Source organism: Schistocerca nitens, chromosome 2 (assembly GCF_023898315.1).
Source record: "Schistocerca nitens isolate TAMUIC-IGC-003100 chromosome 2, iqSchNite1.1, whole genome shotgun sequence".
Classification (NCBI taxonomy): domain Eukaryota; kingdom Metazoa; phylum Arthropoda; class Insecta; order Orthoptera; family Acrididae; genus Schistocerca; species Schistocerca nitens.
In genome coordinates, this window is record NC_064615.1 from 763,684,625 (window position 1) to 763,828,803 (window position 144,179).

A 144,179-nucleotide genomic window follows, 5' to 3' on the forward strand; every position below is an offset into this window, starting at 1 on the left:
TGTTGATAATACCCGATACTCATCTGACCAGAAAACCTTGTCTTCTTTCCACTTCACTTCATTGACCCCTACTATATCTAGATTGAGTCTTTGCATTTCCCTTTTCAGATTTTCTAGTTTCCCTACCACGTTCAAGCTTCTGACATTCCACGCCCCGACTCGTAGAACGTTATCCTTTCGTTGATTATTCAATCTTTTTCTCATGGTAACCTCCCCTTTGGCAGTCCCCTCCCGGAGATCCGAATGGGGGACTATTCCGGAATCTTTTGCGAATGGAGAGATCATCATGACACTTCTTCAATTACAGGCCACATGTCCTGTGGATACACGTTACGTGTCTTTAATGCAGTGGTTTCCATTGCCTTCTGCATCCTCATATCGTTGATCATTGCTGATTCTTCCGCCTTTAGGGGCAATTTCCTACCCCTAGGACAAGAGAGTGCCCTGAACCTCTATTTGCTCCTCCGCCCTCTTTGACAAGGCCGTTGGCAGAATGAGGCTGACTCCTTATGCCGGAAGTCTTCGGCCGCCAATGCTGATTATTTATCAAAATTTTGGCAGTGGCGGGGATGGAACCCGGGACCGAAGACGTTTTTGATTATGAATCAAAGACGCTACCCCTAGACCACGGGTACAGTACTGGGCAGTACTTAGTCAAAACAGTACTCTCAAGCTGTTTATATGTTTCACAATATTATGCTGTTTCGGTTGTCCAAAGCGCGGCCTCGTCCTCTACAACTTCGGCTACTTTTGGCTTAAGACGAGACAGATCCTTAAAATCACAAGAAACTATGCCTACTAATGAACAAGGTTTATGGTTTTATGTATGTTCCTCGACTGCAGAATAAAGAGGACTGTTAAGATACCAGACAATATCGTCAGAGACAGTTGGAAATGAGAAACATTTTTGGGAACTGAACAATTGACTTAGGATGAAGAAAGGAGACGAATTCTTTGGAAACACAGGAGTACAACTTAAAGGTATAAAAATTAAAGAAATATTAGGCAGAGATAAATACAGGTACTGGAAGATAGTGGTAACCAAGACGCCAAAGGATGAGACAAAATGAGTGAATGATCAATGGTAACTGTTGAAAAGAGCAGTGGAAGAATAAGAGGAAAGAGTGTGTAGAAAAATAGGAAATACGAAGACATGGAATGTAACACCTTGATGGAATGCTGATATAGTGGAAGCAGTGGTCAAGAAAAACAAGGCTTTCAGAAAATGGTCCCGAAAAACATCAGAAGCAAGCGAACAATACATGATCCTGAAATAGAATGCAGAAAGGAGGAAAACAATGGAGGTAAGGACGAGAATGATAAAAAATGTTGTGACTGATAAAAGGAAGAGGTGTATAGGATGATAAAAAGAAAGAGGCTGAATCCAACAGAGATTCAAAGTATGATAAATGAAGCAACCATGGAATGGAGAAACTGGGAGTAATAAAATAACTATGATGCAAATATTTCAAGGGAATTGGTGGGACGAAATCTATATGGAACTGAAAAGAAGCTGAAATGTAGGCCTGAAGTGAGCATATATGGAATGAAAGTTGAATAAATGAAAGGCTGGATGGCGACAGGCTAGGATAAAATGAATACTGGGACAGAGAAGAGATTAGGAGAGATAGGAAAGCCATGGATGTACCGAGTGATGAAGACTGTATGGAGGAATAGAAACACACTATAAGTTCTAAAGAGAGGTGATAACATACCTATTTTCAAGGAAGAAAACAGGTTTAGACCGTAAAAATTAGAGGGAAATCACAGTGCTGTTGCCCAGTGATATTCGAGATCTTTAAAAAAAATAATAAAAAGGTGGAGGTAGCCTAGAAAGGGTGCTGCTAGAAGAGCAATACGCCTTCAGAACAGGAAGATGCACAATATTCCTAATTTTTGCCGTATGGCATATCCAAGTATTATATTAAGATACGAAAAAGCTGTGATTATAGCTTTCCTCTATACAGAAAATGCAAGTAATCATAACATATGGAGGCTAAGAGAGATGTACCAGGGACGCCCAAGCTGTGTACAGGTTAGAGAGGAGAGACATGATAGGTGGTACAAAAAACTGGACTAAAGGCGATATTAGTCTACCACTGCATTTAATCACTGTGATGTATCACGTTATGAAAAGAATGGCAGAAGGAACTGAAGAAGGAAATATGATGAAAGCGCTGTTTGTAACTTACTTGATGGTGGGGGGGGGGGGCGAGGGGGTTGGCGGGGCGGGGCGGGAGGAGTGGAGGAAAGTAATGATCAATACGTGCTTGACACTTGGGAGAAACAAGTGAAAGAATATGGAACAGACTTTAGTGCAAAAAATAGTGAAGTATTAGTAATTATTAAAAGGCCAGAAGTGAGGTCAAATGGAATAGTGCCAAGGTGAGAATCATCGAAGATTTTGTTAAGTTTTATACAATAACAGCAGACACAAAATTATTCAACTCCAGGAATCATAAAAAAACCGTGTAACTCCACATAGTCTTGCTATTGGCCTAAATTCAGCGAGGAAAATAGAACACATGTTTCTTCAGCTATAACATTGCGATTGACTGATTATTATTAGGCGCCATAGAGCTACCAAATTTCTAGGATAATTAATTCTACCTTGTACACTCTGTTACAAATAAACTCAGACTATTCCTGGGGATTGGGGGAAGGATGGGGGAGGAGGAGGGAGTCAGTTTTCTGACTACATTGATGCGGCCCAATTCTTGGAAGCACCGGCGAAAAATGTGATTGAAAATAAATTCCTGGCAAGCATCAATGGAGTCACAAGAACAAAAATCATGAGAGTCAGGAAGAAGACTGAAATAGTACAGTCAATAAAAGACAGTAGATGCACAAAAGATATTAAAGGTTTTGCATGAACTAAAAGTAGAAGATAATAACACAAGAGCAGGACCATAGAATAACTGACTGAAGAGAGTACAGTAGGCATTAAGACAGCAAACTGAAGAAATTGGAAAAGTCTTTTGTTCCAAACAGACCCATCTTGGGCTGGAAATTGTGAAACTTATTTGATTTGCAGAAGGCGAGTGACGCTAGGAGCGCCTGTGTGTAGGCAGCCCAAACAGCATCCTGGTAGTGCGGAACAAAGTGCAGGGGCGTCATATTGACGCCGAGACGGACGACTCTACTCTACTGAAATTTTTTCTCTCTCTCTGCAGCTTTATTTCACATGACGCGAATTGATGAGTCGGCTAGATCTTCTAGATAGTCATATCTATGACACATATTTTAATCTGACTCAATAAAAGAAACATTAACTTGGGTGACTGCAGACCCTACGCGTATTTAAATTATGAATGGGTGATATTTCGTGATTGAAGGGTCTCAGTGCTCTGAATGGGAGTATGTAACGTAAGAAGGGTATCAGATAATCCTGGACGACATTAACGTACACTATACTGCTTCCTTAGTTCATGTCTTTAGGTATGCTGCAACAAGTCACCTTATCATATCCACGATCACGAGCAGAATGTTATAAAGACGCTTGTGCCCAATAAATACCTAGAAGCAGCGTGACCCGACATAGGCCCTAGACCCCCACAAATGCTTGTATAAACTGTGACTTAATTATACTTGAGTGTAAGATCATTTTTAGAGTTGAAGTTCTGGCTGAATACAGAGAACACTAGCACAGATGGTAACAGCACTAACCAACAAACAGGATAGAGTAAGAGGCAAAGTTTTGTAGCTGCAGACATTTTACTCGATCTCTCTTTTTATTTACTATCCTATATTACGGACGTAGGTTTTGTCATTTTGTAAATGTAGTGCATATTATGAACCTGTTTCAAGAAAAAATATTTGTCAGGAATCTTTCCTGCATATAACTTTATTTCGGTGTTGCATTAAATTTCTTTTGTCGATGTGGACTTTCTACAAGTGTTTTCTTTACCCGTTCTACGTAGGGTGAAATTTATTCAATATTCTTTTGTTTCCATCGGTCAAGTTCTGAAAACTCTCCTGTGTATCCACGTACCCGTCGTCCTAGAGGCTATTTATTTTCTTTGTCCAATGTACAGCTCTCCGCTAAGCACGGCAGCCCTTTGCAGACAGAAGATTTAGTGAAAGTGTTCATTGATTCGATGTCCTTCAAATGGTTCAAATGGCTCTGAGCACTATGGGACCTGACATCTAGGTCATCAGTCCCCTAGAACTTAGAACTACTTAAACCTAACTAACCTAAGGACATCACACACATCCATGCCCGAGGCAGGATTCGAACCTGCGACCGTAGCGGTCTCGCGGTTCCAGACTGTAGCGCCTAGAACCGCACGGCCACCCCGGCCGGCTTCAATGTCCTACTATATTCAAAGTAAGGCGGCATTTTGTTTCACTTATTTGTTTCACGTGGCAAGATTAGGGCCATCAGGCCGTCTAACCAGGCATTCTACATGTTTTGCGTTACATATATTTCAGTAATCATGTTACACTTCCTTAAAAAATTAAAAAATTATAAGTCACAAGAAAAAAATACAAACGCCCACAATTCATATTAGTGCATAATAAGTACAGAAACACTCAGAAATTACAGTCAGGTAACTTTTTAGTTATGTATGCTCTGAGCAGTAGGCGTAAGACAAGAGTGGTGGAGCAGAGAGTAAGAGAGAACTGTGATAACACACATGAGAAGAATGTCGGGGAAATGAAGATGGCGTGACTCACAGAGAAAGGAAAATAGAAAGAACCATAACTGAGAGAAGATCGGAGCATTGGCATTGCTATTTGACAGAGGGATAGCTGGGCAGATACATTAATTTTTGAGGAAAACGTTATGAGGGCGACATAAAGAGGTGCTTCAGCTTCTCTTTAAAAGGAGCAGGGCGTTGAGTTGTGCATAGAGCGCAGGGCAGCTGGTTCCAGAGGCGGGCAGAAGGGGCGTCGAAGGAGTTTGGGAATGTTTCTTTTTTTATGTATGGCGACTTTTATTTTTACCATGAGTCTTCTGACTAGCTTGACGCGGCCCACCACGAATTCCTCTCCTGCGCTCTGCCTTCATCTCAGAGTAGTAGTAGCACCCACGCCCTCAGTATATGCGAATATATTTCAGTCTCTGTCTTCATCTACAGATTTTACTCTCTAGAGCTCCTTCTGATACTATGGAGCCTTAACAAATCTCAATCCATCCTGTCCTTTCTTCTTGTCAGTGTTTTCTAGCTGTTCCTTCCTTCGGTGATTCAGCAAAGAACCTTCTTATTCCTTATATTATCAGTCCACCTGATTTTCAACATTCTTCTGTAGCATCAGATCTCAAATTCTAGGATTGCCTTCCGTTCGGGTTTCCCCACTGTCCATAATTCGCTACAAAACAATGCTGTGGTCCAAACGTTAAATTTCTTCTTCCAATATTTAATATTAGTAGAATTTGTTGTAGAACCATCACATATTCCACTTTACGATAATAAGTAAAGGTTGACGCTTAGTGTTCTTAACTGTGCTGGAGGGAAATACATTGTTAATGGCTTCTGGTATAAGATTCGTGAATTACCCTTCGCTGAGACAGGCCGGAGAGGTTACAATGACGGATCAAGTTGATCGCAAAGCTATGAATACAGGATGGCTCAAGCTCTCCCCTGCTGAGCTGCTGGTTAGCAGAAATGTTGAGGCTACACGCTGGTCGGTTTCCGTTGTCCATGAGGTTGCGTAGTCTTGGAAGATAATACGATGACAACAGGCCTCCTGAGCATTTATGGTGTGACAAATATGCATTTACTGTCGGCGGTTGCAAATACGCGACACTGACATTGTAACGTGTTCGGTGTGGAAAAAATCCAGACTCTAACTGTCCAAGTGGTGTCAGCCAGTCAGAAGGTCATTGGCGTAGGGTGCTGTAAATATCTGAACCAATGAGTGACGATATAACATATAGCCCACCGACCTCTCCACAAGTAACACACATACTTTAAGCGATAGTGAAGAAATTCTGGCAGGATTCCCTGCATCTCAGCGTGTTGAGAGGAACTCTTCGTCGTCATTGTGGCGAAAGTTGCAATTCCTCCCCTCGAAACTACAGTTTTCTGGGAGCAGAGAGGACCGTTAATCAGTTATGGACTCGGTGTGGTGACATGGCTGAGAGGTCACATCGAGAGAAAGAGGCACCTGGTTGCCGTCTGGCATAGGTTTTGCCGAATCGATAGAGTAAGTGGCGTTTTTCTAGCACTAGTGCTGCTTTCACTTTAAACAGCTCACAATTTCCGAGAGAAATTTTTGCAGAGGCTATTTGAGTATAAAATGAATAATTATTCATAGATTAATACCAAAAAATATCAGTTTTACTTATGAAGCAATTTAGAAAAAAATAAATCGTTTCAGAGAACTGATTTGTTTTCCGTCTTTTCTTTAATTCCACAACAAATTATGTCAGGTGACCCACGAATGTAAATACAACAGATTTCTTCTACTTAACTAAATTTTGCACTCACTTTGGTGGGGTGAAGCAGCTGTCTCTACACAGAATGATATATGACGATCGCTTGATGAGAATTGCTCTCATTTATATTTAACAGTTTCGGAGTCACAGAGCATTTTCAGGTACTCTGATAAGGCAGTATAAGGCTTATATCAGTTTGCATATCATTTGCGTGTCGATCACTTAAGTGTGGGAGACAGACAGAACGGTACAGAGCCGAGCTCTGACACGTCACACTCATAGCAATGATCCTACAAACAGTATATTCTGTTGGCCAGGAATGCCTTTCTTGTATACACTAGTCTGCTTTTTATGTTCTCCTTGCTTCTTCGGACGTGGGTTATTTTGCTTCTCAAGTAGCAGAATTTCTTAACGTCGTCCATTTCACGATGCCGAATTCTGATGTTAAGTTTCTCGTTCTTCTTATTTCTGCTACATCTCTTTACCTTTTGCTTTTCCCGATTTTCTCTCAATCTATATTCTGTAGTCATTACACTGTTAATTCTATCACAACATATCCTGTAATTCATCTTCATTTTCAGGTGAGAATAGCAGTGTCATCGGTGATATTCTTTTACCCCGAACTTTAATCCCAACCTTGAACCTTTCTTTTATTTCTGCCGTTGCTTCTTCGATGTATAAACTGACCAGTAAAAGTAAAAGGCTGCACCCTTATCTTACACCCTCTTTAATCTGAGCACTGTATTCTTGGTCTTCCATTATTATCGTTCCCTCTTGGTTCTTGTACATGTTATATATTTCCCTCTCTTCGCACAGCTAACCCTTATTTTTCTCAGAATTTCGAACATCTTGCAACTTTTCTCAATGTCAAACGCTTTTTCTAGATCGACGTATCCTATCACTGGGTCTTCACATTTCTCCTGTCTTTCTCCCATTGTCAGTCGCAACAACAGAGCTGCCTCTCCGGTGCCATTACTTTTCCTAAAGCCAAACTGATCGTTATCTTACTGTTCTTCAATTTTCTTTTTCATTCTTCTGTATATTATTCTTATCAGTAACTTAGATGTATGAGCCGTTAAGGTGATTGTTCTATAGTTTCCGCACCTATCTGCCTTGATATCTTCAGAACTGTATGGATGATATTTTTCCTGAAGTCTGGTGGCGTGTCGCCAGTCTCACAGTTTCTACACTTCAACTTGAATAGTCGTTTAGTTTCCAATTACCCTAATCATTTTAATAAAATTCAGAAGAAATGTTATCTATCCTTCCTATCTTATTTGGTCTAAAGTGTTGGAAAGCTCTTTTAAATTCAGACTGTAATACTGGATCCCTTATATAATCCTTATCGAATCCTAATTTCTCGCCCTAACACATTATCAACAACCACTCACACAGGCCTCCATTGTACTCTTCCATCTATGTGCTCCCACTTCTGCGTTTAAAAGTGGAATTTCCATTGCACTCTTAATGTTATCGATCTTGCTTTTAATTTCGCCGAAGGTTCTTCTGACTTTTCAAACTGCTGAATCAGTCTTCCCAAATATCATATCTTTTTGATTTATCCACATCCATTTCATCTTGGCTGCCCTGCATTTGCTATTTATTTCATTCCTAAACGATTTACATTGCTGTCTTCCTGTCTTTCCCTGAACATTTTTGCATTTCGTTCTTTCGTCTGTCAGTTGAATCATTTCATCTGTTACCCAACGTCGTTTCGCAGCTGTATTCCTTGCACCTATGCTTGTCCATCCAACATTTATGATTGCCGTTATAACAGTGTCCACTCCTCTTCAACTGAGGTGCCCACTGCTCTGCCCTTACCTCAGTATCCACTTCCTTAGCGAACTTCAAATGCGTCTCGTCCTTCCTCAGCACTTCAGTATCCCACATCGTTCCATACTGATTCTTTCGGACAATTCTCTTACACTTCAGTAACTCTTCATCATTACTAAACAGTAGTCTGGGTCCATACCTGCGCATGGGACGCTTTATAACCTTATATGTCATTTGGGAATCTCTGTCTGACAGTGATGGAATGCAACTGGAATAATCCTGTGTTACCTGGCCTTTACCAAGAATATCTCCTCCTCTTGTGATTCTGGAACAGTGTATTCCATAATATAGTGTGAAATTTCATACAGAACTCAGTTAATCTTTGTCCTTTCTTATTTATACTGCCAAGCTAACATTCTCTTTTAATCCTTTGTACTATTCGTTCCCCCATAACAGCATTCTAATCCCCCATAATTATTAGATTTTAATTTCCCTTTAAATACCGAGTTACTAATTATGTTCATATACTTTCTCCATGTCTTCATCTGATGCTTGCGACGTCGGCATGTGCATGAGAACTATCGTTATCGGAGTTGGTTTGTTATCTAACAGCCCTATCACTGAAATGTTCACAGTACCTCATTCGCTGCCTTTCCTTCCTAATCATAACGAATCCTACACCCGTTACACAATTTTCTGCTGCTGCTGATATTATCCTTTCCGAGGATGCAGAGGCAAGCGGAAGTATTCCGGCACGTTGCGACAGGATTCTCTACGCAGTTGAGAGATTTTCTTCCAACTCTCGCGCCTTCTCCACATGCTCGGACACTGACTTTTTGTAACCAGTCATTTAAAAAAACCTCATGAATTTTGGCTAATCTACTGCCGTTACCGTGACTGATATAGTGACCGCTATCAGATCAAGATTACGTTTATCGTGAATCAACACACTTACCTCGACCTGGTCCATCTCCGCTATACCGCGAATGGAGACCTCATCTTCCGCCACGAAGTTTCTTTTCCTGTTTGCCATGTTTCCAGCGTAGGGTTAGGTGGAGCACAGAAAATGCAAGGGCTGGCCAAAAATTTGGAAATGCTTGAGCATAAATGCAAACGCTAGTCAAACCTGCAAGCTGCCCTGTTGTATTTGGCCACGAATGGCACCTGTGCAACGTTGCAAGCGTCATGCGTGGTCAGAACAGTTTTCTGTAAAGTTGTGAAGGTATTATGTCAGAGTTGAGTGTAGTCGAACGTGGGCAAATTGTTGGAGCTCGAATTGTGCGTGTTTCCGTAGCCAAGGTAGCCGAAGTTTGGTGTTTCAAGAGGCTCCGTATCGAAAATTTATAAAACATACAAGGAAAGCTGTGGAACATCATCCGGTAAGTCACAACACGGACGAAAATGTGTACTGAGTGCTCATGACGGACGATCATTGAAGACGATTGTGACGAAAAATACGTAAGAGGACGACAGTTGCGAAAGTCACTGCACAACTGAATGTCACACTTGAGAAAACAACACAAAATGGAGGTCAATTAAGCAGGAAAGTGCATGGTGAAATGGAATTTGAAAACTACTCATCAATGCCGCAAATGCCCCTAAGGCGAAAACGTGGGGCCTAAGCCATAATACCTGAAGTACGGAGCAATGGAAGAAAGTAATTTGGTCGGATCACGATTGGTTTACTTTATTTCCAAATTATATCCGATTTTAAGTCCCAAGAGTGAAACGCATGGGTTCGGTGGTGATCTGGGCAGCCATATTGTGATATACAATGAGCCGCATAGTTACTCTGCAAGGTCGCATTACTGCGAAAGGTTATGTGACCTGTTTGCCTGATCAGGTCCATTCCAGGGTACGAAAGCAAACTGAAAATTAATGCCTCTTGACATTTTACGTGAAAACTTTTATAGATTTTAAAAGGAATCAGACTTTGTTGACAGTCTACCTCTTTATTCATCATGTCTTCATATTTGTTTGTCAACATACTAGCCCTGTTCACGAACACACTTATCCCAAAGAGTGGCCAACTTGTTGATACCGTCACTGTAGAAAGTTCGACTTTGTTGACGGATCCACCATCTCACCTCTGCTTGCACCGCTTCATCACTATCAAAGTGAACTCCTCGAAGACGTTGTTTAAGTTTTGGAAACAGTTGAAAATCGAATGGGGCCCGATAGGGACGATGTGGAAGATGATCGATGACAGTGAACGCAAGGCATCGGATTGCTGCAGACGTCGCAGCGCTCGTGTGTGGTCTGGGATTGTCATACTGAAGGACAGGTGCTCCAAGTGTGGACGAACTGTTCAAATTCGTGCTTTCAGTTTTCTGAGAGTCTCACAGTACCTTGCAGAGTTTGTGGTGGTGCTTTTAGGCATGAACTGCAAATGCATCACACCTTGAACATCCCAGAGTAATGCGAGCATGACTTTGCCTGATGAAGGCATGGTCTTGAACATTTTTGGCATCGTTGATTCTTTGTGGAGGAACTCTACTGATACCCTTTATTTCTGGTGTCAGAATGGTAAACCCAGCTTTCATCACTTGTCACAGTGTTGTTGAAGAAACCATCATCCTCACGCTGTAAACACAGAGGAAACTGTTGACAGATGTCCAGTCTCCACCGTTTCATGTCAGGAGTGAGCATTCGAGGCACCCACCGAGCACACAATTTTCAGCAACTAATTCTGGAATGATGGCCTGTAGACGTTCTCGTGATATGTCACACTTAGATGTATTTGTGCTATCCGATTATTTTCTCTGATGAGTTCATCAATTCGACCGCCCATTCCGAGCTCTGTCACACACGCTGAGGTCAGCAACACAGTTTCCTTCATTATCAGCAAAAACAACCCAACGTCATTCATTTCTGCTGTCGATACAATATCACCGTACACAGATTTCACAGATTTCTTTTTTCTATGGATTTCAATTGGAGGAACGTCATCTGCGTTTACAAACTGGATTACAGGACGCTGTTCCTCAATGCACCGTCGTTGTTACATTACACACCGCCATGATACACGCTACAAGTTGGAGGCCTCTGGCGGCAGAGGGGTTGCAACTTGTGTCAGCGAAGCGGAATGTCAACCGAATAATATGCGTGACATTTAACATCTCAATTGACATTAAGAACAGAATAAAAATTCAGGGGTATTACTTTTCAGCACGCCCTCGCAAATGTTTGTTATGCAGAGGTGATGCCGCGTTCCAGTGTGGCAGGCCCCCCGTCCACACAGCTCGCATCGTGCAGTACCGGTTTTGCAAGCACGAGGACGAACTGTCGCACCTCAGCTGAACATCTCAGTTACCAGATCTCAATAATACTAAAGCTTTGTTATCTACTTGGAGAGAAGAGTGCGAGATCACTACGCACCTCCATCATCGTTACCTGAGCTTGCCACTGTTTTGCAGGAATAATGGTTCAAGATTCTCTTGGAAACCGTACAGGACATGTATGTATACATTTCAAGACGACTGGAACCTGTTTTACTGCCAACGGTATTGGGCATGATAATCTGTTGTGTTTTTGGTAATTCCATAAATTTGTTCACCCTGCGTACTGTGAAAAAATGGTTCAAATGGCTCTGAGCACTATGGGACTCAACTGCTGAGGTCATTAGTCCCCTAGAACTTAGAACTAGTTAAACCTAACTAACCTAAGGACATCACAAACATCCATGCCCGAGGCAGGATTCGAACCTGCGACCGTAGCGGTCTTGCGGTTCCAGACTGCAGCGCCTTTAACCGCACGGCCACTACGGCCGGCGTACTGTGAAAACACTGCTGCTTACAAAAATCTTCGATTTCCATAAAATTTGTGAACCGAACGTAACGCAACACAGCCGTCATCTTTCCTTATGCCATTTTGTCGTATAACGATCGTTACTGACAATCCAACGTTTCTCACAGTATTCCATAGGCTGTGTAAACATTTATTCATCAGTGGATATATCTTTATCGAATAATATGTCATTCTCTGTCAGTCAATTGCTGTATGCTAGCGCACTATGTGACTTACATTCCCATTATGTTTTATATTGTATGATTTCTAACTGATACCAGCCACTAGTAGAAAATGACTTCTCCTGTAAAAGATTTATAGTTTTAAGAATAATCCTACGTCATTCACTTTTGAGTCTCGTCGGAGGTTATCTTCTGACAGCTTATGCGTACTTCCAACAGATTCTTTTTTATTAATGCTAAATCTATGCTATTTTGTTGCAGTTGATAGTACTTTCAGCATTATGTTACCATAGTTTCTTGAATTTGCGACTAAAGTAATGTCATTACAAAATAATTTCTTTATTCATTTTATTCTCTGTTTGTCTGTTTTTTAAAACCTGAATCACTTCTTCGTTAAATCTGCGTATAAAGTATAGGGAAAGAAGACAACTGTGCCCTGCTTTTTTCTTGATTTTCGCTGTTATTTGTTTACACTGATGTGATTTGTGAGCAACAGCTCTCACATGGGTACCATAGTTAACAGTCTGTTGTCACTCTGCGCACTGAGCAATCGTTCCTAACCGTTCTGAAGTCATTACCCCTAACTGCAAACAAATATTAGCTATTACGCCCCCTCCCTTCCATAAACTGCATTAGAGCCTAACTAAGCTTTAGGATGAAAAACAACATTTTTTGCTAATTTTTAAAACGACAAAAGGTAATTAATATGTAGTTTCCATAAGTGTTTCATTAAACCAAGCACTCATTAGCCAATGAGAAACTCTGCACTTCTTGTTTCTAACAAACTTTTTGTTTTATACGGGGTCTGTCGAAAATTATACTGATGAACTAAAACATTATGAGCACCTGCTTAATAGCTTGTTTGTCCGTCTTTGGAAAGAAATACATAATTGATTATGCGTATCAGGGATACGACAATTTGTTGGTAGGTTTCTGGAGGTATGTGGCATTAGATGTCTACGCACAGGTCATGTAGTTCACGTAAATAATGAGCCGCTGAGTTACGTACACGGTGATGGCGCCCGATAGCGACCCAGATAGGTTCCATGGGATTTACATCAGGCGAATTTGGTCACTGAGACATCAACGTAAGTTTACTACTACGCTCTTCAAACAACTGTAGCATGGTTCTCGCTCCGAGACACGGACAATTACACTGCTGAAAGATGATATCGTTGCGGGGAGGACATGAAGCGTTGTGGCCGAGCGGTTCCAGGAGTTTCAGTCCGGAACAACGCTGCTGCTACGGTCGAAGGTTCGAATCCTGCCTCGAGCATGGATGTGTGTGATGTCCTTAGGTTAGTTAGGTTTAAGTAGTATCTAAATTTACTAGACTGATGACCTCAGATGTTAAGTCCTATAGTGCTTAGAGCCATTTGAACCATTTGACATCAAGCATAAAGGGATGCAGGTGGTTCGCAGCTGTCAGCGGGTGTTCGATTACTACCACAGGTCCCATGTAGGATAGGACAATGTTTCCCATAGCATGACTGCCCCCACCAGCTTGTGTGTGTGACGCTCCGCACGTTTCGAGATGCCGTTCACCTCGATGGCGGCGTTTGTGGAGACGACCATCGAGAGTAGTGTAGCAAAAATGTGATTCAGCAGAAGAGCCGACAAGTTTTTATTGATAGACGGTCGAATCCCGATTGCTGGGGAGCTCCTTGTTTAACTCTGCAGCTGGATATATGCAGCTTGTGCAATCAGATACCAAGTTTGGTTTATTACGCACTATGCTCGAACAGAACAAATAGTCCTGTCACGGAAAAGCCACGTTTAACTCTTCCGTCTGCTATTGCTATACCATAACCTTAAAGTTGGAGGCAGGTCGTGAAATGAAACTAACTTGTTAAAGCAATTATGGTATAAGGCAACAGAGCAGTGTTACCCTCTGAAAGGAAGTTTGTTGTGTTGACCGTGATGTACCTAACGGAGGTGGCTTATCGGAAGCGAAAGTCAGAATTACGTAAATGTTTAAACAGTAACAAACAATAGTTTACCTATCTACATTGTTCAAAGAATAAAGAAAACAGTCGCCAGCCTAATTAGGCGAGAGAATGATTAACATTCTTGTTCAAGAAAATAGGTATGAGTATCTTTAATGGACACACACGCATCATATACTTTATCACACGAGAGTGCAATAAACTCGGTCACTAGCAGATGTTGACGTTAAAGATAGTGCTAACAGTTATAGAACAAGACTATATGAATAAGTACAACAGGTAAATGATATACACTTTTGGCTTCAAGGCTTGGTCAAACTGAATGGTTTCAATAATATTACTATTAATATTCACTGTAGAATCGTAACCCACGAGGTGGCATCCAACGTCGCGTTGAGCAGTGGTCATACTGTTTTGCCTGATAAGTGTACGTTACAAGGCATGGTGGTTGACAGATGGGTTCCATTTGAGCAGATTGTGCTAATAAAGTTATATTCGAAAACGCTTCGTTTCCATGGTAGTGTCTCTGCAGCGTGGAAGAGGGTGTGGACAATTTGGATCACACAAACTAGGCAAGGAGTAAACGAGACTCTGTACATAACTATCAGCAAACACCAGATTAATTCACTTACAGAAGGTGCTCAATAAGACCGCCAGCAACTTCGATGATTTTACGTATTGCCTGATGATGTCTTGCCGAACCAGCCAGCGTATTACAAATCACTTCAGGTCACACTCGTATTCGTGCCACAAGATCATATAATGCCTTCATGGGTACCTCGTACGCCATGGTTTGCATGTATCCCCAGAGACGAAAATCCAGTGGTGTCAGGTCTGGTGAGCGATGGGATCATGGGTCCAGCAAGACAACATCAGCCAATACGCGAAATATACCGAACTTGCTGACGCTTATACTGAGCACCTTCTATAAGTTAATTAAACTGATGTTTACTGTCTGTAATGTACACTGTCTCCATTAGTCCTTGCCTAATATGTGTAGTCCAAACTGCATATTTCCTCCACATTCCAGAGACGCTACCATGCGGTAGAACCGTTTTCGAAGATAAATTTATTACGTAGTAAAATATTGTCACATGGGACCCGTCTACCAACCAACACGCCTTGTAACATACCTTCTGACATTCCATCAAGAACGATGAAGCATCCTCAGTGCATCACAGCTGACAGAAAACAAAGCCTACTAACCATACTTAAGTAGACACCTTTTACATAACATGACTCCTTTGAACGACTTCTCTGCACTTGTTCCATCTGCATCCTACAGTCCTATTGTAAATCAACCACGCTGAAATGTGTGGACTGTACATATTGTCTTCGCATCAGTTGATTGGAAGAGTCACTAATTTTAAATTGACAGAATTTGGAGGACTACTACTGACAGGGACCAATGACCTTGCACTTTGGTCCCTCTCCCCTCCCCTTTTAAATCAACCAACCAGCTAATACTTGCAATATTTTGTGTCTGGCCACTGCGACTGATAACGATAATAATAATAATAATAACACAGTATATACCATACAGCAGTGTAATAGGTATTGTATAATTACTATTGCGTTGTGCTGTCAATTAGTTCGTTTATCTGTTGTGATGTGAATAACGAATTAATTTCTGCGCAATAGCGGGAAGTGCCAACAACTCAGACAAGGCACTTTCTAAGATGTTTAAGTATAAGTGACATGTGCGTCTCAGTTTCTCACTCATAGATGCATCGTTTGACTGGAATACTCTCTTTCAAATTCTAAAGGTGGCAGGGGTAAAATACAGGGATCGAAAGGCTATTTACAATTTGTACAGAAACCAGATGGCAGTTATAAGAGTCGAGGGGCATGAAAGGGAAGCAGTGGTTGGGAAGGGAGTGAGACAGGGTTGTAGCCTCTCCCCTATGTTATTCAATCTGTATATTGAGCAAGCCGTAAAAGAAACAAAAGAGAAATTCGGAGTAGGTATTAAAATCCATGGAGAAGAAATAAAAACTTTGAGGTTCGCCGATGACATTGTAATTCTGTCAGAGACAGTAAAGGACTTCGAAGAGCAGTTGAACGGAATGGACAGTGTCTTGCAAGGAGGATATAAGATGAACATCAACAAAAGCAAAACGAGGATAATGGAATGTAGTCGCATTAAGTCGGGTGATGCTGAGTGAATTAGATTAGGAAATCAGACACTTAAAGTAGTAAAGGAGTTTTGCTATTTGGGGAGCAAAATAACTGATGATGGTCGAAGTAGAGAAGATATAAAATGTAGACTGGCAATGGCAAGGAAAGCGTTTCTGAAGAAGAGAAATTTGTTAACATCGAGTATAGATTTAAGTGTCAGGAAGTCGTTTCTGAAAGTATTTGTATGGAGTGTAGCCATGTATGGAAGTGAAACATGGACAATAAATAGTTTGGACAAGAGGAGAATAGAAGCTTTCGAAATGTGGTGCTACAGAAGAATGCTGAAGATTAGGTGGGTAGATCACATAACTAATGAGGAGGTATTGAATAGAATTGGGGAGAAGAGGAGTTTGTGGCACAACTTGACGAGAAGAAGGGACCGGTTGGTAGGACATGTTCTGAGGCATCCAGGGATCACAAATTTAGCATTGGAGGGGAGCGTGGGGGGTGAAAATCGTAGAGGGAGACCAAGAGATGAATACACTAAGCAGATTCAGAAGGATGTAGGTTGCAGTAGGTACTGGGAGATGAAGAAACTTACACAGGATAGGGTAGCATGGAGAGCTGCATCAAACCAGTCTCAGGACTGAAGACCACAACAACAACAACAGATGCATCGTACAAAGTTCAAACTAAGTGGGTGGATTACGTGAGGAAGATGATGTTCATACATTCGTTTATTAAGCTGTAATGTACATCAAATCGTGATATGTGTCATTGCTAGTATTTGATAACAGTGTAATTATTGGTAACTTGGTAATTACTATTACCGTCTTATGAAAAACGATAGCAGTAAAAACATTCAAAAATTATTTAGTTTTGTTACCGAAACATCAAACACTTTTGCTTCTTGCCCTCAAAAAATTTTATGTTACCGCTCTTGGGGTAATTACCACAGGTTGGGAACCACTGGCATAGAGTGATACTTAGGTTTCTATGTATCTTCTGAAATGAATATTTTTTAAATAAGTAAAAGACAGAAGTATGATTATTAACATGTTCCATTCCACTTATTTCACCAGTATCACTTGCAATGCTTAATTCGCTTTCCTGACTCATCTTAAGTGGTATTTTATACTTCACTGTACTTTTTGTTGTAAGTCACTATTCTATGCTTCATCACATATCCTTTTATTCGTAAAAAAGATTTTCCTCCCTCATAGAAATCTTCTACGGTTTCTCCTTTCCGTTAGCAACCGAAAATTATCAACCTCAAAGAAGTTATAACGTTTCCAACAATATTTTTAAGAATTCTGATTCTGTATAAAATATACATGTTGGTTACATATTCTTTAGACTCTGCAGGGCTTCCTAAAATTCATTCTTGGCAGTAGTAAACCCAACTTTATTATTTTTTGCCTCAGACATTTCCTCATTTGCTTCCCTTCAGTTAATTTTTTCATCACTGTACAGATATTCTACCTTTTCTTTCCGGCATTCAAAGATTTACCACCATTCATTATGTTGCTGCTAATGTGATTTCACTTTGGAGAACACTGCACCAGTCTTCTCGTCTTTCATTTTGCATTTAGTGCCGCAGAAAATTTTGTTTGTTCATTTTTCCTATTTCCTTATTCTAAGCTTGTAAGCTTTCAAGCTAATCTCTTCTCTGCAAGTGTTTTTTGTCTGTTGTGGTATCCGAAGTTTTCTCGACTGCAATTTTGACTCGACTGCGACCTCATCTGCAACGTTTACTCGTATAACCACATCTCGTTTCTTTCTGTTCCAACTTCCTCAAATCAGAATGTGATTTCCATTTCTTTTCCCTTGAAGTTTCCACCTTAGAAGATTCGCTTCCATGTTTCAGACTACACACGTTATTTTCATTTTTCAGTTCTCCGTATCACTTAATTGCACCTGATTCTGCAGTAGCCACAACTAGATTGTGATAGTTATCTACAACAAGATCATGGTAGATATGATTAACTCGATTTGGTAATTATAGCAGGAGTCAATGTGGAATCTTCTGAGATTACCAAGTATTGTTCATGTGTGTTCATTTTGAAACTTACGAGACTGGGTTAATAATTATTATCGTTTCATGATGTTCACCGAATCCATCAGCCCTGCCCCATCTCATTGATTACCACTCCCATATTTCTGCATCTTCAAGTTTTCGATGTACAGTAAATGACCCATTAAATTTCGGAGTGAAGTCATATAAACCCTATTTCTTCTTCTTCTAATATTTCAGCTGTACACTTTTCGAACATTTTCAGTATGAACTGACAGACTGACCCCACAGTACTCGACCCGTCGTTTCAGACCACAGATACAGAAGCACCAGAGTCGTTGATCGGCTTCAGAGGGTGTGCATAAATGTAATCTGTGACTACGCGGTCGAACCACTCTAGGATATCGATATAACGTTTTTACCTGCACTGTAGCAACGTCTGTGCCGATGTATTAAAGACGGCGCCGGACTCCGTCATTTTTTCAGGTTGAAACCGCTATATATATTACTTAAATTCTTCGCCAAACGAATTTCAGCTGCTTCTTTCACCACAGACTCCGGAAATAGGCGAAGTCAGTGCTAGAAATGCGATATTTTCACATCGTTTAGACTGACCGATTTCGAGACAGTGCTCTGCCACAGTCGATTTATTGAGCTGTAGGAACCGGAAATACTACAGTGTTCCATGCGTCTTTCATGGACTATACGAGTTATTTTGCCCGGTACACAAAAAGCCGCACTCATGTGGTCTCTTTTATTAAATCCTAGCTTTCGGTGCATCATTTCACTTTTGGCTGAACCCAAAACTGCTGCTGTCTTCGGTGGAGGACGAAATATCAGTTTAACTTTGTACTCAGTGAGGTTCTGTCCTATTTCTGACGACAGGTTTTCCACATATGGCAGCAAAGCAAAGGATTTAAATATCTGTATGTCTTCTTTCTCGTTTCTGGAGACTTCTAATTGCTGCTCAGGAGTTTCTGGTACTTGCGTGTTTGCAGTATTGGTGGACAATTTATCCTGGGATATATTACGCTCGATTTTCTCTCTTCATATCAAACTCAATGACAGAAATTATACATGTCATTGCCGATGAAAAATGAGATACATTTGAGGTAGCGGGAATAGAAAGCGGGACCACTGCACTGGGACAAAAATGCTAGTAGGTCAAAGAGGCTGTCTACGTGCGTTTATCAGGAAGAGTATGACAAAAGGCCACGAACAACAGTGTTCCCACTTCAAACAAAAATGACAAAACGATACTTAGTGACCAATGAAATTGGCGACAATAATAAGTTGGGCACGACGTGAGAACGCTAAAATAAGTGAAGCAGAACCTGATGCAGACTTATTCTTCAGTGTATCGACAGTTAGCCCACTGTAGAATTACGGACTGGATCAGTTCAAAAGGGATCCAATCGCTAGCATAAGTGAATCACGTAAAAAATTCCTTGATAGGTGATGGTAAAACACTTTAACTCATGCAAATCTGGGGTTTAACATAAAGAGATACGGTAACAAGAGAAGTTTGATATCAGTAAATAAGTTAAATTTGAAGACCTTGTCCATAAGTAGCAATACGCGTCAACATGCAGCAGTCCTCGATTAATGAGAAGTTATTCAAGAGGATACGCATTCCGTTAAAAAGTATGGTGATGAACTGCGAACTTGGTTCTTATTTACGATATCATTGTTCAGCAAAGACGGGATATCCAACTTACAAGTGCCTTAAATTCACTCAGAAATACTGTGTGGCTGAATCTCATTCTGTTGAGTCAAAGTAAGATCAACAAAATCTAGAAACGTATTCATCTTCATGTGCACAATCTTTGAACACAATAATGCTTTTTTTTACTATCAAAAACAGTCTTGATCACAATTTGAGGAGATTTACCACCAAAAGGAGGATCTTACTCATTAGTCTGAAGCTGACCACAGTAGTGGTCGAAACCGCTCACCATAATAAATAAATTGTGATCAAGACTGCTTTTGATAGTGAATATTTGTGACACATTGATCACTGTTCACTCCCACAACGTATTCAAAAGAAAATAATGTTTACCCACACCTAATATCAGACAGGCCTACCTTTATCGCCCTAAACAAATCTCCTTATATAATCAATGGATATCGACCGTAGATGATGCTCACAGTATTTGTGCAACGTTCCTCAAGAAAGAAGCTCCATTTCCTCGAGAGATACCTGAGGAGTGTGTATCCACTAATTATTTTTCCCTACGTAGATTTTAGTGGCTTCATATTACCCAAACCTGGCGATTCTGTTAGTACCAAACAACATTGGTTTTTCTAAAAGTCCATGGAAGGACGATATCAGGGAACTGTTTTTCGGAAGAGGCGATTCCCGCAGTTGCGGACAACGACAAAGTAATTGCATGATTCTGTATCAGTCAATGGTTAACGAGAATGGTATTTATCTTCTTTCTATTTTTATTTTTGTCGTATGGGTTGGTCTGCGAATGAGCATGCATACTAAATCCTAGGCCACAGTATAAACACCGCAAATTTGTAGCTAAAACACGAATTGTATTAAAGTTGTTCAAAAATGGCTCTGAGCACTATGGGACTTAACATCTCCGGTCATCAGTCCCCTAGAACTTAGAACTACTTAAACCTAACTAACCTAAGGACAGCACACGCAACCATGCCCGAGGCAGGATTCGAATCTGCGACCGTAGCGGTCGCGTGGTTCGAGACTGAAGCGCCTAGAACCACTCGGCTACCATATTAAAGTTGTCTTTTGATTCATGATTAGAACAAAGGCTTTCGTCCTTTCCTACAAATGCTCCGCATAAGTCCCAGCCAAACACGCCTCACTGTCTGAACCAGAATCAAGGAAGACGGCGACGAACTGACCGTGTTACTGCATGGACTCTTCGTATAACACGCATTTGTTAAATATTTTGCATGAGAATAAATGGAGTGGGATCTAAATACTTCTTCTCGAATTCCCTTTGTAGCGTCACGGAGTTTTATGCCTCTGTTTTCAGACGGGAAGCATAAAAATTGATTTCTGAAAGCACTTTGGAGGTTCCCGTAAAAGCCTCGGCCAGATGCACATTCTCATCAAGCTTCAATAGACATCTTTGTTAATCCTTAAAATGCCCAGAAGAGTACAGAACAAGTTTTTGGCTGTATGAGTACCACAAATGTAGGATTGCGTGTGATAACAGAAAAGTGCAATAGTCACGATTTCAGAATAAATCTGTCAGATATGGCGATAGATAAAGATAATAATCAGTTAAAGCAATTGTAAGCATTGTAAATCAGAAAACAGGTTTATTGAAGTTACATGTGTTTGCCCGTGGGTCTCTCTCTCTCTTTCTCTCTCTCTCTCTCACACACACAAACACTGTGTGCTGGGTTAACAGTAACCTTTACAGCGCACATATTGCTTTACGTTGTAACCTATAGTTTCAGTTTACGATTTTACGTGATCCTTTCTCCACATTTGTGCGCGGTAATAATGCGTTTCATCTTACGCAGTTGATTATGTACAGTTGACTAGGTTCTGCACTTCTTTCTTATTTAGTCTAAGGCCTTTATGTATGTGGTAATTTTGCTATAATAATAGCAGCTTTCTGTTATTTTTGGTCTTTCTTATAACATCCCAATATTGTTCCATTCTTTATGGGATTATGCCTTACTTTATTAGATGCTTTGAAAAGAGCTATTTTCATATTTACACATGATAGTTATTTGGACGGTGTTTTAAAATTTCTGAGTGCCATCTCCAGGCGTCATCATGTAGTCAACGACTGACACCTGCGTAGAAGATAATATTTATCAAGTCTTAAACTATCCTCAATATTTTTACATAAAGCTATACATAAAGTAGCGTTGTACTGTTCGTGATCGATGGGGAACATCATGCTATAAATGAAGTGTCCAGGTAGCAAAGAACGATCATATATTTTTTCTCAGGAACAATATACAACCACAGTTTCTTGAGACGTGGCTTGCACTACTTGGTGCAGGCGGACAGTTCGTGACTGAAGCCCTTTACATCTACATCTACATCAACATCTACATGGGTACTCCGCAAATCACACTTAAGCGCCTGACAGAGCTTTCTTCGAACCATCTTCATAATAATTCTCTATTATTCCACTCTCGAGCAGCGCGCGGAAAAAACTAGAACACATATGTGTATCTTTCCGTGAGAGCTCTGATTTCTCTTATTTTATTATGATGATCTCTTCTCCCTATGTAAGTCGGGGTTAATAAAATATTTTCGCATTCGGAGGAAAAAGTTTGTGATTGAAATTTCGTGAGAAGAATCCTCCGCAACGAAAAACGCCTTTCTTTTAGCGGTGTCCTTCTCAAATCCTATATCATGACCGTGACAAACTCTCCCAAGTTTCGCGATAATCCAAAACGTGCTGCCCTTCTCTGAACTTTCTCGACGTACTCCGTTAATCTTATCTGGTAAGGGTCCCAGACCGCGCAGCACTACCCCAAAAGAGGACGGACATGCATAGTGTAGACAGTCTCTTTAGTCGATCTGTTACATTTTCTAAGTGTTCTTCCAGTAAAACGTAATCTTTGGTTTGCCTCCCCCACAACATTTTCTTCGTGTTCTTTCCAGTCTAAGTTTTTTATAATTGTAATTACAGGTATTTAGTTGAATTTACGTCTTTTAGATTAGACTGATTTATCGTGTAACTGAAACTTAACAAATCCCTTTTAGCACTCGTGTGGATGACCTCACACTTTGCGTTGTTTAGGGTCAATTGCCAATTTTCGCAGTATTCAGATATCTTTTCTAAATCCTTTTGCAATTTGTTTCGATCTTCTGATGACGGTACTAGACGACACTGAGCGTAGGGTGCTTGAGGATGCACGAAGACTGAAATTCCGAACGCCATTAGAGATGGTGACCGTAATGTACTTACGCTATATTGTAATCCGAAGTCCATGAGGCCTTGGCAACAGTGAGCTATAGTCTATGTTTCTCGGAGGTGCCCCACGTTTGACTCAGGTAGGTGTACTATGACTGACGGTCTGCTAGTCATAGCCAGCATAGGCCCAGGGTGGTACGTAGATACGGGCTTGTATGAACACCGATTGATGGGTTGCTAAATGTGGCTGGCATACGCTTGGAGTGTGAACTGCCTGCAGAGTGAAAGGGTGGCGACTTAAATATTCGGCCGGCAGAAATGTACCGGAGATGGCACATGAAGCGTGGTAGTGCTACGATGTCGGCATTGTTTGCGGCAATGCTTGCACCTCTCGTGGTGAGGCTGGCGCCACCTGGTACCGTGGCGGCTGCTGGAGTATCGGTTGAAAACAAACCAGCCTGTGTCCGTTGATCCGGATTATTCTCATGTTATCTCCGTGGAAAGCGCCGTTAATGGGCCAGATCTATGGCAACCCGTGGCACTTGACTGTGTGGATGGTGGCTGTGTCACAGTCGGCAGCCTGGGGATACAGATATCTGATTTAGTAGAAGAAAATCTGTTAATGTCATCTTTGACTTGTTGAACAAATCAACCATCATTATACTCTTCGCACATAGATGAATGAACTTATGCATAGTCTTGAAATTCTAAATGATATTTCCCTGTTCCTTGGTGTATGTCTGGTTCTCCTGGCGATTTGTGTGTGACTGGAGTAAAGTACTACTTTTTTATACTTAGTGTAAACATTGTGTCTTCAGTATATTTTGTTTATATGAGTTGATTTGTATGTGTAAGTTACTACTGTTGCAGTGATGAACCTTACAACGAACCCCCTTCAGTGTAAGGTCGCAAAAAACCAATGATGTTTACTGCATTGGACGTCCCACATAATGTCTACCATTCAGCCTCAGTATAGGTTGCTAATGGCATCAGGAGGTAGGACTGAAGGATCCTAAGATGAACACAGCGTGAGGCTATGGAGTGCAGTTGAACGGCTTAGTCGACGAGTATCTTACTGTAGTGCTACAGTGGTAGTGGTGTTAATACAAAGAAGAGCAATGGCAACGATAAACAAAGCAAAAACAGCATTATGTCCACAACAACAGTTGCTAAACGTAACATTTCGTCGGCAAGGAACCCAAGAAATTGCCCAAACTCAGAAAGAAGTGACAGTTGAAATATTAGTGTTTCTGTAACATGACCATTGGAATATGTGGTGTCGTGTACGCTCGACTATGCAGACTAGATACATGGGGAGTACAATGATGATATGTACTTAACAGATGAAAGTGATATTGAAGCAGGTGTCAAGCTATGTATTTCATAATCCTTGTCGGTCAGGGAGCCACAAATCCCGTCTCCACTTATAACACTATTTGTTTATGGTTCATCTAAATTTTTATAGTTTTTTGCTTTAAAATTTTCGCATATTGGTACTACGTTTTCTGTATATATAAAGTAAAGTGTGCTATACTGTAGGTTGAAGCTCCTTGCATTGTACGTGAGTAATGTATGTAAATAGTTTATTACGTTAAATAATTTCCTGATGACGTTTTGTTTTTACAATTATTTGTGTATGTAAACTGTTCATGTTGATGTAAATTTGACAATTGTAAGAAATGGTCACGCTTAGGAACAATGTAACAAATAGGTGTTATGTGATAGCCAGTGTGCTCTTGTTTGAAACGAAGGTGGCTCTGCCGAGTGGAAAAGATGGCAAGGGCGAATTGGCGCGCTACGTAGAGCAAGTGCGGGAAGTATCTCTAAGTCACACAGTCTGTAGGCTGCCGTCACTGAGGCAACACCTATGTGGAGCAGGAGAAGCTTTGCTTACAAATTTGCGCAAAAATGCCTCGGATAAAGACTGCAAACGACTTACGGCAAAGCTGCCAGTTGTTGGGCTAATGTATGTAAAAATGAACGACGCCAAGAAGAGAAATTAAGCCCTTACAGCAAGATACTTGCAGGCCATACTGTGGGTAGTGTAGCCGCCATAATTGTTCGCCACACGTAGGCTTACAGTCAACACATAAGATTTTTTTGTATTCTACTTTTGTACAGCGTGAACCATTAATTTAAACTGTGTTTTATTAGTGAATGATCATTCTTGAACTTTAAAGAAATTGGTTCACTCTGTTATTTCGTCCTAATCATAAACCCATTTAGGGTTCCTTCGTGGTGTTTGATTAACCCGAGTATTCTGTTTTACAGACTTATGAAGTGCCAACTTAATATAAAGAGGCACCATTTAAATTGTTTTTGTGTAAATAATGAGAGTAATGACTTCTGAAAGAAAATTCGAGGAAGAAATGGGTTTCCTTGAAGTGAAATGTACAATTTAAAAAGTGTGTGCCTTAGTATCTAAGTATTTTAGTATTTAAGTTATTTGGTTATGGAAAGTGCTTTTCTAAAAGTCCCCCATGGCCAAAAATTTTTAGCTTCCTTTAAGTTAGCTACTGGTCTTTTTCTCCATTAGAAACATAATGTATAAGGGTGTAGTAGTCAAAAAGAAACTCCAGTGTCTGCACCAATATACACTCCTGGAAATGGAAAAAAGAACACATTGACACCGGTGTGTCAGACCCACCATACTTGCTCCGGACACTGCGAGAGGGCTGTACAAGCAATGATCACACGCACGGCACAGCGGACACACCAGGAACCGCGGTGTTGGCCGTCGAATGGCGCTAGCTGCGCAGCATTTGTGCACCGCCGCCGTCAGTGTCAGCCAGTTTGCCGTGGCATACGGAGCTCCATCGCAGTCTTTAACACTGGTAGCATGCCGCGACAGCGTGGACGTGAACCGTATGTGTAGTTGACGGACTTTGAGCGAGGGCGTATAGTGGGCATGCGGGAGGCCGGGTGGACGTACCGCCGAATTGCTCAACACGTGGGGCGTGAGGTCTCCACAGTACATCGATGTTGTCGCCAGTGGTCGGCGGAAGGTGCACGTGGCCGTCGACCTGGGACCAGACCGCAGCGACGCACGGATGCACGCCAAGACCGTAGGATCCTACGCAGTGCCGTAGGGGACCGCACCGCCACTTCCCAGCAAATTAGGGACACTGTTGCTCCTGGGGTATCGGCGAGGACCATTCGCAACCGTCTCCATGAAGCTGGGCTACGGTCCCGCACACCGTTAGGCCGTCTTCCGCTCACGCCCCAACATCGTGCAGCCCGCCTCCAGTGGTGTCGCGACAGGCGTGAATGGAGGGACGAATGGAGACGTGTCGTCTTCAGCGATGAGAGTCGCTTCTGCCTTGGTGCCAATGATGGTCGTATGCGTGTTTGGCGCCGTGCAGGTGAGCACCACAATCAGGACTGCATACGACCGAGGCACACAGGGCCAACACCCGGCATCATGGTGTGGGGAGCGATCTGCTACACTGGTCGTACACCACTGGTGATCGTCGAGGGGACACTGAATAGTGCACGGTACATCCAAACCGTCATCGAACCCATCGTTCAACCATTACTAGACCGGCAAGGGAACTTGCTGTTCCAACAGGACAATGCACGTCCGCATGTATCCCGTGCCACCCAACGTGCTCTAGAAGGTGTAAGTCAACTACCCTGGCCAGCAAGATCTCCGGATCTGTCCCCCATTGAGCATGTTTGGGACTGGATGAAGCGTCGTCTCACGCGGTCTGCACGTCCGGCACGAACGCTGGTCCAACTGAGGCGCCAGGTGGAAATGGCATGGCAAGCCGTTCCACAGGACTACATCCAGCATCTCTACGATCGTCTCCATGGGAGAATAGCAGCCTGCATTGCTGCGAAAGGTGGATATACACTGTACTAGTGCCGACATTGTGCATGCTCTGTTGCCTGTGTCTATGTGCCTGTGGTTCTGTCAGTGTGATCATGTGATGTATCTGACCCCAGGAATGTTTCAATAAAGTTTCCCCTTCCTGGGACAATGAATTCACGGTGTTCTTATTTCAATTTCCAGGAGTGTAGTTTACGTGGAGTAATATTTATTTGAAGAAGCAACTTAAACAGTAGTAATAAAGTAGGCAATGTTCATACTTCTGCTTTTCCAATACTTCACTGTTTCATTGACTGGATAGGCTGGCGACCGTTAGCACATATTTTAAACCGCTAAATGAAGTTGGAACTGAGTTGTCCTACCTTCAATACGAGTATAACACTATTCATAATGCGTTTCTTTCTAAACGCTGGGTAAGCTCTCAGAGAAAGACTGAATACTCTGATTTATTTCTTCATTATACACAACACACGGTCAAGTCCTGTAGAAAGGGTAACTCTATTGATTAGCTTTTCCTATTGAGGATACTGAATAATTACCTACGTGAAAGATCATCCGCGGCATAGTAAGAAACAATTATGAACAGATTTAGAAAACATCCGCAGCAATACGACTGCATAGCGTCTAAGGAAAACTAGAGATATTCAAGGGAGGACAGGGTGCACTTATCACAAAAACTGGTGTTTGCACGTTTCAAGGATGCTCGATCCAATTTACAGAGTGTGCGTGATAGTGACCTACTGCGTGATGCACACGAAACCGCGGCTGACATACATTACAGTGTTTTCAGGGGAAGCAATGGATGGTTGCATAACTTCAAACAGCGCTACGGAACCGAAAGACGTAAGATAACGAAATTTCAGACAAAGCGTCTACCTGACGATGCACAGCAAACTGCGGAATTGGCCCGTATATTGGTAAACGCGATAAACTTGTTACATCGTTCAGTAGGAAATTTGTTTTCAACTCCGAGCGATCGGAATTTGAAGGGGAAATGCATATGAAAGGAATCCTGGAAGATAGAAGTACCAAGGTAGTCATATCAAGATCAACTTACATCGGCTGTTGATCTGCATGATAAACTGTCTGGATGGTTATTTATTGGCGGCCGGTGTAGCCGAGCGGTTCTAGGCGCTACAGTCTGGAACCGCGCGATCGCTACGGTCGCAGGTTCGAATCCTGCCTCGGGCATGGATGTGTGTGATGTCCTTAGGTTAGTTAGGTTTAAGTAGTTCTAAGTTCTAGGGGACTGATGACCTCAGACGTTAAGTCCCATAGTGCTCAGAGCCAGCCAGCCAGTTATTTAATGTGCTGCGAGAATTTGAGGGTACCGTGTCCCCTACGACTCTTTCTTGTGCGCGTGACTTTGCAAGGGTAGTAGCGAATATTTACGTCACAGCAAGCAAGAGTGGGAAAATGAATGTAAGGGAACAACAACTATCATATGAGCACTAATTTTGGCTAATAACTAGTCAAAATAACTTGCTTTTGCTTGATTCCTGGTCTATGTATAAAACTCATACTCCTTTAGAGCAAACTCTCCCCCCTGAAAAGGTATGACATTGCAATTCCTACCACCTGGAACCACTGGACGAGTTCAGCCTCTGGATGTTCGTTTTTTTTCCTGCCTATAAAAAATATTATCGCAATATCTGCAGCTACTCGTTAAAGCATAGCCAGTTTAACGATAAGCTCCATCACACACTGTTTCGCATTTGGTTGCACGCCATCACATTCCATCAGTTCTCATCAAACAGTTGCACCAATATGATTCTGTATACGTTCTTTAAGTCTGAATACCTATCTGAACGCCTTGCGCGGTTTGTAGGTCCGAAGGATTTCGCCTTCGATCTCGATGGTGCGAACCTTTGTGAACACTATGGGGTGCCATTTTTCATTCGGCGTTATTGGTGCAAGCTAATCGTTTGTTTTGAGCATTTCTTGGATGTCGACGACATCCATTTTGTGAAGTGTTAAATATACATCCCATAGAAGGCTGACCTCAGCGCGAACCTTTGTGAACACTATGGGGTGCCATTTTTCATTCGGCGTTATTGGTGCAAGCTAATCGTTTGTTTTGAGCATTTCTTGGATGTCGACGACATCCATTTTGTGAAGTGTAAAATGTACATCCCATAGAAGGCTGACCTCTGCACCTCCTGGACATTTACTTTCTGTCGCCCTCCTGATGTACATGGTGAGCAATTTTAGCAGCTAATATTTTTCCTGTCGTAATTGTTAACACAACACTTTCAGATGAGCCTCACTAGAGATTAAACTTACCGCCTCGTACTCAGGATTAGATAGTAAGAAAAATATCATACTCAGTTAATGATAAAGAAAATAGAAGGTATACAAAAAGGCAATAATATTATTTTATTAAATATTATCATACAGAATGTATAACTATTAATTACAGCTGCAAAATATATATAGCGACGTATTTTCCTTTGTTTTTACGAGACTTGGAACTTTATACAAAAACATTTGGTACAAATATCATATGCCTCTTAATTTTAGATTTCTCATCTCATGGCAGTATCTTCTGCAAAAATTAAATATTGTTAAGATCTCATCAACAGGTTGGCTAAGAGAGACAAATATGACAAGAGAAGATGTTATTGCAACAAGATCTCTTAACTGGTTATCCTACATTCAGCGTCACATAATGCAGTAAGTTCTGCAGGCTTACAGCTGTTAAAGCTATCCCATAATGCATCGCAGTATAAGCACAGACTGTTACGCGTGTCAGCTGGTGTCACATTTAAATACGATACTTCTACATAACGGCTTATGTATATCAAATTTTGCTTATGTATTTCGATTAAAAAACTTTCGCTATTGATGCCACAATGAATGCCCGACATACTGTAACAATTCTCCGTACTTTACTAACTGACCAGAGCTCTAAAAAAACTGTGTAATGCAATAAATTAAGTTGATGGTGAAAGTGAAGAGGTGTGATGAGAGACGAGACGCAGCCTCCAGTGCATGCAGCGCAGACGCCACTGAGGCGGTGCCGGCTAGTCAGTGAGCCACATTCCGTACGGGATCCTGGAGAAGAGCTTCTCCAGGAAGGCGCGCATGATGAGCACCAGCTTGCGCTTCAGGTCGGGCTTCATCTCCGTCAGAAGCTCTTGAGCGTTAGAGTTGATGAACAGGTTGAGTGCCGCCTCTGAAACAGTAGAGACAGCAGCATTGACATCACGTGTGCTATTTTATACCTGCTGTCTGTGCATATATTTTGTACTCTCTCGACGTAACTGCCAGGTTTTTGCAGATGACGTGCAGCTGAGTCGTCTCGTCATACCAGAAAATCTGATATTACAGTTATAGCTCCCATTAATGAAAAATACGAGACAAATTGCGAATGGTCTAACAGAACAGGACTTAACAATGTACTTTTGTTAATACCCAGCAATCGTCATAGCTCATCATACTTGCACGAATCTTTCCTAATGAGGAAATAACTTTAGTGCTTCAGTTAGACACTCTGATTTAACAATGGAAGAATGCTTAAATCGCACAGAATGTAGTGACTATCTGTTGAAACAGTTGGCTTAGGACTTATTATTGCCATCTCAGATTTCTGTAATCTTCTACCTTAAAGTCTAACTACCGACAGATCACAGAAAACCCGTAAAATAATTTACTTTAAATGATATGTAGTTCACACTCAGCATTGGACATGTGCATTAGACGACACTTTCACAATATATCGCGCATTAGGCCTAATTAGACAGTGCATACCTATAGACCAAACCTTTCACTGTATATATACACTCTAAGAAAAAAAAGACAGAAAAGCGCACCACGAAGGAATTATGCGAATGGTACAGTTCTATGGTCTGTCGAGGAAGATCCACGCATCAGCGCAAGACGGAAATTGGCGTATGTAATGCACATGTAAATGTGAAGGCAAACAAACGATTAAAATAAAAATAAAAATAATTGGATGAAAGAGCTTCACAAAGTGAGCAAGTCAATGACGTATTATTCCACCTGTAGCCCTTAGGAAAGCCGTCATTCAGCTTAGCATTGAGAGACACAGCTGTTGGATGTCCTCGTGAGGGATATCGTGGAAATTCTGTACCCACTGGAGCGTTAGATCGTCGAAATACATAATTGGTGGAGAGCCCTGCCCACAATGCTCCAAACGTTCTCAACTTGTGAGACATCCGTCGATCTTGCTATCCAAGGTAGGGTTTGGCAAGCAGGAACACATGCGGTAGAGAGACTGGCTACGTGCGAGGGGCATTATCTTGCTGAAATGTAACGACAGGATGGCTTGGTGGTGGTGGTGGTTAGTGTTTAACGTCCCGTCGACAACGAGGTCATTAGAGACGGAACGCAAGCTCGGGTTAGGGAAGGATTGGGACGGAAATCGGCCGTGCCCTTTCAAAGGAACCATCCCGGCATTTGCCTGAAACGATTTAGGGAAATCACGGAAAACCTAAATCAGGATGGCCGGAGACGGGATTGAACCGTCGTCCTCCCGAATGCGAGTCCAGTGTGCTAACCACTGCGCCACCTCGCTCGGTAGGATGGCTTGCTATGAAGGGCAACAAAACGGGCAGTAGAATATCGTAAATGTACTGCTGTGTTGTAAGGCTGCCGCGGATGACAACCGAAGGATGTCCTGCTATGATTATAAATGGCGCCACATATCATCACTCCTGGTTTCGGTCCGTATGGCGGGCAACAATTAGGGTAGATATCCCACTGCCGTCCGGGGCTTCCATACACGTCTTCACCGGTCATCGGGGCTCATTTCGAAGCGGGATTCATCACTGTAGACAATTACACTCCAGTCGACGAGATAACAGGCCGAAGAGGTGTCTGGGGACGCCCCAGGCAGCCCACCAGAGATTTACATTTTAGTGCACGAAGCATCTGAGTAAATACTCGCGTGTTGATCGAACCTACCGGTAACAAATCTAGCATCCTGCCCCTGTATTGCTTGGACGTTTTCCATTGACCGACGAGGTGGGGATACCAGAAACTCGTGCATACTCAAGAATGGGTCCCGCTTTTGTTCCATACGCGGTCTCCTTTACAAATGAGCCACGTTTCCTTACAATTCTCCAAATAAACCGACGTCCACCATCGCCTTCCCTGCTACCGTCCTTACGTGTTCGTTCCGTTCCACACCGCTTTACAACGCTACGCCTGGATATTTAATCGACGAAACTGTTTCAAGCAGTAGACTACTAAAATTGTATTCCAACATTATGGATTTTTTTCCCTGCTCATCTTCATTAACTTACATTTTTCTTCAGTTAGAGAAATCTGACATTCATCAGACGAACTAGAAATTTTGTGTAAGCCATTTTGTATCCTCCTACAGTCACTCAGCGACGACACCTGCCCGCACACCACAGCGTCACCAGCAAACAGCCGCAGTTTGCTGCTCACCTTGTCTGTCAGACTATTTTGTGTATACAAAATAAGAGTGGTCCAATCACATTTCCCTGGGGCACTCCTAAGGATATTCTTGTCCCTGGTAAACACTCGCCGCCTATGACAACGTACTGGATTCTATTACTTAAAAAATCTTAGAGCCTCTCACATATCTGGGAACCTTTCCCGTATGCTCGTACCATCGTTATAGTCTGTCAGACGCTTGGGGAAATCTAGCAATGCTGAATCTGCCGGTTGTCCTTCATTCTAGGCTCGCAGCATATAGCGTGGAGAAAGGGCAAACTGAACTTCACACGAGCGGCCCCATAACTGGTGTCTGTTGAAGCAGTTGCCAGGGAATAGAAAGCTTTAACAAAAATACAGTACGTATTCGTCAAACAGAAATATACGCCACGTAATTTTTCGCCTAATTTCGCCTTTTGTTAACTTTAAAACCATTTCATAAATGTTTCTGTGATGGTCGCAATGAAAAAAAGGTGCCTCGTAAAGTTGCCAAACCATGAATGAAAAACGTTTTGTTTATCTTAGTGGACCAAACCGATAGCGACTACAGAAAGAGGCCCCAGCAGTAACACAAAAAACAATTAGTAAGATGGATTTGTAATACTCGTAGATCCGAAAGCGGTAATGTAATAAAATGGAACACCTACAGCCGCCTTATGATGTTATTTATTATATGGCTACCACTTTCGATGATTCAGTAATCATCTTCAAGGCTTAACTGACGCTGAGGGATTTAACACAAATCGCCTACACCCCCTCAGCGTCACTTAAGGCCTGAAGATGGCGTACTGAAGCACTGAATCTGGTAGTCATACAATAAAAAATATCGTAAGGACAGCTGTAGGTATTCCAGTTTATTATATAAGTGAAAGGCTGAAGTCCCTCAGACCTCCAGTCAGAAGAATATATATACAGAAACCAGTAACTCTTTTAGACCATACTTGTGGCTTATTGCTGTTTAAATTACAATTATTATAATTGTACTACAGCCACGGTTCTTAGCGACTCACGTTTCGAGAAGATAGTATGGAAACCACGGAACACATTCCCGTAAGTATTACCCAGACCGGAGTATGAAAAGCACTTCTACTGAATACAGTCACAAATGACATGAATGCTGGTTCTGTTTAATATTACTTTGACAAGGAAGTAACTAGAAACGAAGAATTAGTTAAGCACTGAGAATGATGGCGAACGAAATGAGACGAAGAGTTGTTTAATGGACAATTTCGAAATTTCCACGTGATTAAAATATTAGATATACAAACCTTCCTAGTGAAAAACGTCCTTGGTTATCAGTCTCTCTGTTAGCGAAAAGCATATCAAAATTCTTACATTATTTTCTGAGGTTAGCCTTCACAACAGACAGAAATACGCGGTGAAGGATTTTAATCAAGGGCTGTTTTAACAAAAGACAACAAACTTAATTTTTTCAAAATGCGTTTTTAGCGGATACTGGTACTTTAATACGAGCCTCATACAACGGCTAAAATACTACAAAGTTGAATGTTTGCCGTTGTAAAATGTTTCTGAAGAAAGCAATTTTTTACAAAACTTGACGACATCTCCATGTTTCAAGATTCGACAAAACTCAGCTAATCTTTCTTTTATACTGCATAGTTGGAACTAAGAACATAAAATTTAAAAGTTAAATTTAATAGCCTTTAAACTCGTATATGTTTATTGTCAGACGATTGCACAACATCCTATAAGATAAACCAGTTGTTTACTAAGCGTTTGTTGGACATCGGTGCATATTGTCCCGCTTAATTCTCTTTCACGTGCAGCCACTGGTTTACTTCAAGTTTAGTAACTGTTGTAGTACGCATCCCTTCACGTTAGATGTCTTTCCCTTTGGCGACGTCATCTTTCGGCAGCATTATTGTCCATGTCTACAATGTCTACAGTGGTATAGGAGCATCATAGTGAACTGAGGTTGATGTCTCGGCGACCAAATCCGCCTGATGCTAATTCTATAGATCCACCTGCGTCGCTGTCAGGCGCCATCATCACGTACGCAAATCAGCGGCCCGTTATTTACGTGAATTACGTGGGTAGACATCTAATGCCTCATAGCTCTGCAAACCTATTAACAAACTGTCGGACCCCTGATACGTAGAATCGGCTAATCAGTGTTAACTTTCGTCTGTCTTGTCTCACACAACATTTGCTAATCATTACAGTAACATGTGTCAGGAGATCAAGATCACAAAAATGTGACTCAAAAACCGCTACACCAAACGAAAAGTGTTATGCATAAGAGTTGTAGAGCATCAATTTCTGTGTGAAAAGATCTCCTATGTTTTAAAATTTACTCACCCTTTGCGAAGAAATAAATAAAAACGTGAAAATATTCATGGGGCTAAAGGCGAATCATGTGGAAACGTTGATACGTGAATTTTGTGAAACTTTGTAATTTCTAACTTTTTTCTCAATAAAAGACATTTATGATGAACTTAATTTATTTCTTAATCAATCGGTTTCTACATGGATGACCAGTATTATATTTTTTAAATATTTTTAACCAATGATAATGAGTGCAGCTAAAGAATACCTGTTCTGTAACATTCTGTAAATAGTGTTTCTTGAGTTTTGTGAAAGCGGTAATCAGTTCATCATAGTCCAGACAATTTGCAAGATATATTTACAAATTACATACACGAACGTTCCACTCGACTGATTCTATTATTGAATACCGTATCAATACCCTACAGCAGTTCTTGATGTTAACATTCACTTACAGACAGGAAAAGGAAGCGAAGGGCTTTAATTTGTATGCATGAAAGATGAAATGGCCAGAACCGTAAACTTTTCCTGTACTGTATCTTGAGCGGTATGTTATGAGTACATAAATTAACGTTGTAGCGCCGGCCGCTGTAACCGAGCGGTTCTAGGCGCTTCAGTCTGGAACCGCGCTGCCGCTACGGTCGCAGGCTCGAATCCTGCCTCGGGCATGGATGCGTGTGATGTCCTTAGGTTAGTTAGGTTTAATTATTTCTAAGTTCTAGGGGACTGATGACCTCAGATGTTAAGTCCTGTAGTGCTCAGAGCCATCTGAACCATTTTGTAGCTAGTTTTTGCTGAAGACTGCGGCTCTAGAAAAAACATCAGCAGTATACGGTAACCATACCTTACGTATCGAATTTCGAGGGGATGTATTTCGGTGCCGTACGTCTCCATTGTTACAATCACTGTTAACAATGATTTATCTTAGTTAACGAAGGATAAACATACTTTATTTTTTGAGGTCTCATATTTAAAAATGTGAAGCGCTAGTGGCCACTCTCAGCACTTTATCTGTATATCAAATTAAACACTAAACTTTCAAACAATATTAAAAAACAGAATAAAAAAAATGTTGAAATGACTGCTTCGATGTGAAAATATGGCTTAGAAGGACTACAAGAAAGCACATAAGAATTTAGTGCAGTACAATTTCAGTCCACATCCTTATTGCCATTTAATAACCTCACCGTTGTGATATACTAACCTCCCTTTTCTTACTCCGTATCGGTTGGCGCTTGCGTGACTGATACAGCGTGCAGCAATGCTGTGTGTCTACCACTTTATGAATTCTGTATTACCAGAGTGAGGTTGATCGTGCTATTCGGCGAAATTATTAGTATATTTATCACTCTTGCGATTTATCATATGCAAAAATGATATATCGGTAAATGATAATCACCTTGCAGTGATTCTGCAGTGTTCGAGCCACACTTTTTTCTGGGAACACACAGGATCGCTTGAATGCTCATATATTAACGCAAAGTTTTTATGAACTATTGAACTTACGCAGCACGGTGTTTCCGTTGTGCAGATTCTCAACGCCCATAGAAATGCTGCGCACAGCGAAGTCCATCTTGAGGTCCTCCACGGTGAGGTACTCGTGGCCCTGCACCTCCTGGGGCCGCGCTCGGAAGTATACCTTAGCCTTCACACCCTCTGAAATAACAAATTTTAGCTCGCTAAGTACTGAAAAAATGTGTGATCTTCAACATTTCAAGATTCAGTGATTCGTTTTCAATCAGTATACAGAAAGATTATTACTCGAAAAATATTAATTATAAAAATTGAAGAAGTATAAGATTTTCAATATTAATCCGCCTTTAAAGGGAATAATACTCAGATTATCACTGAGGCTGGAAGGTAACAGCAGGCAAGAGAAAGTAAGGTCAGATAATCCATATATATATTATAAAAATGATGTACATATGAATACATCCATGCGTATATGTTCCACATCTCCTCCTAAACCACTTGATCGATATGAATCAAACTTACTGCACATATCACTTACTGTCTGGGAAGATGCGCTGCGGGGCTGAGAACTATCTATTTATCGAAGGAAGGGGGTTGGGTATGAGAAAGCAGTGTCGCCCACGATGCGCGAATACCCATACTTTATTCACTCAATATTTGAGAATGAGAGCACTTCGCGAGTCGCAACAAACCTTACACATAATTTAAAACCTTTAGGAAAACTTTTGTCGCTGACACCCCTCTCAAAACAATGAAAGAGAAATAGTCGCTTAGTACATCTTTGCTGTTCGTAGAGCAAAACGCCATGTGAAGCATGACGTTTTATTTAATTACTTCTTTACTACCAACTGTACTCGCGAAACGTTTTGCAAATAGTATTCACGAATGAACCACCAAAATTATATAACTCTATGACACATAGTTCAGGATATGACAGCACAAAAAGCGAGATGCATGAAATACTGTCGCATCAGGGATGAGCATTTAATTTATTACTTCATTGCTACTAACTCGCAACACATTTCGCAGACAGGGTCCACATACGCCGCTGAACATACCTCTGAAACTATGTCATTGTAAGACCAGTAGGTCAGGAGACGTGACGTCAAATATTAAGATGCGTGAGAAACTGCCGCATGGGTGCACTAGTGGCGTCATGGTTGCCATCGCAACCGAGTTTTAACTGGTGGACTGAAATGTGCCTGGCCTCCACGCCACGGATAGGTTTAAGCTTTCACGCTTTCAGTTGCACTCTAGTGCAGCGGTTAAGAAGATATAACACAGGATAATGTCTTTTACAATCGCTGACAAAAGCTCATATAGGTTGGTTGTAAAAATACTTATTGCCACTACTACTATCAGTTCTACCACAGAAAAATGAGGAGGCCGGGCCTCCCTTGCCTCCTCTAAGCAGCCACCACTGGTGTAAGGAGCAGAAGAGAAGTAAAAAGAACTAAGAGAAATAAGAACAAATAGATTTACTAAAGACAAAGTTAAATACCCGCGAATAGATTTTTAAAAAATACCAGAAATTAATAGACCACATGAAATGCAATAACGTAAATATGGGTTTTTAAACGTCCACAACACAATGTATTTCCTTCTTTCTATTTACCCAGACATGTTTCACACCGTGTCATCTTCGTATTCGCTTTATTTCTGTGAAAAATTATACACAGTTCATGGTTATTTTTCTAAGATTACAAACTACAACACCTGACTTTTTATGTTTTGTTTCATTAATCACCTGAAATTAAACTCATTAAGAAAGTGGTTTCGTAGAGTTTTATGATTTTACAGCGCGTCACCTGCAACGTATTCGAAAGACTTTGCTCAGAGAGTTGTTAACTCTGATGCCCTTTTTGAGAGTAGCAGTGGTATAAGTCCTTTACTTACGTTTTCCGTTTTTTTTGTGAGTCATTTGTGTGTTTCTTGCTTTGATTATAATTACATACACTTTTTCAGACTTATTTACATCGCCGTCGAATGTTACCACACATTTTGACACACAGGATGAGATCTTGGAGTAAACTTAATCGCCATGCTCATTGGGAGACACAATGTTGTTGTTGCCAGTCACTTGTTTCTCATTTTGTTTTTGTCCAGCGTGGTGCTAATTTTGAAACATTCGTTGCCATATTTCGTGGTGCATCTATTAGGGAGAAACTTATTTGTTGCGTGAGCGCGATGGCGTGTAAGAGAGAGAGAGAGAGAGAGAGAGAGAGAGAGAGGAGAGAGAACGTGACTGGGGAATGGAGTTGAGAAAAAGGTGTTTTCATACGGATAAAGATTTTGATATACTATGTTTCCTTTGAGGAAACGTCTTTGTATAATTCGTTAAGTGTTGCAGGCATTTTTGTAGCATACTGATGTGTATTGATTCGGAACTATCTTTCATTTCTGAGTACAGAAACTGAGCTGCAATTTAAACACTGCTTAACAATCACCAGCAGAAACTATAGTAATGAAAGTATCAATCACTTTCTCTATTACCTGAGAGAGAAAACTGGAAAGACATTTTTAACTGTAAACCCACAGATGGAGAATATAATAACTTTATCAGTAATTTTTCCATGTGTTTTGAACTGTGCTTCTCTCCAACACAGAGGAAACTATTCACAAGGAAAACAAAAAATAAATGGACCAGTCCTGAGATTCTGGTACTCTCAAACAGAAAAGATTAATATACAGATTGTCCAAACAGCTCACGTCACCAGAATTTGATACATATTACAAAACCTATAAAACGATCTTAAAAATGTTATCAAACAAGCAAAAATAATGGCAAATGACACATTCATAAAGAATTCTACTAATAAGATGAAAGTCATACGGATATTGTAAGGAAGGAAACTCCAGCAAGCAGACAGATTTCAATAATATTGACGGCCCAATGGAGAAATCAGTTGTGATAACTGAAACTACAATAATTGGAAAGAAATTTAATTCCTACTTTACACAGATAGCTGAACATCTTATAAATCAAAATTTAAAGTGTACTCCCAGAAATCAATTGACATGTATTATAAACACTCAATCTGTATTTCTATACCCTACCAATGACAAGGAAATACTTGTTATAATCAAAGAACTGAAGCCCAAATTCCCTGTTGATACTGACAATAACCTAAGTCTTGAAGAAATGTGCTCCCCTCATAGCCAGGCCACTTGTCGACACTTGTAACAGTTCTCTATCAGAAGTGGTGTTTCCAGAAAAGAAGAGAGCAAAAGTAAAAACTCTGTTCAAGAAAGGCATAAAAGTAGAAGTATCAAACTGCAGCCCTGTTTCACTACTATCTGTTTTTTCCAAAATAACTGAAAATCCATTATAAAAGACAAATCAGTTTCACATGAAAAATAATTACTTCTCAAACACGCAACATTGACTCCGAAAATCTAAATCTACTGATACTGCTACTGCTGCATTCCTAAATGAGGCCTTAAATGCAATAGAAAAGAGCATATTCTGTCATATTTCCAGACTTCCCTAAAGTATTCGATGGCATCAATCACAACTCCTTGCTTAAGGAACTTGAATCGGTAGGTATTAGGGACTCATCACATCTCCAAAATAGAGAGCATGTAGTTGAGCTTACTAACCAACAAGGGAACAGGATAATGCCCTACTGCTCAGAATAGCAGAGAGCATTATGTATGATGTGCTGTAAGACTCCATTCTAGGACCAATTCGGGTTCTGCTCTTTGTAAATGACTTGGAACTGACCAGTCCACGCCATAAATACATAAAATTGGCAGATGACACAGATGTGATAATAAAAGGAAGGACCAGAGAAGAATTACTGCATGAGATTAAAAAGTGTACTACCCACGTTACAGACTGGCTTCCTGGAAACAATTTAGTGATAAACACAGAAAAAACAGTTACAATGGACTTACACACATACAAAATAAATGTACATAACACCAGACATAGAGTCATTTGCCAGAACCCTTGAAAATGTAAGCTCTGCAAAATTTCTTGGAACATGGATCCAAGAGATCTAAGATATATCCAGCGTGCAAAATACATTACAAACAAATTAAATACCATTTGTTGTACTATCAAAATTCTTTCTGGTTGCACTTTGAAAGAGACACTAAAAAAATCTTTACTGCGACACGGCATAATCTTCTGGGGAAATCCACCTGCCAGCAAAAATAGTTTTATATGCGACAAGAGAGTTGTAGGAGCCATAGAAAATGCTGCCTCAAGAAGCTCATCGAAGCCCTTATTTAAGAAACTTCACATTATTCCACTACCATGTGTATACGTCTTACAAGGAATAATATTTGTTAGGAAAATCTTAGAAAATAGCAGCAATCTTGTATTAACTACCCAGAGTGTCCACCTGTATAACACAAGCAGAAAGCAGGATATACATGTTCAATATGCATACACCACACTAAAACAGAATGGTCGATTGCAAACAAGAGGCAGGCTATACAATAAGCTATCTAATAACATTAAATCAATAAATTAATCTTCAAAATTTAAAACTACTGTCCATAAATATTTATTGCAAATGTGTTGTTATAGTGTAGACGAATATCTTGAAACATAAAAATTTGTTACGAAATATTAACAAAAGAATGTATGAAATGTTAATCAAAAGTTGTATGTAAAAAAAGCTGATGGAATTACTTGTGTTAAATATTATGTATGAAAGCTGAATGAAAGCTGAATTTTCAGCTGTGATAATATCAAGCCTAAATCAATGTAAATATTCTTCTATAATTTGAAAATGTGTATCATAAATCACAATGAATTACCTTATAGCATATTGTATACCTTGTGCAACAAATCATTAGAAGGACAAATAAAAAATGAAATGAAATGAAACTACATTTTGTGTATGATAGTGCTCCTCTGTTGTAAGTGTTTGGTAGAGACTGTTGCTTTCTCTGAGGATGTATGGATCAGTTTCAATATGATTTGGTCAGTGGTTTTCCTCTATGAGATGATCTGCAAAAGTGGAGTGTGAACTGTGACTTTTTAAGGCTATGAGATGTGAAGGACACCTAAATGTGCAGCATGTTTTCGCTGAGTCGTCAATTTGGCACGAACTGAAAGTTAGCTGATAGATTCTAGCTTTTCATCCAATTTGTCTGTGCAGGTCATGCTGGTGTTGAGATTTTTATGTGCTTGTTGTTTGTGCAGAATGATATTTGTATCTTCAGTAAATTCCCTACTTTGTGGATGTTTTTGTTGCTTTATATTTGTATGTGCTGTGCAGTGTTTCTTGCACATTGCCTCTGTTCCCCTATGCTCCCTGTGTCTTTATGTGTTAGTGTTCCTGGGTCCTTGTTGTGTCTGGTGGGTTATCATTGGTTTGTTCTTTTTAAATTGCTTTTTTTTAAATTTTGTTGTTTAATTGGTTCTTTGTTTGTATTCTTTACCCTTTCCCTCTGGATATCTGATGTATTTGTTTAGTTCCTGTGTGTAGCTGAACTTATCTAGTGTGACCCGTATAGTATGGATATAAAACTTCCATGTTTGTGTTGCAATGGGTGATTGGTCTGGCTGCGAATAGTTGTGGATTTACTGCATACTTCAAAATTATAGTTGTTGTTTATAATGTGTATGGTGAAGTCTAGGAATTTTACCATCATGTCTGCTTCTGTCTCAATTATGAATTTAATTTTAGGATCGACTATGTTTATGTCACCGCATTGGTGTTTTATCCAGGTGTCTGTTTCATCTACTTAACAAACAATGTCATTTACGTAGCAGTGCTGGTGTGTATCCTTGTATTGTTTTGGATGCATAATTCCACCGAATATTTTGTTTTCATCATAGCTGAGAAACATGTTGGCATGTAGGTAACTAATGTGTGAGCCCATGGGAAGGCATTTGTTATGAATAGAACTCCTAATGAAATTGAAATAATTGTGTTATAAACTTTGGAATGGCTACATTTTTTCCATGTGTGTTTTTGTTTTGCTCCTTTATTACTGCAGTTGGTCTTTGACCATTCTGACTGTTCCTCCTATTGGCAAATTTTTGTACAACTCCTGTTAAGTATCAAATCTTATTATGCAGGTTGGTATCTATGTTATATCTTATCAGTTATTGAATCAGTTGCTGGAATTCAAGTTTACATATTTTCACAGTCACAACTGAGGTCAAGTTTTAATTTGTAGCCATGGTACATAAGAGCAGTCATAATTTCACTACTGAGGATTGCCTAGTGACAAGTGTGTGGTTGCATGAATGATACAACACAGAAATGAGACTGATTATGAGAGGATTCAGGGAAGATTTAATAAGGCCTCACTGTAGAAGGCAACACTTCTGGATTGACAAAGGTGTTGGTTATCACATTTAGCATTCAACCGCGATTTTTATATATATTTTAACAACGCGTTTCGAGAGACAATGCTCTCATCATCAGGTTGTAAAATCTATGTCGCGAAATTAAACGTACTAAAAAGACAAAATACCATCACCAATAGTTGGTGGGTCCATAGAGTAAAAAAGAATTAAAAGTAATTGGACTGTGGGTCCTCGTCTTACATTAAAGTTGTTGACGCAGGTCGATGGCCGTCCCATAGCTACCAAATATGCTGTCGACTGCGCCGGCTCGGGTGCTGTTGTGGACTAACGTGCCTAGGTGTTGTGGCGTGGTTACCGCCGTGTGCTTGACGGTAACGCTATGCTATTGGGCGCCTCATTTCCTTACGGCATTGGTCTGCCATCGTTAGCCTCTCGCAACTCCGTCATTGACATGCTACAAGTTTTAAGTCGCATGCCTGCCCTAAAATAATTCTAAAAACCCGCTAAAAAATCTCATTTTTTTAAAGTTATCTTGTACATTTAGGATATTGCTTTGTTTCTTTTCATGGATAGCTATCTCGAATTCCTCTAGTAAGTCAAGTTTCCTCCCTTTCTTTTCTACATGCAATATTTCTACGTTGTCTTCTATGCTATTAAGGGGATGGCCTGTTTCATATATATGGTTCGCAACAGCTGATTTGTCATAATTTCCTAACCTGAACGCATCTTTATGTTCTTTATACCGGATCGCGAATGATCTTCCTGTCTGCCCTATATATTTTGCATCACACGTTCTGCACTGAATCTTATAAACTCCCGATCTTTCAAACTTATTTCTCTTCTCGCCAATATCGTGCTTAAGGCTATACCTCACTAGGTTATTAGTCTGAAAGGCTATTTTGACATCGTATGGCTTAAAAATATTTGCTATCTTTTGCGAGACTTTTCCGTAGTATGGCATCGTGATAATTTTCGCTTTCTCTCCATCAGGTTTATTCTTTTTGCGCTTATTACATTTTCGTAACAGTTTTTTAACTATATCTATTCTGTAACCGTTATTCTTCGCTATTCTCTTAACGGTGTTAATTTCAGTCTTCCTATCTTTTTCACTCATAGGTATATTGACTGCCCTATGCACGAGACTACGGAAAGCAGCTTCTTTATACGCATGCGGATGGCATGAATCATTCGGGATCACGGCATCAGTTGTAGTTTGTTTTCTATAAACGGAAAACGCATGTTTGTTGCCCTGCTTTTTTATATTCAGGTCCAGGAACTGTAGACAATTGTCAGTTTCGTACTCCACGGTAAATTTTATTTTATTATGTGCGTCGTTGAACTTTTTTACTATTTCCTCAATGTCGTCACTGGAACCATCAACAAGTAACAGAGTGTCGTCAACATAACGTTTGTAATAAACAATTTTATCCGTAATGTTTTCGTCAGAATTTAGAACTTTATCTTCAAGGTCATTCATAAAAATGTCCGCCATAGTTCCTGAAATGCTGGACCCCATGGCTAACCCATCGTCCTGAATATAAAATTTGTTATTAAACGTAAAATAATTAAAACTTGTAATGAGCTGTAGGAGTTCAATAAATTCAATTGTCTCTTGCGTTGAAATTTTACCGTATTTCAGGAAATTTCTCTTAATGATTTCTATAGTTTCGTTAACCGGAACACTGGAGTATAAGTTCTTAACATCCAACGAAACCAAACGGGAAGTGTCGGTGACTGGCGTATCTTTAATTTCACCTATCATGGTCATACTACCACGCACTGAATAATTATTATTATACACGTAAGTCTTTTTCAGAATTTGGTCCAACATTTTCGTTATTTTATATGCTGGACTATTTCGACCGTTAACAATCGGACGAACCGGATGCAGATCTTTATGTATAAAATAACGAAAATGTTGGACCAAATTCTGAAAAAGACTTACGTGTATAATAATAATTATTCAGTGCGTGGTAGTATGACCATGATAGGTGAAATTAAAGATACGCCAGTCACCGACACTTCCCGTTTGGTTTCGTTGGATGTTAAGAACTTATACTCCAGTGTTCCGGTTAACGAAACTATAGAAATCATTAAGAGAAATTTCCTGAAATACGGTAAAATTTCAACGCAAGAGACAATTGAATTTATTGAACTCCTACAGCTCATTACAAGTTTTAATTATTTTACGTTTAATAACAAATTTTATATTCAGGACGATGGGTTAGCCATGGGGTCCAGCATTTCAGGAACTATGGCGGACATTTTTATGAATGACCTTGAAGATAAAGTTCTAAATTCTGACGAAAACATTACGGATAAAATTGTTTATTACAAACGTTATGTTGACGACACTCTGTTACTTGTTGATGGTTCCAGTGACGACATTGAGGAAATAGTAAAAAAGTTCAACGACGCACATAATAAAATAAAATTTACCGTGGAGTACGAAACTGACAATTGTCTACAGTTCCTGGACCTGAATATAAAAAAGCAGGGCAACAAACATGCGTTTTCCGTTTATAGAAAACAAACTACAACTGATGCCGTGATCCCGAATGTTTCATGCCATCCGCAGGCGTATAAAGAAGCTGCTTTCCGTAGTCTCGTGCATAGGGCAGTCAATATACCTATGAGTGAAAAAGATAGGGAGACTGAAATTAACACCGTTAAGAGAATAGCGAAGAATAACGGTTACAGAATAGATATAGTTAAAAAACTGTTACGAAAATGTAATAAGCGCAAAAAGAATAAACCTGATGGAGAGAAAGCGAAAATTATCACGATGCCATACTACGGAAAAGTCTCACAAAAGATAGCAAATATTTTTAAGCCATACGATGTCAAAATAGCCTTTCAGACTAATAACCTAGTGAGGTATAGCCTTAAGCACGATATTGGCGAGAAGAGAAATAAGTTTGAAAGATCGGGAGTTTATAAGATTCAGTGCAGAACGTGTGATGCAAAATATATAGGGCAGACAGGAAGATCATTCGCGATCCGGTATAAAGAACATAAAGATGCGTTCAGGTTAGGAAATTATGACAAATCAGCTGTTGCGAACCATATATATGAAACAGGCCATCCCCTTAATAGCATAGAAGACAACGTAGAAATATTGCATGTAGAAAAGAAAGGGAGGAAACTTGACTTACTAGAGGAATTCGAGATAGCTATCCATGAAAAGAAACAAAGCAATATCCTAAATGTACAAGATAACTTTAAAAAAATGAGATTTTTTAGCGGGTTTTTAGAATTATTTTAGGGCAGGCATGCGACTTAAAACTTGTAGCATGTCAATGACGGAGTTGCGAGAGGCTAACGATGGCAGACCAATACCGTAAGGAAATGAGGCGCCCAATAGCATAGCGTTACCGTCAAGCACACGGCGGTAACCACGCCACAACACCTAGGCACGTTAGTCCACAACAGCACCCGAGCCGGCGCAGTCGACAGCATATTTGGTAGCTATGGGACGGCCATCGACCTGCGTCAACAACTTTAATGTAAGACGAGGACCCACAGTCCAATTACTTTTAATTCTTTTTTACTCTATGGACCCACCAACTATTGGTGATGGTATTTTGTCTTTTTAGTACGTTTAATTTCGCGACATAGATTTTACAACCTGATGATGAGAGCATTGTCTCTCGAAACGCGTTGTTAAAATATATATAAAAATCGCGGTTGAATGCTAAATGTGATAACCAGTATAACGACAACTGCTACCTCGACTCCATAATGGATTATATCAAATTGACAAAGGTGTGCATTTGCTTCACACAGTGTTAAAAACAGGCCACAGGGTGGAAGAAGAAACATGGTGATGGAGTCTCTACTTTTAATGAACAATCTCCTATGAAATCAACAAGAAAATGTGCTTTTGAACTCTGTATACCAAGGACAACAATGAAGAATCACATGAAAAAAGACTTTAAGGTCACACAATTTGAACTGATATTCATAAACTATTTATTGCATATGTACCAGAATGTGTGCATTTTAGCATGCTGTAATTTGTTAACTTAGTTACCACATGCAATGAATCATGATGAGTGTGCCATTTACCCAAGCTCATGTGTTAGAAATATTGTTATTTGGGACAAAGAGATTCCTCATTACATTGTCGAGTTAGAAAACAACCTGCTTCATGTAGTAATAGGGCAGCGATGACATCACAACATCTGCTTGGACTGTACTTCTTTGATGTGTATGAGTTTCCCAATGACAACTTTAAAGAATAGCGGATGGATCGTGCTCCATCAGCAACACCAGCTTCCTTGAAATGGCCACCCGGAAGTCCTGACCTCATTACACCTAACATCTCTTTGTGGGGAGTCATTAATGCACATGTATATGCATGCTTTTACACAAACTAAGAACTGTGCAATGCTGTTGAGGCCTTTCACACAATAGCACTACAAATGCTATTAAGTTTGTCAAGAATAACGTAGAGGTGTATGGAAATATCTTTACAGCATGGTCGGGAAAATACCGAAATGTTGCATACTTAATACATAGGTTAGTACTTGTACTAAAACAAATCAAATCAATCAGGATTCAATACTAAAGGGCATGGGGACTTCTTGTCCACCATGTAGGTTATATCAAAGGTACATGGTTTGTTGATGGTGGTATATTTAAGTCTTTTCTGTCAGTTCATTGGAGTTTTGTGTGTTTCTGTTGTCTGTGAAAGTGTACTGTTTGTGTAATAATGTAAGAATACATCTAGCTAGGTGGTCATATGAAGCATTTCTGAAGCTGACTATTGCTCTAATTAATGTTGGGTTTGTGTATTTTTAGAAGACAATTTAAATTTAGTGTTTTGGAATATTTGTGGCACATACTTTGATTGAAAATTTGTGCTGGTAACTTTGAGGGGTTTAATAATCTTCCATGTGGTTGTTTGGTACATCATGATGGGATCACTGATTATTATAACGATATCGTTCTCATCTAGGAATTCTTTTTATTTGTTGATGTTTCCTGTTTCACGAGTTTCAACCCCATCAAGGTTATGATAATACATGATAAAAAAAGGAAGCCAGCAGTGCTGGTCACTCAGGCAAAAAAAGACACTGTGGACTGGAAAGAAGTGAATGAGCAGCCAAAATGTGAAATTACTGAAAAGGAAATAGAGCTATTGCAGTTTATAAAGCATAACAGGAAATTACACACCGTTTTGGGAAATCACAAATGAAAGGTATTATTACAATAACCTTCAGACTCCTGCCTAGCACTGACACAGTACCTGAATCCATGTCTGGCTCAACTGTCAATGGAAAACTCAAATCAGAAAACGGAATGACTGGCTTGTAAACACCTTCAGAAGGTAAAACTACAACTCTGCGAATAGACACATTTAAAAATACAAGCAAACCTGCTTCTTCAGGAATTAGAGAGGGACAGAATATGGAAATTTAAAAATGAAAGGCAGGTAATTTAGACTCCAGGATGAGTGACTCACTGATCTGAGTAACATATCATTCATTTTTAATCTTCCCCACTCTATCTCTCTCTCCTCTCTGAGGAATAGTGGAAATAATTATGGTGATAGGAAATAGTATTGTGTTGGATGTATTACGCATTTTGTATAATTAGTTACCAAGGTCAACTGTTGCCAAGGTTGTTAGTTGCTAATGTATAACAAACAAAAATATTGTTGATAGTAATAATTTGCATAATATATCCTGTGTTTAAATTACAGGTTACAGGCTGCAATGGGATAAATAAATAACAGGATCTTCTCCTCCCTGGGAAAAGAACCGTTAGTGGGCCCTCTCATCCTGGTGTCTGGGTAACTTGTCCTTACTTTTTAACCTTTCCCAATCTGTCGGTCCTGAAAGCTAATACAGCGTGGATATCTTTATATGTATTAGCAGTACTGAAATTTCACCTCTAGTCTCATAATTTCATACTTTTTAATGAGATTTTTTGTTTGTTTTGATACGAAACTTAAATCAGATACTCAAGCCATTCAACAATGCTGGTGAGGCGAGCATTCTGTGTTTTGAACAAATGTCTGATTTACAGGAAAAATATATCTCACTTATCAATGATAAGAACAAGTATTTATTTCTGGCTTGTCACTTTCTCCATGAGTTCCGCCTTTGTCAGTGTTCCCTTGGTCGCAGCTTAGCTATATTCCTGAAAAATCATACATATTATTTCCATCTGCACTGAAAGATAGAAAAATAATTGCAACTTGCTACAGAGAATCGAAAAGTAGAGACAAATAGGGGCTACAGCAGACAAATAGGAGCTACAAGTATTAAATCCTCCTTCGTATGTGATTTGCTTCTTTCCACTGCTTTCACTTGTGTTGAACAGTCCTTTGATCTGCCACAGCTCGTTGACATGTACATAAAAAAATCTGGAGTTCCTATTTTAAAACCTATGTACATAACAAACCTGACTTTGGACACCCATATGCAAAAGTGGCAACATTTACTGGAATTTCAGTTCATGTTAAATTTTGCCGTTTGAGGTTTCTTGGCATATGTGGAGTCTACAAACTCATTTCATCAGCTAAATTTGACTTTATACTGTGAAATCTAGAAACGAGAAGATGAACATCCTAATTTGGGAGTCAGACTGTGAACATCACTTTTTTCGACATACTCGCCACACCTATCAATCTCAGAGTGAATTAAATTTTGGTATATTATTTGGGATTGAAGTCCAATGTTGCAACATAGCAATAGTTACTTAATGTGTCAAAGAAGATGGAGTTTAACTATCACAAACCTATTTGAACTCAGAAAAAACGAACACATTATCAGATTTGGTTCTGAGAAACTTTAACCAGGCACTATTTAGTTTTATTGTTTTGTACTGAAAAGAGTAACTTGTTAGTTGTGAATGCTCAGTCACTCATCTATATTCAGATCTGTTCCTCACTAACCATCATAAAGTGTGTAGTGGAAGGTAGATTGTGGATCAGTAGCAGAACGCCCCTCCGCCCCCCCCTCCCTGCCACTGCCACACACACCATATTGATAATGCGCATTTAGGTCGATTCTGTGCAAGATTGAGTATAAGAATTTCTACTTTTACCTCATGTTCATTAAGCCAGTAGTATGTGGGAGGAACTAATACAATTCTTAATACTGTGGAAGCCCACTTTTACGTTTTTCAAGGGACTTTAAAAAAATAGTGTAAAATGTGGGAAATAATGTTATAAGCTCCAAGAGTTATGTATAGGATATCCCCCACGCATTTTCGCGCTTTATGAATGAAACATGTACTTAACAGGCATCACAAGACATGCCAGGGACTTTTTCATTATCTAATAAAGGTTTATTATCTAATAAAAACCGCTGCTGTAACTGGAATTGATAACTGTCTCGGAAATAGAAAAGTTTGACTTAATTTCAAACATCATAACCGATGTTTCTGGAAAGCCTGCAGCTGTGATTCATTATTTAAATAATGAAATATTGTGCTACTTACGTAGTTTTTCATGCTTAACGACGCGATTCGAGAATTTTGAATTTCAAACGCCATAATCAATGTTCTTGGAAAGCCTGCAGCTGTCATTCATTATTTAAATAATGAAATACAGCACTAATTACGTATTTTTTCACGCTTAACGACACGTTTCGAGAATTTTTCTCGTTGTCAAGTGTAAATATGTACATAAGTATTTTGTGTAGTGTTTGAATATGTGTTATTCTGCCTCTATGACATCATATCTCCTGTACTACGGTAGGTGGTTCTTACCCCAGCAGCGATTGTTGCCTGACAGTGAGGATTGTGTGTACCAAGTTCGGTTGAAATCAGTCCAGTGTTCTAGGAGGAGCTGTGGAACACACACACACACACACACACACACACACACACACACACACACACACACATGATTCCCAGAAAATCCTTTAGAAATATTTTGAAAAAAAAAAACTTGATGTTTTGAAACCTGTTTTGTTTATGCCCTTTGTCGTTACGAAAGTGTCTGTTTACACGACATAGCTCTAAGCTTGAATACTGTTTTCAAAAACAGTCTTGAAAGAGGCTTCAATGGCTTAAGGGTAGTATAGAAATGAGTCTAGTGCATAGCTAGACATGTATTCAACTGCCTATGCGAGAGTATTAAATATCTTATAACTAATACGATGGAGTTTAAGACTGATTATTGCTTGTCGGTCTCGAGTGTTAATTAGGAAGGATCAATAAAACGTAAACTGAAGCTCCAGCGACAAGTGGCATATTTCGTTAGAGGTTTGTTTAACAAGCTCAAGAGTATTACAGATATGCTGGACGATCTCCAATAGTACACATAAGAAGTCAGGCATTCAATTAAAGCAATTTTCATCTTGATAGAAAGTCTCAAGGATAATATTTTATGTTACATGATAATTAATATTGACACCGTAATACAGTTGTATTTCACTATGTTAAGCCATTTCAGAGTATTGCTCCTGTATGACACGTACAAGTTTGACTTGTGGCCACGGAACACTAGCGTGACGCAGAGCTAGCAGGTGCGCCTTACCGTATTCTCCCCAGTAGTCGCCGCCGCCCGAGGCCTGCACCATGATGAGCACGCCGGAGCTGCGGTAGCGCGCCCGCGCCGAGATGCGCGGCACCACGAAGCTCAGCTGGAACTGCAGCGAGTCGACGTCGGACCTGCCGGCACACAGCACGATCAGCAACTCAGTACCTCACCTCGCAATCCAAGCGCGCTTATTGCGGGGAATGGTGCTATCCTAAAAGAATGTTCAACCGTGTTGCCTACACCCCTTGCGTAGCAATACAATTTAAAAGTTGCGCTGGCGGGGTACAGTTCCCTTGATGCATAACAGCAACACAAGATTAATTTTATATCAGTCACTCACCTTTAAATGCTACATACATAGGCTACAATCAGTGCGAGCACTTCTACAGCTAGTAACTGAAGGTGTTAACTACACCGAAGCGCCAAAGAAACTGGTATAGAGACGCGTATTCAAATACAGAGATATATAAACAGGCAAAATTCGGCACTGCGGCCTGCAACGCCTATATAAGAAAACAAGTGTATCGCGCAGTTGTTGGATCGGTTGCTGCTGCTACAATGGCAGGTTATCAAGATTTAAGTTAGTTGGAACGCGGTGTTATATTCGGCCCACGAGCGATTGGACACAGCATCTCCGAGGTAGCGATGAAGTGGGAATATTCCCGTACAAACATTTAAAGAGTGTACCGTGAATATCAGGAATCCGATAAAACATCAAATCTCTGACATCGCTGCGACCTGCAAGAAAGGTACCGACGACGACTGAAAACAATCGCTCATCGCAACAGAAGTGCAACCCTTCCGCAAACTGCTGCAAATTTCAATGCTGCGCCATCAACAAGTGTCAGCGTGTGAACCATTCAACGAAACACAATCGATATGGCCTTTCGGACCCGAAGGCCCACTCGTGTACACTTGATGACTTCATGACGCAAAGCTTTATGCCTCGTCTCGGCCCGTCAGCACCAACATTGAGCTGTTGATGACTGGAAACATATTGCCTGGTCGGACGAATCTCGTTTCAAATTGTAATGAGCTAATGAACGTGAGTGGGTATGGAGACAACCCCATGAATCCATGGACCCTGCATCTCAGCAGGGGACTGTTCTAGCTGGTGGAGGCTCTGTAATGGTGTGTGACTCGTGCAGTTGGAGTGATAAGAGACCCCTCATAGGTCTAGATACGACTGTGACAGGTGACACGTACGTAAGCGTCTTGTCTGATCACCTGCATCCATTCATGTCCATTGTGCGTTCCGACGGATTTGGGCAATGCCAGTCCGCCCCCGTTAGCTGAGTGGTCAGCACGTTGGAATGCCACGCCAATGGGCCCGGGTCCGATTACCAGCTGGGGCATCATTTCATCATTTCATCCCCATCTCCCACGCTCAAGTTGCCCAATGTGGCATCGAATGCAATAAGTACTTGCGCTCGTCGGCCGAACTTCCCCAAATGGGGGACTCCCGGCCCACAATGCTGTACGCTCATTTCCATTTCCATGGGCAATGCCAGCAGATAACGTGACACACCACAGGTCCAAAATTGCTCCAGAGTGGCTCCAGGAACACTCTTCTGAGATTAAACGCTTCCGCTGGCCACCAGAGTTCACCGAGATGAATATTGTTGAGCATATATGAGATACCTTGCAGCAAGCCCACCTCCTCGTACTCTTGTGTATTTATGGACTGCCCTGCAGGATTCATGGTGTCAGTTCCCTTCAGCACTACTTCAGACATTGGTCGAGTCCATGGCACGTTGTGTTGCGGTACTTATGCGTGCTCGCGGGGGTCGTACACGATGTTAGACAGGTGTAGCAGTTTCTTTGGCTCTTTAGTGCATATCAGTCACTCACCTTTAAATGATACATTGGCTGCAATCATTGGACGGACTGCAACAGCTAATAACTGAAGGAACTATATTCTAGAGCGATTTTTCGAATAATTTAATTATTGTTTATTTAGCATGATCAGATTGGGGCTCTTAACGCCCCCTCGTATATCTGAACAGGAACAACACGGACAACGATATTTCAAAATATAATAATAATAATAATAATAATAATAATAATAATAATAATCCCAGAGCAAACAAACAAAGAACAACACACATCAATTAAACAATCAGAGGAAAACGACATCTTAAGACAGCCACCAGAACAAGCACAAATAGAACACGAAGTGACACACATGTTAGATATAGAAGAGAAATTTCAGCTGACATATATAGAATACAAAGACACAAATACAGACATTAGACCATTCTTGCATAGACCACCAAATAACCCACAAGTCGAAACAACAATAACAACTATCAACACAATCATACACAACAAAATAAATGAAAATACAACAATGGAAGAGTTACAACTACTGGTTTATGTAGGAGCACTCACTACACTAAATATACACACTAGGCAGAGATCAGAACCAACCAACACACAGAAGAAACCCACAAAACCAGCATGGCAACACAGGCTACAGATCAGAATAGAAAAACTGAGAAAAGACATCGGACAGCTAACACAATTTATAAGAAATGAAATATCAGACAAAAAACGAAAAAGGTTAGGTAAAATCTCACAACAAGAAGCAATGGAGCAATTAGATGAAAAGAAGCAGAAGTTACAAGCATTGGCCAAACGACTTAGAAGATACAAAAAAAGTGAAAATAGAAGGAAACAAAACCAAACATTCAACACAAACCAAAAGAAATTTTACCAGACAATAGATAACACACACATTAAAATAGACAATCCACCAAACATAACAGACATGGAACACTTCTGGAGCAACATATGGTCAAACCCGGTACAACATAACAGGCATGCACGGTGGATACAAGCAGAAACAGACTCGTACAAGATGATACCACAAATGCCTGAAGTGATAATTTTGCAACATGAAGTCACCCGAGCAATTAATTCTACGCACAATTGGAAAGCCCCTGGAAATGATAAAATAGCAAATTTCTGGCTAAAGAAGTTCACCTCAACACATTCACATCTAACTAAATTATTTAACAGTTACATTGCAGACCCATACACATTCCCTGATACACTTACACATGGAATAACCTATCTGAAACCTAAAGATCAAGCAGACACAGCAAACCCAGCTAAATATCGCCCCATAACATGCCTACCAACAATCTACAAAATATTAACTTCAGTCATTACACAGAAATTAATGACACATACAACACAGAACAAAATTATAAATGAAGAACAAAAAGGCTGTTGCAAAGGAGCACGAGGATGTAAAGAGCAACTGATAATAGATGCAGAGGTGACATATCAAGCTAAAACTAAACAAAGGTCACTACACTACGCATACATTGATTACCAAAAAGCTTTTGATAGTGTACCCCACTCATGGTTACTACAGATATTGGAAATATACAAAGTAGATCCTAAATTGATGCAGTTCCTAAACATAGTTATGAAAAACTGGAAAACCACACTTAATATCCAAACAAACTCTAATAATATCACATCACAGCCAATACAGATTAAGCGTGGAATATACCAAGGAGACTCATTAAGTCCTTTCTGGTTCTGCCTTGCTCTGAACCCACTATCCAACATGCTAAACAATACAAATTATGGATACAATATTACTGGAACATACCCACACAAAATCACACATTTGCTATACATGGATGATCTAAAACTACTGGCAGCAACCAATCAACAACTCAACCAATTACTAAAGATAACAGAAGGATTCAGCAATGATATAAGTATGGCTTTTGGAACAGACAAATGTAAGAAAAATAGCATAGTCAAGGGAAAACACACTAAACAAGAAGATTACATATTGGATAACAGCGACTGCATAGAAGCGATGGAAAAAACGGATGCCTATAAATATCTAGGATACAGGCAAAAAATAGGAATAGATAATACAAATATTAAAGAAGAACTAAAAGAAAAATATAGACAAAGACTAACAAAAATACTGAAAACAGAACTGACAGCAAGAAACAAGACAAAAGCTATAAATACTTATGCCATACCAATATTGACCTACTCATTTGGAGTAGTGAAATGGAGTAACACAGACCTAGAAGCACTCAATACACTTACACGATCACAATGCCACAAATATAGAATACATCACATACATTCAGCAACAGAAAGATTCACATTAAGCAGAAAGGAAGGAGGAAGGGGATTTATAGACATAAAAAACCTACATTATGGACAGGTAGACAATTTAAGAAAATTCTTTCTAGAACGAGCAGAAACTAGCAAAATACACAAGGCAATCACTCATATAAATACATCGGCTACACCACTGCAATTTCATAACCACTTCTACAACCCTTTAGATCACATAACATCAACAGATACGAAGAAAGCAAATTGGAAAAAGAAAACACTTCATGGCAAGCACCCATATCATCTAACACAGCCACACATCGATCAAGACGCATCCAACACATGGCTAAGAAAAGGCAATATATACAGTGAGACAGAAGGATTCATGATTGCAATACAGGATCAAACAATAAACACCAGGTATTTCAGCAAGCATATTATTAAAGATCCCAATACCACAACAGATAAATGCAGACTTTGTAAACAACAAATAGAAACAGTAGATCACATCACAAGCGGATGTACAATACTAGCAAATACAGAATACCCCAGAAGACATGACAATGTCACAAAAATAATACATCAACAGCTTGCCTTACAACATAAACTTATAAAACAACACGTTCCTACATACAAGTATGCACCACAAAATGTACTGGAGAATGATGAATACAAATTATACTGGAACAGAACCATTATAACAGATAAAACAACGCCACATAACAAACCTGACATCATACTCACCAATAAAAAGAAGAAATTAACACAACTAATCGAAATATCCATACCCAATACAACAAATATACAAAAGAAAACAGGAGAAAAAATTGAAAAATACATCCAACTGGCTGAGGAAGTCAAAGACATGTGGCATCAGGATAAAGTTGACATCATACCAATTATACTATCAACTACAGGAGTCATACCACACAATATCCACCAATACATCAATGCAATACAGCTACATCCAAACATATATATACAATTACAGAAATCCGTAATTATTGATACATGTTCAATTACCCGAAAGTTCCTAAATGCAATATAACATATACCGTACAGCAAAAAGGAAGTGACGCTTGATAAAGGTCCGCGTCACTCCATTCCTCACCAGACTTAACGTCTGAGAAAGTAAAGATAATAATAATAATAATAATAATAATAGTAAAGGGCATTTAGAATGATGTAGATTAGCTTAGTGCATTGAAACAATGTTTGCTATTAAGGATGGATAAATGAAAAGATTGAAAGTGGCTGTATGTAAGGAACTGTATATAAATGGTGAACTCTGCCGACAAGAGGTAGGGGAGAGTTGTGGGGAGGACTGCCGAAAATTAGCTACATAGAGTATATGAGACAGGGCTATTGTGATAGAAGGTGAACTATTAGCTGCCTTTTCGTGTGTGGAAGGAATTTATTTCCCCTGATATTTTGAGGAATATTTTTCCAGTGTCGCGATCATGATACAGAAAATGATTTAGACAACATGGCAGTGTTGTGTGTTGGTACAGAGAGAATTTTACGTTGTGGATAACGATTACTGCTGCTGTGCTGTTCAGATTGTTCAGTAAGAGTTGAATACAAATAAGAGGGAGTGCAGTGATTGAGCTGGCGGTAGAGCAGAGTATGATAGTCTCTAGTTTACCGCCTCGTAGCGCTGGTAATTGTTGATAGACTGGTGTGATATGGTTGAAAAAGCGTACACCACAAATGTATCATACACAAGCATTCATCGCCAGTTCCACCCGGTGGCAGCTTTCGTACGAAAGTCCATGGAGCCTGGCATCACCATAGTCAAGTGTCAGGAGTGTTAGTCTGCCTCACGAGTTTTTTTTAGGCTTGAAAGGAAATACTTATTCATGTCTCTGCAGTGACTGAAGTGATGTTACATCTTCTCACAGACTGGAATTGTGTTCTCATTCAGGCTAAGTGATGGTCGAGATTGATCCCCAAGTCCTTCGTAGTGGGAGAAAAGTTTGTTTCTGTGCCGTTTATGTTTAATGCTGGAAGAGCTTCTATTTACTTTACAGCGTCGCAAGAAAATAGCTAACCTAGGAAATATTTCATGCAGTTTAACATACGTAACGCAGCTTACATCAGGGACAAGTAGAGCTGGTGACGTAATCGAGGTTGCCTATAGTAAACTGCATGAAATATTTTCCATGTCAGTGCTATTTGACCACTCTGTATACGTAAGAAGGACTGTGTTCCATTAGTCAAGTGAGTCACACGTGTATACAACAGCATACCAGCGATCTAAACTATAGTAAGTAGCAGGAGCGGGGGGGGGGGGGGGTCATGAGGGGGGGGGGAAGGGCACAGTCGTATTAGTTTCGTAGAAAATGTGACTCCGCGGAAGGGGGAGGGAGAAAATCGTTTACTTCAGTGAAAGGCGGAAGGGTGGAGGACACTAAGCACATTATCTTAGAAAATAAGTCAAAACTACTAGAATTTTACTTTTAGGCGGTGATGATTCACATGGTTTCCCAGAGTAGCTATTGTTTTAAGTGTTTTTTCAAAAATATTTAAAAGCTTCAAATCATCAATGTTATATTAAAATGATCACTTTCTCTAAAACAAAAGATCATCCTCGGGGATTCCAGAACATCTCACAGTTTGAAGGAGAACAGCGGTGAATGGCGAAACAGTTTTGACATTTCACCAGAAATTTCACTACTACTAATCAATATGCCTTTAGCAAACTGTTGTTGCACATATACTTATATTTGTGGTGGGGTGGGATAAGAGTTCGATTTGCAAATGATATTTTTATGTATGTCCCCTGCCCCTCGCCCGTTAACTCCTTGCGTATGTTCGCCTGCTTAGCTGAGTGGTAACGTATTTTCCTGCTAAGCAGTGCGTCCGGGTTCGGTTCCCGGCAGGATTGGAGGTTTTTCTCCCCTCGTGGCATGGGTGTTGTGTTGTCCTCATCATTATTCCACATCACCGACACGCAAGTCGCTCGAGGTGGCGTCACTTGAAATAAAACTTACAACTCGGCTGCCGAAATTCCCTGGGTGGGGCCTCCTGGCCATCAATACCACACGATCATTTCATTTCATTTTTCCATGCGCGTGGGGCCTCGAAGGACTGTTTATTATCGTTCATTCATTATGAAACAAGTAAATTCTGGATAGTTTCCGCTCTGCTCTCGAAATACATCTACATCTACATGACTACTCTGCAATTCACATTTAAGTGCTTGGCACAGGGTTCATCGAACTACAATCATACTATCGCTCTACCATTCCACTCCCGAAAAGCGCGTGGGAAAAACGAACACCTAAACCTTTCTGTTCGAGCTCTGATTTCTCTTATTTTATTTTGATGATCATTCCTACCTATGTAGGTTGGGCTCAACAAAATATTTTCGCATTCGGAAGAGAAAGTTGGTGACTGAAATTTCGTAAATAGATCTCGCCGCGACGAAAAACGTCTTTGCTGTAATGACTTCCATCCCAATTCGCGTATCATATCTGCCACACTCTCTCCCCTACTACGTGATAATACAAAACGAGCTGCCCTTTTTTGCACCCTTTCGGTGTCCTCTGTCAATCCCACCTGGTAAGGATCCCACACCGCGCAGCAATATTCTAACAGAGGACGAACGAGTGTAGTGTAAGCTGTCTCTTTAGTGGACTTGTTGCATCTTCTAAGTGTCCTGCCAATGAAACGCAACCTTTGGCTCGCCTTCCCCACAATATTATCTATGTGGTCTTTCCAATTGAAGTTGTTCGTAATTTTAACACTCAGATACTTAGTTGAATTGACAGCCTTGAGAATTGTACTATTTATCGAGTAATCGAATTCCAACGGATACAGTTTATAAATACTAGAGGCACACCGCCAATTATCGCGATGCTACACCAAAGGCACAGTTCAATCTCGTAATGAGTTTCTCAGTGATACCATTACATATGACTCGCTAGATGATAATGGTGGCGAAAAAATTATCGTTGCAGACGTCAGCACTTTAGTTATTAGTGGGACCCTCAAAAAAACTACTTTCTCACCATTCAACATAGTATTTAACTAAGAGAGTAGTAAAATTCATAGTATTAACTCAATCATTGCGACATTCGGCTAAACGCGTTTTATGTTTCAGTGCAACGCTTTCTAACTATAGAGCCAGTGTTCAACTGGTTGACTGGCACCCATTCATGCTGGTAACAAAACAGCTCTGTAAACAATGTCTCAAATGCAAATTATTGACACAGACCCGCTGCATTAAATATTCAAATAATAGGCAGCATGGGATGTCAATAAGCTCGCACGTGTCTGCTCATTACTTCGAATCACAGCATTGTGAACCAGTTTAATAGTAGTTGACTGAATTATTGATCAGTTAGTGTGGGTTGACACAGACTAAACAGCAAGTTCATCACTCTGGTTGGTTCAAATGGGTCTGAGCACTATGGGACTTAACTTATGAGGTCATCACTCCCATAGAACTTAGAACTACTTAAACCTAACTAACCTAAGGACATCACATACATCCATGCCTGAGGCAGGATTCGAACCTGCGACCGTAGCGGTCGCGCGGTCCCAGACTGTAGCGCCTAGAACCGCTCGGCCACCCCGGCCGGCTTCATCACTCTGTTCTTCCTTTAATAATCAAAGGCTAAAGGTTCCAAGAGGAGAGCTGTTAAAAAGCCAGTTTGACCTTTTGCGGTGTCATCTGATGGAAAAAACAGGTAAGAAGTGGAGCGAAGGAAAAACGGGAGTAGCAAGTTTGATATTTTGCGGTATCATGTGACGCAAAGAACAAGGTAGGAAGTAGAAGGAAGGAAAACCGGGAAAAATCACCATAAAAGTAATAAAATATATTGAGATGGGGACGATGTGCTGGCCAGAAGCACCTGGATGTCTCCCGCGGCTAGTCTCCAGCCAACAGGTACACTTTCACATTCGACTGGCAGTCTCCTTGTTAATTTATTATACCGACTGAATGCTCAAGTTTCAGAAGGCTAAAAATGTGAGATAATTAACAATTATCAAAGGAAGATCAAATATAAAGGAATAAAATTTTAAAATTCTATGATATAGGACAGAGAGATCTTCAAGGACGACTAGACACGCATTTCCATTTATAGGGGTATCGTTTGGAACCTAGAACAAGGTATGAGTGAAAGCGTGTGAGACGTACCGAAGATTCCAAGTAAGATGCCTCTGTGGTAAGTAATTCTTTAGTGCAGGGGTTCCCAACAAAATTTTCTCGAGGACCTCCTCATCGAGCATGACTGGTACCTTGTCATATCACAGTATCAAGTACCTAAAAGAGCCAAATTAACTTTTTACACGTTTTCTATTTTTGGTACTTAGAAAAAAAACATTGACATATTCATTATTAAAAACATATTGAGCTTAAAAATTTTTCAATTTAGCCATCATTGTTTTTAACTATTTGCCTCTATCTAATTCTAGTTTTGCGCAAGAGTGTGCTAGTGTCAGTTGGCTCTAGGAAGACGCTAGATGCAGAAGTTAGCGTTCGCTAATGCTCTGCTCATGCAGGAAGCAGCCAAAACAAAAAAATCTGTTATCATACGAAATATATTTAATATATTTTTTAACGTAATAGCATCTTGCGGACCCCTCTGGCATAGCTCGAGGACCCTTGGTGGTCCGCGGACCACCTGTTGGGAACCACTTCTTTAGAGTAGTGTAGTGTTTACGTTGATACCAGAGATTATGCTAACGAAGGGATATCTGGGGGTGAAGCACATTGTCTGAACACTACGTATTACAACAAGGATAAAATGCCTCATCTGTAATAGAGATGGTGTTGATGTCTATAAAATGCGAAAACGGGTTCTTCAGCAAGTATCTGGACCCTTTTGATAACGACCCAACAGGTCTTCTGCGCCGATATGTTACCGCGAATGAGACGTGGGTGCATCACAACGCTATTTTCCTCAGTATTCCGAACATCTTGCACCATTTGACGAACGCTTTTTCCACGTCGACAAATCCTATGAATGTGTCTTGACTTTTCTTCAGACTTGCTTCGAATATCAACCGCAACGTCATAATTACCTTCCGTAAATCCAAACTGATCGTCATCTAACAGATCTTCAATTTTCTTTCCTATTCTTCTATGTGTTATTGTTGTCAGCAACTTGGATGTATGAGCTGTTAAACTGACATGCGACATTTCTCATGTTTGTAGCCTCTTGTTATTTTCAGGATTGTGTGAATGATGTATTTCGAAAGTCTGATGGTATATCGCCAGTCTCATATATTCTACACACTAACGTGAATAGTCGCTTTGTGGCTACTTTACCCAATGAATTTAGAAATTCTGATGGAATGTTACCTATCCCTTCCGCCTTATTTGATCTTAAGTCCGCCAAAGCTCTTTAAAATTCTGATTTTAATACTGGACAGACCCCCCCCCCCCCCGCGATCTATTCCCCGTTGACTCCTGTTTCTTTTTCCGTCATGTCATTGGACACGCCTCTTTGTGTGACAAAGGATTTTAGGAGCTTCCCAGTCCTCTTTATTTTATGATCCTGTAGCATGCTTTCTAGCCTGTACCACCAGATTCTGCAAGGAATGGAGGACGGTGGTACTTTGTCAGTATCATTAGAGCATGTCTGTCTTAATCAAAAGATGATTGGTGTGTGGGGGCAGGGGAGGGGACTGTTGGGATGTGGAATTGAGGAGTAGCAGCCATGGCGTTTTTCAAGATATCATTCCGGCATTCCCTCCCATCAGGAGGTTTTTCTTTTTCTTTTTACGTAAGATCTAGCTAGATTGATGGGAAGTTGAGCTGAGTTTGTTTAACCTCCAGTGCATGGTTTTGATTGGTGCACCACTGTGCTGTGTGTAGGTGTTAGACTATTTGGCTACTTGGGAAAGCATAATGTAAGACTTCAAGTTCAGTACACAGTATATGTATGAAAAGTATATTCCTGTGTTACCATAATCGTAGCCAAACAACTCTGATCTATTTGCAAAACTCGCCTTGCTCAAAGTTAGACACAGATGTAGAGGAAGTGGGTTGGGGTATCATCCTCCTCCCCCACCCCTCACACACACACACACACACACACACACACACACACACACGCTCACACATACACACACACACACACACACATCTTAAAGTAACAAAACGCGTTTTAGCAATGGTTTATATTTTATCATATACATTAGTACATTTCCCAGCTAAGCTTTAGACTAGACAGGACCACCCGCAGAGGACATTCCAGCTATGAAACTCGAATTTGGGTGGACGTTGTATTTCACATATGTTAGTGCTGATATTAATTGTGAGAGCTCGACCAGACCTCATAAGTATCCATATAAAAAAACGATACACTTCATCATTCGCTTTTACCAGATTCTGAGTTCCATCCTATGGTTTATGGCTACTTTGAGCTTTGCGTTGTGGAGTGTAAAGACGCAGAGGATGTGGCATGTAAAACTGGGCCGTCGCACGCAGCGGTAATGTTCCAGTGCGTGCGCGTCGATAATAATGGAAAACGAGAAATGCCGTCCAAACAGTCGTGCAAGAACTAACCATTTCCTCTGTTGCACCGACACTGCTCGGAAATTCGTTGTTGTGTTAGGCAGCTGCAGTCGCAGCCAGTGAAGCTTGTCGAATCTAGTTGAGGAAAGGCCTCGTTGTGTGAAGCCGGGTTAGTATGAGAGTGTGATAATAGCGCATTCGTCCCCGGAGCGTGTAGCCATTGAAGCGTTCATTCGCACTGGATCTTGTGTGAAAACAAAGAATTTGTTTCAGGAGAAATTTCAAGGGCGTTCTGTGCCAGCAAATGGACCATACAGGAATTGGTTATAAAAACGGCGGTGTACAGGATCGGCTCAAAATACTCGCAGGAACAGTCTACCACTTGGCTGCACACTTGAATTAAAGAGGCAGGTGCAGGAGATAATGACAAGAAGTCCTCGTAAGTCAACCAGGAGACTAAGTCAACAGGTTCATGCGAATGAGAGAAGTTACAGACGTCTGTCAAGCGGACAGAACGTAAAACCGTACCGGATAAGTGCTGTGGAAGAACTGAACTCACTGAGGCTCGTCATGACTGACGAGGTGTGGTTCCACCTGTCTGGCTACAGAAATTCCCAAAACAACCGATACTGGTCGACAGAAAATCCAAACGCTATACACCAGACATCCTCGAATGACGAGAAGACTGGTGTTTGGTCTACCATTTCCGCCACACGGGCGGTGGGGCCCATATTCTTTGAGACGAAAGTGAACAGTGGTGTGTATCTGAGAACGTTGTTGGTGTTTTATTCAAACTTGACAGAAGAGAAACGTCAGATTTGTTGCTTTCAGCAGGGCACTGCAACATGCCTTACATTAGTTGCATCATTGTCCCGTGTGCATGAGATGTTTACGCCAGAGAGGACAATCAGCAAAAACTTGTGGCCTCCTCGGTCACCGGACTTTCACTTGTGGGGATGTTAAAGGGAAGAGTATACGAAAAAAAAATCACTCACAATTCAAGAACTCAATACTAGGATTCAGGATGTCATCAATAGCTTCACAACACAAGATTTGACACGGTTATATATGAATCTCCTCAAGCGTGCTCACATGCATGCTGAAGTGGGCAGAAGACACTCTCAATGGTGAGTAATCACATTCAATACATTACATTACATTTCATTTTATGTTCATGTGTTGACTTTACCGGCCGGTTTTACGTGCCACACCCTGTGTAATGACGTAAGCAATCGCTTAACCGTGTAGTGATGTGAACCCGTCTTAATCGGCCGCAATGGAATAGCACGTGGTGTTTACAGTGAGAGAAATTTCTCTGAGCAGTGACCTACTCTGTGCAGGGAAAACTCAGAGCAATGTGTGGCTCCAGCAGTGCCTGTAAACCGGCGAAGAAGGCCCTTCTGGGAAAAGAGTTGGGAGAGCTTGGGCTGCTATAGGGGACATACGCGAGGAGAAATTCAGCAGGTGGAACGGAGCGGCGCTGCCTGACGGGTGGGTGGGTGGGTGGGCGAGCTGTGAAAGCGTGACGTGGCGGCCCCTGCCATGACCTCGCCTCGCCTGCAGCCGCGGCACACTTGTCCGCTCAGCTGACTGCCCGCGTGGTCGTCACGTGCGCCACACGTGAACTGCCGACACACTGCCGGACACGGCGAAGCGAGACGAGGGTCGGAAATGTAGAAAACACCTACCAAATACTATCAGAACAAATAAATATAACAGGGCAACTATGTCTCGTATTAAATTATAAACTCGATATGTGATATTAAAAGGTCCGTACGGGAAACATTAGGTCAGAAAATTTCTGTTTTTTTGGGTATTAAGAAGTCACGGTGAAGTTTATTAGAACTTAGAAACACGTATTCAGCCGACCGCTTCCAGGACAGGGAGTATACCGGCTTTGGATCGGATCCGCGCGGCGTATTAAAGCCCGTTTAACACTGGGACGCAGCTGACGGTCGCTAGTGATGGTCACCGGTGACTGTGGTGAACACTCTCGGTGTCCGATACCGCAGGTATTGTCTAATGATTAGTTAGCAAAATGGACTCGTACGGGGATAGCAACTAAATTTCTCTAGCCTTTTATGAACCGAAAAATAAGGTATTAAATTTGAAAAAAGAATATACAATTTTTCTTACCCGTACTCTTCTCACTGAAATCAGGCACAACTTCGTTATAATTTCTTGCCACGCACTCGTTTTCATCACTTTGTTGCTATAGTCATCGCTTTTCGCATCTCCAATAGCAAGACGGCTTTCTACTTCAATTACAAAATCTTCCGTGTTAATCAAATCTAAACTCATGGCTACAGTGTGTACAGTATAATGTACAATGAATATTATGCGTCACTGTCTGTCGGTTGGCAAATCTGTGTCTGTGATCAGTGTTCCAGTGAGAACACTCCAATTCAAACTAAAGCATGTGTGGTGGTGACTGCAGTAAACATAGTGACCTTGTCCGTCACATGTGGCGAGGGTGAGTGACTGCTGCGTCACAGTGGCTCGGTGAGGCAGTGTAGTGCCCCGGTGTGAATGCTCCAGTTCAAACGAATGTATCTCTGTCGATGACCGTCGCTGGTGACCGTCACCCGTGTCTCAGTGTGAAACGGGCCTAACGACAAAAGGTCGGCGCGCCGGCCAGCATGGATGTGATTTTTAGGAGGTTTCCCGCACAGAAGCACCTATCCCCATGCAAAACCAGTCGTGCCCTGAGGAAGGCCGTTGCAATTCGGCCGAAACGTCGGTTTTAGTTTATTATTGTTGTTAGTTTTTAGCAATTACGCGGCATAACACCTAGAAGAATTTTAATCACTATGACATCGGCCACGGAAGCCTACGTTCTTATATAAGAAATTGATGATCTTAGCTGCATGGTCTCCCGAATCGCTTGTTCAACATCAGAATCACCAGAACATAGAAATCTTATCAGAAACAATAAGGAAGCGGAGATTACTACTTTTTTGGACATATTTACAGAAGGCATGACAACAAACTCAGCACACAAATCTTCAAATATTTTAGGGAAAATAAATTAACAAATACATGGACAGAAAACGTTAGGAAAGATTTGGAATGGAATTACACAAGAAAAGAAATAGTATTTGGAAAAGATTTTACAGGAAGAGAGATTCATAGGCAGGACGGAAAAGAAAACTGGGACAAGGTGGTCTGAAGAGAGATAAAGGAAACATAGTGAAACAATGAAAGAAAGAACACAAAAGAACTAAGAACTGAACTTGGAATGCGGTCCCTGGAGGGCTTAACCCAAGTAGAAGAACAGTGTAAGCAGTAAAGTCCGTTTCCTATAGGTGGAAACGATTTGTAGCGCAAAAAAACGTCTACTCTGAGATTCTATTCGTTTATTAAACTTCGTTCAGTATTTTCCAACAGAGATTGTATACCTATACTACGCTTCTGGTAGGCCTGCAAAATAATCATCTTTGAAAGCCAGATCTCTTAACTGAACTTGCCATAATTTTCATTAAACTTGTGAGAATGATGCCAAAACTTGTGAAGACCGTAGATATTTAAATAATTACAATTTCACATTCCTCATTTTCCCACTGGTGAAACGAATTTGATGGCCAGGTGCGTTGTCCAGATCTTTTTTGTTTTATTTTCCAGCTCAAGTTATTACTTCTGCAAGTTAATGAAGAAAAATTTAATAGTGTTCGCCAGTTAATACAGCAAATGAAGACATTTCGAAAATTTTTTGTGGTGCACTACTGCAATAGAAAAATTCAGGGACCGATTAATCACCGATTCGAAAGTGATTCTTGAGGTTTTCCCGATGGATAGAACATTCCATCATCTTCCGGACGTGCATCAGTGACAGCAACACAACCAACTGGAGTTCCTATTCGCATCCAAAAGATGACGCAATAACAACAGGCACTTTCTATTAATCAAGTAATTTCGGCAGCCACCGATTGGCCTAAACTAACCTAGAATTGGGGTTTAAAAGTTACGCCCACATGGAAACAATACTTAACAATGAAAATATTGCAGTGCTGTAAGTAGCTAAATTCGTATGGGTGCTGAAAATAGAGTAAAACTCGACTGCAGTATAGCGAAACGGCCATATCAGGAGCAATATTAAGGGCCCAAAAATCTTTGTGTACTTCCTTTATAATCATCAAGTGAATAAGGCTTAATAACAGCGAGCGTTTGGAACACCAGATAACTCCAAGTAAATAAAATGTATGTTATGTTTATTTTTAATAGAAAATAGTAAATGAAGTAAATTTCTTGCTTATAGAGGAATGGTTGTACGTTACGTGAAGAAAATTAAACACATACGGAAGTGGAAATGTTTCTCTCTTATTATCCATAGTAATCTAAATACAAAGAATACACTAATAATGCGAAACATCGTGTGCTTCTTAGGGATTCATCTGATTATACAAGACAATATTTCCTACATAAATGGAGACAGAAGCATGGTGCAAGTTTTAAATTACGCTTTGACACTACCATTTGACCTTGGTTCCAGATGGAAATTGCCACAGCTGTAGCTAGCTCACTCGTTCACTCGATTACAGGAATCCCGTAACTGGATACGTGCAAGCTCTGGCTTTTCCCAGTGTTGCGAGAACATGTGGAAAATTTCATTTTTCAACGGACCATCTTCAACAATAGGTCGGCGTTAAGAGTCGTACCCACCTTGCACTGCACCTTTGTCCTCCGAGACCGCCTAACCTCACGGATTCCTTTTCTTTTTTTGAGGGGGAGGGGGGGGGGGTAGTGATCCCGGAAGTTTGCGTCAACTGCGACGACGCAGAATCAACAATTGCAGATGTGATCTTAAAAGTGTGGAATGTGTGTGACTCTCGTCTGGATATTTCTCATGCGTCTGATGCAGGGCACATTGCACATTTCTGAAAAATCAAGTGATAATTTCCAATCTTAGCGCATTTGAAAAAGTACCCCATGGTTGTAAGAATATACACGTAGAAGATATAACCGTGGAAAATCGGACGGTTCATTTTCAAAATAAAAAGTTTGTAGTCCTATGCATAAATGAAAATCCACCCAAGCATCAATATCTCTAAAATAAAAAAAAAAAAAAAAGATAGCTGAGAAACTGGGCATTTATTTATGGTTATGCCCAAGACTTCGAATAAGTGAAATTAATTTTTGGCTTATACAGCTTCTCTGTGTACAATGCTCTAAGTAGTATGGTTGGGGATACGAAGAACAGGCTTACTTCGCTAACACTGGAGAGAGCCACATAAGGCTGGCTGTGCGAATATCAAGTGACACTAAGGTCCATGCCCGAAACAGGCAGCGTCCGGTCCTGTGCTGTGTTAATGGCATAAGCTCACTGGGAATTGTACATGTTGAAAGCGGAATGGTAAATCGTTAGTAACAAGCAGGATTTGGTGTATAGAAGCTTGCTCGCCTCCCCACTTCCCATCAAAACTTCCGCTTATAGGGTGTTACGTTGGAGAGGAATAACTTTAAGCCTCTTTGAGTGGAGGTTTCTGAGGAGAGAGATAATACATGACGCTATCAGTCAGAGTTACATCACATTTCACTTTTGCAAGGACAAGTTCAAGTTTGTGAGCTGCAGCATGTCTCACATCATGACTTTTATTGGACACCACATTGTTCTCAGTCTTTTAGAGATTTTGGTGTATTTAGAAAGACGCGAACATTTTTAGGTATATTTATTCATAGATGTAACGAAATCAAAATGAAGTGAATACACATCCAAGTTACAGAGCAAACTTAATAACCTTACAACAGTCTTCGAGTGTACAGCCGAATTCCGTCGACATTCTTCCACGATATTTCAGTCCAGAGACGTCCGACCATCTTCAGATGAGTAGATAACTACTGAGGAGCCCAGGTGCAATCACGGTATTTATGCCGAATCTCTGGCATGTAAAATGTGCTGGCGTCTCTCGGGACTTGAATCAGGTGATGACATGCCCGGGACAGCCGAGTTGTGTGCCACCCTCAGTGTCGGAAGTGAGAGATGATCTAATCATTGAGTATTGAATGAGCCCGTAGATTCCTCTGTGACTGGATAATTTTGATTATAAGATTTCTGTTTTTATATAGTTGAAAGCCGTTGTCATATTTATTAGATTATAAACTAGACGTATTTCCACCGAGTCTTTGATTATCGAATACCAAAAACCGGAATCAGGAGCTAATTTTTTTTTTTTTTTTCTATTGTATTCCACTGAGCGTCCGATGGAAACAGATCTCTGCTAGTGCTGATTTTAACGGTTGCCGAAGACGGGTATATCTTCCGTGTTCTGTACAATGCTCCTGGACAGTTCATATCGTCATTACAACGGCTTTCAACTATATAAAAATTGGAATCTTATAATTAAAGTTATCCAGTCACAGCGGGATCGACGGGGTCATTCCATACGCAATGATTAGATCATCTCTGACTTCCACCACCGAGGGCAGGACACACAACCCTGCTGTCCCGGGCATGTCGTCACCTGAAGCATGTGTCGATGGATGCCAACACATTTTGCGTGCACAAGATTCGACATAAATAGCGTGAATTCAGCTGGGCTCTTCAGTAGTTGTGTACTCACATGGAGGCTGTCGGACGTCTCTGGGCCGAAATATCGTCGCAGACTGTAGACGGGATCCGGGTGCACAGCCGGAAATTATTAGAAGAAGAAATACGCGGAGAAATTTTCAGTAGTCACATCAAACTTAGTAAGTTCGTTTTTCCTAGCGAAGAATATAAATAAAACCTATCGAAAGAAGCAAAGCAATATCGTTGAAATTTTAAGAAACAGTCCGAAATAAGTAAACTTATATATCCTAGACAGGTAAATTCGCTGTTAGTTTGTTTTCATAACAATAAGATTGCGAAGCTTATTTGCTGTAATCTTCCAAAAATAAATCTATCACAGACTTGAAAAAGCTAACAGCGCCATCTATTGGTTATTTTGTGTACTGTTTCCTTGGTGTACTACACCGTGATGATAAATCGTCCGAACTGCTAAGGTGAGCAGACTATTTTAAGTAATATTTTGAATTTCGGTATCTTTTTTCTCTCCTTTCCAGATTTTGATGAAACAGCCTGCATACTTCCCCAAGCTGTACTCAAGTTACTATGAAAACCCCATGGAACTTCGTCTAATTGTTTTGGAGACATAGCGTGTTGAAAATGACAGACAGACACGATGGTTTTACAGGTTTGATCCACTCTGTATTTAGCTGAGGAACAGATTAAGATTTTTTGAAAGAAACGAATGATATTTACTATGAAAGTAATATGCCATAGGGTAACTGTACACTCAGAAGGTTTATAGAAACATGTACGTAACAACATAACATGTCGAAAGAAAACTAAGAACTCTGGAAGCATAATTGACTAACATTCATAGCAAGAGTGAAAGACCCATGTTTTAGAACGTGTGTCAGTGTCGTTTGATGACGTGTCTAGAAATTCCAAACTGTCCACAACAGTACACTAAATAATTCAGACAAGCGGGCCCTACCGCTATTTATTTTCGTGAAGTTTGCAGTACTTAGAATGTTTGTTTCCATATGCACTTGTGCTCACCTGATGTATATCTGTGCAGGTCAGACATGACACTAAACTTCCGGTCGTTTCCTTTTCATTTCAATTCTTTACGGTAGCTTCAAAACTAGACAGATGTCTCAATGACTACTAACGCCTGCTTTATGAAAATGCACTAAACTTTTTAATTGACCTAGACAATGGAGAGAGGGACGTAGCTAAATCGACAAGGCATAACTTTAGTTTATGATGATGATATGATGAGTGCGCTCTTCGTCATTTCAACAATTTGATTCGAAATTTATTTCGTTCTTGAAACTCCTCCCCGTCATGATTTACAGGCATGGAAAGAAATTAAGATTTGATTGATGTACAATGGCAAGTTTTACAATCGCTTTTCATTTAATTCCTTTTCATGTATATTTAGTTTCCACCAAACTCCGATCCCAAAAGACTTGTGATTTTTCTTAAAATTAGCGACACATGCTTGATGATTTCAACAAGAGCGATGTCACTAAAGGAGTGCTTTAATGAAAAGTTTTGTTGCGTGAGCCTCACACTTTGATATGCTTTTCGAACTCTTCTGTAGAGAACGAGTTCACAATATTATCAGCCTTGTTGGTAATATTACTCAAAGAAGCTTCCTTCGCACGAAAGATTGTTGTGGAAAATGCCAGGAGAAGGGACCTCCGGTGTTACAACTGATATAATACGTCAATGGGCTCTTACTCAAGACGTCCTGGAGAGTGCCATGCATCAAGTATCGTTATGTTGAAGGAGATCTCTTTCGTAACTAGAGTGGACTGTTAGCGGATGTGAAAACACACAGTCCGAGACGAAAGCTACAAGATTAAATCCGTAAACACGCAGTTATAAAGCACATTACTATTAGCCACTCAAACCATTCTCTGCGTTAGTCACTGTTTATTACGTCTAGTACAACTTCAGCAAGCACGACCAAAGAAGCAGTGGAAAATTACGTAGACCGTAATCTTTTTGCCATTAGTGAAGTGTGAAAACGAATTTCTACGGTTGCAAACTAAGTGAGGAGCAAGTCCAAATGTACTGTTGATGGAAGTACTTGCTTATGACTATGTATGGTGTCACATGGTTTGTTACAACCTGCATTGAGAGGAACAACAGCAGTATCCATCTTCATCATAAAATTTCCTAGCACAAGGCGACACACGAGCCATTTGCCCCTGTGCTCGGTACAGTAAAACATTTGTTTGCCTCGTTATTTATCACAATAATATAGTAATTTGCGTAATGTTGTACCAGACGATGAAGTGACCATTTATGCACGCAGTGTTGTAGTAAATTTGTGACCAACATGGAAACTATGTCGTTTAACATCTTGTTGTTAGTCACAGCCCCGGTTGACATTTACATTTGAGTCATAACAAACATGATTCTTGTACTGTGTAAGCACCACAGATAATAGATTTAGTAGCGACGCCGTTAGACACTCATTTTTAAAGCAGTAGAAGCTATTTTGTGTGTGTGTGTGTGTGCATGCAGGCGTGCCCAAAGCTGACCAGTTTGAGGAGTTGCTCTGCTCTCTACAGTATATTAAAGTGATGTTTGTTTATTTTATTGCCTTAGTTGAACAAAAATCGCTGTTTCTGTTGTATCTGTGATGTAAATTTTAGCACCTCAGTTCAAAAGAAGTTTTTCACTATTGGTGATTATGATTTTAAGTAAATTTAGTTTTTGTTGAAATTTAATAATGGATTGTTGTCCTCCTAATATTTTACGGATTAATAAACATTTACTTTTATTAAATGATAACCAAGGCAGCTGTCTGAAAAAAGATTTAAAATAAGATTTCTGTGAAGTCGAATAGTGATTTCAATGGATTACGCAGTCTATCCTGAATCTAAAATAGATTTTTTAATAAATTAAACGCATATTTGGAAAATATGCTGGTTAATATTGAAAAGAACGAAAAGAAGTAAAACTTACAGTTCAGCAAGCGGTGGATATTGTTGCGAGTTGCCTTTATATCTGCTTCATTTTTACAATTACGTGGAAATTGAACCATTTTATAGCGCTCTGTCGCAGGAGGAGGCTTTTCTGTCACCTCCTGTAAGCTATAGTAATGTACATGAATTTAACTGAAATTCAACTTTAGAGTTTTTGTCAGATCTGGACACTATTTCTACTATGTGGTTCACAAAATACCTGTGAATCCTAGAAGTAAAAGTGGTTATTTCAACAAGGGTGGCTCTGCCATGTGAGAAACTACGTAGCAGATGTCACAATTAATGTCCTCAGAAAAATTTTCGGGAGCCAAGAGACAACTGAGTATAATTCACGGTCTCGTTGTCATGAAATTTCTTCCTCCCCGTCCAGTGGCTCGACTCAGAGTTTACAATAAATTCTACAGTGACGGAATTTCAATCCAACAATGTCTGAGACATCTATTTCATTAGCTCGAACTAACTAAGGCGAAAATATTGCCACATGTTTCATATGGAATTTAGACTGTTTGGAAACTTAATTGTGAATCGTCAGAAGATACAAAACATTTAGAACGGACATGCAGTCACCTGGCATGACATCCCTAAAATTGGATCGTGTAACACAGTACCTAACAGATTGTTAGTATCTAAGAAAAGAGCACTTTTACGATGCAAATTTTATTATGGTCAAAGCTCACTGATAAGAAATATTTGCACGAGAAATTCTTTTTATTTTGGTTTTTATACGAGAATATTCTCATGATCTGCTTAGCCTTCGAGAATCAGTAATTGAAGCAAGGTATCTGGTGACGGGGTTTGAAAACGCCTGTCATCTCTTAACGTAAACGGTGGCAACGCGGCAGCGTTAGTACTTCCTTATCGCAGGTAAAATAGCCACTACAAGCGGTGACAGAATGATTGCGTCAAGACGTGTTGCATCACTGCTACTACTGAAGATGTTAGCTGACGTGTTTCAACATAAAGGAGACGTCCTGTGACTTCCTAAGGGATCACCTCATCGCTCTTCAGCAAGCTGAAAACTGATCCGAATACATTCCCTGACGCGTAAGCTCGCGAAGGCACTCACCTGGAAGCATTATCAATGCCTGTTAGAAATTGGAAAAAACTGGAAAGCCTTCAAGTAATAATATTAACAAAAATTAACGCCCATTCAAATGTACCGAAGTCGACATTGTTTCCACCGTTATTTACGTTTTGACTACGTCACACTTACGCAGACAGACGCCATAACATGTTATGAAATGATGTGACGTACTATTTTCCATTATCCTAAAAGTTTTAAGGTTAGGAAGTGCTCTGTTAACGTACAGCATCTTCTTTCCGTAAAATTCTTTCGTGTCAATTACTGGTTCAGTTCTTTCTAGAACATTACGAAGTATGATGCTCATTTGTTTGTATACGATTATGGATAAGATATTCAGTTACATGTGCAGAAAAAATGAAGAATGAATTTTGTAGGCAACTGTGAAGGCTATAATGCCTTCATGGATACGGGAATATGTCTGACAGTGGTATGGAAGTCATATAATTCTGATTACAACAGCGGAAAGTACAAGCGTGGGTAGTGAGAATTTTAGCTATTCAGAATATCCCATCTGCTGTAGTATTCAATTTACTGTCAAAACAAAACTAATTATTAAAAAAGAATCCTTTCAAAGATTTACTCAAACGTCAAGGAAGCGGAGTTTTTCGATACTTGAAGTAGAAAGAACTAGGTAATGAAACATGCACTTACATGTGAGACAGCTTTATGTTGTAGATGCTTCAAGTGAATAACACATTCAAACCCTAATGAATCCTTTTTTTCGTAAATATCCAAAGGGCCAGTGAAGCCGAATAAAACGATATATCAAATAAAAGCTGAAAACTTTGAATAACAGAAGACATTTACATAGACCGAGATATGGGAAAATTATTTTCAGTTACTGAAGCGACCAATAACTATTGGGAAGTAGTTACTGAAGATCAGTACGGTTTGTTTAGTTAGTCAAACCTTTCACTGGATGGCTTCTCTAGGATGTGAGCGTCCCGTTCCAGATGTTTCTAACCGCAGGAAATATAATGCAACTGCCGGAAATCGAACGTTAGTTTCTGTGGCTAGTATACAGTTTAGAACATCAGAGTTGTAGAATTTGTCTGTAAAGTGTAGTGTTTCTTAAACGTACTTTTTCCTGTAAATAAATACATTAATCACACAGGATAACAAATAGGAAAAGGGCTCTTATAAAAATAGGTAGAAAAACAATGAAAATTGTATGAAACAAAACATAATTTCTCTTCAATTTTCAGCCACTCATCCTATCAGTTACTTGTCTTTTGAAGGCAACAGAGACAGGTGTCTGGATGTTGAACTGGTTGTCAGACAAGAAGACAGCAGATGCATATTGATTTACTTTACTCGCAGTTTTACAGTTACCATGTTGTATGAAATGGACCGGGGTCACCAACAAAATGAAGGCATTACCATCTATAAGCTTGTGATATTCTCAGGTGGTTTGGCTGATAGTAATACGAAATGTATACGGACACGATTCCCATTTCCATATGGGCAAGAGAGGCAGGAAAATGGTTAGTAGTTCTGCACAATGACACATCCGCTATGTTCGCCGTTTAGGAATCATATCTTACGTCGAATACCAGGGGGACTTTGGCGTAGTGGAAAAACTGCCATGTATTTCTTAGTTTCCGAGCAACAAAATACGGAAAGTTACAGCTCTACTTACTCTCGTGCTAATAGCCGAAGGAGACAGCTAACGGCGGACCACCATCTATTACGTGGCTGACAGAGTAGACGCACCCTAAGAGAGCTACATCACTCATGTCGTTCTTCGTCCAGTGTGTGGAATAGTGTTCACCTTTGTGGGGAATGTTAGTATGAATATGTTAAAAAATTACTTTTAATCTTTTCAGTTTTCGGAATTAGTTTCTTGCAAAACGTTCTTAGATATCCAGGATATCTTAGACACCGATCAGAATTTTAATAAGTAAAATACGGCAGTACACATATAAAACTATGTCTTACGAAGATTCATTCGATACGTGATGTGGCTATTGCATGAGATTGCGCGAGAACGGTAATGTCACTGCATTAATGACTACATTATTGTACGATAATTCAGGTAAGTTCTGTAGAGAAGAAAATTCTATATATTGGTATCATTTTTGATAAAACGTGATCTATATTCTGTAACTCTTCAGGGAATACTATTAATTTGTGTGTTTAAAATGAATGAGTGTTTCATAAGTTGCTCTATGAATGTGCATCACTTCTTCGATAGTTCTATCATTACAGAAGGCAATCCATAATGTTACGCAACAAAACTCCACACTGCCGTGGGTGCCCAATCCAACAAAGTTTTTTTGCACTTCCAGATTTAAGTCATCAACATTTTACTTTTTTGCCAGTTGACCATGTGACGTTGATCAAATCATGTGCCTTCCACCGTCAAGCTAACTTGCTCCACCTAAAGCCTCATTTACGACGCTCTCTCGCCGATTGCAAGCGCGCTCCTTAAACGGAACGTCCCAGAAGGTACATAAATTGTTATTTGATATAGACATATACTTTGTTCCGTACGGAGAGTGAGGCAAAAAACATTGCAAGTTTTCTGATATGTGCTTGGCGTCATCTCAACTGCGCTTTCCCTATTCAGTGGACTGAAGTTGATAACCTAACACCAACATTTTTCGTATATGTGAAGGCAGATTTATTTTACTGAGTGGTTAAGCCGATGAACAATCCCAATTGCAGGGGACGTTTCCAGGGAACACACATGTGATCATCAATATTTTATGTAATTATACAGTTACTGACCGATTTTAAAGTGCTGTCATCATCTACTCACGGAGGGGTATGATCTTATGTGAAATGTTTTACACAGTAAGAAAACTGTTACAGTTACAAGCTGCGTATTTCTCTTGAGATAGTTAACTCGCTGTGCACAAATTACCCGGACAATATTTGGGAATGAGAGCACCTAGCGACATCCAAGAGTTCTTTTAAATAATTTCAAACCTTTAAGAAACATTTTTTCCCGTTGTCACAAGCCACAAAATGATGAAAGGGATAATGTTTATCGCTTCTCATGTTTTTGCTCTTCATACAGTGAAACTTAAGCATCTGGCACAAAGCTTTAATTTTTCACTTCTTTACTACAATTTCTATTCGTAACAAATACCCGTGTCAAGGTGTACAACTGAACGTATGTGGAGAAGTATATGTAGTTCAGGAGATATGACGTCTTAAGCATTGTGATACGTGAAATACAGTACCAGCTACTGCTTAAAATGGAGAGCAAATACTCATCCAGCGGTTGATACGATTTTAGGACATAGCGACTTCCAACAAACCTTAAGCGTCATTGAAAACCTTTTCTATATTTTCTCCTCGCTTACATGCTTAACACCAAAATTTTAACGCAATAATTCGTTTTAATGTTATTAGGTGTTTGAAGTTGCTCTAGACGTGGGAGCTCGATTCCTTGAAGAATAGGAGGCGGGTTACTGGTGTGTACAGACGAAAGATAGATGTACGAGATGAATTACTAGGTTCCACAGTTACAATAATGTCTTCACGTAGGAACACGCACAAACAACTCAACATGTTCTCCTTACACTCAAAAAGTGCATTCAAGCAGATGAGGTATTTTTCGAAAACTCATTGGAAATTTTTGAAATTTATTACGAACCGTTGTTAATTTTTAACCTGACAAATGAGAATCATTAAGTATTATATAAAATAAATAACACAAAAACATTTCCTAACGACAATGAACATTTAATATCACTAATTTGAGGAACTATTCGCTATAAAAGATATGCCTGTTCCAACGCTTTCTGCTTCACGTAACTATATCACCTTCCGGAATATTAGACAAGGATCTTAGGAGTTCCATTCTATATATTCGCAAAAAAATAAAGTACTCCCGCGATTAGGCCAAATGGATCACCCTATACCGTCCGCCCGTCTTTTGATTCTCTGATATAATGTCATTTGGTGCCGGCCAGAGTGGCCGAGCGGTTCTAGGCGCTACAGTCTGGAACCGCGCGGCCGCTACGGTCGCAGGTTCGAATCCTGCCTCGGGCATGGATGTGTGTGATGTCCTTAGGTTAGTTAGGTTTAAGTAGTTCTAAGTTCTAGGGGACTGATGACCTCAGACGTTAAGTCCCATAGTGCTCAGAGCCATTTGAACAATTTTTTTGTCATTTGGAGACTATATGGAGGGGCATGGGGTTAGCTCACAGCTCTCCCTACTGTTGTCAGATTTCGAGACCTTGGAGCCGCTAGTGCTCATTCGAGTAGCTACTCAGTTCGCCTCACGAGGCAGAGTGCTCCCCGCTCTACTAGACTGAGTTCTGCAATAAATTTCCAATGGCAGTCGAGAATCACAAGTAGAGGTACGTAGAAAAGGCTCGGAACACGGGAAGATTCCAGCTGGATTACGTCATTGTCAGAGATTCTAAAATCAGGTATTGTTTTGTAAGACGTAACTAAGGTCACATTTAGTAATGATGATGAGTAGGGCGAATTTCAAGAAAATCATCCGGATGAATCAGTGTGGAAGCAAATGGAATACTGAAGCACTTAGGAGGATAGATTCGTGTGAAGTTAGTTAAAGATGTAAATGCTGCAATGTATACTACAGTTGGCAATTCAGTTAAAGAGAAGCGGACATCCCTAAAAAGAGCAGTAACAGATGTTGGAAAGACAAACATAGACATTAGAACTTTAACCGCGAAGAAACTTTGGGTTACAGAAAAAGTACTTCAGTTGATCGATGAAAGACATTCAGGGACAGACAGGAATACAGCAATGTAAACGACTTAGGAAAGAAATAAGAACGAAGTGTAGGGAAGCCAACACGAAATGGCTGGAAGAAAGCTAACATTCCTTCGAAATTTCTAAAATCAGTGGGGGAAGCGGCTGTCAAACGACTTTTCAAATTACTGTGTAGAGCTGGTGTGTAGAATGTACGAGACTGGTGACATACCCCAGATTTTAGGAGAAACATCATCTACATAGTTCCGAAGATATCAAGAGCTGGTAAGTACGAGAACTATAGCACAATTAGCGAAACAGCTGATGCATCTAACTTTCTGACAAGAATAATATACAGAAGAATGGAAAATAAAATAGAAGATCTGTTAGATGACTATCAGCTATGCTTTAGGAAAGGTGAAGGAACCAGTGACGCAGTTTTGACACTGCACATGATAATGGAAGCAATGCTGAAGAAAAGACGCGCTCATAGGATTTGTCGAACAGGAGAAAGCGTTCGACAGTGTAAAATGGTGCAAGATGTTCGAAATTCTGAGAAAAATAGCAGTAAGCTATAGGGAAAAGTGTAATATACGATATGTACAAGACGCAAAACGGAAGATTGGAAGACCAAGAATGAAATGTTCAGATTGAAAGAGGTATAAGGCAATGATGCAGTTTTTCGCCTCTAATGTTCAATCTGTACATCGAAGAATCATCACCACTCCGTCTACAGGCCACGAGTGGCCCATCGGGACCATCCGACCGCCGTGTCATCTCCTCAGTGGAGGATGCGGATAGGAGGGGCGTGGGGTCAGCAAACCGCTCTCCCGGTCGTTATGACGGTATTCTTGACCGAAGCCGCTACTATTCGGTCGAGTTGCTCCTCAATTTGCATCACGAGGCTGAGTGCACCCCGAAAAATGGCAACAGCGCATGGCGGCCTGGATGGTCACCCATCCAAGTGCCGACCACACCCGACAGGGCTTAACTTCGGTGATCTCACGGGAACCGTTGTAGCCACTGCGGCAACGCCGTTGCCGTATCGAAGAACCAATGACGGGAATAAAAGTTAAGTTCAAGAGTGGGATTAAGATCCAGGGTGAAAAGACATTAATGATCGGATTCGCTGATGAGATTGCTGTCCTCTGTGGTCGTGAAGAAGAACTATAGGACATGTTGGATGAACTGAATTGTCTAAAGAGTATAGAATAAGGATTGAGAGTAAATAGGAAAAGACAAAGGTAACGAGACGTACTAGAAACGAGAATACCGACAAACTTAACATCATAATCGGTGATTACGAAATGGACGAAATTAAGGAATTCTTCTATTTTGGAAGCAAAATAACCCATGGCGGTCGAAACAAGGACATAAAAAGCATTGGCAAAGAAGGGATTCCTGTCCAAAAAGCTCTACTATTATCAAACATAAACATTAATCTGAGGAAGAAATTGCGCACAGTGTACGTTTGAAACTCAGCATTATGTTGTAGTGAATCACGGGGCTGTGGGAAGACCGGAGCAGAAGAACACCGAAAATTTTTACACCTGGTGCTACAGAAGAATGCCGAAAATGAGGTGAACTGGTGAAGTAAGGAATGGGGAGGTGCTCCACAGGATCCGCGAAGAAAGGAGTATGTGGAAAACACTGACAAGGAGAAGGGACAGGATGGAAAGACATGTGTAACACATCAGATAGTAAAAGACATCAGATAATAACTTTTATGACACTTTAGGGAGCTGTAGAGGGTGAAAACTGTAGAGGGAGACAGAGATTGGATTACGTCCAACAAATAATGGAGAATGCAGGGTGCAAGTGTTACTCTGAGATGAAGGGGTTTGCGCCGGACAGAAATTCATTGCGGACTGCATCAAACCAGTCAGAAGGCTGACGACCCAAAAAAACTAGACTTAACAACAATGTTCGGAAATGGAGTCTCTATTCTGTGCTAGTCGCTAAGTATCGAGTGTGTATGTGTGTGTGTGTGTGTGTTTTTAAGTATAAACCTCAGGGAAGTTCAATTTCGAAACAATCATGCTCTTATTTCGATTCAATGACCGAGACTCTTCACTGATGTATCAACCAGGAGACTTTTTCTGCCTTACCTATATTTTTCTTCACTTTAACCTTTAACCGAAAATGAAAGTTCATTTTGCGAATAACACAGTGATTTCCAATCTACAGTTAAATTAACGCAAAACTGTCTTCCCGTTTAGGAATTATTTCGTATCGTCTGCACTGTCGTTAAGTTAGTAACAGATACGGGAACGTGAATGCTTTATAATTCATAGGGTATACGATGAACGATGTGCCTTCTAGCATAACGCGTTGGTGAAGACGCTTTTAATCTCGTCTAGCCACAATTTTCTCTCCAGAACTTTATTATTACCTGATCTTATGACATACCCGTTGTCTGTTATTTGGTTTGTAGTGTTTTTCTCCAATGAAATTTGGTTTTTGACGGAAGTATTTTTCGTTTTACCATGTGTGTTACGTACACAGCTCATCTTACGTGCCGGCCGAAGTGGCCGTGCGGTTAAAGGCGCTGCAGTCTGGAACCGCAAGACCGCTACGGTCGCAGGTTCGAATCCTGCCTCGGGCATGGATGTTTGTGATGTCCTTAGGTTAGTTAGGTTTAACTAGTTCTAAGTTCTAGGGGACTAATGACCTCAGCAGTTGAGTCCCATAGTGCTCAGAGCCATTTGAACCATCATCTTACGTGTACTGCGGCAGTGTACATTATTTTCTCAAACCTTTCCTAATACCGTACACTATAGTTCTACTATAGCTTCTAGATTTTGCTTATGTATCTAATTAAATTAACAGCAGTAGCTCAGGAAATGGTGAGCAGTTTACAGAGTCGAAATCTTGAAACTAGACTATGAGTCTCGTGAAATGCAACAGCCCTGATAAGAAGATAATTAAAATTTTATTTTATTTTTAGAGTTGTTCTCATCTGAGGCGTACAACAGTGTATTCCATACAGCACGCCCGCAGACGATGAGAACATAACAGCGTGCCTCGGACTCACCTCACGCCGATGACGGTGAGGTTGCTGACGCCGTAGGCCTCGATGTCCCGGAAGCTGGCACGGTAGCCGTCGGGCCCGCTTCCCAGAGCTATCGATATCTCGTCGATCTCGATCGGTTCCACCTCCGTGATTCCCAGCTCAGGAATACCTTCACAGTGAGCATGAACATTTCGTCTCTGACATCAAGATTCGTGTGACAAACAGTAATTGCGTATTTTCAGAGATGTGATTATACATACAGGGTGTAACAGGTATAAATGCAGATATTTTTACATGTGATACATCAATACGTACACATATCAGTGTTTTGGCTTTTTTTTCTCTGTGTGGAGCAGTCTTCCCACAAACATTACCCCCTGATGTTTTCTGCACCACTTAGTGCACTACGCCTGTGAGTACAGACTGGCCGTTTTGCGTCCACGTATCCACACTTCTACCTACTGCCCTGGGGAAAATAAGGATTAATGGCTTGCTCTTACTTATGTACTTGGAGGTACTAACCAATCTAAAAACACACCACCTGTAATGTTAAGAATTATTAGTCTGCAAATGACGTAAATACTGATGAATTGTTGTTTAGCGCACCGCCCACTGGCACCAATAGCAATACTCCACTTATGCCTGTTACAACTTGTATACATGTGTCTTTTCTAATAGAATAGTTGCGCCGTCTACGAAAGAAACTAGTTTTTGAAACTAGTCAAAGTGAATAACTTAATATAACGAAGTTGATGTTAGAAGCACGTGGAAGACAGGTATACTTACATGTGGAAACCTGATAGGTTCCCCCTTTTCTAGAGTTAATCCCGCCCTCACAGAGTGCACTGTTTTCATGGTTTGGTGAATTTACTTCATTTTAAGTTGGTGGCCGGATGCCCTTCCTTTCACCGCAGGGAATGAACTCTTATGCGCCACCTGTCTGTGAATCCTATAAATTTTGTTGTGTGTTTCATCGAATTTTGGTTATTGGTGCTCGTAGTTATGAGACTGAGATTGGGGATTAACGAAATGTTTTCCCAATCAATATTGGAAAACTGCCTAAAAACTACGCTGGGCTGACTGGTGCAGCCGAGCAACTGTTTTCAATCTGTCAGGCGGATTCGATCAGGGTCCACCTCAGTCTTCGTCGTGCTGCGAATTAGGCTGTACTTCCTTGGCTATTATTAATGTCATTATTATTCGCACGCATAGGTTTCTAGCAGCGTTGGCGGAAGTACGAATAGTCTTGACAGGACTCTGGTAGTCTTGATATCTGATTACGTTACGAGCACTATGGAGGAAAAAATGAATCGGAGTTCATCAGGATAAGATATTACACCAGTTATAACTACTACATTTCGGCACTCACTAAAACAAACAAGTCCTTTGGCAGTCACGGTTTGGTGTCACGGTTTAGGCAATAACTATAGACATACACTTTGTGATCAAAAGTATCCACAATCCTGAAAATGACTTAAAAGTTCGTGGCACCCTCCATCGGTAATACTGGAATTCAACATGGCGTTAGCCCGCCCTTAGCCTTGACGACAGATTCCACTCTCGCAGGCATACGTTAAATCAAGTGCTGGAAGGTTTCTTGGGGAATGGCAGCCCATTCTTCACGGAGTGCTGCACTGAGGAGAGGTATCGATGTCGGTCGGTGAGGTCTGGCAAAGGTGTACTATAGGATTCAAGTCAGGACTCCGTGCAGGCCAGTCCATTACAGGGATGTTATTGTCGTGTAACTACTCCGCCACAGGTCGTGCATTATGAACAGTTGCTCGATCATGTTGAAAGACGCAATCGCCATCCGCGAATTGATCTTCAACAGTGAGAAGCAAGAAGGTGCCTAAAACATCAATGTGGGCCTGTGCTGTGATAGTGCCAGGCAAAACACAAGGGGTGCAAGCGCCATCCGTGAAAAACACGTCCACACCATGACACCACCGTCTCCGTATTTTACTGTTGGCACTCCACACGCTGGAAGATGTTCACCGAGCATTCGCCATACCCACATCCTGCCATCGGATCGCCACATTGTGTACCGTGATTCGTCACTCCACACAACGTTTTTCCACTCTTCAATCGTCCGTGTTTACGCTCCTTACACCAAGTGAGGCGTCGTTTGACATTTATCAGTGTGATGTGTAGCATATGAGCAGCAGCTCGACCATGAAATCAAAGTTTTCTCACGCCCCGCATAATTGTCATAGTATGTGCAGTGGATCCTGATGCAGTCTGGAATTCCTGTGTGATGGTCTGGATAGAAGGCTGCCTATTACACATTACGACCCTCTTCAACTGTCGGCGGTCTCTGTCAGTCAACAGACGAGGTCTGCCTGTACGCTTTTATGCTGTACGTGCCCCTTCACGTTTCCACTTCACTATCACATCGCACATCGGAAACAGGGGACCTAGGGACGTTTAGGAGTGTAGATGTCTCCCATACAAACGTATGACACAAATGACACCCAATCACCTGACCACGTTCGAAGTTCGTGAATTCCACCGAGCAACCCATTTTGCTCTCTCACGATGTTCAATGACTACTAAGGTCACTGATGTGGACTACCTGGCAGTGGGTGGCAGCACAATGCTCCTAATATTTTGAAAAACGTATGTTTTTGGGGGTGTCCGGATACTTTTGATCATATAGTATATGTTTAATTGGTTTTTACGTTTCCTTTCCAAGCAGAATGACGGAATGTAGATCCCTTTTCAACGATGTGAGTTTCCGCTGTTGCTAGAGGATGTCCGAATAGGTTACAGGTGTATACACCATCTGGATGCGACATTTGACGAAAGGAGAGCATGTTGACTCGTTATCGAGAGCGCTAAATTCTTCGCCAGTCGACTACTTTCTTTCAAGTCGTGTGAAGAATTAGGTATCCAAGCAACTGGACACAGTGGAATAGATCGTGCGCTGTGTTTCATCAGCTTTCGAAAGTTTCAGTGAAATTTCAAGAATCTGAGAGACCTTTATCAATACATGAACTTACTGTAAAAATGCGGAGGTGTAAATGTTGAACAGCTACTATTGTAATAATTCTACAGCAATACAAAGTACTCAAAATGAAACAGAGAGATCATTATCTGCGGTTCATGTGAGCAGAGATGAATCTCAGAGGAAGCCAATTACGATCTGTGTTGTGGGTGAGCAAACACTCCCCATCGAAAATGCTGTAGGAGCATCTTCAATGTCCATGAACAAATCGGCTGGGAATTGTCTTGTAGAAGGACGCGTGACAATTATGTTTTATAGGCTCCTTTAAATTCTAACTGTGCGCCTATAGCCTTAGTAGATCTACAGTGACATCATATATTTTTTTTCATTAAATTCCAAAAAAGTCTTCAAGCTACTGGATAGGGAATTTTCTTTTACATAAAATTAATAGACAAGTTTACGACCTTAACGTACCTATAAAGTCACCTCATTCTATTGCCATTCCAGCAAAATGGAAGATGATTCGTGAAGGTTTTCACAAGTAGGCCCTACTTATATTTGTAAGACACGATTTATAATGTACGTTACTTGCCGGGGGATTTTTCTAAACACGAAAAAACACAGCAGCTATAAGACGGTAACCGATGTCATTCCTGTAATTTGGAGACAAAGTGGCCATACAAAGAGACATTTCAGATACTGAATACAATGAGTAACAAGTAATTTTTTTCTAGCCTCTGTGACTGTCTGATTAAGGCAAAAGCGTTTCGTCTGTTCAGGCTGTGACATTTCCCTAGGCTGAACAATAGACAGAATCATGGAAATTGCACACTTATGTTTCAGTGCCATACTACTCACCTTTCCGAAAGTTGGCAGCAAGGAAGTTGGCAGACCTTGTGAGACACTTGTTCACTTCTGGGTCGCTTTTACTGCATTGTTCGAGAAAGTAAGCTGCAAAGAGAAGATGCAGAATACATAGATTTGTTGTAAATTTTTTAGTAGCTTTTAATTGAACAAATTTTTCCAAATTAATCATCTATGTCAAATGAAACACGTACAGCATTCTTTTAAATTAGGGATCCATATCAGAAGCTAATTGTTATAAATTGACACTATGAGGAACTGAGGACAAAAGATCATTGGAAATCCTTACCAAGATCTTTGCTTATAATATTCGTGCACGTGAGAAAGTACAATGGGGCAAAAATTAGTATAGTCTTATTATAAGACAATGCTGATGCCTCACATAAGTGGTGGATACTTCCGGAGAGAGATACTTCCGGAGAGAGATGACATTGAACGTTTCCCTTCCGAACGAAAGATCTTCATGACTAAGCAAATGGGAATAATAATATCAAATGGGTTTCCAAATACCAAACCCCCCAAGAATAATGAGATCAGTAATCCCACAGATTATCGTTAAACTACCCCAGCTGGGCTGTTGCTCCAGACATGTTTAAACTCCCAATCGCTTCCATAACTGTAATTAATGATTCTTCTTGGGATGCAACAACTTACAACTCAAATATTCTCTGGTATTGAATCTGCTCTCATATTACACAACTTGGTCCTATTGTTGTTCATGCACCATTGATTATTTTCCAGTACCCACTGTAGCCTCAAAAAGGAATAACGAAATACAGTGGAAGGCGCATAGGGCTTAACATTCCATCGCCGACCTTGTCATTAGAGACTAAATACAAGCTCTGAATAACTGAGAGGGGATCAAAAAACTGGCCTTGACCATTTCAAAGGATGAATATCGGTTATGACATGCGGTGAAACAGGGAAACCGAGGAATTTCCAAAATATGACGATTCTAAGGGGATTTGAAATTTTAGCCTCAACCAAGCCCCATTCCGCTCGGTCATACTGCAACGACGTTTCTCGGTTATCAGTAACGCACATAAACGTCTTCTTCTACAGTTTTCTATCATCCCGTCCCTGTCAGTATTTTCGATACATTCTGCCGAGAAACTCCTTACTTACCTTATCATTCCACCTAATTTTCAACATTCTTCTGTAGCACCACGTCTCAAATGCTTCGATTCTCTTCTGTTCCACTTTTTCCATAGGCTACGTTTCACTAGCGTACAATGCTGTTATCCAAACGAACATTCCTTGAAATTTCTTCCTCAATTTACGTCCTGTGTTTGATACTAGTAAAACTCACTTATCCAGGAATGCCCACTTTTGCCAGTGATAGTCTGCTTTTTATATCCTCCTTGCTGGGTCCATCATGGATATTTAGCTTCCTAGGTAGCCGACTCTTTAATTTCATTTACTGAGCGAAGTGGGGCGGTAGTTTGCACGCTTGACTCTCATTCGGGAGGAAGACTGTTCAAAATCGCGCCCGGCCATCCTGATTTAGGATTTCCGTGACTTCCCTACATCGATTCAAGCAAATGCCGGGATTGTTCATTTGAAAGGGCACAGCCGACTTCCTTTCCCATTCATCTATAATAGGATGGGACCGATGGTCCTGCTGTTTTCCCCCCAAATCAACCAGCTAGCCAACCAACTTCGTCTACCTCGTGGTCCATAACTATAATGTTAAGTTTCTCGCTGTTCTCATTTCTGCCACTTCTCATTACATTCGTCTTCCTTCGATCTACTCTCAGTCCATATTATGTACTCATTAGACTATTCACTCCATTCAAAAGATCCTTTAATTCTTCTTCTCTTATCTGTCAGTATTTCGCCGTTCAAATATATTGGCTTTTCGTGAGAAAAAACTGCATGAAGTTCCTCTGGCAGTTAAATGTGAGAAATATGAAGCCGTCATGAATTTTGTCAAGAAATATGTCTCAGACCTATATGTTGTTGTTGTTGTCTTCAGTCCTGAGACTGGTTTGATGCAGCTCTCCATGCTACTCTATCCTGTGCAAGCTTCTTCATCTCCCAGTACCTACTGCAACCTACATCCTTCTGAATCTGCTTAGTGTATTGATCTCTTGGTCTCCCTCTACGATTTTTACCCTCCACGCTGCCCTCCAATGCTAAATTTGTGATCCCTTGATGCCTCAAAACATGTCCTACCAACCGATCCCTTCTTCTAGTCAAGTTGTGCCACAAACTTCTCTTCTCCCCAATCCTATTCAATACCTCCTCATTAGTTACGTGATCTAGCCACCTTATCTTCAGCATTCTTCTGTAGCACCACATTTCGAAAGCTTCTATTCTCTTCTTGTCCAAACTGGTTATCGTCCATGTTTCACTTCCATACATGGCTACACTCCATACAAATACTTTCATAAACGACTTCCTGACACTTAAATCTATACTCGATGTTAACAAATTTCTCTTCTTCAGAAACGATTTCCTTGCCATTGCCAGTCTACATTTTATATCCTCTCTACTTCGACCATCATCAGTTATTTTACTCCCTAAATAGCAAAACTCCTTTACTACTTTAAGTGTCTCATTTCCTAATCTAATCCCCTCAGCATCACCCGATTTAATTTGACTACATTCCATTATCCTCGTTTTGCTTTTGTTGATGTTCATCTTATATCCTCCTTTCTAGACACTGTCCATTCCGTTCAACTGCTCTTCCAAGTCCTTTGCTGTCTCTGACAGAATTACAATATCATCGGCGAACCTCAAAGTTTTTACTTCTTCTCCATGAATTTTAATACCTACTCCGAATTTTTCTTTTGTTTCCTTTACTGCTTGCTCAATATACAGATTGAATAACATCGGGGAGAGACTACAACCCTGTCTCACTCCTTTCCCAACCACTGCTTCCCTTTCATGCCCCTCGACTCTTATAACTGCCATCTGGTTTCTGTACAAATTGTAAATAGCCTTTCGCTCCTTGTATTTTACCCCTGCCACCTTCCGAATTTGAAAGAGAGTATTCCAGTTAACATTGTCAAAAGCTTTCTCTAAGTCTACAAATGCTAGAAACGTAGGTTTGCCTTTTCTTAATCTTTCTTCTAAGATAAGTCGTAAGGTTAGTATTGCCTCACGTGTTCCAACATTTCTACGGAATCCAAACTGATCTTCCCCGAGGTCCGCTTCTACCAGTTTTTCCATTCGTCTGTAAAGAATTCGCGTTAGTATTTTGCAACTGTGACTTATTAAACTGATAGTTCGGTAATTTTCACATCTGTCAACACCTGCTTTCTTTGGGATTGGAATTATTATATTCTTCTTGAAGTCTGAGGGTATTTCGCCAGTCTCATACATCTTGCTCACCAGATGGTAGAGTTTTGTCATGACTGGCTCTCCCAAGGCCATCAGTAGTTCTAATGGAATGTTGTCTACTCCCGGGGCCTTGTTTCGACTCAGGTCTTTCAGTGCTCTGTCAAACTCTTCACGCAGTATCTTATCTCCCATTTCATCTTCATCTACATCCTCTTCCATTTCCATAATATTGTCCTCAAGTACATCGCCCTTGTATAAACCCTATATATTCTCCTTCCACCTTTCTGCCTTCCCTTCTTTGCTTAGAACTGGGTTGCCATCTGAGCTCTTGATATTCATACAAGTGGTTCTCTTCTCTCCAAAGGTCTCTTTAATTTTCCTGTAGGCAGTATCTATCTTACCCCTAGTGAGACAAGCCTCTACATCCTTACATTTGTCCTCTAGCCATCCCTACTTAGCCATTTTGCACTTCCTGTCGATCTCATTTTTGAGACGTTTGTATTCCTTTTTGCCTACTTCATTTACTGCATTTTTATATTTTCTCCTTTCATCAATTAAATTCAATATTTCTTCTGTTACCCAAGGATTTCTATTAGCCCTCGTCTTTTTACCTACTTGATCCTCTGCTGCCTTCACTACTTCATCCCTCAGAGCTACCCATTCTTCTTCTACTGTATTTCTTTCCCCTATTCCTGTCAATTGTTCCCTTATGCTCTTCCTGAAACTCTCTACAACCTCTGGTTCTTTCAGTTTATCCAGGTCCCATCTCCTTAAATTCCCACCTTTTTGCAGTTTCTTCAGTTTCAATCTGCAGTTCATAACCAATAGATTGTGGTCAGAATCCACATCTGCCCCTGGAAATGTCTTACAATTTAAAACCTGGTTCCTAAATCTCTGTCTTACCATTATATAATCTATCTGATACCTTTTAGTATCTCCAGGATTCTTCCAGGTATACAACCTTCTTTTATGATTCTTGAACCAAGTGTTAGCTATGATTAAGTTATGCTCTGTGCAAAATTCTACAAAGCGGCTTCCTCTTTCATTTCTTCCCCCCAATCCATATTCACCTACTATGTTTCCTTCTCTCCCTTTTCCTACTGACGAATTCCAGTCACCGATGACTATTAAATTTTCGTCTCCCTTCACTACCTGAATAATTTCTTTTATCTCGTCATACATTTCATCAATTTCTTCATCATCTGCAGAGCTAGTTGGCGTATAAACTTGTACTACTGTAGTAGGCATGGGCTTTGTGTCTATCTTGGCCACAATAATGTGTTCACTATGCTGTTTGTAGTAGCTAACCCGCACTCCTATTTTTTTATTCATTATTAAACCTACTCCTGCATTACCCCTATTTGATTTTGTATTTATAACCCTGTAATCACCTGACCAAAAGTCTTGTTCCTCCTGCCAGCGAACAGATCTATATATCGAACCTTATAAGATGGTGGTCGATGACTGATCTGTTAAAGGTGTTACATACAGTCCATCAGAAGTAGAGCCCCTATGAACTTATTAACCTTTGACACTAGTGCCTTTTGTTATTTTGTCGATTTTTTTAATTCTCAGACTCTTTATCATGTTCAGTATTTTGTAACGAACTATTACTTCGTGTTTCTTCAGTTACTAGAGTATTTGTCGACATTGTATTAAAAAAAATGATAGGTGTTTGTGTAAGTCGAGACAAGTACAATTTTTAAAATTCAATAAGCATCATAAATCTATGTTTAGTTATGCAGTAAGCTAGGACGGTTTGCTGGTGGCCTAAATTAAGGCTGGGGAAAGACTAAACAGATTTAAAATTTTTTTTCAATTTCTGGACAGATTTTTGTGTATTACACAAAGGTATGTAAATGTATTACACCACTACCTTCAAATCCTTGCATGGTTACTTCGTAAAGGACACAGTCGAATTTGCTCCCTCATCATCGACTGGACGTTAAACAGTTTTTCTTCCTTCCTACCTTTTTTAATACATCCTGATCAAATATGTGCTCAGCTGAATCATTCTGTCATGTATGTTGGACACACATGGTAACGACTCTAACCACCCACTTCCCCGCTTGAAGCGGTAATTGGAACCTGGTCTTCAACTTTATCAGCGTAGCGATGGAATAATGATAATATGCAGTCCGGATGTAGGAAATTAGAAACTACCTTACGAGTTAATCGCCGTAGCAACTGTGTATGGTTCATTAGCCGGCGCCGGCAGGAGTGGCCGAGCGGTTCTAGACGCTTCAGTCTGGCACCGCGTGACCGCTACGGTCGCAGGTTCGAATCCTGCCTCGGGCATGGATATGTGTGATGTCCTTAGTTTAGTTAGGTTTAAGTAGTTCTAGATTCTAGGGGACTCGTGACCTCAGATGTTAAGTCCCATAGTGCTCAGAGCCATTTGAACCATTTTTCATTAGTCGGTTGCAAGTTTTTCATCTGGGCACCACCTCGGCGGCCCCATTATTCCAACCAGGGAAAGGGGTCCTGCAGTGGAATCCGAAAGGCATCTCGTCGGTGACGTCTTCGCAGATGGTTGAGATGTGAAGGCTCGATTGAAGGTAGAGAGAAAATTGCTGTGGTTCAGCCGGGGTTTGATCTCTCGACGTCTCGGTTCCCAGACATGCGCCTTACAGCAAGACCACTAGGCCCTACAGTTAATCACTGAGCCGCGTCGGTCGCTGAGAAGTGAGACATTAGCAGCAGGCAGGCGGAGGCCGGAAGCGGCTGGCCGCACGTGGGCGCTAGCGGTGCCCGTCACTGGCCGTGACCCGCTTCCAGCGCCGCGCAGCCGCGCGGGTCAACGAACAGGACGACGCGCTGCCGCCGCGCACGACGACAGCTGCGGCAGTCCGTCCACTCCGCAGTATGGCTCCCAACAAGTGCATAACCAGCAGGAGACTTCGCGTTAAGGGGTCCGTAATTACGTTCTTCTGTTAGGCGTGGCTCTAGGAAACGTGTTTGCCGATGATCCATTCACTTTCCTTTGATACGTTCTTGTTGTTGTTGTTGTGGTCTTCAGTCCAGAGATTGGTTTGATGCAGCTGTCCACGCTAGTCTATCCTGTGAAAGCCTCTTCATCTCCGAGTAACTACTGCAACCTACGTCCTTCTGAATCTGGTTCGGGTATTCATCTCTTGATTTCCCTCTACAATTTTTACCCTCCACGTTGCACTCCAATACAAAATTGGTGATCCCTTGATGCCTCAGAACATGTCCTACCATCCGATCCCTTCTTCCAGTCAAGTTCTGCTACAAATTTCTCTTCTCCCCAGTTATATTCAGTACCTGTCATTATTTAAGTGATCTACCCATCTAATCTTCAGCATTCTTCTGTAGCAACATATTTCGAAAACTTCTATTCTCTTCTTGTCTAAACTATTTATCGTCCATGTTTCACTTCCATACATGGTTACACTCCATACCAATGCTTTCAGAAAAAACTTCCTGACACTTAAGCCTGTACTCAATGTTAATAAATTTCTCTTCTTCAAAAACGCTTTCCTTGCCATAGCCAGTCGACATTTATATCCTCTCTACTTCGACCATCATCAGTTATTTTGCTCCTCAAATAGCAAAACGCATCTACTACCTTAAGTTTTACTTTTGTTGATCTTCATTTTATATCCTCCTTTCAAGAAACTATTCCGTTCAACTGCTTTTCCAGGTCCTTTTCTGTCTGCCTCGCGTGTTCCAACATTTGGATCTTCCCCGAGGTCGGCTTCTACCAGTTTTTTCATTTCATCTGTAAAGAATTCGCGTTAGTATTTTGCACTCGTGACTTAGAAAGCTGATAGTTCGGTAATTTTCACACTTAATACCTGCTTTCTTTGGGATTGGAATTATTATATTCTTCTTGATGTCTGAGGGTACTTCGCCTGTCTCATACATCTTACTAACCAGATGGTACAGTTTTGTCATAGCTGGTTACCCCAAGGCTCTCAGCAGTTCTAATAGAATGTTGCCTACTCCTGGGGTCTTTTTTCGACTTAGTTTCAAAATGGTTCTGAGCACTATGGGATTTAACTTCGGAGGTCATCAGTTCCTTAGAACTTAGAACTACTTAAATCTAACTAACCTAAGGACATCACACACATCCATGCGCGAGGCAGGCTTCGAACCTGCGATTGTAGCGGTCGCGCCCTTCCAGATTGTAGCGCCTAGAACCGCCCGGCCACCCCGGCCGGCTCGACTTAAGTATTTCAGTGCTCTTTCAAATCCTTCACGCAATATCGTATCTCCCAGTTCATCTTCATCTGTGTCCCCTCTTCCATTTCTGTAATACTGCCCTCAAGCACATCTACCTTGCATAAATACTCTATATACTCTTTCCATTTTTCAGCTTTCCCTTCTTTGCTTAGTAGTGGTTTTTCACTTGCGCTCATGATTTTCTTACAGGTGGTTCCCTTTTCTGCAAAGGTCTCTTTAATTTTACTTTAGGTGATATCTATCTTACCCCTAATGATACAAGCCTCTATATCCTTACATTTATCATCTAACCATCCCTGCTTAGCCATTTTGCACTTCCAGTCGATCACATTTTTTTACACGTTTGTATTCATTTTCGCTTGCTTCATTTACTGCACTTTTATATTTTCTCCTTTCATTAATTAAATTCAGTATCTCTTCTGTTATACAAGGATTTCTTACATTCTTAGAATTGTTAAATGGCGCTGGGTGTCCCGGGTTTCTATACTGAGCTGTACATGAAGTGTTTACCAGTAGTATTCTTGGGCAAAGAGACAATTATATGACTCTATTCGCTGATGATCTGGCGTATGCAAATTTCTCTGGGACGGATAAGCTTGTGTTCACGAATCCTACGCTTTCGAAAAGTAGTTGACACGCTGCCTCACTGCAGATTTAACGAAGGTACGAGCATACGCAATAGGTTCCCACACATGTGAGAGGCTCGACGAATTTTTAAGTAAGAGAACCTAGTGCGTTTTCCTAGACGGCGAATGTTCGCTGGAGACAAGGGTATCGTGAAGAGTGTTCCAGGGAACTATGATAGGACCGCTGTTATTTTCTGTATACATAAATTGTCTGGTGGACAAGGCGAGCAAAAATCGGCGGCTGTTTGCTGATGATGCTATAGTGTTTGCAAGGGTCTCGTAGTTGAGTGACTGTAGGAGATTACAAGACGAATCAGACAAAATTTCTAGTTGGTGTCATGAATGGCAGCTAGATCTAATTGTAGAAAAATGTACGTTAAAGCAGATGAGTATGAAAAACAGACCCTTAGTGTTCGAATACAGTGTTAGTAGTGTGCTGCCTTACACACGTCGATTACATATCTGCACGTAGCATTGCAAAACAATATGAAATGGGAAGAGCATGTAAGAAATATAGAAGGTAAGGCGAATGGTTGATTTCAGCTTATTGGTAGAATTTTAGGTAAGTGTGGTTCATCTGTAAAGGAGACTGCATGTAGGACACCACTACGACCCATTCTTGAGTTCTGTTCCAGAGTTCGGGATCCCCATTGGGGCATATTGTAGGAAGACATTGAAGCAGTTTAGAACAGGGCTGCTTGGTTTGTTACCGGTAGGTTGCAACAACACGCAAGTATTATGGAAAGTCTTCGGGAACTCAAATGTGAATCACTGGAGGGAAAGTGACTTTATTTTTGAGGACACTACTGAGAAAACTTAGAGAACCGTCATTTGAAGCTGACTGCAGAACGATTCTATTGGCGCCAAAGTATATTTCGAGTAAGAACTACTAAGATAAGAAAAATTAGTGTTCATTTGGAAGCATATAGATAGTCGTTTTTTACTCTCTGTATATGCGAGTGGAACAGGAAACTAGCAGTGGTGCAGGGTACAATCCACCACACATCGTACTGTCGCTTGCTGAGCATGTATGTAGATGCAGATTTGCACCTCCACAAACTTAAATGCCTACCGTATCCTCAACAAGACATGTTGTAAAGATAATTCAAATGTCCCGTTTAGAAAAAATGTCAGCTGTGAGAAATATCAGGTGACACATTTACAAATGCTTGGAATGAAGGTATGTAATACATCTTAGTCTATGCAGGCTATAACTGCAGATGGTAATTATTTACGCAGTCCAATCTGTGTGTAAGAACAATTAATTTAGTTCACCTAAGTACAAAAGTGCACAATAGTGCCCGATCATCATAAAACATCTCATTCCTCACCTTGGAGTAGAGCAAGCTACTTAAGATCCCATTCACTGTAATACGTCGTGAGCAATTGCCCTTTGTTTACAACTTCTACAATATATATTATCACCGTAAAAGAAACTGAATATATTTGTTGTTGAGGCTTCATTGAGATTACACGGCGAAACAACCACACAGACTTCTTTTGTCTTGAACGATGGACAGCATTTTCCCCTAAACATATCACAAGTAATTGAAATCGCAGGTTGCGACCAATATTTTTGGAAGGATTCTATTGGTTGTAAGGAGTATGCTGGGCTCAGTAATCCCTACCACTTATTTCCAATTGGGAACCTATCTTCTCCACTATCTGCAGGCCTGGTAATTGGCACTATAAAAGGCGGCCAACCTGTTCTACTCCATGGAGACGAGAACCAGAAAAAGGAAAATACATGAACTAGTGAATTTCGTCTTAGACCTCGGGCAAAAGGAAACAGTTTTGTTTATTAGGCCCCTGCTAACACCCTCGTCAGTTGAATCTTCATGAGATGATGAATACGATTTGTTTACAGTACTTTTTCGTGCTATATTTCGGAATAACAGTACTGAAGCAGTACACAGTAGGAAGGAAGACTGCTTCAGCTCATAAGAAAAGGTCGGCAGACAGATTCTTGCACGCTCACGGTGACGTGTCCGCTACGGCCGGTGCACGCCGCTGCATTCGTGGCCCCCGCCTGCACCGTTACTCCGCCGAACAGAACTACTGAGTGGAATAGGTTGTTCAGTGTCACTAATCTCCAAACTGCACTCTAGTGACATAACATCAAAAGGCCACCGCAATCTCAGCTCTAGGCACTTCAGTCAGGAACCGCGCTGCTGCTACGGTCGCAGGTTCGAATCCTGCCTCGGGCATGGGTGTGTGTGATGTCCTTAGGTTAGTTAGGTTTAAGTAGTTCTAAGTTCTGGGGGACTGATGACCTAAGATGTTAAGTCTCATAGTGCTCAGAGCCATTTGAACCATTTGAGCCAATCTCAGCTCTTAAGGAGACTCCTCGGCTGAAGCTTTAACTCTTCCACGACGTGTCAGCCAATTCTGACCCTTCTTAGCACACTAAAGAGTAGCAAGCGAAACTATGGCCCCACGGCAGGTGCACATCCCAGAACTGTCAGACGGATCCTTACAGACTTGTTGACGATTGATCACTGTCTCACTTCTGGGGAGAATACGTGGACTCGGTCGTGTGTACTGTGAGATACCGCGATAAATTGCGCCAGAGGAAATCTGAAAACGTCACAGAAAATTTATATGATAATATTTAAACTGTGAAGATAAAACAGACGTTGCGACTATTACTCTCAAACTTTTATTGCTGTGCTATCCCTCTGTATATCTGATGACATGTCGCATAAGAAATACAGCAACGAATTATCAGATTTTCAGTTTACGGCACGTGACGTTCATTCAGCATCATCAACAACGAAGTATTCGCAATTTTAGCTATGTTATGTTACAAAGATGTGACTTTTTGCTCAACTAGGTATGGTGAGTCCTTCAGTGATAGTCTCACCTTCATGCAAACATATATTTATCCACACTTTCTTACCGTTAGTGTCAGAAATAAAACAGATGAGAGAGGAGAAGGACAGCAGATATTTTCATTTCATTGACACATTTGTTGTACTTCTTAAGACAGTGATTGTCTTTAAAATACAATAAACTTTTAACCATGAGAAGGAAATGAAAATGAATCTGTGATATAAGCGCAGTCAAAATTAACTGTTATGGTGTACTAGCCTTTACTGCAGATATCACAACAGACTGGGTATAAAGCAAGGAACAAGATTTCTGTAAAGATCCATCAGTAGCTCCTCTATTGTATACATTCAGTCAAACTCTTTCTCGTGTTCCAAATGAAGAAAATACCTAAAAGTTTCCACCACTTCTGCACGTCACGTCTATTTCCAACCAAATATCGGGCTCTACTTCAATAGACGATACATATTATGTCTTTCTGATCATCAGTACACGTAAAAGGGAAATGAGAGCTAAACAGCAAGGCTGTTTACATATTACCCCACAAAAAATGGCGCTGAGCACTATAGGACTTAACATCTGTGGTCATCAATCCCCTAGAACTTACAACTACTTAAACCTAACTAACATAAGGGCATCACACACATCCATGCCCGAGACAGGATTCGAACCTGTGTCCGTAGAGGTCGCGCGGTTCCAGACTGAAGCGCCTAGAACCGCTCGGCCACAAAGGCCGGCTAGTGTTATAGACCCTCTGCTGTTCCTAATCTACGTAAACGATATGCGTGACAATCTGATCAGCACTCTTAGATTGTTTTCAGATGATTACCCCACACATGTAATTTTGGACATTACCTGGAACAGGACGACGTTTAATGTGATATAAGATCACATGGCTCATTTGGGATTCACTGTACGCACATAAGAGATAGAAACGCCCAAACATACGATCTAGAACACTGATTTAATTTTGTTAATTTTCACGCATTACTACTTTTGGCAAAAGCTCGGACACTTTCTTCAACAGAAGACGAAGGTCGATTCTGATTTATCCTTGCTGAACAACATTACTCTTGCGACGACAGGAACGTCCCGAGCGACACCTTCCTTCCCTTCCTACACGATTCGTCACCAGGTATCGAATTACACACCACATCGTGGTAACAACGTGAAGAAGATGGGGCCTGATGGTAGATTACTCATTTTTCATGCCAATTGAAGAGTCGATTCTTGTAATAGTTTTACTAATGGTCTCCGGCAGACAACATTAAAAGAACGACCAGTAATAAGCCAACTTCTACAGGTAAAAGCTTGACACAGCCAAGCTCGCATAAATATTTCTTTATTTAGAACAAGCTGTTTCGACCGAATTTTCTGTACTCTTAAGGTTTTCAAAAATTTTTTTGTATAAAATGTGTTCAATTTGAGTTCGACTCATGCCAAGATGTCAATTTAGCGGCGCGAGTTTCCAGCTCGAAATGAACATATTTTATAATCAAAATTTTAGACCTGAAGATGACAGTAAAGTCTGCCGAAACCGGTTGTTGTAAGTGAAGAAATATTTATGCCAGCTTGGCTTTGAAAAGTTTTCACCGAGTAAAACATATCACTTGATTTCTCAGCACGAGAAAATTTAAATCAACTTCTACAGCTCACCACACGGAACAGTATAGACATGAGTTACGCACTTGGGTGCAAGATTAGGAACGGTTATTCTGAATGGGTACTAAGTCCCAGAGTGCAGATTGTTAGGCGAAGCCCTGGGTGGTACTCACGAATTCTGTATTGGCGCTGCGCCGCCCAAGAGAAGCCAAAGAAGCAGGCGGTGAGCAGCAGGAAGGCGGCGGCCCGCGGCTGACGGCGGCTGCTGCTGGCGGCGTCCATGTCGGCGTCCGTCGTGACCTGCTTCTGCTTCTGCCTCCAGCGACGGACTGCTGGCCTCTCTGACGGCCACGGCCACGGAACCGGTCACCGCTCTTCCTGCCGCAGCCTTAAAAAGGCCAACTGGGGCGCCGCCGCGTCCACACTCGCGCGCCTCACCCTGGGCCGCTTCCCATTGGATGAGCAGGAGTGCTCGGCCCGCTGATTGGCCCAGGTCCTCTGTGGAAGGGCAGGGTGCCACTGCGCTACCCCCATCGCTGCGGCGCCGGCGTAGGGTTGGTCCGGAGAAGACCGGTTACGCATTGTCGTCACGGCGACCACGTGCTCGCGCAGTGGACCATTACAGGATGCTCGCTATGTGCTCTGCGCCGCGAATGGCTTCATTGGCTGGCAGTACAGCTAGACAACACGTGTCCAGTCTGTGACTCTCTTTGCACGCAGGCAGGGTGATCTTATGTTTAGCATAAGACGTCCAGGGCGTGTTACGTTTGTACGCCGGTAGCGACCGCGTTACATAATGCAACAATGCGATTAAGTCTCTGGTGTACGCTGGATTTAATACAGACTATCACAGTGAAAATTGTGGCTAATTTCTAATCCTACGCCATGTATTTTGTCGAAGTATTGGGGACCCTTCCAGTAGCCATGTGGCGAACAACTGAAAGCCATTTGGCTAATTAAAAAAGTACCAGTATTGTTTTGTAATTTGGCCGGAGCTTGGCCTGAGTAAGCTGTAAGGTATATCTTAAGCATCCTGCTCTTCTTTCTGTGCAAACACGTTAAGTCTTTAATATTCCCGTAGGATGAAAAAGAAAACCGAGGATATCACAAGTTTAAACGTGGCTGTGCGCCAGCAACCGTACAAAAGTATTATTTCTATAATACAGCCAACAGCTTGCTACGAGATTTGATTGGCGTGGTTTCGACATCGACTATGGGTGTCTTCACTAGAAAAAACCAAAAACAATTACATGTAGTGACAGTTGAAAACAGGATTACGAAAAAAATTCTCTCGTAATATAAAATAACATTCCAAAATCAAATTTGAAACCATATAAAATTATAAATATTGAATCTGACGTAACAATGGTACTTGTCAGTAAAACCTGTAGCTACATGACGTAGCATAATGTACGTCGCTGCCTGTTTCCTCCCTTAGTGGGGTGCAGAGTGCTACTTCATGTAGCTACAATTTTTACTGACAAGTACCATTCTTACGTCATTTCCGATACCTGTAATTTTATATCGTTTTAAATATGATTTTAATATGACTTTAGGAGGTTATCTTATATAATGAGAGCATTTTACTAGTAAACATGTCTTCAGCTGTCAATACATGTATTTGTTTTCGGTTATTTTTGATAAAGACACCCGTAGTCGGTATCGAAATCAGGTCAAGTTGAATGAATCTTGTTAACCTTGTTGCAACCAGTTGGCTCTGTATTATACAAACCGAGGATAGTACACCGGTGATCTAGGGGGCGCGGGCTCAGCGTGTTCGGTCAGAGGGTTAGCTGCCTCCGTAAAAAAAAAAAAAAAAAAAAAAAAAAAAAAAAAAAAAAAAAAAAAAAATTGAATGAATGGATCAACAATAAACACTTCAACGAGTGTCATGGGACGTCCGCCCAGAACAAATACGACGAAAAATAACAGCAACAAAAGTAGATAAAGAAAGGGGGACAGTGTCTTTGATTAATAGTCAAAACGCCCTCGGTCTCCGGTTCAAACCCCGCATTTGCTTAAATTTTGATTAAAAATCAGCAGCAGTGGTAGCCGAAGACTTCCGGCATAAGAAGTCATCCCTCATTCAGCCAATGGCCTTGTCAGAGAGGCGGAGGAGTGGACATAATTTCAGGGTACTCTCTTGCCCTTGGGATGGGAAACTGCTCCTAAACGTAGAAGAATCAGCAATGATCTTCGATGTTCAAGCCAATGGAAACAACTGCATTAAAGACACGTAATGTGTTTCCACAGGACATATGGCCCGTAACAAGTGTCGTGATGATGTCTCCATTGGCAGAAGATTCCGTACAACTCCCCCATCCGGATCTCCGGGACGGGGCTTCCAACAGGCAGGTGACCATGAGAGAAAGATTGAATAAGCAACGAAATTATAACGTTCTACAAGTTGGGGTGTGGGATGTCGGAAGTTTGAACGGAGTAGGGAAGCTACAAAATCTGAGACGGGAAATGTAGATATAGTGGGGGTCAGAAATGGAAAGACGACAAGATGACATATGAGTACAGGGTAATATCAACAGCGGCAGAAAATGGTATAACGGGAGTAGAATTCGTTATGAATAGGAAGATAGGGCAGAGAGTGTGTTACTGTGAGCAGTTCAGTGATAAGATTATTCTCATCAGGACCAACAGCAAATCAACGGTGATAATGATATTTCAGGTATACATGCCGACATGGCAAGCAGAAGATGAAGAGATAAAGAAAGTATTTAAGGATACTGAACGGGTAATTCACTACGTAAAGGGGATGAAATTCTAATAGTCATGGAGGATTGGAACGCGTTTGTACAGGAAGGAGTAGAAGAAGCGGCTACCGGAGAATATGGGCTTGGTACTAGGGATGAGAGAGGACAAAACTAATGGAATTCTGCAATAAATTTCAGCTAGCAACAGCGAATACTCTGTTCAAGAGTCACAAGAGGAGGAGGTATATCTGGAAAAGGTCGGTAGATTCGGGAAGATTTCAGTTAGATTACATCATGGTCAGACAGAGATTCCGAAACCAGATACGGGATATACACTCAGATAACCTTTTAGTAGTGATGAAGAATAGGCTGAATTTTAAGAGACTAGAAGGAAGACTCAATGCCCAAAGAAATGGGATACGGAAGTACTAAGGAATGACGAGGTACGCTTGCAGATCTCTGAGGCTCAGTATGCAGTTCAGTTGAAGAGCAATAGGCATCTCTAAAAGGGGCAGTCACAGAAGTTCGAAAGAAAACCAGTGGTACAACAAAGGTTACAGCGAAGAAACCATGGGTAACAGAAGAAATACTTCAGTTGATCGATGAAGGAAGGAAGTACAAAAATGTTCAAGGCAATTCAGGAATACGGAAATACAAGTTACCTAGGAACGAATTAAATAGAAGGTGAAGGGAAGCTTAGGCGAAATGGCTCCATAAAAAATGTGAAGAAAGGGAAAACGAAATGATTGTCGAAATGACTGACTCAGCATATACGAAAGTGAAAACAACCTTCGCTGAAACTAAAAACAGGGATAGTATCATTGAAAGTGCAATAGGAATTCCACTGTTAAATGCAGAGAGCGGATAGGTGGAAAGAGTACAAGGAGAACCACCCTCAGGGGGAGGACTTACATGATGAAGCGACAGAAGAAGAAACGGGAGTGTTGGAATCAAAATTTAAAAGAACTCTCAAAGACTTAAAATCAAATAAGGCAGATGGGATAGAAAACGCTTCACCACAATTTCTAAAATCATTGGGGAAAGTGGGAACAAACCGACTATTCACGTTGGCGTGTAGAATGTATGAGTCTGGCGATGTACCATCTGACTTTCGGAAAAACGTCATCCTCACAATTCCGAAGATTGCAAGAGCCGACAATTGCGAGAATTATTGTACAATCAGCTTAACGGCTCATACAGCCAAGTTGCTGGCAAGCGCAAGATACAGAAAATGGAAAAGAGAATTGAGGATGTGTCAGATGGCGATCAGCTTGGCTTTAGGAACGCTAAAGGCATCGGAGAGGCAATTCTGACATTACGGTTGATAATGTTCGTAGGATTTGTTGACCTGGAAAAAGAGTTTGACAATGTTAAATGGTGCAAGATACTCGAAATTCTGAACAAAACAGAGTAAGCTGTAGGGAGAGACGGGTAATACACAATATGTTCAAGAGCAAAGAGGGAACATCAAGAGCGGAAACCAAGAACGAAGTGCTAGTATCAAAAAGGGTGTAAGACTGGCAGACAGCATTGCGAAATTCTATGCAGCGTAACGTAACGAGGCTAAAAGGATGTACTGTAGACTTGTTGGAAAAAAAAAGGTTCAAATGGCTCTGAGCACTATGGGACTTAACATCTGAGGTCATCAGTCCCCTAGATCTTAGAACTACTTAAACCGAACTAACCTAAGGACATCACACACATCCATGCCCGAGGCAGGATTCGAACCTGCGACCGTAGCGGTCACGCGGTTCCAAACTGTAGCGCTTACAACCGCACGGCCACACCGGCCGGCCTAGACTTGTTGGAAGTAATGTTGCTTTCTCATTACTCTTCCAAAGACTACAGTATAGTTGAGAGATTTTTCTGGTCAATTCGTCGGTGAAACTACTGTTCAACAGGATCTCTCGTTGCATGACCCTCCACTTTCACGATTTCCAGGAGATGAAAATCGCAAGAATTAACGTCCATAAGAAAGTATGCCACAACACAGGTTTTCCCTAACTACCAATTCGCCGTGTTGCTCGTCCATGGAGCCGCAAGAATTCTTTTCTTTGTTGAATGATAGTCATAATTGTATGATGAAAATTATGTTGTTAACGGAAAAATTTTAATAGAAGTATTGCAGTAGCATTCAAAATCGAACTAGTTTGCTCTACGGGAATTCAGATATTATGTCCTTCATGGGTATGCTGAAGGAGATGCAAAACAATTGTAACCTTCGATGGGAAATAAATTTGAAAAGGGCTTGTTGTACGAACTTTGAGATTCAGGAACCACGAGATGATACACATCTTAAAATACGTGTTAATGGAACATACGTGATCATCCTGCATATTGCTAAAAAAATTATACTTCTTTTCTCTAGTTTTTCTCTAGTACAGATGAAAGTCAATAGGGAAGAACAAGCATTACAAACTAAAATAAATTACTAGAAGCAAAGGGAAAAAATAGAACTACTTAAGGATGTAGTTTTCGAGCTAATTTATGAGTTTTTTTTGTAGTAAGGGAGCTGAAGACGATTGAATAAATGGGAAAAAGAGATAAAGAGAATGGCCTTGATGTAACAAGAGCGTTTGCAGGAAAAAGCTTCCTATGATTTTGAAAAGTAATGTTGAAATCAGAGTGTGCTACTAGCTTTGACTTGTACATTGAGGCATAGACTTTTAATGCGGGAATTAAGAAAAAAATAGAAAATTGCTTAGCAAAGAAAGGAAGGTTGCAAGTTAGGAATTATTAGGTAAGAACTGGAAAAAAAGAAATAAATGAGGGAAAGACAGGGATAGAAGTCTTAATCATGACCATAATGAAAATGAAGTTCATGCGGAGTGGGTATGTAACCAGGCAAATGAATGGTAAATTGCCCAAAGAACCTCTTTGCTGAGTTTCAAGATGTAAGAAAAAAGTGTGACGTCGACCTTAGGGATGACATTAGAAAACATATGGGAGCCAGATGAATATGTGCAACTAAAGATATGTGGAAGAGTTTAAAGAAAACGTTTATCGAGAAATGGATATTGAATGGCTGATGAGGCTGGTATTTTTTTGCATCTTTATTATTACAGTAATTACGAGTCAGGTGTTTGTGGACGCTTTTGAGTTCCTATTAATTCCCATATTGTAGAGACGTCATAAGACCATGTGTCAATATGAATTAATTTGAACTGTTTGTGTCATGATAACGGAAATGTATTGTTGATGATAATGTCTTCTTTAGAGATTGTAATGACTATGTCCTTGTACTCAATAGGTTGGTGACGGTGCAGTATAAAAGGAATTACATTGTAGTGAACGGAACTTTTCTTCTACTGTCTTTCTCCGATCTATGGATATTGTGAGAGATGTGTAACTGCCGGCCGAAGTGGCCGTGCGGTTAAAGGCGCTGCAGTCTGGAACCGCAAGACCGCTACGGTCGCAGGTTCGAATCCTGCCTCGGGCATGGATGTTTGTGATGTACTTAGGTAAGTTAGGTTTAACTAGTTCTAAGTTCTAGGGGACTAATGACCTCAGCAGTTGAGTCCCATAGTGCTCAGAGACATTTGAACCAGATGTGTAACTGTGTGATTGCGCTTTGTTACGTGGTGTTGTGGGTGATGGTAGCAATGAAATGAAGGGAATTTAAAATCAATGTCAGCTTATACCCCACTCTTCTCAAATAACGCCAAGGGAGCCACCGAGTTTAAGGTACGAGCTTGACATATGTGTCATTATATTAACGCACTTAGACTTCTTTTATTTACTCAGGACGTGATCAGAATCAGACGGAATCAGTAATGCAACACAAAATATTTTCTCTCCCAGTTCCGGGTGAAAAATGCGGAATTTGTTGTGGGAAATCGTGGAATACTCCCGCTTCAGCCCCTGTTGTTTCATGAATTCCCATGCGTGGCGGCGCTGTACGTAGTCTTCAAAATGGCGTCTGTAACGGAGATTCGTTCCAAGCACACAGCTGTCACTGAGTTTCTTTCGGCGGGGAATCGGAGCGCCGCAGATACTCATAGGCAGAACGCCTACGGAGACCTGGCAGTGAAGAAAAGCACGGTGAGTCGTTGGGCGAGGCGTCTGTGATCATCGCAACAAGGTCAGGCCAAACCTGTCCGCTCTTCCGTGTGCCGGCCTGCCGCACACCGGTGAGATTCCTGTAATGTTAGAATGTGTGGACACTCTCATTCGAGGTGATTGACGGATTATAATCAAACACGTCACTACTCGACTGGACGTCTCTGTTCGTAGTGCTGACAAAGTCACCCCCCCCCCCCCCAGCAAGGGTACTCAAAAGTCTGTACCCGCTGGATTCCTAAACGCCTAACAGAAGAGCGTAGAGAGCAACGAAGGACCATCTGAGAGGAATTTGTTGCACGATACGAGACTGATCGTGACAATTTTGTGGAACATCGTCACGGGCGATGAAACGTGAGTCCATCACATAGAAACGGAAACAAAACAACAATTCACCTGTCCTCAGCAGAAAAACTTCAAAGCCGCACGCTCAGCCAGCAAAATCATGGCAGTAGTGTTCTGGGAGACTGAAGGAGTTATTCTGTTCGACATCCTCCCTGATGGTGCAACGGTCAACTCTGAAGTGTATTGTACTACCTTCAGGAAATTGAAGAATAGGCTTTAGCGTACACTTCGCCACAAAAATGCAAACGCACGTCTTCTCCATAACAACTCAAAGCCTCACACAAGCATGCGCACCCGAGAGGAGCTCACTAAACTTCATTGTACTGTTCTTTCTCATACACCCTGCAGCGTGGATCTCATACTTTACGACTTCCATCTCTTTAGTCCAATGAAAGATGCACTTGGCTGGAAGCAGTATGTGGATGATAGGGAGGTTACGGATGCAGCACGACATTGGCTCTAGCGTCGATCAGTACAGTGGTACTGAATAAAACCAACCTGATATTAAAAATGTGTTGTATTACTTATTGAACACCCCATGTAAAAAGCTCGTACCAAAGGACAGTTTTCTGTCGCATGTCGATCAATGTTTGTCAGTAGTCAATACTTCACTCAAAAATTATTACAGATTATCGTCCAACGAACTCGTCAAATACGAGGGTATGTTCCCAAAAACCGAAGTATCGATTAGAGAGAGGGAGAGAGAGGGGGGAGGGAGGGAGGGAGGAGCAGATAGAAACGGTACTTTGTTTATCGTCTCCAAAATTGTACAAATACTTTCAGTTATTAACTACAATGGCGTTTCCTGCAAGGTTCGTCGCAGGAAAGGTCACGACTCCTGGAACTGGTTATGAACCCTGTTTTCGTTGTCTCTGTGGCGTACGATACTTTGATCATATTTGAACATCATATGCACAGCTTCCCTGGCTGTGTGCAGACAAGCGCACAGATTTCCATATCGTTTGTCTTCTCTACTGTATTATCAACGTACACCGCCCCCATGTCTATCCTTCACCTTAATGTTCTTCTCTGAACATCTGTCCTACTCCATCGTTCAGCCGACCTTCTCAGTACCAGGAAGCCGCACTATATTAAAGAACTGAATAACATATCCAGCTTCAGAAGACAGTTAATATCTACAAAGACAACTATGATGATTACCATTGTCCCTGTCCACTCTCGTTACCCATGTGCATCATTCTTTGGAACCAGATATTCCTCATTTCGTACTATTCTTTGCGGATGCAGTCTCTTTAAATTTCCTTTCCCCAGCACTCGCTATATCTGAAAACTTATATTTTGTACTATTATTTTTGTTTTCATGACGATCTACCACAGCAGGTGTTAAAATCAATTATTATGGTTCCTCGGCTTAAGCTAACTGCAACAAGTTAAAGAGAATTTTAGACCAGACGCATTTCGCTCTGATTTACGAAGCATCCTCTGTGGCCATTCTGCAGGTTTGGATACATATGGCAGTGTATTTTTGATTGTTTTAAACTGTGTGCGTGTGTGCTTGTGTGTGCATGTGTGAGTTTATGTATGTAGGTGGGGATGAGGATGTGGATGGGGGGAGAGAGAGAGAGACAGAGAGAGAGAGAGAGAGAGAGAGAGAGAGAGAGAGTGTTTTTTTTTGCGATAACTGACAAACACATACACACACACACGCACACACAAATTATATATTAAAGCCGGCCGGTGTGGCCGAGTGGTTGTAGGCGCTTCAGTCTGGAACTGCGCGACCACTATGGTCGCAGGTTCGAATCCTGCCTCGGGCATGGGTGTGTGTGACGTCCTTAGGTTAGTTAGATTTAAGTAGTTCTAGGTTCTAGGGGACTGATGACCTCAGATGTTAAGTCCCATAGTGCTCAGAGCCATTTGAAGCCATTTAAAAAAATTAAAAAAATTGTTTCACAAATTGGCAACGTTCACAACCTACACACAAAACAAATGATCAAAAATCAACACTGTAGTACTGCGCTGACAGAGAACACGTAACTTTCAGTGCTATTCGAAAAGTGACTTGAATTGTAAATATCACCAATGCAGCTTAAAAGAGGGTGCGAAAAGACAAAAACTGCCAAGCGCATATGTGTAACGACGTTACTTTCAACGTCAACCTCTACTAACAAAGATGGAAGAAGCAGTGGTTTATGAAATATGTGAACAACAGGCAGAAACACAATAAGTAAACTGAAAATCAACATTACAAACAAAATACTGTTTTTAATCTCAAACAACCAAAAATATACGAACATATGTACTCATACTTGCAGAATGATGAAAATGCTTTGTAAATCGAAGTGAAATGCGTCTGGTGCAAAATTCTCTTTCATTAATTGCGTTAAGTTTAAGACGGATAAACCATAGTAAGCGGTCTATTTTGTAAGCTATAAATTCTTTTTATATTTGCCACTATTTTATTGTTATCATTATCATTACGGGTATTATTATCATTACTATCAACATCGTTATTATCATTAGTGGCAGCAGCAGCTGCAGTAATAGAATTACTGCCAGTATTAACTATCAGTTCACCGTCTGTGTTAATTACTCACATTGTCATTGTAGTCACTTTTTTGATACTATTTGTCATATTAAAATTGTCATTTCTTAGGTAACTATGATGTAAAAAAGGTACTGTACGAGTATGTGTGAAACCATGATCAATCGTAAGAGAGGGCTGGTAGCCCTAATCACAGCAGGTTAAATAAATAAATAACTTTCCATTACATTTTTCGAGCACGTTGGGGCACCTCACCGTATTTTTCGACTTGTATCACTTTTCTTGGCGGGGTGCAACATCTCTGCTAGAACTGACGGCGCAGGTACAAACGCTTCAACAATACACAATGGCAAGTGGGAAAGCTGGTGCGGAGGCGCGCAGAACTGGGTTACAGGGCCAGCGTGGCGGCTGTCAGCCGCTGCATAACTCGCGCAGTAGGTCGCAGGCGCCGAGGCGGCGGCACGGATGATCCGCAGTCTGTATTGTATGCCTTACTGAATTAGTAAGAGAGGTTATTAGACGTGGAGCGCTAACTCAGCTTGACAAGGAAGGGGTAGTGAATGGAGGCGATGGATTACATAAACCTCCAGGATAGGGAGTTTACTCTTGTTTCACCGTATCTGCAATTGGTGTTTCGTCTCTTTTCTTTCATTTGACGAGAAAGACTAACGTTTTCAAAAAAGAAAACGAACCGTATCATCGACTACCCTATTAGTGACATTTAGGTCTTGAAATGTCTCTTATAGCTTTCCTCATAAAATCGCGAAAAGTGAGGGAAGCAGCATTCAAATACATAGTTCTTAACCTTGCTTACCTGCAGTCATTTATATCGGACGCTAGTTGTCAGCTATGCCGGTTACTATTTGGTCATGAAAACTTACGTTTCAAGGCGTCTTCCGCGTTTGGAATGTTCTGTATGGTCTTGTCGTTCCCACAGGAAACTTAATCTAATGAAAGTGCCGTGCTTATTGTGTATCATAAATTATTAATTTTAAGCAGTATTCGAATCCTGCAGCGACCAAGCGGATTAGTGTTTTCCCTGCTACTGTTGATTCACACCATGAAACATTAGCTCTTTTCCCTTAAGAAGTCACCAGAGATCCTCCACCCGTAAACTGCAGGTGGTATTACGACACGATGTTTAGTGACGACGCTAATCTATAATTTGAGATTTAAACCTTATTTTTAAATATCATTCACATCATTTCGACTTGAAAAACCATTTTAAATTTTAATTTACTTTTGTGTATTGTTTCGTAGAGAGAGCAGTATTTCTTTTCATAAGAACAGAGAAAAGGCATCTTTTTATTTAAGTAAGTAAGGAAATGGTGAGAAGGTTTACATTGCATGTTTAAGCTGCTCTTGTGCGTATAAACACGGTATTTTTGTTCTAAATGAGGTATAAAATTATATAAGACATTAGTAAACCCCAGAAAAGAAGCTGCCTACAAATGACCTAATAATGCTAAGGACAAAGAAACTATGCCCGTCACATTGAGCACTCTGGGTTTTGTAAGGCGTTGTAGAAATCAGCACGAAGCTTTGATCATGTAATACTGAAATGAGAACTCGTGATGGTTTCTGCTGTTGACATTTGCAACGACTCCCAAATAACTGTAGCTTAGGAAAAATCCGATGCTGTTTAAAATTATTTTCGTTTATGGCGCTATATTCATGCTCCTCTGCTGTTGATAACAGCGGAAGGCACCGCAAAAGCTCCACGGCTGGGACGAGTGAGCTGGCGGAGTGCTTAAGCCAGTGAATTTTTATTCCAGAGCGTTAGAGATTCGAATCCTGTCCGACCATCTACATTACGGACTTATGTTTCTTCCCTAAATCACTTAAATTGTAGGGTCGCCACCGGCATTCTCGTGGTCGGTAGCTGAGGAAATTTGAGTCAATATGGAAGAGATATGAAATCCACTATTAGAATTTAAAAGAGCTCTGGAAGACTCAAATAAGGCAGGAGGGAAAGATAACATTCCATCGGATTTCTAAGATCATTGGGGCAAGTGGCAACCAAATGCCTATTCAAGTGTAGGATCAATGATACTGGTGATGTACCGTCAGACTTTCGGAAAATATTGTCCACATAATTTCGAAGGTAGCAAGGGCAGATTAGTGCGAGAACTGTTGCAATATCAGCTTAACAGCTCATGCATCCAAGCTGCAGACAAGAGTGATACACAGGGGAATGAAAAGAAAACCGAGTACCTGTTATATGACGTTACGTTTTGCCTTAGGAAAGATAAAAGCACCAGAGAGACAGTTCTGACGTTGCACTTGACAGTGGAAGCAAGAGTAAAGGATATTTCGACCAGTAAAGATGCAAAATTGAGCAAGATTTTCGGAATTCTGAGAAAAATAGGAGTAAGCTATAGCGAAAGACGAGTGATATGCAATATTTACAAGAACCAAGAGGGAACACTAAGATTAGGAAAGCAAGAACGAAGTACATCCAGCACACTCCTTATTCGTTGACGCCCTTGAAATGGAAGGATTTAGGTGCTGATCGTGCTCTCTCGACCGCATGATGACGCTTGTAATCAGTTTCCAAGGCCACAATACGAGAACCACCCTCTCTTACTGAACTGTGACCCTCACACCACGTTTTCGGCTGTGGTGCCACGCTACGTCAGCGTGTATGGTAGCGGAAGCGATTAGTGCGGACTTACTGTGAATGCGAAGCCGCATTTAAGCTATGGAAGAACACAATGGATCTGCATGCTTCTTCCGTATACGAGACGTACATATACATGCCGGCAGAGTAACTGCTCGTCTCTACTCATATGTTAAGAGCTTCATTGTTTCGTCTGATTTCCTTAAAAAGAAAACTAGTGCTTCACGACATACAGCTACCTAAACGTTGTAAATTAGATCAGTCTGAAGGTTTCCCTCAGTCACGAACATTTGACATTATTTATAATGTGGTAAAGCTGATAACAAGTTTACGTATGAGTGTACCGAAGGAATAATTTTGGCGAGCCCATCTACTGTTTTGTGTAGTGTTTATCTCATTATTGATAACAGAAATCAATGAAGCGGGTGGGCCCTTGTATGACATCATATGCAACTCACTCTGACATAGTGTTCTTATACGACGGACCAATCGTCTTGCAAAAGACTAAGGAAGTTTATTTTTATTTTGTCACATTGGTGCAGGGATCGATGAAGTGACAGTATTCATTGTCGTTTAAAGTCACCTTGATGCAATAGTATTGCGATGGTACCGGTTTACACCATCGTAATTTGAAGCAATTAGTCCATGCTGAGGACACTCATGACGTCTCTGTGTACCGGTATCCGGCACTAAGACTACTGATTGTGAAAGTGAAAAAGCGAAGGCGCTATGAATCTCCGCTCTCTCTCTCTCTCGACTATGCTGCAGACTGTCCTTAGTAAAATGTGTTAGAAAATTAACAACTGGTATAAATATTAATTTAGGCTATCTTGTTCGACTGAAGTCCGTTCAGTGAAATGATTAAGAAAGAAATTCGTGGGAGAGAGAAACAGCGAGTTGACGGCCCTTCACTCGTTCAGTTTTATTACCAGTACGTCAATACGATGACCGTCTGCGGCTGTGTGCTGTCAGTACTAGAAATACTGATCAGTATTGAGGCCGAATAAAATTTCTCAGTATTAACAATACATATCGAGTGACTGAGGGTGCATATTACCGGTTTGAAAGTTTGCCATTATGTTGTTCGAACTGTTCCCGTTTGGCTTCTGTATAGTATAGCAAACATATTCTAAGTTGAAGCGATTTATACATTTAAGCTTTTTAAAGTGAACAAAGAAATGCTGGCGTAATTTATTTAAATTTGCAGTAACAACCCATGGCTAAACAATCAGTCGTCGAAAGTATTTTTGGACAAATATTTAAAAATGCTTGTGGATATTGACTTACTCTAACGACCTACCCGTGGCCTAAAAGTGTAAAATTACTCCAACTTTTAGATAATCATTGTTTATTGTTCCTTCTGAGTTGCACATTTGTAATTTGATTATGTATTTCGATCACTGAGGATGATCCCCAGATCTAAAATAATATTTTATAATAAGTAGAAAAGCTACTAGGAACCATACATCAGAGTATTGTGTTTTGTAGATGCGGTCCATGTTTTTAATAGGTACAGTTTGGAGATTGTGGTGGTAGAGGGGGAGGAGAAATGGGGTGAGGTTCACTACAGAAGGGGAAAGGAAGAAGGAAGGAGGTAGTGAGTTTAACAGAAGTGATCGTACTGAAAAAAAAATGGTTCAAATGGCTCTGAGCACTATGGGACTCAACTTCTGAGGTCATTAGTCCCCTAGAGCTTAGAACTAGTTAAACCTAACTAACCTAAGGACATCACACACATCCATGCCCGGGGCAGGATTCGAACCTGCGACCGTAGCGGTCTCGCGGTTCCTGAATGCAGCGCCTAGAACCGCACGACCACGTCAGCCGGCGATCGTACTGAAATAAAGAATGTAAAATTATGTAAAAATTCTTGTTAAAAAGAAATAGTGTAGAACAACATTATTTTGCAAAAAGAAAAAAAATGGAGGGAAGTGTCTTAGAGCGGGCAACGAAGGCAACTTGTTAAAACATCACAACATCACAAAGTGCGACTCTTTGAAAGTATAAAACCCTAAGGTGTTAATCTGAAAATATAAAAATAAAGAATGTATAAAAAATTTCTTGGAAACATTAGAAGTATAGGCCTAGAACAATAGATGTATATATAGGAAAAAAAAACACAGATCGTAAAATTACAGAAGTGGGGTTATGTTTAGGACCTAGAACTGCATGAGGTGTCATTCAATATTACGAAGTTTTAAAAACATTGAAAGTATAAAACCGTAAAAAGTATAAACAAATATTACAAAAGAGGAGCTATGGGCAACAACTAAAGATACAGAGAACAGAGTGTAATAGTTACGGTTAACTTCACTTTCTATCGCTTGGTGATGAATGGCGCGCAGTTCTGCAGTACCCTATGTGAGAGAGACAGTCTGCACGTCGGCCTGTTGTTAGGACGGTGTGTGGGCGCTGCACTGAGGTAGACGGCTGGAAATTTAGACGGCTGAAGATGTTTTTGTTCGACATTTTAAACGGGAAGAAACTTTCAAAGTTTCTTAGAAATGCGTTGTTCAATTGTTCATAAAGTCGTTCTGCTGGTTTAATGTGTTGCCAGGCTATCGCAGACGGTGTGTAAAAATCTCAGTTTCTTCTAACACTGTCAGGAGCTATCCTTTAGATTTATTGTGCAGCACTTTAAAACGCATATACATAGTTCCAACAGTATGTTCAGATATTAGAAGATGCTCACCAAACGCTGTTTCAATACTTTGGAGCCGGCCAGTGTGGCCGTGCGTTCTAGGCGCTTCAGTTTGGAACCGCGTGACCGCTGCGGTCGCAGGTTCGAATCCTGCTCGGGCATGGATGTGTGTGATGTCATTAGGTTAGTTAGGTTTAAGTAGTTCTAAGTTCTGGGGGACTGATGACCACAGATGTTAAGTCCCATAGTGCTCAGAGTCATTTGAACCATTTGAATACTTTGGACTGAAGCGTGTTCTCTGAAGCGTATTTTAAACTCCCTGCCTGTTTTACTTACGCAATTTTTTGACGGTTTCCACACCAGTTTGTATACACTTGCTGCCGTGACTTTCGACACTTTTCTATTCGCACTGTGCCTCAGTCTGAAGCGAAAACTGTCAGTCCTAAAACCTATACGCAAACTGGTATTGCGAAATTGTCTAGTAATAATTTCTGAAACCCGTCCTTTATAACTCATGGGCATGTACACATGTTTCTTGCCATCCTGTTCACCTGTTCGCGTGCTGCCATTGATTCTATGTCGTTGTCTTATAAATTTCTGTAGTAACTTGGTTACTGTTGGGACTGGATAACTGTTGCTGACTACCACTTGCTTTGCGACTTCTTTATTCCTCTCATGCTACCTTAATGACAATTTTAATAACCTGTTAATCATAGATCGGTAATATGCTATCTTTTTTCTTCCAGGGTCAATAACTTCTACTCGAGTTGGTTTTTCATACACACTGAAACAGTGTTTATCGCCTGTCTTGTAATCGTAATACCGACATAGCTGATGTTTCCTCGGTGAATAGCTCTCATTCTTTCCGCTATGTCATTAAAATGCTTAAGTAACAAAAGAGCATCATCCACATAGCGATAATAGTAGAGAACTTCGCTGACTACTGAAGGATTGTTAGTGAAAAACTGGTTTTCGAAGTAATTAAGGAAAATCTTAGCCATAATTCCAGCAAGGGAATTTCCTATGGCTTGCCCTTCACGTTAGTCGTATATCTCACAGCTGAACGTGGAATACTTATAATAATTACAGGATAACATTAGTAACAGAAGCTCCATTAATTCAACCATATCTCCTATACCGATTTTGTTGTATTATAAAGTTGTTCTTAATATCTCCAATGTCTCTCGTACAGGCTCGTTACTATACATATGCACCACATTTAGGGATGCAAAAATGGAATTAGTTGGCATAACTGTATCTTGAACTTTGCCCGCAAACTCATTCGTATTTTTCAAACTATACCTCTCGTAAAATTTGTGTAGCTTTCTCAACTTCATACGAGCGTTGCGTTTATGTTTGACATAACCTTCATGGATTTGCCCTTTTTATGAAGCTGTCAGGAAACAGAAAATCGGAGTTTTGAATTTTGCCATTGTAGTTGTGCATGGAACGTTCCACTAGTATCTCTAGTCACTTCGTTAATCCCATTTACAGGGCAAATTTTTTTCCGTTGTATTTACGTGATAGTCGTCATAAGGGCCGCAGTGCTGTCTTTGTGCACCCTTGTGATAAACCATTTATGTCTCTTCAACTTCTTCTGTAAATTATTTGTGATCCTGCTTGCACTATTATGGCTACCTTTTGAATGAACTGTGATTTTAGTGCGATGATGACTCTGACAGCTAGGTCATTCAGTTGAAGATTGGGAAGCTTTGCTACATCACTAGTGCATTTGATCTCTGCTGTAATTCTCCTTACGTCTTTTTATCCTAAGCTATTTTTTCTTCAGTTTATCTGTTTTCTATTCGTGTCCATTCAGCCATCTCAGTAATGTAATGACGAAACGACAGTGCATTGGAGACGATTGTCTTCTCAGTTAAGACGATACGAAAGTAAGGACAATAGAACCTATACAGCAGAGTTACATGTTTGCACATGTTACTGTCCTTCAAAGTAGTCACCAGCGTTGTGCAAAATCCGTTACCGGGATGTGGAAGTCGTAGTATACCGTCAGGGACCAAACTACTAGGTCATTAGTCCCTTTTTTCCTTGAACAGGCGGGTCTACATTACTGTAGATCAGAGAGAGACTACCACGCAAAACCCAGAGGTCAACGAAGGAGAGATAAAAAGGAAAAAGGGAGACTGAGGAAGGAAGGCAGACAAGATTCCCCATCTAGGGAACTGCCGGAAGCCCCAAAGGGCAGAATGCAATTAATGTACATACCCCAGCCCCCGCCGCTTACGAGAGGTACTCCATTCAGAAAATGCCTAGGAAAAACTAGCCGCAGGGGTAGGGCAAGAGAAGCACAGAGAGACAAAAGACGAACAAGTCTAACAGACCACGCGAGAGGGAGGAAGAAAGAGGAAAAATAATAAAAGAGCGTGAGTGTATAGAGTGAGGATTGGGCTGGACCACCAAGCAAATAATAAAAGAGCGTGAGTGTATAGAGTGAGGATTGGGCTGGACCACCAAGCCCAGACAGCTGAAGCCCGTACTGGGCAGAGGAGGGAACATAGTGTTCTGCCAAACCCTCAGTGAGCCGGTAAAGTGAAGTGGTCTTCCCCTAAAGAGAATGGTAAAAGCCCCATTCACGAATAAAAGTAAAACTAAGCCACTGAGGCACCGCCGGCCGCTGTGGCCGAGCGGTTCTAGGTGCTTCAGTCCGGAACCGCGCTGCTGCTACGGTCGCAGGTTCGAATCCTGCCTCGGGCGTGGATGTGTGTGATGTTCTTACATTAGTTAGGTTTAAGAAGCTCTAAGTCTAGGGGACTGATGACGTCAGGTGTTAAGTCCCATAGTGCTTAGAGCCATTGAGGCATAGTTTCATAACACCATGGGTAACGAATCAGGGAGATTAAGAGTCTGTCGCAGGGCGACTAATTTGCGACAGTGCAGCAAAATGTGGATCACTGTCAAACGTTAACCACAACAATGGTGGAGTGGGTGCTCGCAATGGAGGAGATAACCATGAATCAGCCAGGTATGGCCGATGCACAGCCGCCAGAGGATGGGAGAATCCTTGGAAGAGGCCTGCATGGATGACCTCCACAGATTCGTAGTCTCCTTTATCACCCATAGTTTTGTTTGGTGAAGTCAGACTGATCCAGTCTGTATTCCAGATTCCTTAAACCTGACAGCGCAAAACCGTTCGGAGGTCTGTTTCCAGAATACTGGTCTGAAGAGTCAGTTTAGTGGTAGCCAATTTGGCCCGGCTATCAGCGAGTTCATTGCTCTGCATCCATACATGTCTCATGGTGCAGACGAAAGTCACTGAGCATCCACATTGTTCGAGGGCATTCAGGAGAACCTGGATAGCAGTCACCAAGGGATGGCACGGTTAACACTGGTCGAGAGCTTGAAAACCGTTCAAGGAGTCATTGAAAATGAGAAAGGACCCACCGATGCAGGAATGGATATGCACGAGATATGGCTATCAACTTCACAGTGAAAACACTACAGCTGGCCGTTGTGGAACACAGTTCAGTATGCCCAACAAGAGTATAATAAGCAATGGCCACGTGCCAGCAACCAACTGAGTCATCAGTATAGAGTACTTCTGACCTCGCTTTGAGTCAAGGACAGTGAAAAATTGGTGGCAGAGGGCCTCAGGAGGGACCAAGTCTTTCAGACCTTGTGGCTGGTCAAGACGAAGCTGTGGCGGAGGGAAGCATCACATGTGAGTGAGCCAAGGAAACAACTGGAGTTCAGAGAGGATGGACTGGACATGGATTGTGATCGTAATCCCTGATCTTGGCTGTGGTTGTGGGAGATGGATTTCCGTGTTTGGAAAGAGGAAATGGCAGTTTGGATGCTAAGGGGGGCGGCAAACATGCGTAGCATAACTGACAAGCTGCTGTTGGCGCTTGATCCTCAGTGGAGGGACACCAGACTCCAGGAGTAAGATGTCCACAGGACTAATTCGGGAGACTTCCATCGCAAGTCGAAGCCAACAGTAGTATATCAGATCCAGTATCCGCAATGGTGAGGGTGAAGCCTAACCATATGCCAGACCCCTGTAATCAAGACAGGATTGAATCAGGGCTTTGTAAAGCTGCATACTCAGGCAGTGAAATATATTAAGGTGCAGCCAGCGCTTTCGCTTAAGATGGGGGGACCAAGTTAGCTGAGAATCGAAGACCAGTCGTAAAAGGCGATAAGTCTCCATTACATTGAGTGATTGGTCGTCGAGATAAAGTTATGGTTGTGGACAAGCGGTACGACGTTGACAACAAGTGCATGACGCGAGTCTTGGTGGCTGAAACATTTCGTATGGCGCCTTGCAGTCGACGTTAAATGACACTCACAGTAGAGGACTAGTAGCAGAGGCAGAACTCATCAGCATACAAGGATGGTGATACTGACGACCATACAGCTGCTGCTAGACTATTGATGGCTACTAGAAAGAGAGGGGCACTCAGTATAGAGCTCTGGAGGACCGCATTCTATTGGATGTGGGATGGGAGGGTGGGGGGTACTGTGTGAAGCACCAACTCGAACACAGAATGTACTGTGGGACAGTAACTCTGGTTAAAAATCGGTAATGGACTTGAGAGACCCCACTTGTATAAGGTAGTGAGGATGTCGTGTCCCCATGTGGTGTCATAAGCCTTTTGCAGGTATAAGAAGACGGCTGTAAAGTGTTGACATTAGGCTAAAGCTTGCCAGATGACAGACTCCAGGTAAACCATATTATCAGTAGTGGAACGGCCTTGGCGAAAACCACCCTGGGATGGAGCCAGAAGACACAGAGACTCAAAGAGCCAAAACAGCCACTGGTTCACCATGATTTCAAGCAACTTACACAGAACATTGTTGAGACTTATTGAGTAATAATAGTCCATCTCAGTGCTTACCTGGTTTCAGCACTGGGAAAATGATGCTTTCTGACCATTGCGATGGGGACTTGCCCTCGCTCCAGAAGCGGTTAAAATGTCATGTATATGATGCTGACAATCCACCAGTAAAAGCTTGATCACTTGGTTGTCGATGTGGTCCGGCCCTGTTGCTGTATCAGGGCAGTGGGCTAGAACACTAATGAATTCCCACTCGCTGAATGGAACATTATATGGCTCCAGGTGGCGTGTAGTAAAAGATAATTTCTTTCGCTCCATCTGCCGTTTTAGAACACAAAAATATCTCAGATGCTGAGTATCGCACATAGTACAGTGCAAATGTTTGGCAATGGCGTGTAGGTCAGTGTAGACAGTGCCATTAAAGAAAATACCAGGTACACCTACAGGCGTCTGGTATCCATAGAGCTATCCGTCTTAGATCAAACCTGCGAAGGAGAGGTAAGTGGTCTAATGGCTGAAATGCACTGTTCCCAGCATTCTTGTTTCCATCATGTTATTAGGTGCTGGACCTGGATATGGAGCCTTTTAAAGGCAATGAGATGCTCTATCGACGAATGCTACTTATAGCATTGGAGATTCCCCCTGCAATCTCTAATGGGCTCTGCGATTTCTCGCTGAATCAGCTGCCGAAAGAAGGCTGCTGTTGTATTGTAGGCTGCCTCCTCGATATCTCCATGTGTCGATAGGGGGGGGGGGGGGGGGGGGCAAGGTCTACAGCAGAGTCAAAAACACTCCAGTCAGAACTGTTGAAGAGTCCACCTTAGCAGGCATCTTACAGAGGTGGGGGAGGGGGGGGGCGTGACACTGATAGAGGGACAGGAAGTTCGAGTCTCGGTCAGGCAGACAGTTTTAATCTTCCAGGAAGTTTCATATCAGCGCACACTCCGCTGCAGAGTGAAAATCTCATTCTGGATACATCCCCCAGGCTGTGGCTAAGCCATGTCTCCGCAGTATCCTTTTTTTCAGGAGTGCTAGTCCTGCAAGGTTCGCAGAAGAGCTTCTGTTAAGTTTGGAAGGTAGAAGACGAGGTACTGGCAGAAGTAAAGCTGGGAGGACCGGGCGTGAGTCGTGCTTCGGTAGCTCAGAAGGTAGAGTACTTGCCCGCGAAAGGCAAAGGTCCCGAGTTCGAGTCTCGGTCGGGCACACAGTTTTAATCTGCCAGGAAATTTCATATCAGCGCACACTCCGCTGCAGAGTGAAAATCTCATTCTGGAAACATCCCCCAGGCTGTGGCTAAGCCATGTCTCCGCAGTATCCTTTCTTTCAGGAGTGCTAGTCCTGCAAGGTTCGCAGGAGAGCTTCTGTTAAGTTTGGAAGGTAGGAGACGAGGTACTGGCAGAAGTAAAGCTGGGAGGACCGGGCGTGAGTCGTGCTTCGGTAGCTCAGAAGGTAGAGTACTTGCCCGCGAAAGGCAAAGGTCCCGAGTTCGAGTCTCGGTCGGGCACACAGTTTTAATCTGCCAGGAAGTTTCATATCAGCGCACACTCCGCTGCAGAGTGAAAATCTCATTCTGGAAACATCCCCCAGGCTGTGGCTAAGCCATGTCTCCGCAGTATCCTTTCTTTCAGGAGCGCTAGTCCTGCAAGGTTCGCAGGAGAGCTTCTGTTAAGTTTGGAAGGTAGGAGACGAGGTTCTGGCAGAAGTAAAGCTGTGAGGACCGGGCGTGAGTCGTGCTTCGGTAGCTCAGATGGTAGAACACTTGCCCATGAAGGGCAAAGGTCCCGAGTTCGAGTCTCGGTCGGGCACACAGTTTTAATCTGCCAGGAAATTTCATATCAGCGCACACTCCGCTGCAGAGTGAAAATTTCATTCTGGAAACATCCCCCAGGCTGTGGCTAAGCCATGTCTCCGCAGTATCCTTTCTTTCAGGAGTGCTAGTCCTGCAAGGTTCGCAGGAGAGCTTCTGTTAAGTTTGGAAGGTAGGAGACGAGGTACTGGCAGAAGTAAAGCTGTGAGGACCGGGCGTGAGTCGTGCTTCGGTAGCTCAGATGGTAGAGCACTTGCCCGTGAAAGGCAAAGGTCCCGAGTTCGAGTCTCGGTCGGGCACACAGTTTTAATCTGCGAGGAAGTTTCATATCAGCGCACACTCCGCTGCAGAGTGAAAATCTTATTCTGAATATGTCCTGAGATACTTCACCCTCATTGGGAAGAAGGTAAACATTTCAGTTTGTAATATCCTAAAACGGCGTTACCGAAACAGCCACGCTTTCCAATGGCGTATTAAGAGGCACAAATTCCCTTTTTAGAGTGAAGCAAACAACGAACGGATCTTTGCTACTTTCAGACGTGGGCCAGCGTTCTGCTGCGCCCATCACTAAGTCCAAGCTGTATGCACAGGTGATGCCAATTAAATACACGTGGTTATGCACAACACATTTATTCATAGCAATATAAAAACACCGAAAAGTGATAATAATTTCACTGGAAATTTCTGCAGTGAATGGCTCGACAACTGATCCCAGACGGTATACAGTCCTCAGCGCTCGAGCGTGCAGAACAGATTCGTGGACGCGGAAGACAAAGGACTCGTGTACAGCTGAGCGTGCGAATGTTATCTCATTGTGTGGACGTTTTAATTCGCGGGCGCGAGAAACGTAGCAAACGAGTGGCGGTTGTCCGATGTGCGTCCGCGACGGTTGGGAGCTGCTGCTGTGCTGCTGTCCGACGCTGCCTCAAGTGTGTCCAGAACATATGTGCAAAATCGTCCTGAAATCCCGTCAGGTAGCCCGATTCTTATAACATTCCTGGTTGCCCGGTATCCACGAAGGGCCAGGTCTGTTTTGCTGGAAACTGAGTCTTCAGAAGGGCAGCACAGAAGGCTGCACAGGTGCTTAAAATATGTAGCTCAGCCATGTGTTAGAAAAAATTGCTACAATTCCTCTGGGGAATAATGTCGTCGATGTACTATGAGGCCATAAGGGCCAAAAGGCCGGTTATGCCCTAGGGTCACCTGCTGCTGCCACTGGTTGAGGGATTATAGTATCAATATACATAGGTTCCGTTGTGTGGTGCAGTCTGGAGCCGCAGGGTCTGCGGGAATCTTTTCTTTGGCTACAGGAGTGGAACAGGTGGGATCCAGTGGCTTTGGGGCCACTAGAAGGTTCATCTTCTTGGAGGACTTTTTTCTGTCTTTCTTCTCCTTAGAGGAATTTCATGATCGCAAGAGCTTCTATGAGCCAGTTTCAGGTAAAGATGATGATCGTGAAGCCAAGCGACCAGCAGTCTGTGGCTCCTTTAGCAGCAATTGGCTAGTATCCAGATTTAGACTGGTGGAAACCTTGGAATTATGTGCCCTAAGGGACCCCTTCCTGGCAAGAGAAACTAGAGGATGGTTATTTGTCTCCAGGTGGGATGTGGAGACCAGTATCCCTGGTGGGTGAGAAGCCATTGATCCCAAAGTAGGTGTGGAGGTGGAGGAAACAGTAAAAGGTTCAAATGGTTCAAATGGCTCTGAGCACTATGGGACTTAACATCTGTGGTCATTAGTCCCCTAGAACTTAGAACTACTTAAACCTAACTAACCTAAGGACATCACACACATCCATGCCCGAGGCAGGATTCGAACCTGCGACCGGAGCGGTCACGCGGTTCCAGGCTGAAGCGCCTAGACCGCACGGCCACACCGGCCGGCAATCACTAAAAGGGAAGCCCCCAACCATCATGGGAGCAGGCGTGGTTGAGCAACACATAGGGTCCACTTAGAAGGTGCAACTGGTGGGACTACCATCGCAAAAGGGAGCGACATTGTTGTAGCCATTTCATATGACACTGTTGTACATGCTGTGTGCAACTGCTTGTACTTCATTTGGCCTCTTGCTAAATAAATTTGTCCGTTCTTGTATCTTCTTCTCCTTCTGGGAAATAGTGAAATTTGGTCAGTATGCAGAACGGTGTTTTCCACAGGTGACACAGATGGGGCAAGGGCAAAAGAAGGATCTGCATGCAGCGCTCATTCACAATCTCTACATATGGGGTAGTATGGAAATACAAAGACATGTGCCCCAATTTCAGTCACTTAAAGCACTGCAATGTGGGGTGAGGGAACATACGGTTTCACATCACATCACCTGGCCTTTTCAGGCAAGAAAAACGCCCTCAAAGGCCAAGATGAAGTCACCAGTAACAACTCTAATGTCCTTTTGCCCCAAGTACATGACGAACAAAGTGTACACCCCACCGCTACAAGTTGGCGCGTAGCTCATCATCAGATTGTAAGGGCAGGTCTCTGTGGATAGTGGTGCCCTAGCCCGTATTAAGTCTGTTATGGAGGGTGACAGTCACCAGCATGTCACCCAGCTTGTTATAAGCGAGCAGTGGCCTTGAATTGGCAGAGGATGTTGTTTTGATCAAAATGAACCCACTCTTCATTTTGTGGATGGCTGAAACTTCCGAAAACTTGTCTTCCATGTTCTATACAAAGAATAAGGGCCTTGTGACCAAGAAGGAAACCCTGTCAATCCCTGTGCAAACTATGTATTGAGTGGAGGATTTTTCTACTTGCCTTTTACCGCTACATTCCTCCCACAGCATAGCAAGGGAAGGGAACATTTTAGGGTCATACCTCTCTGCATTAAAAGAGGACTGTCCTTTCATAGAGACAGCTGGGACCATATGACCACCAATGGGAGATAACGTCATCTGCTTCATGTGTGGCTCATCTGGCATGGTGCCAACCACTCTGAACCATGACTCTCCACATGGGCGCCAGCCACCTCAGCAATGGCTACCTGGCCAGTAATCCATTTCTCAGGGATCCCATACCCCAGTCACAATTGGCACATACTCCTTGGCATACATGAGGAGTTATTAGCTCAGGCACTGACAGTGCGGTCCCTTCATGGTCAGTAGGCTACCACTATGCAGTACTTGATGAGCCCCCTCCCACCAAAAGGATGGCTACTATGCTGGGTTTTTGGTATGTTACCTTTTTAAAGCAAAGATGGAGAGGTACAAAGGTGGAGCATATACCGTATTGGGCGACCTTTCCTGCACGATCCAGTTTTGAAATTTGGTGGCAGGCCATACCCAACAATGGAAGTCATTTTAATGAAATGCTGTGGAGAACACCAAAAGTGGAAACTCGAGTCCCACTCATAAAGCAGATCCGAAAAGGGTCTGCACCAAGAGAACCGTCCGATGGAGAGACGGGAAAGGGATGGTGGTAGTAAAATACAGAAGGAAAGTAATGCTGCAAAGGCTGGAGCCCTGTGGTAGCCAAGCACATACAAAAGAACTGTGAGCCCGCTGGGGGTGATAGAATATATATCTCTTCAACTGTAAGAGTAATATCCATAAGATTAACAAGGTTGTCAAATAACTCAGCCTTTTAGTTACATTTTTTGTTGTGGATAGGCAGGAGACCAACCCACTAAATTTAGAGGAAGCCGAAAGGCACGCGTTTAAGCTCATGCTGGCTGACGTGAGGTCTGGAACAGGACAAGGAATTCAGAAAAAAGGAGGTAACTGGTAGAATACTTAACTTTAATCCATTAATGTTGAATGTAGCTCTTATCTGTACATTATTTACAATATCAATAGTAACTGATAATGGCTACTTGCTAGGTCGTAGCAAATGACGTAGCTGAAGGCTATGCTAACTATCGTCTCGGCAAATGAGAACGTATTTTGTCAGTGAACCATCGCTAGCAAAGTCGGTTGTACAACTGTGGCGAGTGCTAGGAAGTCTCTCTAGACCTGCCGTGTGGCGGCGCTCGGTCTGCAATCACTGATAGTGGCGACACGCGGGTCCGACGTATACTAACGGACCGCGGCCGATTTAAAGGCTACCACCTAGCAAGTGTGGTGTCTGGCGGTGACACCACATTTTTCCTTTCGTTGCCCACTCTAATATCAATAAGTGTACATAGACTGTCAAACTGTACGGGAGATAATGCTTCAGTTATCTTTAAGTGCAGTGTAACTCTTCATTTACTATGTCCTGGTTCTTGTAGGCTTCCCTGGTTTCTGTTTTTATCCACATAATTCCACGTTTCTTTATTGCACGAACTGTTGCTTTTTATTTTAATTTTTTCATACCTTTTGTATATCTTGGCATTAAATTTTTCTGTAAGTACTCCTTGCTAAACTTGCAAAATTTTGTGCACAAAGTGGCCACTCTATTATGTTTCTTGAATGTTCGTTGGGATTCATGTCAGGTGATCTGGTTGGTCAGACCATTCGCTCGAACTGTCTGGAATGTTCTTCAAACCAACGCGAGCAACTGTGGCCCAGTGACATGGCACATTGCCATCCATATTAATTCCATTGTCGTTTGGGAACATGAAGTCCATCAATAGCTGCAAATGGTTTTCAAATAGCCGAACATAACCATTTACAGTCAGTGATTCGATCAGTCCATGTAGACACAGCCCACACCGCTATGGAGCCGCCACCAATTTGCACAGACCTTTGTTGACCATATGGATCAATGGCTTCATGGGGTCTGTACCATACTCGAATCCTACCACCAGCTCATACCAATTGAAGCCGGGACTCATCTGACCAAGCCATAGTTTTCCAGTCGCCTAAGATCCAACAGATATGGTCACGAGCGCATGCGAGGCGCTGAAGTCGATGTCGTGCCTTTAGCAAAGGTACTCGCTTCGCTCGTCTGCTGCCATAGACCATTAATGCCAGATTTTACAGAACCATTCCAACGGATACTTTCGTTATACGTCCCACATTGATTTATGTGGTTGTTTCACGTACTGTTGCTTGTCTATTGGCACTAACAACACTACGTAGACGCCGCTGCTCCGGGAGTTAAGTGAATGCCGTCGGCCACTGCGTTGTCTTAAAATTTAGTACTCTCAGCACACTCTTAACACCGAGGATCTCTGAATATTGGATTCCCTAACGGTTTCTCAAATGGTATGTTCCATGCGTCTAATTCCAGCTACCATTCCGCGTTTAAAGTCTGTTAATTCCTGTCATGCTTTTCACATGGATCACCTGAGTACGAATGAGAGCTCTGCCAATGCACTGCCCTTCTATACCTCGAGTACGCGATACTACCGCCATCTATATGTATGCATATCGCTATCCCATGACTTTTGTCGTCTCAAGATCATTGCAGACGAAGAGTATATTAATTCTTTGATTTAGCTAGTAGACGGATATCTCAGTTTGTAAGACCGTTCATCGCAGAGGCAAAAGTTGAGACTTGATGTCTCCGTCCGGAAAACAGTTGTAATCTGTCAGAATGTTGAGTGACGTACCAGTTCTTTTACGTTCAGTACTGTAGCACGATATTGTAATGAGAACTCTAAGTGGCAGACGCCTTGTAATGGTGAAATATACTGATCTCTTAACGGAAAGTCTGCTGCTCGAAATTGTTTAGATATCCTTACAACCGGAGATTGTGTCTCGTGCTCCTTTTTAATTACCATTTGAATTTAAGATTACATATAAATAACTACATCTGTAATGTGTTACCTTTAGGACTCAGCTCTTTCTAGGGCTCGGTTCTTCTCATTCGAGCCGGCCGGGGTGGCCAAGCGGTTCTAGGCGCTACAGTCCGGAACCGCGCGACCGCTACGGTCGCGGGTTCAAATCCTGCCTCGGGCATGGATGTGTGTGATGTCCTTAGGTTAGTTAGGTTTAAGTAGTTCAAAGTTCTAGGGGACTTATGACCTCGGCAGTTGAGTCCCATAGTGCTCAGAGCCATTTGAACCATTTTTCTCATTCGAATTGCGACAATCTGCAATAAAGTGAAGTTTCCAAGTTGGAATGTTTGGCAGTCTGTTACTCCCGGACAACCTCCGTTAAAACTGGGGAATTATAATTGTGTTCTTTACATGTTGGGACAGCAATGTGTCCTAATGTGTGTGTGTGCGTGCGTGCGTGTGTGTGTGTGTGTGTGTGTGTGTGTGTGTGTGTGTGTGTAGGTGTTTTACGGTTTCGACTTTGTGTGCAAGTAGGTAGTAAGTTACCAATACCTAGTAATGATGATTCAGCGTAGCATTCGACATAGGGAGCCGAGGTTTGCTAACTATGCAAACTCACCATCAGCTTGTTGTAGTCGGCATTAAAGCCTTTTTTCTGTATTCTGTTGTTCCTAAAGCCGGTCTGCCACCGATTACTCGCTATTCTTTTAATTAATATTTATTCTATGGGCATCAGAGACATTTATATGATATGTTGTCTTGGTAAATTACAATAGTGGTCCTCTCGTTACGTAAAATAACTTCATATGGCCGTATGAGTTAACTAAGACTCATTGTATTCTGTATTCACAAAATAAACCGTTGCTCAACAGCTACCGCTCCCTATGTCAGCATACCACGACAATCAGACCAAAGTGGCGAGGGGTTGGGGGGGGGGGGAGTATTGCGTTATGCCCGATATTTAACTATCTTTCTTTCCGTGATCTTATTCCTGTCTGAGATCATTTGCCTCCTTTCTTAATAACTATTCCATTATTCTTTCCTTACTTTTGTTGTTGGACGTGGGAGGTTGGAGGTTTCTCAACTGTGGTATTGCGAATTAAAATATTTCACACGTTTATCGACAAAACGTATTTTTCTCATATTCGCGAAGCTTGTTAATTCCCAGTAGGAACTCTTATTGATCTCCTAAACTACCAAACTAAATTTACTTGTCCCACGCTGTTGGGATGCAGTGGATAGGAATGGCAGCAAAATAGTAGAATTTCTGTCGTCCAACGTGAAGCGCTATCATGCAGAGCACTCTTTTCATCACGCACTATCACTCTATCGCTTAAACATTTCAAGTGAGAGACCAAACAAATGAGACTACCGGATGCTTGCACTGTTCCGTGTCATAGCATACAACTTTACAATTTTTTTTAAATGATCGAAGTTAATTTATATTAATTGTTTAAATACAGCGCTGAAACCTACTCACAGTGGCTTATGATCATTATCATGTACCAAACAACCCATCACATCTGTAACTCATAAATAAACTCCAACTTTAATCTAAAAATAATCGAATATATTCAGCATTTGTATTTCTCTCATGAAGCTTATAACCATTCGGTAGCGATGAAATAAGCTACCATACACTTGGAATAATCTGAATCTATGTGACTACAAATGCAACCACTAAACCAAACCATAATTTATGAAGAAAAATGACAATACACCAAAGTGTATCACTTTGTGCCAAATATGATTTCTGATCCCACTGATTCTGGCAAGACCTAAGCTTTTATTCTCCCCACTACGTCAGCCAGAACACACATGTCCATTCATGTGATATAAAACCTATCACAAGGAAAATCTATCTAAAACATACAAAATACTCAAAATCACTTTCATTGCGCATCCACTTGCTGATACACATTACACAATAGGCAAAAAGAATTTTAATGAGCACCAACTATAGAGATTGACGAGGAGCTTTTTACTCACTGCTTTGCTAAAGTATACATATGACACATTTATTTAAGTGTATTTAATATATTTGGCACATATTTGTACTCATATTTCACCTGCAGCTTATTTTGCCCTGCAGTTTCGTTTTCTCGCAACTCAATATTTATGACGTCATGTCTCCAGAAGTGTGAGTCGTCCAATGATATATTTTTGCTGGTATGTTCTCTGATATGTATGAATACTGTCGGCAAAATGTGTAGCGATAACAGTAAGTAGTAAAGAAGTAATAAATCAAAATGTGATGACTGGAAAGGGAATTTTACTGCATGAACAGCGATGATCTAGTAAGCAATAAACATTTTTCTTCCATCATTTTGTGGGTTTATCAGCGAGAAGAAGTTCAGTAAAGTTTGAAATTATGTGTAAAGTTGTTGCAAGTAACCAGGACTGTCTTTCCGAAGTACTGGACGAATAAAGTTGGGGTATTCGCACGTCATGAGCTACACACCTTCTTCATTCCCATCTCTTTGATAGGTAGGTGGTACTTAGCCCACAACGATTATTTCCAAACGATAGGTGATATGTGTACTAAGTTTGGTTGAAATCGGTCCAGTGGTTTAGGAGGAGATGTACAACATACATACAGAAGTACATCTATTTTTATGATATACGAGTATATGGATGACATAAACAATTTTTCCGGTCGCCGCTGAAAATCATACAGCTGACAGTAATATCTAAGTTATTTTCGCTTTCATTTCTCTCAGAAACTTCCTCTAATCGTAAAGTACTGTAACCAACTTCCTGAAATGGGAAACGCATAAGTTCTCATTAACATTTCACGTTTGAATGCTGCTAGTCGCCAGGTGGAATCTGAACGCTGTGGGGCTCTAGGGACATTGTGTACTACAGAGAATCTCTCCTGCTTCCTAGACGTGACGTCTCACCTGTTCATCTCTGTCTTGTGGCTGACTATGATGTGTGACTGTGCAGTGTAGTTTTGGTTGTACCAAACAAGGGAAAGAAAGGAGGGTGTAACATGGGACTGCTGCATAACCTACTCTACTCGAATAGAACTAAGGAGGACGCTGAGATTAAATATGGACGAATCAGCGTTAGTGATTTCACACTTAATTTCTTGAGAATATGAAGAGAGTTTTAGGTTTAAATCACAGCCTTAGTGCATAGGTTAGTGGTAGGTAACTACATGCGACCACTTTTTCTCCGTTACCGAATTAATATCCTTGCTGAAGCTCAGTCAGATTTCACTTAATCAAAGTACAGTGAAGCGCGTCCGCCCTGCTAGCCGCACGATCTAATGCGCTGCTTCCCGAGCGGGAAGGCGTACCGGGCCCAGCCACGAATCCGCCCGGCGGATTAGTGTCGAGGTCCGGTGTGCGGCCAGCCTGTGGATGGTTTTTAAGGCGGTTTTCCATCTGCCTCAGCGAATGCGAGCTGGTTCCCCTTATTCCGCCTCAGTTACACTATGTCGGCGATTGCTGCGAAAACAGTCTCCACGTACGTTTACACCATAATTACTCTACCTCGCAAACATAGGGGTTACACTCTATGAGACGTTGCGGGTAAGGGGGGGTGCACTGGGGGGGAGGGAGCGAACCGCACAATAACTCTGGGTTCGGTGTGGGGCGGCGGTGTGGTGGGTGGACTGCTGTGCCTTGTTGTGGGGCTGTGAACCACTGAGGGCTATGGCGGGACGAAGCCTCTCCATCATTTCTAGGTCCCCCGTTCAATACACAATACACACACACTGAAGCGCCAAAGAAACTGGAATAGGCATGTGTATTCAAATACAGAGAAAAGTAAACAGGCAGAATACGGTGTTGCGATCGGAAACGTCTATATAGGAAAAGAGGGGGCCTGGCGCAGTTGTTAGATCGGTTACTGCTGCTACTATGCCACATTATCAACACTTAAGTGAGTTTGAACGTGGTATTATAGTCGGTCCCCGAGAGATGGGACACAGCATCTCCGAGGCAGCGATCAAGTGGCGGGTTTCCCGTACGATCATTTCACGAAGAGTACCGTGAATACGAGGAATCCGGTAAAACATAAAATCTCCGACGTCGCTTCGGCCGGAAGAAGATCCTGCAAGAACGGGACCAACGACGACTGAAGAGAATCGTTCAATTTGACAAACGTGCAACCCTTCCGCAAATTGCACCAGAATTCAATGCCGGGCAGTCAGCGAGTCTCATCGTGCAAACCATTCAACGAAACATCATCCATATGGGCTTTCGGATCCGAAGGCCCACTCGTGTACCCTTCATGACCGAACGACACAAAGCTTTACGTTCCTCCTGGGCCTGTCAACACCGACATTGGACTGTTGATGACTGCAAACATCTTGCCTGGTCGGGCGAGTCTCATTTCAAATTGTATCGAGCGGATGGACATTTACGGGTATGGAAACAACTTCATGAGTCCATGGATTGTGCATGTCAGCAGGAGACTGTTCAGGTTTGTGGAGGCTCTGTAATCGTGTGGGGAGTGTGCTGTTGGAGGTATATGGAACCCTGATACCTCTAGATACGACTCTGACAGACGACACGTACGTAAGAACCCTGTCTGATCACCTGTATCAAAAATGGTTCAAATGGCTCTGAGCACTATGGGACTCAACTGCTGTGGTCATAAGTCCCCTAGAACTTAGAACTACTTAAACCTAACTAACCTAAGGACAGCACACAACACCCAGCCATCACGAGGCAGAGAAAATCCCTGACCCCGCCGGGAATCAAACCCGGGAACCCGGGCGTGGGAAGCGAGAACGCTACCGCACGACCACGAGATGCGGGCTATCACCTGTATCCATTCATGTTCATTGTGAATTCGGACGGACTTGGAAAATTGCAGCAGGAAACCCCACACGTCCAGAATTGCTACAGAGTGGCTCCTGGAACACTCTTCTGATTTTAAATACTTCCGCTGATCACCAAACTCCCCAGAAACGAACATCATTGAGCATATCTGGGATGTCTTGCAACGTGCTGTTTACAAGAGATCTCCAGCCCCTCGTACTCTTACGCATTTATGGACAGCAATGCTGGATTCATGGTGTCAGTTCCCTCCAGCACTACTTCAGACATTAGTCGAGTCCACGACACGTCGTGTTGCGGCACTTCAGTGTGGTCGTGGTGGCCCTACGCGACACTAGGCAGGTGTTCCAGTTTCTCTGGCTCCTCAGTGTAAATGTACGTACACATCAACGGCACGGTGGTTAATACCGTAACTCACGACAAAGGAAGACAAGCAGAGGTTCATGTTTCAATAAAGCAAGTCCTGATCATATTGTTGTCCGGGAGTATTTGACTTTGAACGGCTGTTGGAAGTAAGACATATATCAGAGTGTAAAGTTGGGTGGCTTCCGATTATTGCTCTTTTCGTCTTATCTGCATCATCATCACTTACTTGATGAGCTCGCTGCCTGGTCCCCACCCATATGGGAAGTACCATAGCTGTCCTGCAGCTGTGTACAGTCGAGCTCACTTCAACCCGCCGTATGTCCTTTGATGCGCATGTGCTTCACGATATCTGCGTCAGTTTCGCTGGAATATAAACCACGCAAATGTTGCGTATAAAATTAGAGGCGTAAATTCGTTTGGACACACCAAAGTGTACTGGCAACCTTTTGAATACTCCTTTTCATCCCTGAGACCGTGTCAGCTGACTACAGTGAAATTTCTTGAACTTGCATATTGGGAACTATTGTTGCCTATGTGTGCCAGATGTACGAGAAACCATTTTTTCAATGTTGCGTTGACACTCAACATATCTCGATCTATATGATCGTAATCCCACCAAAACTAAGTTGGCACTCAGCGCTGTCGCTGATGGCAGGGCCCTTATAGGCATTTCCCATTTACGATCACTCGCATCACGGACAGCGCCGAGTGTCAACTTACCTTGCGTGGCCAGTATCGAGGACATTGCACGGAAGGCACTAGCCTTAATTGGATTACTGAGTACACTTACTGAGGTGGTTACATTAAACTGCACTATTGTAACCAAACCGTAGTAATAAAGATGTCCACTGTCAGTAGCGAGCGTTGACTCGCAGTCCGCGTACACACGACCTCTGACGTCACGCACACCTGCCTGGCGACACGTAGCACCGCGACGCGGCGCCACTTTGTACGACATTGCTGTTGCTGCTGCCGCCGCCGCCGCCGCCGCCGCCGCTGCCGCTGCCACCGCTCGCATATGCGAGAGCCTTCCATTCAGTAGCGGCCGACACAGGATGCAGGAATTCTCGCTGGGCGGAGCCCCTGGAATCCTGAATGAGTGGCTCTTGCGTCGGAGCCGGCACGACATGAGCCACAGGGTGCGTCAGCAGTTTTATTGCCCATAAACTGACGCCCTGACCACTGTGCCGATGATCTAGCAGCGCTAGGCTACAACGAGGCCACTAATGTGTATGATATCGGCTCTGTAGTCAAGGTATATACGACTTACAGTGGACAGAACTTAGTTGATTTCTACAAATCAGATATAACAGGAAAAATAGTATTTCCCAGAAAAAAGTTGAGAACAAAACGTAGTACATTGTTACCATAGAAGATGTAAAATAATACTCTCACGTGCAAGTCAATAGCACTTTCGTCCCTAAGCGTCCAAAAGCAAAGATATCTCACTATTGAATGTCAGGCAAACGTGAAAAGGCTGGAACGTATTTTACTGTATTTTTGACTTGAGCGTAGCTGCTCTAAATTCTGACCATTGCTTTCTCGCAATGTAATTTTACGGTTTCTCAAAATACCATTCTGCTGAAGACACCCTTAGTAAATGTCGAAACCTAGGTCTGTTGTGCCAAACTATTATTTGCAACCGGTTGGCTGTATTATTCCTATAGTTGAAAATTAAATTATTGTTGTTGTTGCGGTCTTCAGGCTGAAAGCTGGTCTGATGCAGATCTCTATGCTACTCTATCCCGTACAAGATGCTTCTCCAAATAACTACTACGCCTTGCATCCTTCTCAGTCTGCTTATTATATTCATCTCTTCGTTTCCCCCTATGATTTTTACCCCACATCCCCCACTTCCCTACAATATTAATTTGGTGAGCCGTTCTTCTAGTCATGTTGTGCCACAGTTTTCTTTTTGTCCACAGTTCTATTCAGAACCTCCTCATTCGCTACGCGATTTCCTTATTAATATTTAGCATTCTTCTGTAGCACCACATTTCAAAAGCTTCTCCTCTCTTGTTGTCTAACCTGTTCATCGTCCATGTCTCACTTCCATACATGGCTACATTCCACGCAAATATTTTCAGAAAAGACTTCCTAACACTTAAATCTATATTAGATGCTAACAAATCATTCAAAACATATCTAATAGTTAGTTGTGGATAGCTATTGCGAAGGGTTTATGGCTGTGGCACACTTGCATACTGAACTTTTATAAAATCCTTTGTAACTTTTGATATTCAGCGTAATTATGATTAAAGTTCCATTTTAAAAACGTCGTAAAATAAGAGAAAGAAAAAAAAAGAGAGTCACTGCTTAGAATGCAATCGAATTTGGACGGATTATTATCGAAGAAGAGGTAAATATTCCGGAAACAAACAAATCTAAAAAAAAATTTCCGCTTGGTGGCGCTGTAACCCACAGAACATGCAACAAAATAAAAGACGCATGGCACTCGGATGTTCCTCTGTTTGTGTCCATGACTGTCCCAGCGTAGCATTGCGCGCTGCTGACAAACCTGTTTAACAAGAACAGTGACTGTGTGCCAGTAGTTCTGGAGAAATTGCGGGCATTCAGGACTATAAAAAAACGCTTTGGTCGAATCTCTGTCCAGGGCCTGAAAAAAAGCTTTCGAAACTCGAAAAGACAGGTTCTTTTGAAGTACAATGTGGCAGAAGCAGGAAAACAATTGATCCGACGACTGTAAAAGATGTGGCCACAACATTACAGGAGGAGTCGCCGGTGGTGTCGAAACTTGCAGTGCACTTGGAACTGCACGAACTTTGGATAGGCCTGTGAGCTGTACGCATAAAATTCAACGGAGAATCCTGCATTGCTATCCATACAGAATTATTCATGTTCAGGAGATGCTTCATGGTGATCCGTCAACAAGACAAAGGTTTGCTCTGGAATTTCTTGTTCGCATGGAAGAGGACAATGAATGACCATGGAACGTTCAGCGGACAGACGAAGCCCATTTCGACCTTCAAGGACACGTCAGTAGGTACAAATGCAGAATATGAGCAATGGAAAATCGGCTCGCACATCATCCGGGACGCTTCATTTTGCAAAGATAATTGTGTGGTGCACTTTGACGCATCGTTTGTCGTAGGACCGTATTTTTTTTTCTAGGAGAAGGGTCCTGTACAGTCACTGATAAACGTTGTTGAGAGTCTTTTGCGCACTGACAACATTGCAGCACTTCAGCTGCTTGGATATGTAGATAGGATCGCTCTTCCGCACTTTACATCGCCAGTGAAGCAACTGCTGCACAGGTATTTTGCACATACTAGAATTGCCAGCCTTCATTTACCTGCCACCTGGCCTTCCAGATCACCTGCTCTTAATCTGTGTGACTTTTGACCGCAGGAATATCGGAAACATGCTGTATTCAGTGCTCCGATTGCAAACGGAACTGAACTGAAGATAGACATTGTGCAACGGATACTGAACTTGAGTCTTGACACATTCCTATTTGTTGTGGAACATGCTGTTTCTCTATTTTAGAGCCAAAAGGCAATAATTAGAGTGGACGACCAAGAACGAAGTGCTCGTATTAAAAAGGGTGTAATACAAGGATGTAGCCTTTTGCCCCTGCTGTTCAATCTGTACATCGAGGAAGCAATGATGGAAATAAAAGAAAGGTTCAGGAGTGGAATTAAAATTCAAGGTGAAAGGATATAAATGATACGATTCGCTGATGACATTGCTATCCTGAGTGAAAATGAAGAAGAATTACGTGATCCGCCGAACGGAATGAACAGTCTAGTGAGTACAGACTATGGGTCGAGAGTAAATCGAAGAAAGACGAAGGTAATGAGAAGTAGTAGAAATGAGAACAGCGAGAAACTTAACATCAGGATTGGTGGTCAGAAAGTAGAAGTTGTTAAGGAATTCTGCTACCTAGGCAGTAAAATAGTCAATGACGGACGGAGCAAGGATGACATCAAATGCACACTAGTACTGGCAAAAAGGGCATTCCTGGCGAAGAGAAGTCTACTAATATTAAATATTTGCCTTAATTTGAGGAAGAAATTTCTGAGAATGGACGTCTGGAACACAGCATTGTATGGTAGTGAAACATGGACTGTGGTAAAACCGTAACAGAAGAGAATCGAAGCATTTGAGATGTGCTGCTACAGAGGAATGCTGAAAATTAGGTACACTGATAAGGTAAGGAATGAGGAGGCTCTGCGCAGAATCGGAGTGGAAAGGAATATGGAGAAAAAACTGATGAGGAGAAGGGACAGTATGATAGGACACCTGTTAAGACACGAAGGAATGACTTCCATGGTACCAGAGGGAGCTGTAGAGGGCAAAAATTTTAGAGGAAGACAGAGATTGGAATACATCCCTTAAATAATTGAGGACGTAGATTGCAAGTGCTACATTGAGATGAAGCGGTTAGCACAGGAGACGAATTCGTGGCGGGCCGCGTCAAACCAGCCAGAAGACTGATGAAAGAAAAAAGTCATTTCCAGGCCCACATGTGGACGTAGACCACAATTTATTGAAAGTAACTCCATCTTCTGGTGGAGTATGGGACTACGGCTGTTCAGTGTTCAATAAAAACAATACCAATCGCCGTTATATAGGTTATATAAGTAATGTACATGTAACGTCGGAACTGGTTGCCTAGAAATAAACCTATATAACGGAGACTGGTATCGTTTTTATTGGAAAATTTATTGGTTATCAACTATAGATAAAAACTGAAGAAATTGCAAAAAGGTAGTAAGTCAAGAAGATGGGAACTGGAAAAGCTGAAAGAACAAGAGGTGTTTGAGAGTTTCAGAGGGACTGTTCATTTTTGGAACACTACCTACGATCAGCTTAGAGACAGAAGTGATGACACTTTCTGCAGGACCCGACCATCATTTTGCAGGACATTGGTCAAGCACGTACATTGCAAGCTATTACTGATTTGTTTGACTGATGGGGCTGCTATCACCTACTGCGCTCCCTTGACTTAAGTCATCGTGAGTTCAACTCGATTTCTAAACTGAAGGAAACACTTCACGGCATTCGCTTCAGAACTGCTACAAATTCGTCGGGCAGTAGACCGCGCCGCTCGAACTGTCAACACAACTGGCATTGCTAAGAGTATCCTACGACTTCCATATTGCTGGCAAAGGGTTATACACAATGCTGGTGACTACTTTGAAGGTCAGTAAAACTTTGAAATACGTATTGATTTTGTACGAGTTGTAGATAAATGCCACTATTATGGTTTCAACCCTCGTGTGATACCACGAGAAGAATTTGACAGAACATTGAAAGACCTAAGTCGAAACAAGGCCCCTGGAGCAGACGAAATTCCGTCAGGACTACTGAGAGCGTTGGGATAGGCAGCCAAGACAAAACTATTCCATCCGGGTTGCAAGATGTATGAGACCGGCGAAATGCCCTCAGACTTTAAGAATAATGCAGTAATTAATATTCCAATCAAAACAGACACCGACAGGTTGGAATATCACCGAACTATCAGTTTATTAAAAATGCTTACACCAATTTTTTTACAGAAGAATGGAAAAACTGGCAGAAGATGATCTTAGGGCAGATCACTTTGAACGCACGAAAATTCGTTAATGTTAAGGATCAATAAATGAAAAGGACGAAAATTCGTTAATGTTAAGGATCAATAAATTAAAAGGAAATTAAAGAGTAACCAGTCTTAACTACACATGTATGAGATCTTATGTATTACTTTTCCGGGTCACATCTGGCTGTCAATCGAATCGCAAGAGTGCACTGTAAGGATATGTATAAATATTAGCTTCGTTCGCATTTTAAGTAGATCCTATACAAAACCGACACACAGTACTCACAGTTCCAAGTTCACGACACCGCAAATGACATCTCCCTGGTAGGCAACAGAATACGCACACGGTGAACCGATTTGAGTCCAGACGTCGTACCGAAGATCCTAACAGGGATCTAAAGGTCAACCCACCATACAGTAATACTTAGTTACTAATGGCTTGGTGAAGGATAAACGAAAAGCAACTTGCCTGATTCAGTTGGATGTTACATGTAACAACCATGCTACATATGAGTGGATTCTACATGCCTGGAACAAAAACATTTATGTCAATAGAATTTTAGTTCAGTAGTACATTTTAAATCACGGACTTCTGCCATTAGGCGACGCTGGAGATTCCACAGTACAATAATTTTGTGGAATAACAACCCCCCAGATAGTTTCCAACTATTCTCATACTTCACCAAAGGGGTGTTAATGGTCATGGCCAAGCTGTAATGAGAATTTCATGTAGCCACACACGACTGTTGAGAAGACAGACGAGGTCATCCTTTGTGAAAGTGGTGTGCACGAGGTACTCCACGTAATTAATAAAATAATTGAGAGGCAGATATCCTTCCTGGCTAACCACATCTCATCGATGTATATAGAGCTGGAATGGAGTAGTATGCTACTGACATGTATAACGGGACAATTGCACTTAGAATCGTAAGGATGCACATGTCAGTGACTGCAAGGCAATACTAACTTTCTGTGCTTTTTCTTTTCTGTTGGGATCTCAGGCATGAATTTTCATGAGGTGTAGAGGTGGACGCCGTTCAGCCTGGGGGAGGCGAGGGCTAGGGAGTGAGAGACCGCCATAGGGGTCGTTCACTTGGGAAGCATACAGCAGTGTCCTTTCATAAGTTGAGCAATGCACTTAACAATAGAGCAAAGGCGGGAGAACAGGTTTGAAGTGGGCGGCCAGACAGTCACTAGTCTGGTGCCAGGTTGCACATCGCTAGGGCCTAGGACAAAACGGCGGAATGCAGTTTCGATGTCAAAAATGCAACCTGACTCTGTTCTCCATGTCCAACATGCAGATCGAATAGATAGTTATCTGTTGCATGAGAAAAACTTGTCGGTGATGTGAGGGATTTCATAGAATTGCTCGACGGGGCTTGCAAAAGCGTAGACTAGCGCTACCCCATCTAAACTAACTGTCACATTTTTTGTATCCCAGGCAGCCTTAAAGGAAAGAGCGTGCCCCACATAGCGGGTGAGATAAATATTGATAGAATACTAGCATAAGATTCCGATGGCCTATCATCAGGCCGTGGGGAGGCATCGACTAAGGCCCCACTTGAAGGAAGCAGCTGATTTAAATGGATACTGGGGGAAGGTAGTAGAAATCGCAACTCAAAGAAAATATTTATGAAGTAGGAGAAAGTGACATTCTGAAATTAGCGCAGAATACGTACTGTTAACCGAAGACAGCCTCCACTGACACAGATAAATTCACAGAATGACGTATAGAGGGAGCATTCATATGCAGCTGCATAAGTCGAACTAAGAACTTCTGAACCACGAGAATTAGATTTTGGTAACAAAAGCGAGGGATGGGGCGTGAGAGGGAGGGGGCAGTGGTGACAGAATTCGGTGGACCTTACCACATTGCTGGCGTTGCTGCTTTCCCGTAGTATCGCAAAATACTCGCGATCGCCAAACGACCGAACCTGCGATCTAATCCGGGCATCATTGTTAGACTGTGCCCGAAGTTACGAACCTTTAAGTTTTACCATTGCATGGCGAAGAGTGCCTATGGACAAAATGCGATTGCGGGCGAGACGGCAGTTACTGGACCTTCCAAGCAGACGTTCCAGAATGGTCTGGAGCGGCGATGCTCAGGGCTTTTGTTAGCTGGTCGGAACCTCACGCTAGTGTGTCTATTGCTGAGGAAAGTACTTCCGGTTCCAGCTTGCTCGTTGGTCAAGTGGATAGCTGTTTCCTGGTAGGCCATAGACCTGGCCGCTTCCTTTAAGTTTCATAACCTGGCGCAGCCTTGACGGTCGGGTTCTGATTACGGATATCCGTGCTCTGTATGTATCGAATTATTCTTACAACGTTTCTTTAGTTTCTGTAGTGATTTGGATTCTTTAATTCGCGGTTTATACTTCGAAATAAAATTAATAAGTTAATTATGGGTAGGAGAGCGGTCTTTCCCTCGTCAGAAGGTTCCGAATCTATCACCCGATTTCGTATTCACTATCTTTACAGAATTATGCCGTTGACCAATGTTGGGAGCAAATTAGGTGATTACCTAGAAAACTTTAGGCATATGCAAAACTGTGGCAAGGCATGACAGAGTGCACCTTTTAGACGTACTGCGTAAAGGTGGACTGGGCGCTAATCAAAAACTTATTTATGAAAAACAGAATTACTATATTGCTTCAGATCTTGATTTTTGAGTAGATCGGGCAGAACAGTCGGTCGGAGCGATTTTGGGATCAGAATTTGCGCCTGGAGACACGAGCATGAACGGACTCAGATGGGCAGAGACGTAGGCCCCCCATCATCATATGCCACTATGGTGTAACGCCGACCATTGAAGCTTATGGTAAGATTAAATGACAGCACTAACGTGTAGCTTGATGACATGGTGCATTGTCATCCACAAAAATTCCATCGCTGTGTGGGAACATGAAGTCCATGAATAGCTGTAAATGGTCTCCAAGTAGCCAAATATATCCATCTCCAGTCAATGATCGGCTCAGTTGGACTACAGGACCCTGTCCATTCGACACAACCGCAGCCCTGGCCATCCACGCTTTTCCAGTCGTTTAGGATCCAACCGACATGGTCACTAGCCCGTAAGAGGCGCTGCAGGCGATGTCTTGCAGTTACTAAAGCACTCGCGTCGGGCGTCCGGTGCCATAGCCCATTAACGTCAAATTTCGCCGCACTGATCTAACGGATATGTCTGTCGTACGTCCCACATTGATTTCTGCAGTTATTTCACGCATTGTAACTTGTCTGTTAGCACTTACAACTGCACACAAACACCGCTGCTCTTGGTCGTTAATTGAAGGCCGTTGCCCACTGCATTGTACATGGTGAGAGGTAATGCCTGAAATTTGGTAATCTCGGCACACTCTTGACACTGCGGATCTTGATATATTGAATTATCGAAATGGAATGTCGCATGTGTCTAGGTGAAACTACTTTTCGCATCAAAAGTCTTTTAATTCCCATCGTGTGCCCATAATCACGTCGCACACCTCACATGAATCACCTGAGTGCAAATGACAGTTTTTTTTTTTTTTTTTCCTTTATTGTTATTTTAACACCTTATACAAAGGCGGGCTGTCAGCGGCACAATACGCCGCTCTTCAGCCTTGAGTTTGGCAACAAGTAGTACAGAAAGGTGGCACAGAGCAGACAGTAAAAACGGTGGTCAAAAAAGGTAGACACTAAAAATCGAAAAAACATGGAGCCGTTCACGCTGGACGAGAAACATCACTAACACTGGGCGACACGATGCACAGAACACGGATGATGATGGCGATGGCACGTGAACAGTGGTGGCGTGACGGCGAACAACACTACACACAAACGAAGGCACACACACGAAACACTGACGGCGATGATCTCCGGCGCGCGAATGTTCACTGAGCGTGTACGAGTCCGGGGACCTGCCAAGAGAGGAGGTGGAGGAGGAGGAAGGGGAAGGGGAAGGGGAATGGGAGAGGGGAGAGCAGAGATGCCATGGGCAAAGGAGAGAGGAGGAGGGAGGAAGGGGGAGGGGAAGCCCGGGGGAGAGGGGAGGAGGGAAGGGGGAAAGGAAGGAGAAGGGAAGGGAAGGGAGGGAGGGAGGGTGCCTAAAGGATAGGACACAGGAGGTGGGGGGGGTGGATCAAAGTTGATAGGAGGGGTAGATGCAGGGAAGGAGGACATCATCAGGGAGGGGGAGCTGGCGGAAGCCACCTTGGGAGAGGGTAAGGAGGGTGGAGAGATGGAGACCGGGTGGGATATGGGAGTATAGGCGCGGCAGCGGGCGGGGGTGGGAGAGGATCGGGGAGACGAGCGGGTGAGGAGGATCGAGTTTACGGGAGGTGTATAGGATTCGTATCCTTTCGAGGAAGAGGAGGAGGTGGGGGAAGGGGATAAGATCATACAGGATCCGCGTGGGGGAGGGGAGACGGATGCGATAGGCAAGGCGGAGAGCATGGCGTTCAAGGATTTGGAGGGATTTATAAAAGGAAGGGGGGGCGGAGATCCAGGCTGGATGGGCGTAGCAGAGGATAGGGCGGATGAGGGACTTATAGGTGTGGAGGATGGTGGAGGGGTCCAGACCCCACGTACGGCCGGAAAGGAGCTTGAGGAGACGGAGTCGGGAATGTGCCTTGGCTCGGATTGTCTGGAGATGGGGAGTCCAGGAGAGGCGACGGTCGAGGGTGACGCCAAGGTACTTAAGGGTGGGGGTGAGAGCGATGGGACGGCCATAAACGGTGAGATAGAAATCAAGGAGGCGGAAGGAAGGGGTGGTTTTGCCTACAATGATCGCCTGGGTTTTGGAAGGATTGACCTTGAGCAACCACTGGTTGCACCAAGCGGTGAACCGGTCAAGATGGGATTGGAGAAGGTGTTGGGAGCGTTGCAGGGTGGGGGCAAGGGCAAGGAAGGCGGTGTCATCGGCAAACTGGAGAAGGTGGACGGGGGCTGGCGGCGGCGGCATGTCCGCCGTGTACAAGAGGTACAGAAGGGTGGAGAGGACGGAGCCTTGCAAATGACAGTTCCACTGCTGCCCTTTTATATCTTGTGTGTGTGATACTACCGCCATCTGTACATGCGCATATCACTATCCATGACTTTTGTCACCTCAGTGTATTAATCATCATTTTCTTCCGGGGAGTGATGTTTTGCCACTACTATAACTGTCAGATCACAAAAATAACAGGCCTGAAAGGGAAATAGTCTCAAATAATGTTAATGGCATGCATTTAGGAGAAGCAGTCATCAGACGTTATTAGATCATTATTCCTCAGAGTTGATCCCACACTGGTTTTCTTTGTGACTCAAAGTTATCCTCTGCATTTCTTACTGGTGTTTATATAAGTTAATATAGCTGAAATAATTTCGTCTTCTATGAAGTGATCCACGTATACTCACCGTTACCCGATGCATTCGTAGAAGGCTCACGACGTTGGTTTACTACCACTGAAACTGCTGACGCATTTTCAAGGGTGTGACTTTCAAGTATCCAAAAAGATATACGGCCTGCAGTGGACAGTAACGCTCGTAAAGTGGTGTGATCGCTTGTGAATGGGCGGCTCGTGTGCAGACGGCGTCTGCAATGCCAAGAGCCGAGGGCGGCGGGCGCGGCCGAGGCACGCTGCCAGCCTGCTACCCGTGACGTCATAAGGGGCCGTGCCTGCTGAATATTGGTGGCGCTGCACGAGGACGCGGAGGCGCTGGGCTGCGCGCTCTCAGCTACATGCAGCAGTCACACGGGGCGCCATTTTGTTTGGTCGTGGCTAAACGAGTTAATCGAAAGAAAAAAGAAGCTAGCTCTCAGATTTATCTGTGCTCAGAGGAATTTTTTTTTCTGTTTCGTGCCGTAAAGTAGTTTAGAAAGTTTTTAATATATATTTATAGGTCAGTTATAAAAGATAACACATCATGAGTCATAACCCCAATCAGACACAATAAAATGTACAAATGAATGGTCAAGATCGCTACATGTGAGGATCAGCTTCACTGGACCAGTTCACAACTCTAAGTCAGCATAGATTTTACAAAGAAACTTTCTCGTAACATGAACGGAAAGGGCCTTAGGACCATGAAGCGTTTATGTACGTTTCCCATCTCACAGACAATGGTGCTACGAGCACATTTTGCAAATTTCGACTGGATAAATTTTGAAAACCTCCTGAAATCATTGTAAACAATAGTGAACACGGAACATTTTCTGCAAGACAATTGCCAGCACCTTGACACTGGGTGATACCGTGCGTTAACGCCGCCGAATACAGAAGACCGAATTCCCTAGAGGCAGCGCTTTTTGTTTCCAGCGTACGCCGCAAGACACCACCAGATATAATCTTATAATACGGCGATTTTGTTGTATTAAAGTCCAATTGATTACAGATCGTGTGTATATGTCGGATGCAACAGATGATTTAAGGAGATGAAATATCAGGTGTGTGTGAAATGTAATGGATCTGATTTTTGTCTACGAAAGTTTTAATTTTTTCTAAACAACAGTATTGTCCCCTTCGAAGTAGTTCCCTTCGGCAGCTACACACCGGCAGGGCCGTTGTTGTCAGTCGTGGCAGCAGCGCTCAAAGGCTTCAACTGGTAGGGCCTTTAACATGTCGGTCACATTCTTCTGAATGTTCTCCAGAGTCTACCTTTTTCTTTTCCCGAAATTGAAATCACAGGGACTTACACCAGGAGAATAAGGGGGGGGGGGGGGGCTATGGAACAACAGACATGCCTTTCGAGATACAACTTCCGTGATGGAAGTGGCCGTGCCACGTGGAAACGTTGTCGTGCTGCAGCATCCATTTGTCTGCAGTCTCATTCGACTCACGCTTTTCCTGAGTCTTTCAAGGACAACTTTGTAAAACGTCTGGCTGACAGTTTGTCCTGGAGGAACAAATTCCTTATGCACGACGCCCCTGCTATCAAAAAACAAATCGGCATTGTTTTGATCTTTGTTTTGCCCATTCGAGCTTTTTTCGGTCGAGGAGAACTCACCGATCACTCCTCACTGTGCCGCTTCGTGTCAGGATCGCAGCCAAAAATACAGGATTCATCACCTGTGATCACGCGATTCGTGATCATTGCCATTACTCTCAAAAAGATCAAATCACACGTTTCTTCCAGTGTCCTTCTGTTCAGTTGTGAGATTTTACGGCACCGTTTTGGCACGAAGGTTTCGCATGTGCAAATGTTCGATCAAATATTTATGTATGGTGAAACTGATTAAGTTTAACATGTCACCATCATCCTTGTTAAAGGTCTGTCTGATCTTATAAGAGCACGCACGCGTTCAACTTCTTCATCAGTTTCTGAGGTTAGAGGTCTCCCTGAGCGAAGCTCATCTTCCACGTGTTCCCGGCCTTCCAAAAATGATTTGTGCCAGCGAAAAAATTGTGCTCTTGATAAGGAATGTTCCCTATAGACGTTTTAAACTTTTCAAGAGGTTAAATTTGCGAATACTCCAAGTTTAAAAGAAAATTTATGGCATAACATTGCTCTAAATTCCTTCTTCGTAATACACAACAAAAACACAAATTTAGTGATATTGCCTTAAAAAATCAGGTGATGACTGTACGGAGCTGAAACTTGTACTGACCATCTGAAAGGGATGAACACACCGGTCTACTTACGTAGAACGACACATCATTGCCAGGTCTCTCACAGGGTTGCCAGTCTCATTAGATTTTTCACACACCTCACAGCCTCGTTTCACTACCAAAACTAAAGGCCTTACCGTTACCACACCAATACTTTGCCGGAATATAACTTTCAAGTGTTACGTTTGTCAGGTATTTCTGGGTATACTTCGTAATACATAATCTAATAATGAGGAAGTAGCCAACAGTTTAATTTTCGTCGTAACTGCACAGTGAAGACTCGACTTCTTCAAACCTGAAGCATTGTTGGCTCAGCTCAGTAGGCATTCACACGGAGGAAGTCTAAAAAATCGTTTTTAGTATCTACACAACAGTGATGAGAGAACATAATATAGGGGGATACAGGAAAATGGAGAGCCTTTTTGATATGCAATGTTAATGGAAGAAAATCACATACCATTACAATTCTTTCATGGGGAAGATTATTTTATGCGTTCAAAGTGACCGCCATTAGGAGCCAAGCAACACAGATGCCGCTGAACTGTTAACCGAACTACGGCTGTCGGTGTTGCAAGTGTGATAGGCGCACAGGACGCCTCGATAGTTTCTCGTAGCTCGTTCAGTGTAGCTAGCTTCTGCTGATAAACTTCATTTTTCAAGGTCCCCTGTAGATAGAAGTCAAGGGGTGTAATGTTTGGAGACGTTGGTAAGTACTCAACAGCTCCTCCTCGACCTATCCATCGTCCAGGTAAATTTTCATCCAAGTAGGCTCTGTGGTAGCAACGCGGAGCGCCATCTTGTTGCGTGTTCAGTTTTTCATTTCCAAACATCTCTCGGATGAAACATAAAATCGATGATTGCAACATATGAAGATACACCTGACCATTTATGGTATCCTCAAAGGATAATGGGCCAATCAAACCGCGCGATGACAGACCACACCACACATTAACGCCCAGTAGATTAACATGTGTGTCCACGTGAACGTGAGTATTTTCAGAAGTCCAGTATACGCAGTCGTCGTGGTTTACAATACCGTTCAGTGTGAATTGCGCCTCTTAAGACCAGATAACCATTCCTGCAAACTGTTCATCCTCGCGAAGCATGCCTTCAAACCACTCGCAGTACTTCATCCTTCGATTCGGATCGTCCTCGTTCATAGCGTGCAGCAAACTTGAAACTTTCCACTTCAGATTAATAAAGCGATTTCCAACTTTTAAACCAGATAACAGGATACATCCCATTGTGTTTTTGAAATCTTTTACAAAATCATTACCAACCAACTGGTCAGATCTACAAAAGATAGATTTTGCAGTAGGTTGTATGGCAGCTGAAGCAAGCGATTGGGGAATAACTAACTTAGACAATTTTACTTCATGGCAGGACTTTGAACACAAGTTTGAAGACAGGTTCTGGTCCTAAGGCGCTCAGGATAAATTACGCAAATCTTTATTCAATCCACCATAACAAACAAAAAGGGTCATTAAAACGATATATACAAAGTCATCTAACTAAGAGAAAATATTTGGACAATCCGATACCTGAGGAACAATTAGCCGAAATATTGTTATGCAGACTACCATTACAGGTTCAAAAAGATGTATATTGTAAAGATTGGGAAGATGTTTCACAATTATTATCTATTCGTGAGCACCTTGACACATTCACTAAACAACAAACAAATGTATTTAATAAATATAATAGTACACATCAGGGTAGTATGATCTCAAGTACATTTACTAATAATAACAATTACACAACTCCAAATAATACTGGAAATACCTCA

The 144,179-nt window shown here is 41.8% G+C and overlaps 1 protein-coding gene across 1 annotated transcript; it reads right to left on the reverse strand.

Annotated features, from left to right (window-relative positions):
* Positions 1 to 29,239: 29,239 nt before the first annotated feature.
* Positions 29,240 to 97,403, reverse strand: LOC126234610 (protein takeout). The gene is made up of 6 exons (XM_049943335.1): positions 97,193 to 97,403; positions 84,466 to 84,558; positions 80,685 to 80,832; positions 50,838 to 50,971; positions 36,103 to 36,252; positions 29,240 to 30,061 (listed from the first exon to the last, which is right to left on the reverse strand). The coding sequence occupies exons 1-6, from the start codon at positions 97,299 to 97,301 to the stop codon at positions 29,910 to 29,912; spliced, it is 786 nt and encodes a 261-aa protein (XP_049799292.1). The 5' UTR covers positions 97,302 to 97,403; the 3' UTR covers positions 29,240 to 29,909.
* Between the last annotated feature and the right edge of the window lie 46,776 nt (positions 97,404 to 144,179).

Excerpts from the sequence above, each read along its gene's own strand:
- LOC126234610 (XM_049943335.1), bottom strand. The coding sequence starts at position 97,301 with ATGGACGCCGCCAGCAGCAGCCGCCGTCAGCCGCGGGCCGCCGCCTTC. Across the intron at positions 50,972-80,684 it reads CTCACCGTCATCGGCGTGAG|GTCCGACGTCGACTCGCTGC; the intron begins GTGAGTCCGAGG and ends GTGTGCCGGCAG. Across the intron at positions 30,062-36,102 it reads CAACGGAAACACCGTGCTGC|AGGCGGCACTCAACCTGTTC; the intron begins GTAAGTTCAATA and ends CTACTGTTTCAG.